This window comes from Homalodisca vitripennis, unplaced genomic scaffold, assembly GCF_021130785.1.
Source record: "Homalodisca vitripennis isolate AUS2020 unplaced genomic scaffold, UT_GWSS_2.1 ScUCBcl_317;HRSCAF=2048, whole genome shotgun sequence".
In the NCBI taxonomy this organism is placed as follows: domain Eukaryota; kingdom Metazoa; phylum Arthropoda; class Insecta; order Hemiptera; family Cicadellidae; genus Homalodisca; species Homalodisca vitripennis.
The window spans coordinates 30,317-174,495 of NW_025776447.1; the positions used below are offsets into that span (position 1 = coordinate 30,317).

The 144,179-nt window shown below is 32.1% G+C and overlaps 1 protein-coding gene and 1 long non-coding RNA gene across 4 annotated transcripts; one reads left to right on the forward strand and one right to left on the reverse strand.

Moving 5' to 3' along the window:
- Positions 1–8,748: 8,748 nt before the first annotated feature.
- LOC124370577 (piggyBac transposable element-derived protein 3-like) lies at positions 8,749–9,309 on the reverse strand. The gene has a single exon (XM_046828868.1). It carries the CDS (start codon positions 9,307–9,309, stop codon positions 8,749–8,751), a length of 561 nt encoding a protein of 186 aa, XP_046684824.1.
- A 26,264-nt stretch (positions 9,310–35,573) lies between these two features.
- Positions 35,574–117,742, forward strand: LOC124370576. Of its 3 annotated transcripts, none has more exons than XR_006923196.1 (5): positions 35,574–35,962; positions 52,303–52,423; positions 61,669–61,958; positions 65,354–65,515; positions 117,591–117,742. It is a non-coding gene; the product is annotated as an uncharacterized LOC124370576 (long non-coding RNA). The 3 variants fall into 3 exon arrangements; XR_006923195.1 differs by lacking the exon at positions 117,591–117,742 and adding an exon at positions 73,384–73,907 and having other exon boundaries at positions 52,303–52,430; XR_006923194.1 differs by lacking the exon at positions 117,591–117,742 and adding an exon at positions 73,384–73,907.
- Positions 117,743–144,179: the final 26,437 nt, after the last annotated feature.

Genomic DNA, 144,179 nt, shown 5'->3' on the forward strand with positions numbered 1-144,179 from the left:
TTTACTATGTTTTTGTCGTCGTGATTTAGCTGGAAGTGGTGTTGTCTTTGTAGATTGTGAACAAAGCAGGTGAATGCTCAGGTAGCTCGGAGAGTAGGTAGTGTTGTTGTGTTGAGAATGCTGTGTAGACATCTTCCTTGTTGTCTGCCAAGTCATGTATTTGGTGTTCTGTCGCAATGTCACAACACCATTCGAAGAAATCTCCGACGAACGTGAGCGATCTTCTGTTTCTATCTGGTTGCTGTCTTTGGATGAATGGGAGGTGTTCTGCTACATGTATGAGGGTTTCTAATGTGGAAAGGTTGCTCTGTCTCTTGCAATAGGTTTGGGAGTTATTGAGGTTTTAGGGCAGAAATTTAGAGAGGGTTCGTTTTTAGGTAAATTTTGCTGTGTGTTGAAAGGAATTTTGTATAATATAGGGATGGAACTGGTATAAGGTAGTGTCTGGGACATTGGAGTGAAGTACGCTCCTTTGAAGATTTGTACTAGAAGCTTATTGGGTTTTTCTGTGTTGTAGGTTGATGTGCTGGCAAAGGTGGTTGAAAGAGGCATGGCAAGTGCTGTGAGTGGTAGAAAGAAGTGCTGTGAAGACTTCATTTTTCTCGTGGGTGGTCGGGATCGGTTAGAGTGCTGTAGACTGGTGTCTTGTAGATTGGTGTCTTGTAGACTGGTGTCTCAGGTTTTAGTTGGCTTTTTGGTGCCGTAATTCTAAAACTAAATATCTACAGGTTACATATACATTTCAGGTTAATATTTTATAATTAATACACATTTATGTCTAAGGTTTTTATTTACAGAAATCTTTTAATGACCTCTCGATGGTGTGTCGTATTTCCCTAGCTCTATGTAATAATGTTTTTACTAAGCATCTTTATCTCTAGTGTTCTTAAATAAGGTTCGAAATTATGTTATTTTATCATATTACAAAACGATACTACGCACCTTTGTTTCTGAGGAATATGTAATATCCCTTCTTTGTGCTTATTGTCCATAGTCATTATTATGATCATAATATATGTTGCCTAATCAAGGCTGTATGGTTTGTTAATGAGCAATATTGCTGTGCTAATACATACTATGTTAAATATATGTTACTTTCCTTCAATGTTAGATTAGCTATGTAATAATTAAACATGTTATATAAGTCATTTACATGTCATATATTGAAGTATTTGTTTATCCTAGGATTATATAATATAGAACATGTATGTCTCTTTCTTTGAGATGCATCTCAGGAAAATTGAGTCCTTGTAGGGTATATTATGTTAACACTGCTATCTACTAACTTAAATAAATATGATATATGTAGTACACTTTATCATATTTTATATTCTTTATTACTAGGTTATGTATACACGTATCCCTCAGGTAAGTATAATATGTACGTTGTGTCAAGTTAGAGTACGCTTTGTTATTGTAGTAAACGAGTACGTGGGAAACATTACTTGCATACTAAGCTGTCTGAACCACCAGGGCCCTTGGCGACCCAGACCGCCGGTACAAGGCAATGCCCCCTAGTCATAGTCACAACACAGTCGGTGTAGTATAGCGTGGGAAGTTAGTTGAGTTAGCAGAAAACTTATCTGCCTGGGAGACATACCAGAGTCACGGTCAAGTCTTACTAGCCAGTCTAAGTACGGTTACCGTGGGTTACAGGCTCTGCTCGTGTCGTGTCGTGTGTGCTGTGTTAGTGTCCTGTGTATTGGGATTATCTATACCAATATCTTTGGTACGTGTAACCTATCACTTAATCACTAAATTACACTAAACCTCACATTAAAATACAAAGTTAGGCGTTTTAATTTTCTAAAACTTTTATGTCTTTATTCTCTATCGTTTTCCGACACAACATCGAGATTTTAATATACATTTTTATTTCTGTTAGACTTACTTCAGTGACTCTCAAGGTTATATAACGTTATAATGAATCATTCGAACCGTAATCAAGTTAACCGGTTTCTCAACTCCTGGAGTATAATACCTATTTTTTTAGCGATTCTTGCGTGACTATGTAGTAGCTTTTTACCCTCATATATTATGAAATTATTGCGAATATACTTTTCACTCTCTTCAAATTTTACTACAAGGCAGTGAGTGCATAGTGATGTTCATGAGAAATATTGTATATATTATTCTTGAATATTTTATTATTGCTCAAGTCCATTCATATTTGTTTTATATTCTCTTATAGAATAATTTCATTCTAGCAACATGTATTGGTTGTTCTGTTAACCTTCCCCTGTGGTAAATTTCTACTGCATATGTCACTTCGTTATTTTTTTTCTTGACAACGAAAGGACCTCTAAATGGTGTTTGAAATTTACTATATTTTTTTGTTTGGTCTTTCGGAAAATGGACCAAAACTTCATCGCCGGGGTTTAAATCCAAATGAGTTTTGTCACGGTCAAAGTATTTCTTTTGCGCTTCCTGGGCTTTTTTCATGATTTTCGGCATATCTTTGCGTATTTGCTCTAAAATTTCTATATTTTCCAACACCATTTTTTCGGGATTAACCTGTAAATATATACAATCAGACGGTAAGTTAGCTTCGTAACCAAACATGAGGTAGTGCGGTGTGTAGCCTGTTGAAATGTTTACAGACGTGTTATAGGCAAATATAACTATTTGCACATATTTTGACCAAGTTTGGGGTTTTTCCACAACGTAATGAGATATTGCCTTTATTAGTGTGTGGTTGTATTTTTCAACCGCACCTTGTACTAGTGACATATAAGCAGCGCCTGGCCTTTGTTCAATCCCGAGTGCATTTAGTAACTGTGAAATTACAGGATTCATAAAGTGTGTTCCTCTGTCATGATTAATAATTCTAGGAAATCCAAATGTGCAGAATAGATTTAATAATTTTTGCGCTACCGTGTTCGCATCTGCATTTCTACAAGAGGTTGCAAATGCCATTCTAGTGCAGGCATCGGTTGCAACTAGGATATATTTGTAACCATTACTTTGTGTAATATTACCTACAAAGTCTATTGTTATTCTGTCAAAGGGTTTTATGGAGGGTGCAATAGGTTGTAGTACGCCGTAATTTTTGTTCGTTTTTGGCCTACGTAGTTGACATTCTTCACAAGTTTTTGTATATTGGAGGATATCACGGTACATATTCGGCCAGTGATATCGTAATTTTATTTTTGAAGCTGTTTTGTAATGTGATAAGTGTCCACCCGTGTAGGGGTTGTCATGGAATATTTTTAATATTTCTTGTGTTTGTTTTTGGGGTATAGCCAATAAGTTTCTAGTTTCTCGTCCGTTGAAAGTTTTGAAATATAACAATCCATCTATTTCTTCGTAATGTCTTGAAGCCCGTCTGATTTTTTTATTTACCGCCTCAGGTGAGGTCATCGCAAGGCGTATTTGTTTCAAATAACTGTCTTGAGCTTGTAGTAGGGGTAGATTTGTCTGTATTAAAGTATTGACAGTTAAACACACGTCCGTAAATTCTTCATCCAAAGGTTATTCTAAAGGATTTCTGCTTAAGGCGTCTGCTAACACGTTTGTAGCACCACGTTTATGTTTTACTACAATGTCGTAGTCTGTTAATGACAGTGCTAATCTGTTTAATCTAGTGGAAGTGTGCTTAAAATTTTTATAAAACTGTAATGCGGCACAGTCCGTATAAACTGTTGTTTGTCTACCAAGCGTGAATTCTCTGAAGTAGTTCACAGCATAGGTTAGCGCTAGCATTTCACGTTCAGCATTGCTGTAACGCATTTGGGTATTTGAATATTTTTTTGACATGTAACAAATTGGGTACATTCTATTATTTTCTTCATCTAACTGTACTAACGCTGCTCCGCATCCAATCAAACTGCTATCTACATAAATGTGTGCTTCCCTGTTGTCCTTCCAATGTGATAGTAATGGTGGGTTTGTCAAAATTTGTTTGATTTTTATAAAAGCCTGTTCACATAGATCCGTCCATTTAAATGCCATGTTTATATTTGAATCTTTTATTATCTCAGTAAGGGGTTGTGCTATTTTGGCATAATTTTGGATGAATCTGCGGAAGAATCCTGAGCATCCTAAAAATTGTCTCACTTGCCTTACACAAGTTGGTCTTTTAAATTCGGTGATAGCTTCTACTGACTGTTTTGGGGGTAAAATGCCTTCTCCTGATACCTCGTGTCCTAAAATGTTTACACTTTTTTAGAGAAATTTACACTTTTTTGTATTTAGTTTCAAATTAGCTTTTTCTAGTTCTTCTAATATAGTTTCTAGATTATGTAAGTAATTTTCAAATGAGTCACCATAACAAATTAGGTCATCCACGTAACAGATGTCTTTATTATAAAGGTGACGGTTTAATATCGCATTCAAGGCTTTACTAAAATAATAATGTGGTTGAAGTTGAAAGTCTCATCGGCAGTCGGCAAAACTGTAGAAGTCTATCAGGTGTTTTTATGGCTAGGATATGCCTATCTTCTTTCCTAACCTCCATGGAATAAAATGCATTTTTAAGGTCTAATTTTGTAAATGTGTGCGCTTTGTTCAAAGAGCTTAAAACCAGGTTTACTGAAGGAATGGGGTGGGCATCTGTTTTCAACTGTGCATTGACCTTCCTGAGATCAGCTACCATTCTGTCGCTTCCATCTTTATTTTTCACTAAAAATACTGGGCTTGCATATTCTGTGTAATCCTGACATTCCTCTAATATTTTTGCTTGTACTAAATCGTCCAATAATTTGTTTAATTTTTCCCTTTCTGTTTTACTCTGCCTATACGGTGGTGAGTTTACAGGTTTCGTATTCGGTTTTAATTCAAGTTTAACAGGAGGTATGTTAGCAGGAGTTAAATCTATTACCTTTGTTGTAAATATGTGTCTGTATTTTTGTAAAACGTCAAGGACTTTTTTGTGTTCTTGGAGGGTTAAATGTGGTGAGATATCAAATACTATGCCGTCCTTATCTGTCAATATTGTTTTTCCTGTGTCACTTGTAGTGGGATGGTGTTCCAGGGTAGGCTGTGCTTCAAGAGTTGGGTAATGTATATTTCCTATCGTAGTATGTGCGGGTATCCTTTTTGGGAAATTTTATGCATTATAAATATTTACAATTGTATCTGTACCATCTTCCCCTTCTGAAAGATATGCATGACATTTCTTTTTTATTCTTAGATTCCTATCTGTTTCGATGGCTGTTCGAGACTCTATACCTTTTAAGGAGCTAATCCTAATATGCTGATGTGGTGCTATAATTATGTCTTGTGGGGCTGTTACATCTGTTATTTGCTGTACTTCTAACTCCTGTGTGTTTTTAAAATTCTTGATGTCTAACTGCCACTGTTCATTCATAGGTATTATATGTTCAATCTGATATTTGGTAATTTTTATAGTTTAACTCCACGCAGTTCTGAAATAGGAATATGTTTCCTACCAATATTGGGCTGTTTAGATCAGGTGTCACATAAAACGTGTCTTCAAGTATTACTTTGCCAATTTTTATGGCGATTTTTGTCGAACCCAAAACTGTTAATGGTATACCGTTAGCCGATATCAACGAGGGTATTTTGCTAGTATTTAATTTTGTTTCACAAACTAGGTCTGCTCTAATAATGTTTATGTTACATCCTGTATCTATATGCAGGGTACTGGATGTCGAGGGTTTGTGGTCAAGGCTACGTCTATTGTTAGGACAGGTATCTTCTTCGTAGTTTTATTTTCGCAATTAAATATGAGTTCATAAATATCCTCTAATAATAATGTTTTATTTTTCCTCGGTCTGTGTATCCTGGCTTGCGTTATTTCTTGCAAGCTACTGATCCTCCGGGAATTATAGTCAAGTTTGTACGAAGAATTGATGCTGAGACTTTGTTGTCAAAAAGAAGAGGTAAGAAGCTGTCCACCAGGCATCTAGGACTTTCAACAGACTCTCCTGTCTATGTTAATGAGTCTCTAACACCAGAGAGAAGGAGGCTATTTGCCATGGCTAGAAAGGTTAGGTCTGATAAGAACTATAAGTGGCTATGGGTTAGAGGTGGGAAGATTTTTCTTAGAAAATCTGATGGAGAACCAGTTATACTTGTAAAGTGCCAAGCTGACTTAGAAAAATTGTAATTTATAGATGAAATTTTTTTTGTTTTCTTTCAAAATAAAATAATCGTTGTTGTTAGTTTATTAGCTGTTACTAGGTTATTTTGTCTTTTTGTATATTTATTGAATACTATTAGATTAACATGTCACAATATCTTATACAGGGTGATTCATGAAGTTCTCCCCCCACTTCTACAGCACATTTTACTAGTAAAAATAATGAAAAAATGTTTTATAAACATAGGTCCGAAAACGCTTCGTTAGCGAGTTACAGCTAGCGAAAGATTTCGCCTGAATTCCTGGGTAAAGAGTAAAATAAAGCCATACTGAACTTTTGGAAAGTTTAATTAAGTAAGAAATATCGTGGATTCTTATGTAATTTTACCTGATAAAGCTAATAAATTAGGTTTCAGAACTGTACCTGTAGTAGTTTTTGAGGGATTCTGGGTTAAATGCAAAAAATTGGGGCACGAAGCAATGTTTTTTTAAGTTTGATGTACAATAACTTTGTTAAATTGGTAATAAATACATAAAATCAACGAACATTAATTGTAGAGAATTTAATTCTGAGAAAATTGATATAATCAAAGTCTAAAATAAAACAGAAATAAGTACCAAAAAATCGATTTTATTCAGTATAATACATTACTAGTTTTAAGCAAAATTAATCAGGTTGGGCCAACCGTACGCACCTTTTTATAATAGATGTTCAAAAATGAGGCCATCATTATCAATACATTTTGCAGCACGTTTGTGTATTGCTTTTTTTGCGTTTCTTAATTTTTCAGGACTTCCCTGTATCTGCACAGCCGAATCCATAATACGGGCAATTAATTCATCACAAGAATTCACTTTTGTCTTGTATGCAATGTCTTTCATCCATCCCCAGATGCAATAATCCAATGGAGATAGATCTGGTGATCTTGGTGGCCAAGGGTGAGGCCCTCCACGACCAATCCAGTGTCCAGGAAATTGATGATTTAAGTAAGCAGAAACGGCACGTGAAAAGTGGGGAGGTGCTCCGTCATGCTGGAAGTACAAATTTTGTCTGAGATGTAAAGGAACATTCTCTAACAGCTGCGGCAACTCTTCTTGAAGGAAATGCAAATAGAACTCAGCATTTAGGCGTCCAGGTAATATGAAAGGTCCAATCAGCCGATTGTGCAAAAGGCCACACCAGACATTGACGGTAAATCGGTGTTGAAAGTTCTGTTCCACTACCTCATGAGGATTTTCTTCTGCCCATGAGTGTTCATTGTGCAAGTTATTGACACCATCCCGAGTGAATTGTGCCTCATCCGTAAACAAAATACGCTTGTAGAGTTGATTATTAATATTCAAAAAGTTGCAAAACTCCAAGCGAAGCGGACCATCCCCTAGCTGTAGATGTTGAACCTTTTGTTTACGAAACGGATAAAATTTGTTTCGATTAAGTGACCTCCACACAGTTGACTGCGAAACTCCTATCCGCCTAGAAATACGTCGTGTACTTACACCTGGACTGCGATGAACAGCATTAATAACAATATCATCATCAAGTTGGACAGCTCGTTCATAATTGGTTCTAGTACTTGGTAGTGATCCTGTTTCCCGAAGAGTACGAAAAGTTCCTGAAATTGTTTTGGTATCTGGAATCCTCCTATTAGGGTAACGTAGTTCATATTCTTCTACAGCAGCTCTAGCATTACCATTACAGTAACCCAAAATAAAAACCATATCAGCGTATTCCTGTGATGTAAATAAGTAAGGCATTTTTTCGCTGAATAAACAATCGAATTATAACTCACAGAAAAATTGCATTTAATAACACGATTTACAGAACCCGATCTCCTGCTGTAGCTTGCAAAACAGCACTAATACACAGTTCTAACGTAACAGTACAGAATACCATTGTTGATCAGCTGTTATTCGTGCGTTACCAACTTAGAAATTAATAAAACAAAAAACTGCATTTCGATGATTAGTAAACAATAATGGGAAAATGTTTGCTTCATTTATTTTCGAACATTTGAAGTAAATGTTTATAAAAAAAAAATACAACGTAATAAAACATGATATTTTTATTTACAAACAAATTTATTTAACATTTAATCTTGTTTTCTCAATTTATCTCATCATTAAGGAACAAACATTTTGTTTTTGTTTTATTTTACGGTATTTCTTTACAGCTAGTAATGTATTATACTGAATAAAATCGATTTTTTGGTACTTATTTCTGTTTTATTTTAGACTTTGATTATATCAATTTTCCCAGAATTAAATTCTCTACAATTAATGTTTGTTAATTTAATGTATTTATTACCAATTTAACAAAGTTATTGTACATCAAACTTAAAAAAAAACATTGTTTCGTGCCCCAATTTTTTTGCATTTAACCCGTTTCTGCCCAAATTATTTTTTTGTCAGATTTTTTGGTGGCCTTTGGTTATTTGCTTTATTATCAGTTATTTACTATAGTTTTAGTATGAAATATGTAAAATTTAATAATAACAATAAATTATAGCATGTCGACATATGTCGACAGTGGGCATGAACGGGTGCAGTTAGAGAATAGAGGCTAATGTAGACATTTGTCGACAGTGGGAATGAAAGGGGTGGTTTTAAAATAAGTTAAAAAATGAAATAATGATGCTTTTATTTTTCCATTACAGTATTTATGAATAGATTACATATCAGAAAGGATTGTATAAGAGATTACTTCCTCAGGAAGTATGGAAAGCCTCCGCACAAAGCACATGGCATCCAACTTGACAAGTCTTGCACCGTTTCCTTGTTGCTTTGGAACACAGTGCGCAGCGAATTTGCTTTTGAACTGTTTCTAAATGATGATCTTTTCCACTGAATCGGATTTCAGGCAACACCGTACTGGATACTGTCTGGCTTGGCCGTCCTGCAGAGGATCGATGGCTTGTGCATGTTCGCATGTACGTACGGACAATGTAGCGGGTGAATCCAAGAAGATCTAATTGTTCTTCAGCTCCTTTTGGCGTCATTCTGTATAAAATCCAAGCATTATTCATACTCACATTCAGCATGTATGCAACCATTGGCCAATACCACTTTTTGTTGCGAATATGAATACGGTAGGTAGATACATTTTCATCTAGCCTATCCACCCCACCCATATTCATATTGTACCAATTGACACAGTTTGGCTGTGGCACAACGATGTGTTTTTTATTGCTAGAGGACCAACGCTTTGCTTTCCCCTCAGGATGAACGCCTGTTGCTGTCGACGCTATAGTAAAAACACTGTTGTCCATGTATCTTACAAGTGTTATGTTGGTGTCTGTGTCAGTTATTTGATGGAAAGTACCTCTTGGTTCTTTCTTGAGATCTTGAGGTTTACGAAGAGGGGCATCCTCAACTCTGTCTACCCTTATGGTCCCTGTACCATGATATCCCCTGTTTTTTAACGCTTCAAGCAGTTTTAAAGATGTAAAGAAGTTGTCGAAAAACAAACTAATAGGTGGCCTTTGGGTTTGTTTGGGGTAGTTTGAGCTTTCCATATATCTATTCTGGTGAGGACTAGGTGTTCTATCATATCTTGGCTTATATTTAGAGTTTTCATACGGGGATGGAGACCTTTCGTACCTGTGGTTATGATTTGAAATTTGGTTTGTAGTTAGGGTAGCTACTAAATTGGTTAGGGTGTTAACTTCTGTTTGTAGTTTATGGATGATGTTTTGTTCATATAAGGGTGTACTATAGGGTCTGTTTGCTGCAACCCTATTGTACCTTTCTTTGTTTTTCATTTGTGTTAGAACTAGCTGTTCTGTAATTTTTAAATTAGTCTCTAGATCACTTATGGTGTCGTTTTTCAGGCCTATAACTCGTTCACAGATTTCTGGTTTTAGTCCCTGTATGATAAAATGTATAATTTGCTTGTCCTGTATTGTAGGGTCATCGTATCTAAAAAATAGGTTAGTGTTGGCTCGTTCTCTCCTTGTATTTTGTGTTCTAAAATCATTTGTAGACTCTGGGTTTGTGCTAAGGGAGTGAAAGCCTCTATGAAACTTCTAGCAAGTTGGTCCCATTGTATGGCTTCCCCTCGTTGTTTTTGCTTGTAGTGTTTGAACCAATTTAGTGCTGTGCCTGATACATGCGCTGGAAATAAATTAACTTTAGTGTTATCTGTCCATCTGTTTGAAGTTGCTGCCACTAGGAATTTATCTAAAAAATCTTGTGGATTTTCGCTCTGGAGACCTGTGTAAGTCCCAGCTGATATTAACGGTATGTTTTCCCCCATGGTTACTGTGTTTGTTCTGTCAGGTAGTGTGAGTGGCTCGTAATGTTGTGCTAATGTTGGGGGTGCTTGTGTCTTGATGTCCGCCTCAGGGTTATGTACTATGTCGTATAAATTTGTTCTCTGCACTAGAAAATCCTCGATTGTAGCTAGATCCTTATAGTCTTCCCTGTCCTCTTCACTTAGGTGAGTTTTTCGTGTAGTTAAATTATTAAATATGGTTTTAATATTAGGGTGACTTGCGCTTAAACGTGTTAGATTCTTAAGTGCCGCTAGGATAGGTCTGAGGTCTGCTACAGTGTCTGTGTCTCTAGATAGTATTAAATTTTTTTAAATATTTTTATTATGTCACTTTTGGAAGTCCTATATCTGTCTAATGGTATTAAATCTTCATGTAGTATGGTTTCCATTTATTTATACATGTCCATTGACGTATCTCGTTAGTTTACTTGGCGTTACTCTAATTACGGGTTTGAAAATATTTTTGAGTTATTGGAAATTTAATTTGTCTTTTAGGTAAATAAGTGGCTTGTCACTGAAGTAGGCTATTTTAGTTAAATACTTTCTTATGAATATTATTTAGTTCTAATTTATACCTAGCCTATAAAACTATGTGCTTGCCCATGTGAGGAATTTGAATGCCAACCGAGTTTTAGCGCCTCCACCATGTAAGGATTTGTAGTTTGGTTTAGTTTAAGATTAAGCTTGTGACATACTATGAGCAAAGGTTGCTGTGAGAGGATTTAATAATAGGTTAGATTGGCAGTACAAATACCCTCAAATGAGCCAACACATATTTTATTTTGACAACATCTCTTTAAATTGATTAAAATTTTTAATTAACAATTGATTGGGTCAACCGATATATTAAGCGCACATTTTAATGTCTTAATACTTTGAAGACATATTTAATAATAAATTATTCATTACAATTTATTTTAAATTATTTCATTATAACATTTACTAGTAATTTTGTAGTGTTGCAATAATTATGAGTTCATGGAATAACGTGAGAAACTTTCTTTTAAATAGCTAAACATTTACATGAATTTACATTTTCGAAATTGTGAACAACTAAATGGATATGGAATTGAAAATGATTAATGAACCCTATAATATACTAAGTTCTTAAAATTACTTACATTTTATTCCAATTCACACTTATTACGCCTAGAGATATTTTTCCGCACACGAAAACAAACACTCCCGAACTTTACTTTCGAATTCCCGGCCTCGACTTTTTTCTCCTCCTTGTTCTTCAGTTTTGATGTTCTTCTCCCGCTAGCTCATTGACCACGCCTCTGCCAAATCTCTCCATCATAATTGGTGAGTAACAATTTTTCATATCAGCATGGCTGTCCCTTACATTGTCGCACGGTTTTTACAAATAAGCATTTCCGCTGCTTAAGCAAGCATTTCCTGTTTGTTCACCATCGGCATCTGGGCGGATGTGCGTATCCAGTTACACCCGGAGGATGTTTGTATCGGATTGTAATACAAGACTTCCTTTCCAGCAACTATCTGTACATTGATTCTATGAATTTTATATTACTAATAAATACATAAGTCTTACAGAATTTAAAACAAACAACCTTGGCAGGAATTGGGACTGCCTGTGCTTAAAACAGTAGCCGTGCATTCATCACTGTTACTAGAAAGAACAGAAATGGCTGCAGTGAAACTGCTAAGCGCACCTAGGTTAAATCATTACATAATTAATTGGGCTAGTCCTTGAGCAGGTAGTCGCCATTCTAACATGTAATACCCCCCTCCCATATTATAATTGTTAATAATTATTTATATATGTAGGTTACGCCACGTGTGCTGCAATCTACCGCTAAAATTATGCACTTCCTCAACAAGAGAATAATGTAGATCCGTAAATTCTCACTGAGACTAGTTGTACTTTACAGTATAATTACTTGGTTATAGCGTTTATTGTTTCAGATTACATAGTGTTTAAATATTATTGTAGTCCGTGTAGATTTAAACAAGAAAAGAGCATTTTATGTAACAGAGAGGTTGATATTTAAAGACAATTTATTCTATTCTCGGTTGCAATTTAAGTAATATTAATATAGTGCTTACCCCATATATAATGTAGTTACGTCTGACGAAGGATTTTGATCCAATTCCACCCAGCCTTTCAAGTGCACAGTGTGCTGACTTGAGAGACGCATTATTATTATTATAAATAAGTTTGATATAATATTAGGATATGATATGAAATTCTCGTTCCCTAGGTAAAAAATGTTAAGACGAATGCTAAACATTGGACTAACCTTTTAATTAAGATTATGTTAAAAACGGTTTAACACGAATAAATATTGAAATAGTTATGAATTTAATTTCTATGTATATGAGATAGAACTTCCCGATCTATATAGAGAAGGAAACGTAATATAAATCTATTACAATTTTAATTTAAGAATTTAAAATGACCAACCTTGGCAGTGATTGGGACTGCCTGTGCTTAAAACAGTAGCCGTGCATTCATCCCTGTTACTAGAACCAACAGCAATGGCTGCAGTAAAACTGCTATGCGCACCCAGGTTAGAGCATTACATGGTACTATAGGGCCAGTCCTTGGACAGATTGTAGCCCTTCCACCATGTAATACTCCCCTCCCTTATTAGATTGGTTAATTCATATATTTAGGTTACGTCACGTGTGCTCCAATCTACCGCAGACAATATGCACTTTCTCGACAAAACAACAATCTAAATTCGTAAATGCATATTGAGACGTATTAAACTTTACAGCTTAAATACTTTATAATAGATTTAAAGGGTTTAATATTATATATTATTAAACTATTATTGAAGCCCGAGTACATTTATAAAAAAATTGATGTGTGTGTGTGTGTGTGTGTGTGTGTGTGCGTGCGCGCGCGCGCGCCACAGACATCTTGATATTAAAAGGAAATGATCCTGTTCTCGGTTAATTTAGGTAACATAAAAAGAGGTTACTCCATATAATCTTCGATTTGACACAAATTTCTGCAATGCTTGTACCAAATAACTCAAGTGCACAATGTGCTGACTTGAGAGATGTATAAATATTATTAAAAATTATTTCGATATAATATTAGGATTTGATATGATAAGACTTTCACGTTCCCTAGGTATAATACGTTAAGACGAATGCTAAATATTGGACTATCTTTTTAGTTAAGATTATGTTAAGAAAGGTTAAATAGGACTAAATATTGAAATAGTTCTGAATTTTGTTTCTATGTATATGAGATAGAACTTTCCGATGTATATAGAAAAAATGTCCAATAAATCTAGTAAAGTTTTAATTTAAGAATTTAAAACAACCAACCTTGGCAGAGATTGGGACTGCCTGTGCTTAAAACAGTAGCCGTGCATTCATCACTGTTACTAGAAAGAACAGAAATGGCTGCAGTGAAACTGCTAAGCGCACCCAGGTTAGAGCATTACATAATTAATTGGGCTAGTCTTTGAGCAGGTAGTCGCCATTCTAACATGTAATACCCCCCTCCCTTATTAGATTGGTTAATAATTATTGATATATGTAGGTTACGCCAAGTGTGCTGCAATCTACCGCTGATATTATGTACTTCCTCAACAAGAGAATAATGTAGATCAGTAAATTCTGACTGAGAATAGTTGAACTTTACAGTATAATTACTTGGTTATAGCGTTTATTGTTTCAGATTACATAATGTTTAAATATTATTGTAGTCCGTGTAGATTTAAACAAGAAAAGAGCATTTTATGTAACAAAGAGGTTGATATTTAAAGACAATTTATTCTATTCTCGGTTGCAATTTAAGTAATATTAATATAGTGCTTACCCCATATATAATGTAGTTACGTCTGACGAAGGATTTTGATCCAATTCCACGCAGTCTTTCAAGTGCACAGTGTGCTGACTTGAGAGACGTATTATTATTATTATAAATAAGTTTAATATATAAGGATATGATATGAATTTCTCGTTCCCTAGGAAAAAAATGTTAAGACGAATGCTAAACATTGGACTAACCTTTTAATTAAGAATATGTTATAAACGGTTAAACACGAATAAATATTGAAATAGTTATGCATTTAATTTTTATGTATATGAGAAAGAACTTCCCGATCTATATAGAGAAGGAAACGTAATATAAATCTATTACAATTTTAATTTAAGAATTTAAAATGACCAACCTTGGCAGGGATTGGGACTGCCTGTGCTTAAAACAGTAGCCGTGCATTCATCCCTGTTTCTAGAACCAACAGCAATGGCTGCAGTGAAACTGCTATGCGCACCCAGGTTAGAGCATTACATGGTACTATAGGGCCAGTCCTTGGACAGATTGTAGCCCTTCCACCATGTAATACTCCCCTCCCTTATTAGATTGGTTAATTCATATACAGGGTGGAAAAAAAGTATGGAAACGCTTTCACTAATTTTGTATGGCTTCACTAATACAAATTAAATTTTGTACATCACCACTTGTATTAAGAACCTAGTTTTTGAGACCAGTGGGGACATTTTATCTTTTCAGGGGGACGGCCCGTGAGGAGTCGGACGAAAATCTTAAATGTAAGCATAGGCCGAGTTTGGTATCAAATTAAAGGTCTAGTAAAGAGAAACTTATTACCGCAAACCGCACTTAAAAAGGTTGACCCTATCCAGAGTACGGGCCGTTTGAATTTCATAAGTAACGTTTGATTAATTATTATTTCTCCGCAATTTCACAGTCTCAAGTAAACTGTTCTGACTGAAAATGACACTTTATGGAACACAATTATCCAAAAGAATTAAATTAAAAATTATCTATGTATTAAAAAAAAATAACCATACCTTTTAAATGAGGTGCTCAAACTGCTCTCCGAACACTTGTTGGCAATGAGCTATTCTATTATAAAAACCTACTGCAGTCACATTTTGAAGCATCTCGGGTGTAATTCTTCTTGCTTCTTCTAATAAACGATTTGTCAGCTCCTCAATGTTGGCTGGTTTAGTTTTATACACATTATCTTTTAAGAAGCCCCACAAAAAGAAATCTAGTGGATTAAGATCCGGTGACCTAGCCGGCCACTCAACGGTACCCCTGCGACCAATCCAACGGTTAGAAAACACTTCATCTAACAGATTGCGCACCCGCAAATAGTAATTGGGCGGTGCTCCATCTTGCTGAAACCATACTGCATTAAAATTTGTCCCAAGAAGAGCACGCACTGCTGGCAAAATGTTATTTGTCAACATATTGAAATAAATTTCGCCTGTTAGATTTCCATCTATCACAAACGGTCCTACAATGTTATTGTTTATTATTCCAGCCCACATATTCACTTTCTGAGGCCTTTGTGTGTGGCCTTCTATCATCCAGTGTGGTTTATGGTCGGCCCAGTAACGGCAATTATGCCTATTTTAACTTGTCCATTAACAAAGAATGTAGCTTCATCTGAAAACAATATCGAACTTAAAAATTTTTGAATTTCGTTACACTTTCTCATCATTATTTCGCAAAATTCAGTCCTTCGATCAAAATCATCCTCTGCAAGTTCTTGGGTTAGGGTTACTTTAAAAGGGTGATACTTGTTTTAGTGTAAAACATTCAACACTGAGGTATGGCTCATATCAAGATCTTCTGCAGCCACTCTGGCCGAGGTGCTGGGATTTTCAACAAATGTTTGGAGTACACCCAAAGATTTTTGTTCATTTGTTGCCGATTTAGGCCTGCCACTTCTTTGACTGTTCTAGTTTCTTCAAATCTTTTTACTGTCTTAAACACTGTTGACTTACTAATTGGGGGTCTATCAAGAAAAGTGTCATTAAACAAATGCGCTGTTTCTTCATAGGGACGAACTAGATATCCATACCCACGCATCATAAGCAGCGTGATTCTATCAAACTCACTAAGTGACATTGCTTTTAAAACTAGTAGAATAAAATGTAAACACTTAAGTAAAAAAATTTATAACTATCGCAGTACCTTCTAGTGAAGACTTTCAACTTTATCTTACGTGGACGAAATTATAACATAGACTAAAAACCAAGCTGATATTAAAAATACAAAACTGTGGAGTTTTGCTGTGACAGTACTGTTTGTATTGCCTAAACCAGTTTATGTTTGCCTGAGATAAAAGGGCTGGAGGGGCTGGACCTTGACCTCATGTTGATAAGGAGTTACGGTGGTATTATTGAATACTCTCAGTTTCTTGAAGACGAGACAGGAAAACCCCTATTTACTGTTATCCAACAAATGTAGAGGTAAAAAAAAATAATTTTTTGTAGGAAATTGTTTTTCAAATTTACATAACCGACATAAAACATACTACTGAAAGTAAATTAGTTACTTCACAAGACAAAATTACTAAATTTCTTTGTCATGAAATTCATACGGCCCGTACTCTGGATAGGGTCAACCCTTTTAAGTGCGGTTTGCGGTAATGAGTTTCTCTTTACTAGACCTTTAATTTGATACCAAACTCGGCCTATGCTTACATTTAAGATTTTCGTCCGACTCCTCACGGGCCGTCCCCCTGAAAAGATAAAATGTCCCCACTGGTCTCAAAAACTAGGTTCTTAATACAAGTGGTGATGTACAAAATTTAATTTGTATTAGTGAAGCCATACAAAATTAGTGAAAGCGTTTCCATACTTTTTTTCCACCCTGTATTTAGGTTACGTCACGTGTGCTCCAATCTACCGCAGACAATATGCACTTTCTCGACAAAACAACAATCTAGATTCGTAAATGCTTACTGATACGTATTAAACTTTACAGCTTAAATACTTTATAATAGATTTAAAGGGTTTAATATGATATATTATTAAAATATTATTGAAGTCCGAGTACATTTATAAAAAAAAGGATGTGTGTGTGTGTGTGTGTGCGACAGACATCTTGATATTAAAAGGAAATGAATCCTGTTCTCGGTTAATTTAGGTAACATAAATAGAGGTTACTCCATATAATCTTCGATTTGACACAAATTTCTGCAATGCTTGTACCAAATAACTCAAGTGCACAATGTGCTGACTTGAGAGATGTATAAATATTATTATAAATAATTTCGATATAATATTAGGATTTGATATGATAAGAATTTCACGTTCCCTAGGTATAATACTATACTAAATGTTAATATACAAAATTTTTTGTTTTTATTATGATGACCTTAAATATTCTCGAACTCATAAGATTTAAGTAGATACTGGTGGAAATTAAAACTGCACCTTTTTAGAAATATTCAGGTTTATTAAATCAATCCAAATTTCAATTATTAACCTTGTATTCCACCAATGAAATGTTTTGCACAATAGTTTAAAATTACTACTTCCTTAGGCAAGGCACTTTCGATTTAACATGGACTCACTGTCCTCCAAATACGTGTGTATAAAATATAAAAAAAATAATAATCTTGAACAAATTTGTATGAAATAAAATAAATAGGCTTCTTCTCAAAACTAATAAATATAAAAATTATAAACTTCTTTAAAATAAAATTCTCAAACAAATCTAAACAGTTCTCAACAGGAATTTTTCACAAGTTCCTACAGGATATGGTGCAGCACCTGCAGCTCTTAATTTTAACTAGAATCCCTACAATTTCAATTAAATTTTTACGTTTGACTTTAAATAAATAACTCCTTTACAATTTAGATATATATTAGTCCATACTCAACAGAATTTGATCGTTAATTTCAAATTTCAATTCCAATTTCAAATTAATTCACTTCTTAAATTTTCAAATTTCAAATTTAGAAAAATTTAATAATTCAGTCAAAAGTACTTAGCTCTTTGGTCGTGAAGGTCTTGGAGTTTGGTATTAAAATAATCTATACCAACGGATCCTACGCCCGACACTACTTTTAAACTCGCACTAAAGACTTTACTCTATCGCTTCTCAACTCGGAATGGAAGCAGAGCGTGTTTTCTCGGCCTGCACCGACTACGCTCATGTTCCTGCAGGCCTGTTTGAATCACTCTCAACGCAGGTTCGCCGCCTAACAAAAGATTGTGTCCACTGTAGACTATTGTTTAGCATTCACTGCTATCAAGTCAGGTCTAGACCAGATTCCAAGCGCGTTGTGCCTGCCGCTGGATTACAATATAAATTTACTTTTTTATTCCCTATCCATTTACAATTCTAAAATAAAATTTTATTTATTAAATTTTAATTTTTATTTAAAGTATACCATGTAATTGGTATACACACCCCCCCTTAAAGCGCTTGGTATCTGCCAAGTTTAATACTTAAATCTAAGAAATTTATCTCACATCCTTTAGAAATTGTATTTCCACCTAGCCTTAACATGCATCATCAAATCTACAAAACCTTTTTTTTTATTTATAATATTTGTTTTAATTTATTTTTTATAAATAGTTGTAAGAAGTGGCAGCATACTAGTTGTCAAGTTATTTTAACCAAGCGTTAATTATTATAAATTCTTTTTAAAAGAGTCCATACATTATCAGATTGTTTTTTGAAAACTTAACAATTAAATTCCCCAATAGAAACCTTGACCTAAACTATGGCAAATATTAAGAGTCCAATTGCCACCTACCTTTTTACAATTCTAAGTCCTACCATAAAGATAGTCCATCCAGATAATCCTTCACAATGGGTAGAACGAGGTAGTCGGTGGTTGTTGTTGTGGGATGTTTATTGCAGGTCCGGTCCGTAATTAGTTGGGTCGTCCTTGGAACCTTTGCCCTGCACGGCTGTGTGTGTTGGCTCGCCCATTCACTGGTTGTCGCAGCTTCATATAGAATTAAAACATATCCCCAGACGGGGGTGTCAGTTCTTATTTTATTATTTTTACCTATACCGTTGTTTATCATAGAAATAACAGTCTTTTTTCTTCTGTTCCCCTCTTCCTTGGCATAAATTTTATCAAACTAACAAGTTTAAATTAATATTCCAAGATTCGTGTTAGTTATTAATTTACATACAAACATAAATAACACATGTTAATAACATTAATTACGGACCATGAGTTTCGGATTTGTGCATTATTCAGAAAATAAATACTGAATTGTTTTAATACACTCCTCCTCTCCCAAACCATGTAGTTATCGCAACTGTTTACTTCACCTGTGCCCTTTTATCTAAATCATAAACTTTTTTATTCCTCTTGAGGTTTCTTCAAGTTTAAAATACATTTTTACAACATTACAATTCAAGTTAATATTTACAATTTAACAGGGCTGTAGAATTTCCTCAATTGTTCAATATATTTTAATTTAATCTTCCTTGTCACTGAAATTTCTCAAATCAAACATACATACATACAGCGTACATCCAATATAGTTTTTCTTCATTCTTACAACTAATTTAATTCGTCATAATTTTTAATCAGTTCTTTTTTTTTATTTTGTAATTCAAATTATTTACCCCTCGGTAATTATATTGTTTTTTGTTATATTTAAATATGCATTCTTCTTTCCCCAGTGGGTTTCACATCCTGCAAGTGTATTCTACGGAATTCATTCAATTCTTTTAAATTTTGAACCACATATGAGTTGGAGCTAATAATTGAAATTATTCTGAATGGTCCTTCATATTTCAGATCTAGCTTATATCGCTGATTTGTAATTCTACAATAGACTACATCATACATTTTTAATTGCCTGTGATTTCGGTTGTATCGGTTTCTTCTCGAATTCAGCTCATTTTGTCTTTTTAAATTTTGAATAGCTTCAACCATCTTTGCATTCTTATCTTTGCTCCATTTTTCATCACAAATATCTTTAATTTGCCATTTTAGTGACAAACCATCATTTGCTTTGAAACTGAACATCAATTCAAATGCAGACGACTTTATGCTTTCATTGTGACAAGTATTTAGGGCCATTTGCACATGGTACAAATCCTTGTCCCAATTCTTTTTACAGTCATGATAATAAGCTGTCAGAATTTGATTTAAATTTCGAATTTGCCTTTCACTTTTATTTCCTTGAGGAGTATAAGGTATAATGGTCCTTTGTTTTATGCCCAAATGAAACAAATAATTTTTGAACTCCTCGCTGACAAAATATGTTCCATTATCCGTCACAAATTCTTCAGGCAAAGAAAAATTTTTGAAAATATTATTTTCTAATGCATTAATTACATTACCTGAGGTGCATTTCCTGAGTGGCATTATCCAATTATATTTGGTGAAGTCATCTACAGCTATCAGGATGTATTGCATTCGATTGGAAGACGCAGGTAATGGCCCATAAATATCCATATATAACTTCTGCATTGGACGACTGCTCAGATTGCTGTTCAAAGGTCCTTGGTCCCTCCAGTTGCTACTTTTTGCTTTCAAACACACTTCACAACATTTTACATTATTTTTCACATAATCATTTAGTTTAGGGTGATAAAACCTTTCATTTATTTTCTGTTGTGTTTTTAAAATGCCGAAGTGACAGCCAGACAATGAGTTGTGATAATACTCGTATACGACCTTGAATAAGTGCTCAGGTAAATAGATCCTTTTAGAATTGTTTTTATTGTTCATATAAAATAACACCCCTTTTTCCACACTGTAAACATCACTATTGGTATAGTTCAATACACCCTCCATAATTTTAGTTATATTTACATCCTGCTTCTGATGCGTTTTTAAGTCCATAAAGCTAAAAGGCATCGTACTTATACTATTTATAGACACTGTTTCCTCTCTTATTACTAAGTCCTTATTATTTACAGTTTCATTGTTCATTTTTATAGAGTTATCATTCATCTTGTCCTTATTCACTAATTTTTCTAGTTCATGTAACACATTGTGGTCAACTTCACTATCTTGAAATAATCTAGATAAATAGTCCGCTACTGGGTTCTGATTACCTTTAACATGCGTAATTTTAAATGGTAGAGACAATATAACCTCCACCCAGCGCCCTAATTTTCCTAACTTACGAAAGTGGGACAATACCCAAGCCAATGCTGAGTTGTCGGTCACTAAGTTGAATGGTCTCATTTCTAGGAAATTACGGAATTTATTTATTGAACAGACAACTGCCAAAGCTTCCTTTTGATAGGTAGTAAGTTTCACCTCACTTTCGTTAAATTTTCTCGAATAATAGGCCACCGGTTTTAAATGTCCATTGTCCGCTTCCTGTAATAAACAGGAACCGAGGGCCTTATCACTCGCGTCGCATTGGACTGTGAACTCCTTGTTGAAGTCAGGGATGGCTAACACGGGGGGACGGGTAACCGCTCGTTTCAGTTTATCGAACGATTCCTGACATTTTTGGTCCCACACAAATTTGGACGACTTCTTCCTCATTTCATTGAGTGGATGAGCTATTTCCGCATAATTTGGAATAAATTTAGAGAAATAACTAGTCATCCCTATGAATCTCGCAATACCTTTCTTGTCCCGGGGCCTCGGAGATTCTAATAACGTCCGTGTACGGTCAGGGTCCATTCTTATAGTGTCTTTGGAAACCAAATGTCCCAGAAATTTAATTTCATTATAACAAAATTTTACTTTCTCCGGATTCACAGTAAGATTATTTTTCTTTAAACACTCTAACACTTGTTTCAAATGCATATAATGTTCCTCCAATGTCTTCGAATACACAATAATATCGTCCAAAAAGGCGAGAGTGCAAGTAAATCTCAATTCTCCTAAGATTTTATTCATATATGACGACAATATCCCACTTCCAATTAATAATCCAAAAGGAATTCGTTTAAAGCTGTAACTTCCGAAAGGTACCGAGAACGTAGTTAACTCCTGGCTTTCCTTCGCTAAACTTATTTGATAAAAACTTTTGGTTAAGTCTATTACTGAGTAATAATTGTTTCCCTTCAAATGGTAATATAGTTCGTGCATGTCGCCTATAGGATAACTCACTCCTTCCAACTTCTTGTTTAACTCCTTGTAATTAACTACTAATCTTTCCGATTTTCCATCTTCCTTACCTACTAAAAAGGCTGGACTCGAGTACTGACTCACACTTGGTTGAATAATGTCCTGTTCCAATAATTCGTCAATAATTTTTTTTATTTTTAATTGTTTAGGTGGATTCAATGGATATGGTCTAAGTTTTACGGGTTCATGATCTTTAACTTTTAATTTATACTCATAATCTAGAGTTTTAACCAATTTTGTCGGTAAACACCGTTGGAAATTCCTTTATAATTTTTATTATTTCATTACTGGCCTCTTCGCATCCTATTTTATAAGTGTGATTGGTGTTCATACACGCTACTGTAATATTTTGCACAAATTTTATACACTTTTCTATATTAAAGTCAAATCGACAACAATTATTTTTCAAGTCTATTAACAAACCAGAATGTTTTATAAAGTTCGCTCCTAAAATTGCCTTTTGAGCTAAGTCCTTCACTATAACAAATTCCACTTTCCAGGTGAACATATCTATTTTTATTTTTATATTTACACTGCCGATTACGGACATTTTTTTATTTTCAGCACTCATACATGTCAGGTTAGATAACTGGTAACACTTTACAATCTTATTCTCTAATAATAGTTTATACAGTCTATCACTTATTATATTTATACTACTACCAGTATCTAATAATACATTTAATGATATATTCTTGCCAAAATCTATTTCTAAGCTGGGCAATGAACTGATATTTTCCGAATTTTTCTTTTGCCAAGTATGATTTAATTTAGCAGATAATTCATGTGAATTTTTGTTGGACACAATTTTAGGTAACCGGGAAAGTTCGCCCTTCCTTAACTCATTGTTCGAACTTTCCCTACTAACTAGTTTTTTGACTCCTGTACACTACGACCTACATTTTCGGGGTTTATAGCTGGAGTGTGGTTTACAATAGGTCTCCGCTGGTTTACAACAGGTTTCCTGTTTACCTCCCGGCACTGATAAGCATAATGACCAGGTCTATTACATTTATAACAAGTTATTGTTTCTTGCCTCGCCCTGATGCTGTTAACCGGTACATTATACTTCCTATTCACATTCAAATTATTCCCTGTTTTCCTCACGTTGTCAGCATAACCTACATTATTCGCCCTTATAAACATCTCATCCAGTTCGGAATATGTGCTCGGATTTCCCATAAACACTAGTTTATTTCTGGTTTCAGGATTAATTCCCACCTTAATTAATTCCACAACATCCCTTTCATTTATATTACAACAAAGTACTTCTACTGATTCCTTAATGTCTATAATGTAGTTGGATAAGCTTTCATTATATCTTTGGGGACGGTGCACCTTTTCAAATTTCAAAAGTTCACGCTGATGATATGGCACGAAATAATTCAATAATATTTCAAGCATTAATTTGACCGTGACATTGTCCTGTTTTATTTCTAATAGTTTCGACAAAAGAGCTCCCTGACTATGTGAAATCGCAATCTCCATAATATCCTCTTCCGTACATCTAGTTTCCTTTTTAAGTTTCAAGATTATTTTAAAGAATTCTAATAATTCTTGAACATTTAATCCATCGCAGATTTTTAACTCTTTCAAATAACGCTCAATGGGGTTCGGTAGTTTATTATAACTTAAATGTGGCCGTCCCGAAACAAACACCTCATCTCTCATATTTAGACCAGACTTATCTTTCACTTCCGGTTTACTAGCCTCTTCCAGCTCACCTTCTATTTCCAGATTGGAATCAGATAACTTACGCACCAAGTTATCAGATGTTTCCTTGTCAATTTTTAGGTTTTTTATTTTTAACAACAATTCACTTAATATACTATTCCGGTTTTCAACATGTTTAGCTATATCCTTTTCTTCGATTTTAAACAATTTACTTAAGTTAGTTAGTCGGCGCTGCCAATGATTTATTTTTGTTTCACACCTAACTATGTCCAATGTTAGTCCCTGTTCAATGGATTCCTCCAGTCTACTTCCTAATACTTGGGTTTCTAACTTAATTTTATCCCATTCCTCCTTGAAAGCGACCTTTCCACTCAGGTTCAAATAATTACTATTTACATCAAGACTTATTAACTGCCGTAACTTTTTCCTTAAATCTATCACTTTAAGACTAGGAGACACTTCCACACCTCTTAACCTAATTTCATAGTCCAATTCCTCCTTGGTTAACAAGTCCACCTTAAGTGCCATTTTAAAAGTTTAATATTAAACACTTTATAAATTTCCAGTATCCAAGCCACTTATTAATGAACAACCACTAAGTTCAATTTTATTAAGGTTCACCAGAATATAGCAAAGTTGCGCACTTATTTGTATACTAAATGTTAATATACAAAATTTTGTGTATTTATTATGATGACCTTAAATATTCTCGAACTCATAAGATTTAAGTAGATACTGGTGGAAATTAAAACTGCACCCTTTTAGAAATATTCAGGTTTATTAAATCAATCCAAATTTCAATTATTAACCTTGTATTCCACCAATGAAATGTTTTGCACAATAGTTTAAAATTACTACTTCCTTAGGCAAGGCACTTTCGATTTAACATGGACTCACTGTCCTCCAAATACGTGTGTATAAAATATAAAATAAAATAATAATCTTGAACAAATTTGTATGAAATAAAATAAATAGGCTTCTTCTCAAAACTAATAAAATAAAAATTATAAACTTCTTTAAAATAAAATTCTCAAACAAATCTAAACAGTTCTCAACAGGAATTTTTCACAAGTTCCTACAGGATATGGTGCAGCACCTGCAGCTCTTAATTTTAACTAGAATCCCTACAATTTCAATTAAATTTTTACGTTTGACTTTAAATAAATAACTCCTTTACAATTTAGATATATATTAGTCCACACTCAACAGAATTTGATCGTTAATTTCAAATTTCAATTCCAATTTCAAATTAATTCACTTCTTAAATTTTCAAATTTCAAATTTAGAAAAATTTAATAATTCAGTCAAAAGTACTTAGCTCTTTGGTCGTGAAGGTCTTGGAGTTTGGTATTAAAATAATCTATACCAACGGATCCTACGCCCGACACTACTTTTAAACTCGCACTAAAGACTTTACTCTATCGCTTCTCAACTCGGAATGGAAGCAGAGCGTGTTTTCTCGGCCTGCACCGACTACGCTCCTGTTCCTGCAGGCCTGTTTGAATCACTCTCAACGCAGGTTCGCCGCCTAACAAAAGATTGAGTCCACTGTAGACTATTGTTTAGCATTCACTGCCATCAAGTCAGGTCTAGACCAGATTCCAAGCGCGTTGTGCCTGCCGCTGGATTACAATATAAATTTACTTTTTTATTCCCTATCCATTTACAATTCTAAAATAAAATTTTATTTATTAAATTTTTATTTTTATTTAAAGTATACCATGTAATTGGTATAAATACGTTAAGACGAATGCTAAATATTGGACTAACCTTTTAGTTAAGATTATGTTAAGAAAGGTTAAATACGACTAAATATTGAAATAGTTATGAATTTTGTTTCTATGTATATGAGATAGAACTTCCCGATGTATATAGAAAAAATGTCAAATAAATTTAGTAAAGTTTTAATTTAAGAATTTAAAACAACCAACCTTGGCAGGGATTGGGACTGCCTGTGCTTAAAATAGTAGCCGTGCATTCATCACTGTTACTAGAAAGAACAGAAATGGCTGCAGTGAAACTGCTATGCGCACCCAGGTTAGAGCATTACATAATTAATTGGGCTAGTCATTGAGCAGGTAGTCGCCATTCTAACATGTAATACCCCCCTCCCTTATTAGATTGGTTAATAATTATTGATATATGTAGGTTACGCCACGTGTGCTGCAATCTACCGCTGATATTATGCACTTCCTCAACAAGAGAATAATGTAGATCCGTAAACTCTCACTGAGACTAGTTGAACTTTACAGTATAATTACTTGGTTATAGCGTTTATTGTTTCAGATTACATAATGTTTAAATATTATTGTAGTCCGTGTACATTTAAACAAGAAAAGAGCATTTTATGTAACAAAGAGGTTGATATTTAAAGACAATTTATTCTATTCTCGGTTGCAATTTAAGAAATATTAATATAGTGCCTACCCCATATATAATGTTGTTACGTCTGACGAAGGATTTTGATCCAATTCCACCCAGTCTTTCAAGTGCACAGTGTGCTGACTTGAGAGACGTATTATTATTATTATAAATAAGTTTGATATAATATAATATATGATATGAATTTCTTGTACCCTAGGTAAAAAATGTTAAGACGAATGCTAAACATTGGACTAACCTTTTAATTAAGATTATGTTAAAAACGGTTAAATCACGAATAAATATTGAAATAGTTATGAATTTAATTTCTATGTATATGAGATAGAACTTCCCGATCTATATAGAGAAGGAAACATAATATATATCTATTACAATTTTAATTTAAGAATTTAAAATGACCAACCTTGGCAGGGATTGGGACTGCCTGTGCTTAAAACAGTAGCCGTGCATTCATAAATAAATAAATAATAAATAAATAATTGTTTTATTGCGTTAGACAATATAACACTGTATGGCAATCGTCATTATATTTGTTTAAACTAAAAATTTTCCACTCATTCTTACATCTCAATCCCTTTTAGACATACATTGTCAACATTTATTCATTCCCAATCATTCGAATTGTCCCACTCTTTCACCTAATCAGTCTTCCAATTCGGTGGTCTCCCAATGGTGTGCCATGAACTCGTCTGTGCTGTAGAATGCTTTTGCAATTCCACCATGTAATACTCCCCTCCCTTATTAGATTGGTTAATTCATATATTTAGGTTACGTCACGTGTGCTCCAATCTACCGCAGACAATATGCACTTTCTCGACAAAACAACAATCTAGATTCATAAATGCTTACTGATACGTATTAAACTTTACAGCTTAAATACTTTATAATAGATTTAAAGGGTTTAATATGATATATTATTAAAATATTATTGAAGTCCGAGTACATTTATAAAAAAAAGGATGTGTTTGTGTGCGCGCGCGCGCGCGCGCGTGTGTGTGTGTGTGTGGGTGTGGGTGTGTGTGTGTGTGTGTGTGTGTGTGTGTGTGCGACAGACATCTTGATATTAAAAGGAAATGAATCCTTTTCTCGGTTAATGTAGGTAACATAAATAGAGGTTACTCCATATAATCTTCGATTTGACACAAATTTCTGCAATGCTTGTACCAAATAACTCAAGTGCACAATGTGCTGACTTGAGAGATGTTTAAATATTATTATATAAATAATTTCGATATAATATTAGTATTTGATATGATAAGAATTTCACGTTCCCTAGGTATAATACGTTAAGACGAATGCTAAATATTGGACTAACCTTTTAGTTAAGATTATGTTAAGAAAGGTTAAATACGACTAAATATTGAAATAGTTATGAATTTTGTTTCTATGTAACTTATATGAGATAGTACTTCCCGATGTATATAGAAAAAATGTCAAATAAATCTAGTAAAGTTTTAATTTAAGAATTTAAAACAACCAACCTTGGCAGGGATTGGGTACTGCCTGTGCTTAAAACAGTAGCCGTGCATTCATCACTGTTACTAGAAAGAACAGAAATGGCTGCAGTGAAACTGCTATGCGCACCCAGGTTAGAGATCATTACATAATTAATTGGGCTAGTCCTTGAGCAGGTAGTCGCCATTCTAACATGTAATACCCCTCCCTTATTAGATTGGTTAATAATTATTGATATATGTAGGTTACGCCACGTGTGCTGCAATCTACCGCTGATATTATGCACTTCCTCAACAAGAGAATAATGTAGATCCGTAAATTCTCACTGAGACTAGTTGAACTTTACAGTATAATTACTTGGTTATAGCGTTTATTGTTTCAGATTACATAATGTTTAAATATTATTGTAGTCCGAGTACATTTAAACAAGAAAAGAGCATTTTATGTAACAAAGAGGTTGATATTTAAAGACAATTTATTCTATTCTCGGTTGCAATTTAAGAAATATTAATATAGTGCCTACCCCATATATAATGTTGTTACGTCTGACGAAGGATTTTGATCCAATTCCACCCAGTCTTTCAAGTGCACAGTGTGCTGACTTGAGAGACGTATTATTATTATTATAAATAAGTTTGATATAATATAAGATATGATATGAATTTCTTGTACCCTAGGTAAAAAATGTTAAGACGAATGCTAAACATTGGACTAACCTTTTAATTAAGATTATGTTAAAAACGGTTAAACACGAATAAATATTGAAATAGTTATGAATTTAATATCTATGTATATGAGATAGAACTTCCCGATCTATATAGAGAAGGAAACGTAATATAAATCTATTACAATTTTAATTTAAGAATTTAAAATGACCAACCTTGGCAGGGATTGGGACTGCCTGTGCTTAAAACAGTAGCCGTGCATTCATAAATAAATAAATAATAAATAAATAATTGTTTTATTGCGTTAGACAATATAACACTGTATGGCAATCGTCATTATATTTGTTTAAACTAAAAATTTTCCACTCATTCTTACATCTCAATCCCTTTTAGACATACATTGTCAACATTTATTCATTCCCAATCATTCGAATTGTCCCACTCTTTCACCTAATCAGTCTTCCAATTCGGTGGTCTCCCAATGGTGTGCCATGAACTCGTCTGTGCTGTAGAATGCTTTTGCAATTCCACCATGTAATACTCCCCTCCCTTATTAGATTGGTTAATTCATATATTTAGGTTACGTCACGTGTGCTCCAATCTACCGCAGACAATATGCACTTTCTCGACAAAACAACAATCTAGATTCGTAAATGCTTACTGATACGTATTAAACTTTACAGCTTAAATACTTTATAATAGATTTAAAGGGTTTAATATGATATATTATTAAAATATTATTGAAGTCCGAGTACATTTATAAAAAAAAGGATGTGTTTGTGTGCGTGCGTGCGTGTGTGTGCGTGCGTGCGTGCGCGCGCGTGTGTGTGTGTGTGGTGTGTGTGTGTGTGTGTGTGTGTGTGTGTGTGTGTGTGTGCGACAGACATCTTGATATTAAAAGGAAATGAATCCTGTTCTCGGTTAATTTAGGTAACATAAAAAGAGGTTACTCCATATAATCTTCGATTTGACACAAATTTCTGCAATGCTTGTACCAAATAACTCAAGTGCACAATGTGCTGACTTGAGAGATGTATAAATATTATTATAAATAATTTCGATATAATATTAGGATTTGATATGATAAGAATTTCACGTTCCCTAGGTATAATACGTTAAGACGAATGCTAAATATTGGACTAACCTTTTAGTTAAGATTATGTTAAGAAAGGTTAAATACGACTAAATATTGAAATAGTTATGAATTTTGTTTCTATGTATATGAGATAGTACTTCCCGATGTATATAGAAAAAATGTCAAATAAATCTAGTAAATTTTTAATTTAAGAATTTAAAACAACCAACCTTGGCAGGGATTGGGACTGCCTGTGCTTAAAACAGTAGCCGTGCATTCATCACTGTTACTAGAAAGAACAGAAATGGCTGCAGTGAAACTGCTAAGCGCACCCAGGTTAGAGATCATTACATAATTAATTGGGCTAGTCCTTGAGCAGGTAGTCGCCATTCTAACATGTAATACCCCCCTCCCTTATTAGATTGGTTAATAATTATTGATATATGTAGGTTACGCCACGTGTGCTGCAATCTACCGCTGATATTATGCACTTCCTCAACAAGAGAATAATGTAGATCCGTAAATTCTCACTGAGACTAGTTGAACTTTACAGTATAATTACTTGGTTATAGCGTTTATTGTTTCAGATTACATAATGTTTAAATATTATTGTAGTCCGAGTACATTTAAACAAGAAAAGAGCATTTTATGTAACAAAGAGGTTGATATTTAAAGACAATTTATTCTATTCTCGGTTGCAATTTAAGTAATATTAATATAGTGCCTACCCCATATATAATGTTGTTACGTCTGACGAAGGATTTTGATCCAATTCCACCCAGTCTTTCAAGTGCACAGTGTGCTGACAGTACTATAGATACTTTTGTTTTAAATATTAACGTGTCTATAGTAAGCTTACAACTAATTTTTGTTTTAGTATAAGAGCGATCAATGGAATTCAATAATTAACCTCAGTATAAATTAACAGTGATTATTAATTAAAATTTGAAATCAATAATCCAGCAACGCCAAGCTATCTTTCTTTACTTTTAATTTATTCTCAATTAAATCTTATTTATAACTCATCAAAACTTCACAAGTCCAGTCTTAAAATTAACAATCAGTCAGTCATTCAATAATTGTATCCTTCTAGTTCTCAGTGCTAATGTTTTCCACAGAAACTCAAAATTAAAATCTTCATTAAACTTCAAAATGAAATAATCTCTCATATATAAAATGATATAAATAATAAAACAATACTTCTTCTCAAAATAAAAATTAAACAAATTAAGGTAATATTAAAATATAATATATGAACCAAGACAATGTCCAACCAGTTAAAGTAAAAAATGTATCAATTTCAAACTACTTATTTTCTGTAAATTTCCAACTTACAAATTATTGAATTATCCAGAATTGTTCGCTTGGCTTTGAATGTTAAATTTAGCAACTAGTTAAATATATATAGAATCTCAGAAGATTAAATAAATTTTCTTTTTCACTAGATTATTCCTGATTAAACCAAATTGAACAGGAAAATATCATCAAGTAATTTTCTATTTCAATATTAAATCCTAACTTTCACAGTACCTCGCTCTTCTCCAGAAGACTTCACCAAGTGACCAAAATGACTATTATATATTACTTAATTGAAACACTACTTTAAATTTTGAAAAGAAATTTAAATCTTACAACTCAACAAACTCAACCTTCTTCCCGAAAAATCAATACGGCAAGAGTAGGCTAAAACTTAATACGTCTTCACTCTCTGAGCACACCGCAAAGAATCCCCTGAAAACGTGGTTGAAGCCACCGGAAGGATCTAGAAGTCCCTCCCACCATCTAATCAAGCTAACATTGGCCAATCAAAATTGAGCAACACAGTGTCTGTGTTGAATGGTACCTATCCAACCCAGACATGTAACCTGTGCTCAATACCTACATACAAAAGGAAGCTTCTAGCATTCCTTGAACCCGAATTGACAAGAAATTCAGCACTGCTGGAAGGCTCACAATCTTACAATTCAACTATTATATAAGTTTACAATTCTCTTAATTAAAAATAAAAATATTCCTACAAATAATTCAATAATATAGGAAGCATCCTATAATCTGATATGATAAGAATTCCATATAAATGATAAGAATAAGATTAGAAAATAAGACTGGTGCTAAACATATAACAACGGACAAGTTTACAAAGATTTCAAGCGACTCGTTATTGAAACCATTTTGAATTTTGTTTTTGTAGAAACTTTCTAACAATGGAATTCATAGATTTATAAACCTCATGGAATCTTTCTTTTTATTAAATATACTTAATAATATCATCTGTTAATAATTTCCGTCCTGTTCTCACTGACACTGTGTTGGAAGTTAGCTCACGACCACAGGTAGCGTAGGGTACGACCATTACCAACGTCCTGGTGACGTCAAACGAGGACAAACTTGTAATTGAACATTTATTTCAGTTCCAGCAGTGGGAAACGAAATTAAATATGTTGATATCACAGGAGATTTGGAAACTAAACCGGTAAATGTACCAAACCTTGTCAGTACGCCATCAAAGCCTCGGGAAAAAGCCGGGGATCACTATTAGCGGCTATTGATCCCGCACTAATGTAATTCCACCGTTTCTTTTACAAGGAAAGATTGAAGAACAAACTTTCCGTAGAGACCTTGGAGCAAATGTACAATTATCCCAAATCTCTCCTATATAGGAGAAGGTTGAGGAAAAAACATTTTGAGCGCTTCGCAGTAAATAACAGGCATTCTTCCTGTGGTTTGGTGACGTTGAATATATATTTCTGACTCAGACTACCCTTAATTTGGAGTTTAATGATAGCTAAAGTAGCCAAAACCCATTGTTGATTAGCAAACTTCTGTTCCACTATGATCTACAAGTGGACGACACTCCTTGGTTGACAAAAAACCTGGCTTTTGTCAAGTTGCATGAGATAATGTTAACGCTTGTAACTTTTGTATATTTTGATTTAATCCAAATAAGAAAGGACTAACAATAATGCTTTCAGACATAAACATCAAGTACAGCTCTTACAGCATTGTCTAGTTGAATGAGATAATAAAGTTACAACGCAGGGTGACCTACGCGTGTTCATATAAAGCTTATAAATGACACAATATATCTGAGTTTACTGGTTGACCTGGAAGAAATCTATTGTCAACCACGCTACTTTTAGTGGAATCAAAACGACACAGCATCGAAAGAGATAGAAAATATAAAACTGGAATCTTTCCTTAAAAAACTTCTGGGCTTTTTATACTTAATACTGACATTTAGGTAATATTTTAATCACTGTCAGGCAATTAAAAGGGAGAGATATCGTTAGTTAAAATGTCTACACATAATTACAAACATAGTTACTTGTCTGGGGGTCAGTTTTAGTGTGTAAAGCTTAAGAAATATAATTTTAGAAAAGAAAATATATTTTTCATATTTTTAACCCTATTGATAGTTTCCTATGTCGACCATTAGCACAACTCCCAAAACTATTTGTTTTTCTAAGATAAACTTTCCCAATAAATTCAAGAACCAGGTTGAGTACTTTAACTATTAAAATTTGCTCTGGAATACTGAATGTACACCACCAGAACAAGAAAAAATGAAAAAATATTTTTCAAAGTAAATATAATAAGAGAGAAATTTTATAATAGGTTCTGGCAACAAGCAATGGTGGCGCCAATTTGACAGTTAAATGTGTTTATTATTACACTTGTAAACTCACAAGTTTTTCTTTTCGTTTGTTGTGTCTACTATACTATACACACTTTCTTGCAGTATAAAAAGCCTAAATTAAGTACGTCTGAGGAAATAGACTTAAATTTTGATTGTGATCATTGCAAAACAATCGCGTGTATAACTTCATTGAAGAGTGATATGTTGAGTTTTAACTTATGCAAATATTTAATCAAATGTACCGCCTCTGCGGTAGTGATAATAAAGTACTTGTATGTGAAGTGGTGGCCGGAGTCCATACAGTAATTACATATAGCTAATATACAGTAAAATAAGTAGGTTATAGTACTTCTGCTGTTCTACAGGTAAGTAAGTCAAAGTCATTAGTTGCTACAATATAAACTCAAGGCCTAATTATTATTATCAATATTCATACAGCATCTACAGCCATACATACAACACTACATCTAAGTAAGCTATATTCACTGAATAATGTGATGTTTTGACTTATCCATTTGCAGAATTTTCCAGTCAAAGCGACACAGGTTCAGCCGTGGTGTTCTGGTCATAATTCGGAAGAAGACTGAACTCTGCTAACTTTGTACGTTTCAACTTGAAGGAAAATTTCTCATGATGCCTCTAAACCAAAAATGTTTCAAAGATATTAGGTTTTAAAATTGTGTTTTCATGGTAACGAGGAATAATTATTGTTGGTTAAGAAATATACTATTCGTATGGCGTAAGTTAGTTATAGAAATTGTCAGCAAGAACATTCTAACATTTACACCACATTTCTCTAATTTTGTATAGATATTTACAGCAGAATAAGTATATAAAACCATTACAGAAAGTTGTATTAAACAAATAGGTATTGCCAGTCGTATGCTGGAGTAAAATTAAATAAATATCTTCATTAATTAGACCATGTTTGTTTTAGGTTTTGCTGAAGAACTATAATTTGACCCAACTCAGAAAATAGTTACTTGCAAAATGGTAGTGTGGCCAAGCTAAGTGATATACCAACCTGCATAAGCTGGGATTATTGACAAAATTTACCCTCTTTGGCTCTAATTTCTAAAGTAATTTGTATATATTAAATTAGAATATTCATAACACAGTAAAACATAACGAACAAATGTGTAATCCTTAAGCTAAGCAACATGCTTGCTCGACAAGGTTGATTTTGTTATAAAACCCCTTATTTTTTCTTGTCGCATGTAACTCTAGTTTATTATTGTTAAAATATTCAAACAATCTGTCGGAAAATATTTCCTGAAGTAAATTTCTATTGTATCTATTATAATGTTACAAATAACCAATTTAAACAGGGATTGGGACTGTCTGTGCTTAAAATAGTTGCCGTGCATCACCACTGTAACTAGCACCAACAGCAATGGCTGCAATGACACTGTTATGCGCACTCAGGTTAGGGCGTTACATAGTGCTCTGGCCAGCCCTTTTTCAGGTCGTCACCCTTCTACCATATAATACTCCCCTCCCTTATTAGGTTGGAGGATTTTGATTTCTCGGCATACGTTACCTGTGCTGCAATCTACCGCAGACAATATGTATGAGAATAACGCAGATCCGTGAATTCTCACTGAGACATATTGAAATTTGAAGTGTAAATACTATATAACTGCGTTTTGGGGTTTCTGATTATATATTTATTAATTATCATTATCACAGACATTATCATGATCTTTAAAATTTGTATGATAATTTCTTTCTACATAAACAACATTAAGTTATATGACTGTGCATATTCAACCGTGGAATTTAGTTGAGCGCCATTGATGTACTTAGTAGTCTGAAGCATTTCGTTTATGTTTTCTGAGGTGATGTTAAGTTTACTTTTCCGCATGATCTGTCTATATGACCGCATGACGGTAATAAAATGAGCTATATGCTTAAAATTTAGCATGCAACCTTAGTGAAGCCTATTATTCGACACGTATTGTAGCGTACTCGTACCTTTTATACATAAACAAACAATAGAAGAAATGGATGTGGTCCATGTAAAAACACGCGAATAGTGAAGCATGTAAAGTTAGGATTGTTTTAGGAGAATTCACAATACACTATGCTGGACTAACTTATCTCGTAGTTGTGTTCATAGATTCTAATAATTCTGACGTAATATATACAAATTAAGTAAGTTATTTTTGAATTGGTATATATGTTGAACTTTAGAATTGAAAGGATAGGGTAAATTTTGCTCAATTTCCACCAGAAAAACAATAAAACCCATAGGCCAGGTATTTTGAAAATCATAAAAAATTTTGCAGAATTTGACGTCACTATGGATTGATAAAATACCAACATATCGTGACCTAATGACAACTGCAGTAAATTATAATTTAAAGAAAAAACAGAACAAGCTCATTAAAATTATGTTAAAGATAAATATACCTTTGGATTTTAAGAAAAGTTGTCTATAATTTCCAAGCGTTGCTGGATTGTTCTTCAATACTATGTCCTTATTTTATTTCAGCTGTGCCACAGAGATTTAATTGAGACATTTTACACCAGCTGGCTTTATTACATGTTATGTGTTATGTTTACATTCAGTTTTCTTATTAATAACGTGTTTCTAACATATTAATTTGTCGTTTCTAGCAAATCAAGAAACAGTATAAAAAAATTTTGCAGTAACCTATTTCGGAGACGTAAATTATTCAGATTGCTCTAGGGTGAATCATTGTTTTACTTAACAAAGCATACAGGCGTCTTCTGTATGAAAACCAATTTTTAAATTTTCGACATGTTGTCGTAGTGGCTTGATATAACGTGGATTTATATGTGCATTGCTGTCTCCCAGTGAGAGGTTACAACAGTTAGTGAAAGTTAACCCACTCGTCAACTGAAATATGGCATCCTTACTAAATCTTCAAATCCGAGTGTCCGCAAGAAGAACCTGAAGTTCCCCTTGGTACCTCTCCAAATGGTAAATCAAAATAATTTATTTGTTTCCTCGATTTTAGCCCTTGCTGCGTATATATAATTTTATGTTTATCATAATTAAATTAGCATGAGTTACAAAAACTATCATTAGCCTACAAAATAATAAAACAACTTAACTGTTGGTTTTTATAAAATATTAATAAATTCGATATTTTTATCGGATAAAAATTACACTGACACTTATAACATTTAGAATTCCTCTACTTCCCAAAGTGGTTTCATTAGCAAACTGATAACATGCGATCATAAATTTTAAATCTTTGGTGTTTCATTTAAAGTGATAACCATGTATGTAGCCTTGTTATAAGGGTATTAATTTACCTTTTATGTTAGGGCGAGGTAAGGTTTCACGTTAGAAGCGGCACTGCTTTTATTATTTTATAATAATTTGCTTGTAGTTGTGTTAAAAATTAAATCTTTTCTGCGTGAGAATAGGGTATATGTGTAATTTACTTTAACAAGCGTAAGGACTCAACATAAAAATATGATAAATTACACTAAAGTTGGAAAGACTGATTCATAAACTTCATGCACGGCTAATATAAGTGATGACTAAAACGCGTTTCATTCTTTAGAAAAATTAAACAAAGATATTTTTAATGTTATTGCAGTCAAGTCAGACAATCTTCAATATTGTTCTTTAGAACACGCTATAAAATATGCATAAAAAGAAGGGAAAAAGCGCACTACAAGGAAGTAATGTTAAGAGAAACTAAATGACGTGGATGTCGTAACAATCCAACTCTATAATCACAGTTTACTATAGGAAATAACAACTAATCGAAAGTAACGTGCTTTGCAGGTTTGTTTGATGTACTCTTAACTATTGCATCCATAGTAATACTGTTAGGAATTTATAATTAATTGATAAGTAACAGAGAATCCACTACTCAACTATTTATCCCTGCAAACTAACTGTTGGTGACATTTTAGCTAGGCTTAATATATCATATGTCTCTACATCGGTCACAGCATCCAGAGATTATCATCAAGTTATCAATTGTTTATACAGTGTTCACGTTCAAGTACAGAAACTATTCGATCCAACCATCTAAGATCTTCTCTAAGATTCTACAAAACAACTTTGTGATTTGTTCTCTAATTTTAACCGAGTTAAATGCCTGATTACCAAACGAATTAATAAGTGAGATTATGTATGTTTAGATCATCCCGTACGTTTGGAATAAATGATATTCAAAATATGAAATAATTTATAATTACCACTGATTTTAATACAGCCTCACTAAAGTTCCTCTAATCATCAAACGTTTCCAGTTAAAATGTTGTTCCGTTTCAAAAGTTGCATTGATTTTTATCGCTTATCAAGTAATGCGTCTAATGCATTGTGTGTAGAATCAACTGGATCTTCTCACTACAAATATTTATAAAAAAATAGACATGTAATTTATTTGAGAACTAATTCATTACCTCAAAACATATTAACTAAATTAAAATAAAACAATAAATTGGGCAAGTTCAAAAACAGTGAAATCCTCTGTTATATTTAAAATAAATACTTAAACACATGATCCCTAATACGTTAATTTTATTTAAAGTCCGGTCACTTAAGGAAACATTATTCGCTTAGAACATTTATCTGTTACTTTGGTAGTTAAATAACTAATTTGTGCAACATCTGGTGTTTAATTGGTAGCATCCTTAATTTGTTGTAAGTTAACATTGTTTATGCACATCACTTCAAAAGATTATTACTGTGAAAACTAAGGGCAAGTAAGAATAAGTAGTCCAAGCCTGAAAGATAGAAAAGTATACAACATAAAACACGTTACATTAATTGCAACCGACCGTCAGACACAGAAACTAAGTGTCAAATCACCATATATTACCTATTTACTATATATGTCAGGTAATAATATAAACGGAAATAATCGGAATCACGAAGGAGATGTATGTGAGATCTATTAAAATGTTAGTTTCAAAATATTTAATGACCAACCTTGTCAGGGATTGAGAACACCTGTGCTTAAAACAGTTGCCGTGCATTCACCACCGATAAGCGGTGAACCAACAGCAATGAATGCGACATTGTTAAGCGCACCCAGGTTAGAGTATTCCATGGTAGTAGGGCCAGTCCTTGGGCAGGTCGTCACCCTTCTACCATGGAATTCTCCCCTCCATTATTAGGTTAATTAATTCATATATGTCGGTTAAATCACGCGTGCCGCTATCTAACGCAGACAATAAGCATGCACGATACAATAAATAATCTACATCCGTAAATTCTCACTCAGATGTTTTGAATTTTAAAGTATAAATACTTGAAAACGGCGACTAATTGTTTCAGAATATATATATATATATATATATATATATATATATATATATATATATATATATATATATATATATATATTTTAAAGATTATTACTAATTATATTTTTAATTTATAAATTTATTTAATCAACTGTACTGTTTCAAAGGTTGTGATAATAACTAAAAGGTATGTAGTGTAGTAGATGGAGCCCAAACAGCAATTAACTATAGCTAAATATACGGTAAAATAAGTAAATTATATTACTTCTGCTGTCCTACAGGTATTAAGTCAAATTCTTGAGTTGCTACAATCTAAACTCAAGGCCTAATTTTCAACATCAATATTCAGAGAGCATCTACAGCCATACATACAACACTACATCTAAGTTATATTCAATGAAAAATGTGATTTTTTGACTTATCCATTTTCAGAAATTTCCCATCAAAACGACAGAAGCTCAGCCGTGGTGTCAGGGTCATAGATCGGAACAAGACCGAAAATTTATGCTGCTAACATTGTCCGTATTAACTTGAAGTAAAACTAATCAGGATTCCACTCTACTGAACAATTTTTCGAAAGTATTAGATTTTAAAATTGTGTTTTCATGGTAACTAGGAATAATTATTGTTAGTTAAGAAATGGACCAATCCTGCAGCTAAGTATATAGTTGTATAAATACTAAGAAAAGATAGTGTAGATCTTTGCACTAGGATATGAAACGTTCAATGTGTACTTACGTAATGCTATGGTTTGTAAATAAAATAATATCAGTTCCTTGTGTTTTGGCCATCAAAAATATACATGTTTTTGTTTTGGAAACTTTTTCCTCAAAATCCGTGTTAATGCGCTGTTTTCCTATAAATAATTTGAGGGATAAATCAGGATTGAATTAAGACACATTCTGAATATATGTTTTTGATTGTTTAATCCAGATGTATAGGTTGGTTATAAATAAGGTACTTTGAATAAAGGTAGTTTGAACGTAAATGCGAATTATATAATACGCATTTGAAAGAAAAGGTTTTATTTTACATAGGATAAGTAAGAAAATATAATTATATAGATTTATCTTACCAGAGGAAAGATTTTCATTTCAAATTCTTTTCGTCTGTAAATTTCTTGTAAAAGTTATAATCACACAACGGCTGCAATTTAGTTATGTAGCTATTTAAAAAGTAATCTTACAATCCTTCTGTTAACTTTGATGTAGTATATTTCGAATTTAATTTTTCATTATTAAATAACGTCGTCTTTATCTTTATAAAATCGAGTTCAAATGTATAAAAAAATGTAATCGCATCATATAAATTAAGTACTAAATCATTTAATACTTTGTGAAAATTGTAATGAATTTTTGCACTTTTCGTCTAATTTGAAATAAAAATTAATTTATCTAACAAGGAGAGCCATGTTTTTATATCTCTATACAAATTCTCGGACAATTTTATTGAATTGGAGAAAATTAGATTTAAGTTCAATATTTAGTTGTCATTTATTTTGGGGGGAAATTATATAAGGTATATTAATTATAGACACATCTCTCTCCAAAGTTATTTTTTAAATTTTGTTCCAGCGTTAGTTTTTAATCTCGTTTGTATAGCCGTCCTCTTTGTACATAGAATGCTAAAAGAATAAATAGTGGGATTATTCCACTGGCACTGGCACGACCTATTTTGTAAATAGCTGGAGCAATATGTTTGGTTTATTTTATGTTGGCTATTATTTGTGTAAGCCCTTTTCTTGTTGTTCTATATCCTCTGTTTTCTATATTTGTGTTATTGTGTGTTTTTTTTAAATGGAAACAAATTTAATCCCAAGATACAACTGTACATTTCTGATCTTTGAGAGTACTCTATACCAATAATAGCTAGTAAAATGACAAACAATAACGCATTCTTCAGTAACATAAATATCCTGAGGTAATTAGTTTATAACTTTTCCAAATCTATAGTCTTTAAATACTTACTTCTATTTCTAAAACATTTATTTTAAACGTAGGCCAGTCTCCTAAATTAAATGTAAATTCTTCCCTATTGATTGCAATGAAATTTTCAACTGTTTTGATATTGTGCTTTTTAAAAACAATATAGAAGTGTACCTGTACATCGAGTAATTTTATGTTAAATAGGTTTTGAATAACAACTAAATATTAAGTAAATAAACGTATGTAATATCTTTAAAATATCAAACGGACCATAAAATTATATTTATGTTTAAAATTTGAATTTTTATAACTATAAATACGAAGGAGAAAGAAAAATCGTTGTTATCTTAATTTAAAAGTAATGACTAACTACATATTAAAATATCTCTGTTTACTCAAAATCGTTTTATTTATATTACAATACCTTTGAGCACGCCATATATTCTTTACTCGACAACATACAACATGAGGCATGTTACGGGTATTGTTACGGAAGTTTTAATTTTGTTGGTTTTGTGATGGGAAATTTAAAACGTAAAGTTATAATTATTATTTTCAGAGGTACTATTATCCAAATTTTGTTTATATATTTAAAACAATAATGTGATTGTTTTAATAACCTACACACTCTCAAACATTTCCAAATTCTGTATCGGTTTTAATTATTTATTAAAGATAGTGATATTTAGTAAAAAGGTAGGTAACAGATTAAGATCGACGGGCTGACATAAATTCTAATTTTGCGATATCTTTCACCTTTCCACAAACTAACATTAAGTAAATCACAAGCCGAGTAACTTGTTCCTAACCACTGGTAGTGCATTAAAAGCGTGGCTACTACAGGATAGCAAGCCAAATTCAAGCCAATTTACTTGATACGAAATTGCATTATTCAATATTTTTTTAAAAATAAGGAAATGTAAATCGTAAATTTGAATTTATAAAATTTTACTATTAAAAATTTGCACAAGAACTGTGGCCTAAGATCAAATAGTGTAAAATCTAAATTTTAATTTTCTAGTATATTAAAAGTGAAATATTATGAGAAATAAGATTTAATACAGTTATAATTTAATTATTTAATTTAAAACAGAACATTATTATACTTTTCATGTTTACTGCAAATTATTCATAAATTTAATAAATGTAATATTGAACATTTCTTATAAATATTTGCTTATGGCTGAGACAAAAAGAATTCAAACATAGTCATAGACTCTACTATAAAACTGTTACTTAGATTATACTATGTTCTACAAAGTTTAAAATTACAGTTTACAAACTTTTAGAGAAATTTTAAAAATTTCTAGATGAAATGAATTATATAATGTCTTTATTAGAGGCGAAGTTACGACTATAAGGTCCTCTCTACCACTTGAGTAGTATTTAGAAACATTTTGTGTACAAGAACTACGTAAATATCACAATGAATGGAGTTTTGTTTCAAGATTTTGATAATAATTATTGATTATAATTTATTGATTATAATTATAATTAGTTAGTATATGAACTCTTACAAGTATTTATATGAGTAATGAAATATTGTGAGGTATCATTCCATTAAATCAATTTAAATAGAATGTGCCATGTAAATTCCTTGTAAACACACATTTTTGGCTGATCTTCAGTTAAAGCTATAAATATGGCTCGAAGAATTTAATTTCTGTCTGTCTATCTATCTGCTTTCTGTCCACACATTTCGGAAACAAAACAACTACAGAGTTGAATATTACCATTAAGCTTCATTTCTACTAGAGCAAAACTGAGTTCAATAATTGTTGTATGACTCTCAATGGAATTGAAAAAAACACAATGAAAAAATTTAATGAATTAAATGGGAAAATATCTAGAGAAAGATTTCATTCCCAGACTTTTAATTGTGAAAGCAATTTAATTTTTGCATTGGCGAGAACGTGTTCGAATATGGTGAATTTCCAACCATGCCATTTAACTAAACGTAATGTTTGAGTCAATACCTTGTCTTTCTATCTATCCGCTCGCAGGACACCTCCTGAATTATATTAGTTACGGTATAGATCAGACATTGTGCATACGATCTCAGAAAAGGTGGTTACCCGAAAATGGTGTGATGCTTTCCTACATTTTATAATTAGGAAACGATAAGTACTTAAAACCCAATGTATACTTCATTAATAGAATGTCTCCAGTGTGATTTCCCCGAGGAGCGGCGAGTTCAGTGCTCAATTAATAGCTGGAGTTCTGTCACATATCGCTGTCAGGGCATACACCTGGCACCGGCCTTACTGTCACGTCACTTTGCTGTCTGGTTAATTAACCTTTTCTCTATGTATCATTGACCCAAAAAGGATCATTCTCTAATAAAAAAATATTGTATAAAAAACTTTTTAAAATTAGTTTAAGAATTTATTTGTGTATTTTGAACAAATTCTATAGTTACATCGTGTCTTAAAAATAGTTATATCAATATAATTATATTGAATAAAAATATAAAACGTAATTTTTATTGAGGAAATTGATAAACTTTTCTCGGTAATTTAATTCAAAATCTCGGATAAGAAATTTTGAGAGTATTTTTTTAAGTACTGCAACCAACTTTTAATGAGAAAATTATTTTTGAATGTTAAACAGACATCCTTTTGTAATAAATTAACCTAATAGAGGAAAAGTAGAACAAATTTTAATTACTGAACGTAAAATTAGAGGCTTTTAAAGTAGGAAATAATTTATAGGCTACTTTGAAATTAAGCAACATATAACATTTTTTAATTTGTATATGACCTATACGTAAAATAGGCAAAAAGATGCTTTATTTTAATTTTCTCTAAGAAAACAAATTTTTTAACGGGTTGATTCTAGAATTTTAATTCCTTATATAATAGGATTTTCATAATAAATTGTAAACTAAACAAAATATATCTTTAATCTCTGAATCTATAACTCATATATGTGCTTTAAAATTACAAATTTTGTCTTCAGTATATTTTCTTTAGAATTTCGTATGAAATAGGCTTATTGTCTTACTTTAAACACCTATAATTTCACGTAGAGATACAAATGTATAAACCTTCAGTAAGTTATCTAAATTAATTGAACATGGAAAAATTCCAAATCCAAAATCGTGTTGCACTCTAAATCTGCAGGTCTTTTGATTAAATGTTTTTGCTTGAAATTAATTTTAAACGTTTGCTTCGAATTAAATAAACTTTGTACAAAACGTCGTTATCTATGATTTGAGATTAAGTTATATACATTTGTATACATTTTATTTGGACAATATTTAGCTAGAATAAATAGCTATTAGTAACGTAAAAAATGCGAAAATATAATTTAATAGGTACAATACTAATATCTCATATTTTATGATAAAACAGTTTAATGTTCTACGAGACATACATTAGGAAAACCAAAACGGATAATTAAATATGTTACATGTCATGAATGATATGTCTTAATCTATATTAATTAATATTTCTAAAACTTACCTCTCCCCCGCTTATTCAACTCATTCTTCAGTTAAATTATTAAATCTGAACCACCGTATGAAGTTGTTTGAGCCAGCTTTGAGTAGACCAAATAAATTGGAAGCACAGCTATAGAATATCGTCCGCATCAGAACTGTACGTGATAGATATTGTTTACTGTATACATTTGAGCAATTAAGAAGTACAGTACTACCATTTTTTTATTCAATTTTTTCCTTTTATATACGGAACATTGCATTCCTCCCCCCCCCCTCCATGGTACTGGGTATAGCAGAGTGATTTTCGTCATTCAGTTCCAATGGCTACAGTTTGTTAGGATATGAAGTGTAAATTTATTGAAAACATGTGATTTTTGTAAACAAATATCAAGTATAAAATGTTGTCATAATATTAATGTTTTCAGTAACTGCAAAATAAGAGTGTATAGTGAATTTAAGTAATATTCTTAACCGACCTGAAATTCAGAGAGCGTTTATATTTTGAAATGATTTATCTCTTTGAGGTAAATGCACTTCTTTATTAATGGTGTGAATAAATAATTTACTGAATAATATAGAATAAATGTAGTGAAATCCAAGGCTGACTTTGATGCGTTTCAGCAACTAGACAATGACATAATTAATGCTGTGCTAGAATCCAATAGACCAGAAGAAATGTAATAAAATGAAATTATGCAAGCCCATGAGTCCAAGACTACATTTTACATTGTGAGTATTTCTACTAATAATGCTATTAACAAAAACAATGATAAATGTTCAGCTATAGGTCGTCAGCGTACTGAAATTGCAACTTAATAGGTGTAAATGATAATTCAAATCACCCTTGCAATAACTAATTAAGTTTCGGGATGAAACATAAGACTGTGTATTGTTGTGGGGCACATTTTTTTAAAATTTATGAATATCGAAACATTGACAATGACATGATAAATGTAAGTATTCAAGTGACAGACACAACAGTTAAGCCAACAAATACGTTTATTTTGGCGTTACAGTGTGCAGGATAAGCCATGAATTTTATAAATGACAAATGTTGGCTTTATATTATAAAAGAAGTACTTTTTTAACTATCTAATATATTAAAATTTATAAAAACTTTTTATATAGTGAACAATGATTGAACAAAAATCTTTGGTTATATTAGGTTATAGTAGCACCACTTGAAGGTATACTCTGAGGTTTAAGTTAAATATAGAGTCCATTTAGAAAAAGGGAACTATTTTAGAGACATTTTAAACTTTATGCAGTGATTACGCTTGTCTTCATTACAAAATTAACTAACGGGATAGCCAGAAATAATTAAAACGTTTAAGCTCGATTACAAAATATGGGTATTTTACCAAAATTCAAATAGAAAATAATAAATTAAACCAAACCACAAATTAAACTTTCAGTATTTTCTCATAATTAACTACAACTATTACAATAACAGATACAAAAATGTGTCAACGATACATGATCATTGATGATGAAAAAAGAATTTTAAATCTCGAAGGGTGGTACAACAAGATGAATCCTATTTATAGATGATTTATTTAACTTAATATTTCATGTAACATATCTATGCACCTTATAGTTAAAGGCCTACGGAAACCATTTTATCTCGAAGTCTTTATCTTTTATACCTTAGTTAAAGGTATACGGAACATCTCGAATTATATAACTAGGTTCCCTAAGGCTACATGCAAGTCTATAGCGAATTCATTACACGTTACGTGTTACTCAGTTTTCTTAAAAATATGTATTTTAAGATATCTCCCGTGAATTTATTTCGAGCCAATCAGGAATTAAATGCCCTATCATCAACCTCTTCAAAGTTTAAAAGAATATATATTTTAGTCTATATTTCAGTTAGTTCTCAAAATATGCGGACAAATACTATTACTATTTATCCGCATACGACGTTGATTGATACATATATCAAATTAAAGGTCTCTTTTAGAAGAATACAATGCTGTCACTTAATTGTTTCATCTTTTAAAATTACACAGGTTTACAAGAAAGATAAACTGTAGGAACTGTTTTAAATGGCTTAATAATCATTTCTTAACTCGAGATAACAGGAAGTAAAATCTTGTAAATGAATATTAAAGCTAAGAAATATTTTTTTATTGCAGTTAGTGACTCTCTCCATGTGTAATATAGATGATGATCCGCAAGATTAAGATTCTCTTGTGCCACATATTTTATAAACCCTTTTCAAAAACCTCATATATTAATTGATTTTGACTCTTTTCTCAAAACTTCATTCCAGTTCTTTGTATATTTATACCTTGATTCGTGGCAACATTACGAAATATTAAAATAACTTTTGTGCGTATTAACTGTGTTGGTATTAAAATACAATTCTACTATATAATAATTTTAAAAAGTACTACTTATATAATTTTAAGATCCGGGTTTAAAGGTTGTAAAATCGTTCCTAGAAAGATATTTTTGCTGTGAAAATTAATAAAATAAAGTTATTGTTTATTTTCTGGTAATTGGCTATATAATTTTATTTGTATTATTGTAATCGTTTTCTTTCTTACTTGACAAAACAATATGAACAGCAAAATTATTCCCAATTTAATGCTGCACATAAGTGTATCTAGTATTAACTGAACCTTAAATTAAACCGAAGGAGATCAACGTCAGTAGAGGCAGGACAGCCAACTTGTCAGAACATGTTAGAGTGACCATGATGAACGGGACTACCGAGCCGTGCCGACAGTTAAACCTGGATTAATTATTTTCTTTCGTATTTGTTTCTAATAACCTATATTTTTACTTATACTAAATAATGTTCACAGTTATAGCACCAATTCTTAACCGTAAATTTGTTCTATATCTCTTATAGTGAACCCGAGATGGTAAATTACATAATAGATGTATATTAAAATTTATGTTTAAAAAGACCATTTTAATGAATTTCAATTTAGGGATTTACAATTTAGTTATAATAATCGTTTAAATTATTAAATAGTGAAAACTTTTTCTAATATTTATTCTCAAAACATAGGCATCTACAACACATCTAACAAAACCCAATGAGGAAACAACAATGATAAAATTTACAATATTTTCTGTTTAGAATAATCACTTCATTTCCATGATACGGCATGCCGCGGCTTTTATGGCCATTTCAATATATTGGCTAAAGTAAGGTATATATTTTTATTAATTTATTCGTCGTTTTATCTTTGCTATTGAGATACGTTTTAGGTTACCTATAAGACCAACATAAAGTTTCGATAACTCTCAACCAATTCCCACTGAGTGACATTTACCATAATTTGAAATACATCTATTCTATCTATGTCACGAAAAGATTCCAACATTATCATATAAAATGCTTTAAACACTGCACATTTAAGAACTAAAAATGAAACGATATATGCCTACTAGGCCATACTTCATATTTGGCCAGATCATCGGTAAACATAGCCATATAGTTAGTATTTGTAGCTAAACATATTGTAAGACCTTTAGTAGAGATCTCCGGAAAAATTATTAACCTTGACAACAAATTATAAACGAGGCGATAACAAACACACTTATTACATTTGCAGCATAACATTTCTTTGCCGCTGGGAACATTGACATTTTGATTACAACTTTACGTGTCACCATAGTCATATTCCACTCGGGACAAAGCCTCCTGCTTCCTTTTCAAGAACTGCAATATTAAATTTTTTAAATGACCATAAAAATCACTATTAAGATAGTAAGATAAAATTAATTTAACTCATGACCTGATAATTGGCGTGAGTAATTGTATTTATATACAGATTAAAAACTATTCTCTACAAACATATAATCAGCCATATAATCAACGTTATTGTGCCATTCTGAAATAACTATTGTAGTCAAACTTACAATAAAATTTTTAACTAGAACAATACATTACCTTGTGTATGTGTAGTGTGTGTATTAGTGTGAGAGGGGCGGCCTCCTGCCGCATTGACGATATCACCCTGTAAACAATCATTAAAAACAGCATATAATAATGTATCATTTTAAAACACAAAGTTCCAAAAATACATATAATTATAGTAATATACCTTAATTAAATAAATATTAATAATTTTAAGTATATTCATAGGACAAATATTTAAACATAAGTCTAATATAAGCAGATAAATTTAGTTACCTTAATATGTTGTGTAGTGGAGAATTGTTGTTCTAGTTAAATGTAGTTCTACACGCACTTTCTACACTTTCACACTTTTCCATTCAAGTTTTGCTAGTCAGTTAAACTTGTGAAATGATAATATGTAATCCAAATTCTAAACTCTAAAGCTTATAGTATTTGCGTTTGTTTACGTATTCATAATAGATTAAGTAACAGGATATCCAGATCAAAATAACTGTAGGTCAGTGTCTGCTTGCATTAAAAATAATGAAAAGGATGTGCATTTGAATAAAGCTCCAATAATAAAGCAATTACAAACAATTTAAACAAATTATAGGTTTTTAACTTCCCCTATTTGCACATAATATATAAAACTGTTGTACAACCGACAAGATACAATTTTATCGATACATGACCGCGCCCATTTGAGGTTTGTTAAAAGGGTTTTACACAAATACAAAAACTATTTCAATTTGTCTTGATCCATTTCATATTGCATATAACTTATCTATACATACACTTTAAAGTTATAAGGCAGTAGTATTGTATATATTGTATACCACGGATCACGTAACTAGCTTCGCTAGTTCAAACTTTCAAGTGTAAAGCAAATTCATTTAGGGACCAAGAGCTAAGTAGCACAACGTATGTGGCATATTATAAAATCTCCTATAATAGATAATGTCCTTAAAATTTACTAGAGGAATTTAGCAATGTTAAACATCTGTGAAGAAACATTATGTAGGCCAGTGAAAAAGTAAGTTGCGAAGTTTATATATTAAAATGCAAATTAGATTTCCTTCCAGATTACAATCCAAGCCGGATAGGCAGGGATAAGATCAAATCAGATAGAATGAAATAAAGCATCACATAATAGAACCTGTTCTTGTTTTATAAACATTTATAATTTCTAAATTGAATTATAAAACACATTAAAATCTCAAATGATAACATATACCGGTAATTTCCTTACCTTATATTCATATTATATTTTGTATAAACTAGTTTTATAGTTAAATCCTATGATCGAAATATTTTTATTGTTGATCAATAAAACTATGAGTAACACCGCGAGTAAATGGGTTATGCCAGCATAATAAATCATCGTATGGTATTCAATAGAAGATCATATTTTCACGTTTATTGAAATTCAACACTGAAAATTCAAACATTACTTGAACTGCACACAGATAACATGCACTGAAAATGAAATCACAATAAAAGTTTCGTGGATTCATAGGTATAAGTATGTGTCAGTATGTCGTGTGATGTAAGATATAGTAGCGTAAAATAAAAATAAATATACATACCTATAATAATAATGAGTTACATGAAACTAATATATATTGATCTGCTAATGCAGTCTCGGTCAGACTATATACACACCATTGCCTGGCCATGACCATTATCCAATACATTAATGGTACACAGTAAAGGTAATCGGGTAAATAATGTCTTGATTGGGAAAGGAAGGTAGCAAAAATAAATTCAATTATAAATAATTTGATAGTAGTAATTGACAAGGTAGTATAAATCAGAGTAATATTATTAGAGTTATATTATAAGACTAGTGTACTAAATAAGTCATAAAATAAAGTGGTAACTTTCATTACCAAAAAGCAAGATATAGCTTATTACAAAAATTGTATCAAGTTGTTTGGTCTTAGCTAATGCATAATATAATTTCCTAATTTTTAATTTAATTTAGACAATGGCAAATAGAAACATCTCTCTGACGTAGTTCGAAGCATGTGGGTGTCATGTCAAACATAAAAACTGATGATGACTTTTTTCAATAACTTTACTTTTGCTCTCTGTGGAACTATAAACTGTATAAGATTGCTCTCTGAGTGTGAAACCTCACCTCTGGATTAAAGTGGATCTATAGTGGAACTTCCTCAACGGAATAGTCAAGGGTTCAGGACTACTGAGTAGCCAGTGGTATGTCAAAACAATGAATACATTTAAATTTTAAATTAATACAAATATTTATAAGTGCGACACGTGCTTACAAAAAGATATAAAAGATCATTGACGAACTAATTTGAGTTTTCTTAGAGGTATATAGCTTAGGATGAATTAAACTTACCACTGTCAGGCCACTTCCAAGAAATTTACATCAAATATTCTAATAATTGAACGAAGAATTTCAAGTCGCCAGCAATTGAGAGCTCCAAGGGGAAGCAGACGGACGTAAGACCAGACCACATTATATACCTTCTTATCGTCCTTACAGGAGGCTGAACTTTCAATTTTCTCAGTTTCCGAGGGCTCTGGTCAGGAACTGGATCTCTCTCTCTCTCTCTCTCTCTCTCTCTCTCTCTCTCTCTCTCTCTCTCTCTCTCTCTCTCTCTCTCTCTCTCTCTCTCTCTCTTATATGAAAACGTTATATAAATAATTGAACTAATATAAAAGTGTTATGTTTAAATTCTACTTTGTATTCATGGAAACTTGTGCAACTTAGTTGATTGTTGTTCAGCTGTGTCATTCACAATGTTTACTGTTTATGTGAAAAATTGGACGTCATAACCTAGTCGAGAGGCATTTTTATTGTTCGATTTAAACAATTAACCAAATACGAGTGTTTTATACTACCTTGCTTTATCGTGTCTGTAAGTTATAACGTTTTTACGTAACTTTATATGGAATTCGGAACATTGTAAGTTGGTTTCTGGGAACTTTGCCGGAGAACAGTTGGTGCCTTACAGTTAACTTTGACTTATATATATTGTAATATATTGTAAGACTATGCGTCCCAGTTTTGTTTTCAATATTATTGCTTACGGGAAGAAGGATATTGCGGAAATTAGCCGGGATAAGTTCTAAGGTAAGGTAGTATACATAGTGTGACATTTAAGTTTTTTTGTGTATTGTTAGGACGTAATTGTTTTTATATGTAGAATTAAAAAATGTGCAATCTTGGTGCGTTTTTTCTAGGAGGGTAATTTTTCCAGTACATTAAAAAAATTAATATCCAAGAGGGTAATTTGTCTAGTACGCCACACCATGTGTTGCGTAACAGGCTTTGTTAGTGTTGTATGCACATCCGTAGCTTATTTCATTCTCGATACGTCCCGTGGACAGATAGACAGGCAAACAATCGTACAGAAAACAATTATTTTACATCTCTCGGCAGGCTTCAAAATAATTAATTGCGTCATACTACTGAGTCCTGTTGCTTCAATAACAATTAGCTGAATTTCATGGTTGAACATGCATTAACATAGACGCCATTCCTATTTAAACATTAAGTTTGTGCTAGATATAAAGCCCACAGGTTTTCGTTATATCTCGCCATGTATTACATTCATATTTTTCTGCATTGAATTAGATTTTATAACAGTGTTCAAATAATAACAGTTCCGATGAAGTAGAGAGAGAGTACAACAGCGTAAGATTGGGCTGAAATAAAATATTGTTAAAGATATTTAGCATTGACGTTTCATTCTGTAACTTTTATTTCTACATACAATCCAAAAATAAAAAAAATAATAAATCTGATATGATTGTACTAAGGTTTATATATATTTATTCTGCTGTTTGAGTAAACAAAATGTGTAGTAAACAATAATTAAATACACATCTATTATAAGTAAATGATGTAACTAAAATAATTTGGTATAATTTTCGTTACCAATCAACGATCCTAGTTTTTGTCCCAAATAGGTTTTTTAAATTTTATATTTTTAGAAAGTTCGTATAATTGTAATAATTATTTAACAAAATTTTCAGGACCTATTGAATATTACTTAAAATATATCTAGTTAGTGTTCTGTTGCAAGTCGTTTTCATATGATCGTGTTTGAGAGTATATAATTCTTAGACTTATATAAGTAATAAAACTGGTACAAAGTTGAGACTATTGTGGAGGGCGACAGCGAGATAGCCTTGAGGTTACGGTAGTCCGTTACATGATAAATCGACACCTCTGGTCTAGTTGGCAGAGACTTCACATTACGATATCTTACCAAAATATTATATAGTTTCCTTCTCTAAACGTCGAAGTATAGCCTCCGAGATCCGTGATGCTCATGAGTAAAAACCGTCTTCGTTTTCTTTTTGTATTTTATCCAGGCTCAGATTTCGTGAGTTACAAAGGCTTATGCGAATTGTTCCATCTGTACGGCAAATATTTTTAACGATTCATAAAAATATCCCAACATCATATTTGTATATTTTATATTAATGTATGTGAAGATTTTAGTTCAATAAAATAAACAATAGTATTTGTTATATATGATCTTTTTAGGTAGATATTTTAATGTGTGGTACAAATAAAAAACATAATTTTGTGTTACATTGATTAATTAATGTACTATAACAAATTACGATATTATGGCTTGCTAGATAGGGATCAAGACATTTCTCCCGAGGCATGAGATCCCATAACGCTCCACATGAAAGAGTGTCACTTTTCGCTGTGAAGGAGGAGTGTACTGTCACCCAAAGGAATGTCTTTATTTGGTCATTGGTTACCATCCAATTTGCATTTTGTACTGGTTCCTTTGTTCACAAGATGTACTGATTGAAAAATCGTTCTGTCGTAGGTAGTGCTGTGTACAAGTGGACTGCGCTGCTTCAGTTGGAATTTCACGCCATCCAGATCCAGAAATATAATCCTGTACACGATTCCTAACTCTTTGTTGTTGTGACTTCTTTATCCCCTAGGTATCAGGTGACAATTTTTATCAAAATATTATAATTGATATCTATTAAAAAAAAACTAAATTTCTTAAATTTCCTACCATCTTGTGAATATCACAGAAATTAAAAAAACTCAATATTCGTTATAGGGAAAGTTCAATGGTTACTGAAGGTAGGTAATCGCTTACAGCAAGAATATTTGTTGCAATATAATACCTACTGGTAGTATAAAAAGTAAGTTAAAGACAGAACTAATATTTTTATAGCTGAACTATTGCACTACCTAAAATCTAACCTGTATAATAGTTTTAGTTGGTTTTCAATACATGGTCTGTCAAAAAGTGGGTCCACACGTTTCGAAAACTAGACTAAAAATACCCGAAACATTTTTTATAAATAGGCGAGAACTAATTAAACTGTAACCAGTACCGTAGTTTATTTGTATATTCAATATGCTTGAGATAGCGGGAAGTTGCATTAACAGTGTTACTCATTAACAAAATCGCAAAAAAACACGTATAGGAAAGAAAGCTAACGATTCCTCAGACGTTGCCTTTAACAATATCACTATCTGCTTAATTTTAAATGGCCACCAGGCTGCAATGATGGTGTTTTAAAATTGCTTTATTTTTCTTAACGCTTTGATATTTTAATCTGATCATAAAACCTTCAATCGTATTTTTATATTATTTATACCACTAACTTTTACTTCAATTTTTTTCATTTAATCAACAAGAAATTGCAGATAAGATAATATAAAGAGTAATTCTACAAAATCTCTATTTCAGTATTACTTTGCTTTATAGAGAATAAATAAACAATCACCTGAAGAATTCCCTTAAAACTCGCGAATTTTGTAAAAACCGATCTCCAAGAGACAAAGAGAGCATCTCTTCAGTTGTTCTTGATGCTATTGTCTGAGGATTGGGTAGATAACAAACAGAGAACACCATCCGAACGACCCCATAGTTTACTTTAGAATACCTTTTGTATTTTATAAGTTGATACGCAGGAAATAAAGAGCGTGAGAGAGTGATTTAAAAATTGTTATAAAATCGATGTTGATACGCTCGTATTTTATTAGAATACGATGGCGTCTAGGAAAATATACGAATTAAAATAAAATCCTTCAGATTATATGAAACATATTTAAGTGCATTCTTTAACTATTCCGTTCAACCTGGTATGATGGTTGGAGATAATTTGGTCAGCCTAAATTTGATTATTATTATCAAATAGTATAACGTCGTTCCTCTTTTTATAGTCAACACGTGTGTTAAGCAGGGAGCGCGCCTAGTGACATGGTTATACTTGAAACTAAAATGGAAAATGGAAAGCCCTTCCTCGCTTGGCCACAGATCCTCTTGACGTGGGGTGTGAAGGTCAGCTTGGAGTCCAGGAGTACCCCCAGGTACTTGACTGAAGTCTTCCACGGTATGTCGTCGCCGTTGAGTGAAGGAGACGGCCGTCCCCTTGTCTCATTGTCCTCGTGAAGTTTATGGCTTCACATTTGTCAACGTTGACCTTGATCCTCCACTTTGTTAACCAGGGCTCCAGTAGGTGCAGCTGCCGCTGGATGTAGAACCCAGCCATCCTCAGGTTGGCAGAAGTGGCCGTGAGAAGCACATCGTCCGCATACAGGGAGAGCTGCACTCTCGGAGCGACCGGAAAGTCGTTTGTGTACCACAGGTACAGAATCGGGCCGAGGACTGAACCCTGTGGCACACTAGATGTCACTGGGCGGGTCGTGGAGGTGGATCGGGCAACGCTGACGGAGAAGTTCCGGAGTTGGAGATAGCTGCGGAGCAGCCGGAAAATCCTGCCAGGCAATGGAGACGATGACAGCTTGAAGAGCAGTCCCTCGTGCCACACCTTGTCGAAAGCTTTGCTTACGTCTATCGGGACCGAAGTGGAGTGGTGCTTCCTTCCTACAGCTCCGGTGATGTTGTTCAGGACTCTGCGAAGCTGAAGGGTGGTGGAGTGGCCGGTGCGGAAGCCGAATTTTTCTGTCCTGATAGACGTGAAGGACTCCTCAGGGAATCGCGCCAAGACGATCTTCTCCAGAATCAAGGAGAGCACAGGTAGGAGGGAGATCGGCCTGTGGTTCTCCGGGAAGAGAGGGTCCTTGCCGGGCTTGGGTATCATGATAACCTTGGCATCCTTCCAGGTGGTCGGGAAGTGAGCCAGGCGTAGGCATGAGTTGAAGATGCAGGTGATCGTGACGATCACCCAAGCCGGCAGGTTCTTCAATAATACGGGGTAAGCACTATATTCATATGTATTACTTAAATTGCAACCGAGAATAGAATAAACTGTTTTTATATAGGGCTTTGTTACATAAAATACTCTTTTCTTGTTTTAATCTACACGGACTACAATAATAATAAAAAAATTATATAATCTGAAACATTAAACGGTACAACCAAGTAATTATGCTGTAAAGTTTAATACGTCTTCGAAAGAATTTACGGATCTACATAATTCTCTTGTCGAGGAAGTGCATATTGTCTGCGGTAGACTGCAGCACACGTGATGTAACCTAAATAATTCAAATAAAAAACATAATAAGGGAGGGGAGTATTACATGTTAGAAGGGCGACGACCTGCCCAAGGACTGGCCCTAGTAATATGTAATGCTCTAACTTGGGTGCGCATAACAGTGTCACTGCATCCATTGCTATTGGTTCTAGTAACAGTGATGAATGCACGGCAATTGTTTTAAGCACAGGCAGTCCCAATCCCTGCCAATGTTGGTCGTTTTAAATGCTTAAATTAAAATTTTAATAGATTTATTTCACACGTTCTTTTCTATATAGATCGGGAATGTAACATATTATTTTATTGTTTTAGAATTTTCCCAATTGATAATTTTACTATGTGGTGTTTATGTGTTTTGAGGTTAAGAAATAGTTTTCGCTTAAAATATATGCTTAGTTTTCGTATCAATCAGGGGGATATATCGATAACAAATTAACCTACTGACTTGAAGTGCGTGCCCTTGTACCTCGTTTTATTCTTAGAGAAGCCGTTTCTGTAAATATAATATTAAAATATTATTATTTTTATACTTACTTGTTTATTGTATACTTCTAAATTCTGTTATAGAAGAAACGCCAAGTGCTCAATTATTCATTACCATTCTAATATCGCTTAGTGAGTTACAAAAAATGTACAAATTGTTGCACTCAACCAAGTATTTCATCACGAAGACTTTCTCCAGAGTGTTTTAAACAACAAAAAAATGGCAGACATAGTTTAGCACGCAATTAACATTACGTCACAAGCCTTACCTATTCCCTGCAAAATCTCTCAGATTTTATCCTTCCCCACTAGAGCAGAATTTTGGATGGACAAACATCTATTTCAATGTATACGAGAAATTTCTTCACTCTACCCGTGAAAAAGAGACGTTGGATTGACATCAGTGTGGGATTGCTAGTGATTCCTGGCTCATTTCCCAAGGTCTGGTAGCGTACTGACAGAGAATAGTGCATTTTATAGCTTGGTCCCGAACCTCCAGTGACTCCAGCCATTTCGATTTTGGCTGCAGGAGCGCAGATGTGGACTTGACCGCGAGTCGGACTGGCGATTAAGGTAGTCATGTCGGTCTGCCTTGACGTAAGTCATTTCTTGCCTCAGTTTTTTAGTGACCTCATTTATCTTTGTCAACATCATGATTTTTAGTTTCTCCATCAAGACAATCTACATTGACAAAAATTACGTGCGTAAAAATGTCACTGGTAATTAGCATAGCCACGATGTTTTATCAAACTATAACAGATTGTTTTTCTTTAAATGATACTTCCATTAGACATCTGCAGAAACCTTCACCCACTTAGTTTAACTATATTTATCATATATACTAGCTTTTAATGTTTCAGTTCAAAAACAAAACTTAAACCTGTGCTATCTCTTGCTTAGGCCCAAAGTTCAACGTCTTAGACAACTTTGCTACCGGAACTTATATACATATATATTCACTTTACATCACTACAATATTATCTATGCTAAGTATTAGTTTATTAATTTACTAATTATGTTTTGCTTATTAATTTGAATTCGTGTTTCAGCATGCTATATTACTTATCTTCAATGCGAGATGACACAGTACCGTAAGTATTTAGGACAAATCAGGTGTAAATTTAATGCTATTCTGAAACTACAGTTTTAGTAAAATCTCAAGACTGTTATTAGACTCTTTTATAAGGTATTATAAATAAATCATCCTACTAATTAATGTCATATTTGTGATTCGAGTGTTTTGTTCTCATTGTTTTCATCAGGTGGCTTCGGTCCTGCGTTGGCTTGACGTCCCCTCTTTGACATTATCACGTAAAACTCTCCACGTGTGTTGCAAAACACACAAAGTATGAATGATGATTGAATGGAAAAGTTTAAAAGTGTGCGTGCGTGTAGAACTACATTTAACTACAACAATAATTCTCCACTACACAACATATTAAGGTAACTAAACTTATCTGCTATTCTTAGAATAAGGTTTATATATTTATCCGTGAATGCACTTAATAATAAAAATATTTATTTAATTAATTAATGTTTTTTTTAATTATATTGGTTTTGGGAACTGTATGTTTTACTATGATACACTATTATATGCTGTTTTTTTTTTAATTGTTACAGGGTGATGCGGCCAATGCGGCAGGAAGTCGCCCCACTCACACGAATACACACACGACACATACAGAAGGTAATATATTGTTCTATTTTAATTATTTAAACTAATTTGGTTAAAATTGTTGTTTCCAAATGGCACACTTATATTAATTGGTTTAGTATATGTTTACATGATAATAGTTAATAATCTTAATATAATTAATATTCCTCATGACAGTAGTATTAATTTGGCAAATTAGATTGTAATATAAATGTTAATTACTACCATAAATGAGTAGTCCTCCATACTTCACTTGTAAACAAATGGCCTGTTTGGTTTATATTATTCCGTATTATTCAACTTAGTACAGATAATAATATTTTAGAATCACAGTGATTCAGTTTGCATATTTTTGTAATTTTTTATTTTGGGATTTCTTGAAATACAAATTAGGGCTCGTAACAAGTATGTAAGTTTCTGTCTCAAAATAATAGTGTGTATATATATATATATATATATATATTTTATTTATTTCCATTCCGGAAATTGGTTAAACGTTTAACACAAGAAATAATATAACAGTTAGGAATACATTTGGCCTCCTAAGAGTTTATTCAATACGTGAATGAAATTTCAGCAGATGTCGTGTAACACTTTTACAGTTTATAGATATTGTACGAAAGACATATTTGTGGGGCCATTAATTAAATTTTTTTATCTCTAACTTTTGCTATAGGACTGTTGTTATTTTTAAAATATATGAGGAAGTCTTTTATTTCTAAACCTATTTTGATTCAAGTAAATAAGTAGGTTTTAAGCTCAGTCTTTCAGTGATGAGCTAATTGTTTATATCTAACATAATGGAGCATATATTTAATATAACATTACTTAATTTGTCTCTTGTCCATAAGAATGTTATTTTATAGAATGAAATTCACTCAAGAGTTTACAATTGTTACGAAAACTCATATTGCAGTATTGGGATTCGTTATGCATCTTATACACACAATTTGTAATATCTACTTTTATATCGTCAGTTGCTTTTCTTGAACTAGTGAATATATATTTACATAAGTTCTGGTACCCAAGTTGTCTAAAACGTTGAACTTTGGATTCTAAGCTAGAGAGAGCACAGCTTTAAGTTTTGTTTTTGCACTGAAAAATTAAAAGTAATATGTATGATATATTTTAAACTAAGTGGTATTAAGGTTTCTTCAAATGTCTGATGGAAGTATCATTTAAAGGAAAACAATCTATTATTTTTTGATAAAACGTCGTGGCTATTCTAATTACCAGTGACATTTTTACGCAAGTAATTTTTGTCATTGTAGATTGTCTTGATGGAGAAAATAAAAACCATGATGTTGACAAAGATAAGTGAGGTTACTAAGACACTAAGGCAAGAAATGACTGACGTCAACGCAGACCGACATGAGTACCTTAATCGCCAGTCCGACTCGCGGTCCTCATCTTATTCGAGTTCCAGCAGCTGAAATCGAAATAGCGTGTGCTGGTGTCACTGGAAGTTCGGAGACCAAGCCAGAAAATGCACTATTCCCTGTCAGAACGCTGCCAAACCTCGGGAAACGAGCCGGGAATGACTAGCAATCCCACACTAATGTCAATCCACCGTCTCTTTATCACGGAAAGAGTGAAGAAACAGTCATTTCTTGTATACATTGGAATAGTGACGTTTGTCCATCCAAAATTCTGCTTTAATGGGGAAAGGTAAAACTTAAAAAATTTTGCAGGATATATTTCCACTGTCATCAAAGAGTCTCATGAACAAAAGGTGAAAATAGTCAGATGCTCTTCTGGATCTGTGACGTACAAAAGAAAAGGAGAAAAATTGTGTATTATTGTAATATTGACTTGCAATATGTAATATGACATGTGGTAATGTAGAGTGAATTGCATTGTAAACTGCTTATAAATAAGATAATTTTTATAAAAGATTTTTGGCTAGTATAGAAAGTTTCTGTACGTGAATGCAATTACTAATGATTTTTCACATGACAACTTAAACCAAAAATGTGTAAGTGGTTTCAATAATATGAAAAAATATATCTTTTCGATTAAATCATGCTATATTGAGATAATTATGAAAGCTATGTTATACATACGATATACTCTAATAACTAATCATGGAGAGAAGCAATAATAGGCCTCCTACTGAGGGGAGTAAACAATGTAACGCTTAGCTCAAAAATTACAATGTAACTTAGAAATTATTAAATTACTTTATATGAGAAACGCGCTGAATTCACAAATCCTAATATGATCATAAATTCAAGGCAAATAAAGTGCTTTATTCGTTTTTTTTTTTTGGTTATATTTGTTTAAATTCTGCTCAACATTTTATGTATACAACAGCAAAGTTCTATAAAGCATTTATTTGTATTTTCACTTCGGTAATTTTTAGAAACTCTACATACATTTACGTAATATGATGTACTCATACAAAGTTCACTGTATGCTCCGCAACAGACACTCTTGGAATTTTTGACAATAAGCAAGGCTTGTAACGTAATGTTAATTGCGTGCTAAACTATGTCTGCCATTGTTTTGTTGTTTAAAACACTCTGGAAAAAGTCTTCGTGATGAAATATATGGTTGAGTGCAATATTTTTTACATTTTTTTGTAATTCACTAAGCGATATTAGAACGCTAATTAATATTTGAGCACTTTGGAGTTTCTTCTATAACAAAATATAGAAGTATAGAATAAACGACTAAGTAAAACAATCCTAATATGTAAATATTATATTTGACGCAAACGTCTTCTCTAAGGATAGAACGAGGTATATCCAGTCAAGGACACGCACCTCAGGTCAGTAGGTTAATTTGTTATAGATATATCCTCCTGATTGATAGGCAAAGCTATTATTCAGTTAATTAAAATTCCAGTTTCTTATGAGTTCATGTTTAATTCAGTGTTAGTGTTCAAGTCCAGAAACCATTCGATCCAACCAGTTAACTTTAATATACCACAGATAAAGAGAGACTTACCTTAGAATACTTTCTTCTTTAAGATTCTAGAAAAATTACTTTTTGATTTTTTGTATATTTTTAACTGAGTAAAATGCTTCATTATCAAATGGCTTAATAAACGAGATTATATTTTATTTAGTCGGCACGTTTGTAATAAAATCCATTAAAAATGTGTGAAAAGTGTTAATTACCACCGATTTATAATACAGCCTCATTTCAATTCCTCAATTCAATAAACGTTTCTATTTATAATATTATTCCGCAAAAGTTTCATACTTTTGTATCGCCTCTTAAGTAATGCGTTCAATAACGTGTGAAGAATCAACTAAATCTTTTCACTAAAAATATTTATAAAAGTACGAAGCATGTAATTGACGTTAAAACTATTTCATAATCTCAAAATACATTACTCCATCACAACCGAACAATTATTTGGGAAAATCTCAAAACATTGAAGTCATCTGGTACATTTAAAAGAAATACTAAAACACATAATCCCTAATACGTTTATTTTATTTAAGTCCAGTCACTTAGGTAGTTTGTTCAGAACATTTAGCTTTTACTTATAGTAGTTAAAACTATTTTGTAAAACAACTGCTGTCTGGTATAAATACGCAATCCTGAAAGATACGCAGAGTAAAGTCTACTAACATCATAAAACACGTTACATTAAAAGCAACCAACTCAGACATAAAATAATGTCACTGTGATGTAATAATATGCATACGGAAAATATGTCACGAAGGAAATGTATAGGAGATCTATAAAAATGTTAATTTAAAATTTTTTTATGACCAACCTTGGCAGGGATTGGGACTGCCTGTGCTTAAAACTGTTGCCGTGCATCCATTACTGTTACTGGAACCAACAGCAATGGCTGCAGTGACACTGTTATACGCACCCAGGTTAGAGCATTCCATGGTACTAGAGCCAGTCCTTGGGCAGGTCGTCACCCTTCTACCATGTAATACTCCCCTCCCTTATTAGGGTGGTTAATAAAGGTTTTCGGTTACGTCACGTGTGCTGCAATCTACCGCATACAATATGCACGTCTTTGACAAGAGAATAATGAAGATTCGTAAATTCTCACTAGATGTATTGATCTTTACCGTATAAATACTTGATAAAAGCGTTAAATGTTTTCAGACTACATAATGTTTAATTATTATTGAAGTCCGAGTAGATTAAGACAAGAAACAAATATTTTTATTTAATACAACGGCAGATATTAAAAGGAAATATATTCTATTCTCGGTTGCAATTTAAGTAATATAAATATATAGGTTACTCCTTATTTAGTTCAATTTGATCTTGAAGTATACTCCTAATTGCACCCAATCTTTCAAGTGCACAATGTGCTGACTTGAAAGATGTTTCAATATTATTAAAGTTAAGTTTGATTTAATATTATTAGGATCTGATAGGATAAGACTTCTACGTTCACCACATATAAAACTGACCAATGCTAAACATTTGATTTAACTTTTCATAAAACTTAAGTTCACAACGTATAAAAGCAATAAATATTAATACCGTTATAATTTAGTTTCAATAGAAAGTTTCAACAATGGAGGTCATAGATTTAATAATCTCATGGAATCTTACTTTTAATTTATTATTCTAATAATATCCACCGTTAATAATTTCCGTCCTGTTCTTACAGATACTGTGTTGGAAGTTAACCAACGACCACAGGTAGCGGATACACAGGTACTACCTATACCAACACCCTGGAGGTCTTTATGAAGAAACAAACTGAGGCAATACATTGATGACGTCAATGAAGACATAACGAGAAACGACTTGCGGTCGAATATTTATTTAAGTTACAGCAGTGGAAAACGAAATTGTGTGTGCTGATATCACTTGAAAACTTAACCAGTAAATGCACCTAACCCTGTCAGTACGCCATCAGTCGTGGATCACTATTACCGGCTAGTTTCTCGTACTAATGTAATACCTCAATTATGTTTTGTATTTTTAGATTTAATCCAGATAGGAAAAAACTAAGATTAATGTGCTTAAATATAAACATCTAGTACAGATCTTACAGCACTGTCTAGTTTAATCAGGTAGTATAGTTACAACGCAGGGTAACCTTCGCATGTTCATATGAAGCTTATAAATAGCAAAATCAATCTGAGTTTATTAGTTGACCTGGAAGAAATCAATTGTCAACCACGCTACTTTTGGAAGAATCAAAATGACACAGAATTAAAAGGGATACAAAATATAAAACTGAAATATTTCCTTAGATATTTTTCCGGACTCTTTATACTTAATACTGACATCAGTTTTAGTATGTAAAAGGTAAGAATTATAATTTTAGAAAAACATTAATTATTAACACTTTGATAACTTTCTATGTTGACCACCACCACAACTCCCAAAAATTATGATTTTTTTCTAGGATGAACCTTCCCGAAAATTTTAAGAACCAGGTTGAGCACTTAAACTATAACAATTGGGAATAAAACGTACACCACTTAAAACAATAAACAAGTGAAGAAATACTTTTCAAATTAAATATCATAAGACATTTAAGAACAGATTCTGGCAACAAGCAATGGTGGCACCAATGTAACAGTTAAATACGTTTATTATTACATTCGTAAACTCGCAACGTTTTTCTTTTAATTTTTGTGTATCTACGATACTATACACACTTTCGTTCAGTCTAAAAAGCCTAAATAAAGTACGTCTGAGAACATTCACTTAAATGTTGATTGTGAACAATGCAAAAAAATCGCGTGTATTTCATCTCTTAGTTGTAGAGTGATAAGCTGTGTTTTTAATTTATGCAAATATTTAATCAACTGTACTGCTTCATTAGTACTGATAATAATGGACATGCATGTGGCGTAGTGGCCAGAGTCCATACAGTAATTACATGCACATAAACATACAATACAGTTAGTGAGTTATAGTACTTCTGCTGTTCTACAGGTAAATAAGTCAAAGCCATGAGTTGCTACAATCTAAACTCAAGGCGTAATTGTTTAACACCAATATTCAGACAACATATACAGCCATACATAAAAGAAAACATCTAGGTGAATTGTATTAAATGAAAATTGTGATGTTTTGACTTATCCGTTTTGAAGAATATCCCTGCCAAAACGACAGAGGTTCAGCTGTGGTGTTCTGGCAATAGGTCGGAAGACTGAATACAAACTCTGCTAACTTTTTCCGTATCAACTTGAAGGAAAATTACTCTCGATGCCTCTGTACTAAAACATTTTTCAAAGGTTTTTAATTTGGTTTAAATTGTGTTTTCATGGTAACAAGGAATAATTATTGTCTGTTAAGAAATATGCTATTCGTATGACGTAAGTTAGTTATATAAATTATCAGGAAGAACAATCTAACATTTTACACCAGAAAAACTTATTTCTCTAATTTTGTATGGATGTTTACAGCAGAATAAGTATATAAACCCATTACAGAAAGTTGTATTAAACAAATAGGTAATGCCAGTCGTATGTTAGAGTATCATGAAATAGTTTCATTAATTAGAACATGTTTGTTTTAGTTTTTGCTGAAGAAATATAATTTGACCCAACACAAGACAATAGTTATTTGCAAAATGGCCAAGCTAAGCGTTATGCCAACCTGTACAAGCTTGGATTATTGACAGAATATAACCTCTTTGGCTCTAATTTCTAAGATAATTTGTACATAGTAAAATAGTATGTTCCTAACACAGTAAAACTGAACACACAAATATGTAATCGGCTAAGCAACATGCTTGCTCGAAAAGCTTGATTTTGTTATAAAACACTTTCTTTTTTACTGGTTGCATGTAACTCTCGTTTATTATTTGTTATTCAAACCATCTCCCGGAAAATATGTCTTGAAGTAAGTTTCTATTAGATCTATTATAATTTTACACATAAAAAAACCAATTTACACCGGGATTGGGACTCCCTGTGCTTAAAACATCTGCCGTGCATTCACCACTGTTACTAGAACCAACAGCAATGGCTGCAGTGACACTGTTATGCGCACTCAGGTTAGGGCATTACATGGTGCTCTGGCCAGTCCTTGGGCTGGTCGTCACCCTTCTACTATGTAATACGTTCCTCCCTTATTAGGTTAGAGGATTGGGATATCTCGGTGAAAGTTACATGTACTGCAATCTACCGCAGATAAAATATGTATCTAAACAACAAGAGAATAAGGCAGATCCGTAAATTCTCAATGGTACGTATTGAACTTTAAAGTATAAATACTATATAACTGCGTTTTGGGTTTTCAGATTATATTTTAATTAATTATCATTATCACAATGATCTTTACAATTTGCATGATAATTACTTTCTACATAAATAACATTAAGTTATATGATTGTGCATATTCAAACGTTGATTTCAGTTGAGCGCCATTGAAGCACTTATTAGCCTGAAGCATTTCGATTATGTTTTTTGAGGTGTGGTAAGTTAACTTTTCTGCATGATCAGTCTATATGACGGCATCATGACGATAGCTATACGCTTAAAATTTAGCATGCAATCTTATCGAAGCCTATTACTCGACACGTATTGTAGCGTACCCGTACCTTTTATACATAAACAAATAATAAAATAAATGAATGTGGCCCATGTAAAAACACGATAGTGGATCATGTAAAGTTAGGAATTTTTAGGAAAATTCACAATCAACCATCCTGGACTAACTTATCCTGCAGTTGCCTAAATAGATTCTAATACTAATGATGTAATATGTACAAATTGAGTTATGTTTCAAATGATGTATGTACTAAACGTTTAATCATCATATAAATAAAAGGAGGGTATATTTTTGTCATTTTATACCAAGATAAAAAATTATAATAAACACCATCGGCAAGGTATTCTGAAAATAATGAAAAAATTAAACTGAGTGTGACGTTAAAATACCATCATATCGTGGCCTAATGAAAACTGCAGTAGATTATAATTTTAAGAAAACACGAAGTAAGCTCATTAATTATGTGAAAGCAAATATATCTTTAGATTTTAGAGCCTTTAATACAATATTGTTAATTTCCAAGCGTTGCTGGATATAAAATCTATCGTCAATACTATGTATTTATTTTATGTCAGCTGTATCACATTTTACACCGGCTGGCTTTATTAAATATTATGTGTTATGTTTACATACAGTTTTATTATTAATAACGTGTTTCTAACATATTAATTTGTCGTTTCTAGCAAATCAAAGAACAGTGTATACAAATTTTGCAGTAACCTATTTCGGAGACGTAAATCATTCAGATTGCTCTAGGGTGAAACATTGTTTTATTTAACAAAGCATACAGGCGTCTTATGTATGAAAACTACTTTTAAATGTTCGACATGTTGTCACAGTGGCTTGATACAACGTGGACTTATATGTGGATTGCTGTCTCCCAGTTAGAGGTTAGTGAAAGTTAACCCACTCGTCAAGTGACATCTGGAATTCTCACTAAATCTTCAAATCTGAGCCTCTGCAAGAAGAACCTGAAGGTCCCCTTGGTACCTCTCCAAATGGTAAAGCAAACTATTTTATTTGCTTTCTCGATTGTAGCCCTTGTTGAGTACGTATATTTTATGTTTATTATAATTAAATTAGCATGAGTTACAGAAACTATCATTAGTCTACAAAATAATAAAACAGCTTAACTGATGGTAACTGTAAGTACAATGACACTTATAACATTCAGAATTTTACAAGTTCCCAAAGTGGTTTCATTCGCAACTGATAACATGCGATCATAAAGTCGGAGTCGGGGAGTCGGTTGACTATATAGCGCACATATGTTAAATTAGATAAGTTTAGGAATATGTTTCTCAATAACCAATAAACATATCAAGATAAGGTTTGTTTTATTTGAATCTGCTATTTCTTACCTACATTTAAAGCACAGTAAATTTCCATAGTATAAATTTAAATACTAAACATATTTTTTTTATAAAAGTCAATTTTTATAAATTTTTTTAATAAATAACTTTTTTTTAAATTATTATTAGACTACATACAACAATTTGCTGTGCTATAAAAATTGCTCTAATTACGAGGAACAAAATTTTTTTTAAATCATCAAAATATATTGAGTGGTTCTAGAGAAACGTGTTCCTAAACAAAGAAAAACAAGAATTTTCAGAAAACTCTTTTAAAGATTGCATATACATATTGTTGTTAGATATATATATTGTTGTTAATCAGAAATATAACAACATTTAATGCATTCCAGGACCATAACTAGGGTTGTCAGGATCCTCCTCTTGTTCATATAAGTCTTCTAAATGCCTTTTAGCTGCAGTTACTTTCTGGCGACACTTTTTCTCGATCTCATCCACAGTTTCTGCGCTTTGTTGATTCCGGTGACATCAAATATTTTCATTGTTTCACAACAATAGCATGCAGGTGTGATCCCTAGTTTGCTCAACACTTCACATTTTATTATGTTCTCTTTGTTGAAACTTGCCACAGCATCAAATACACCTAGTTCTAATGTTTTCTTCATCACGAAGGTTGATTTTGGAACTCGCTACCAAATTATATTGTTCAGTGGGGTTTTGAGTACCACCGTGCAAACATTTTCATAACAATGATGGATCTGATAAATCTCTAAATATTTGTTTCACCTCTTTCATGACAGCAGGAGCAATGTGATTGTGATTGTTGTGATCATAAGTTTCATTATTTATTTTAGCTAGTTGGTACTTACACCAGGTATCTTGGCTAGTACTTATATCAGGCTAGTACTTGGTTCTGGTTCTTGATATTTACTAGGCACAATTACTTTTTTACCACCTGGATTTCTTGTCCCTGTAAAGTACTTTGCTTTGTTTTTGAAGGTTTTATGTGATCTAGGCATTTTCACAAACAATAAACTACACAGTAAAACTAAATATTATAACTTAGACTGAATGAAAGCAAGAAACACAATGTATGTGACAATAATAAACAAACAACAATTAGGGTTATGTCAAATCTCAACTGACTGTAAACAGATGGATTGACAACCTTGTATATTCAAAGCAGCATAAAGCAGGTTGGCCAACATAAGCCTCATAAATAAATATGCGCTTCAATAAGGATTATGTATGACAATGATGCAGAGTACATGAATTTTACGAGCCAAAATATGCTGAAGCCATTTACATAATATTATATTTGGGTGTGATATTGTTGGCCGATTTGAATAAAAATTGGACCAAATTAAACAGGAGAGTCTAAAGATTAATAAAAGCAAATAAAACTTTTTTTGTTTTTTTTTTACATTTTTTGTCAACCGACTCCCCTTAGGTGTTTCATCTAAATTGATAACCATGTATGTAGACTTGTTATGAGGATATTAATTTACCTTTTAGGTTAGGGCGAGGCAAGATTTCAGGTTGGAAGTGGCACTGCTTTTATTATTTTAGATTATTTTAGAATAATTTGCTTGTAGTTCTGTTAAAAATTAAATATGTTCTGCCTAACAATAGGATATATGTGTAATTTACTTTAAAAAGAGTAAGGACTAACCATAAAAATATAATAAGTTACCTTAAAGTTAAAAAGACTGATTCATAAACTTCATGCACGGCTAATATAAGTGATGAATAAAACGCATCTCATTCTTTAGCAAAATTAAACAAAGATATTTTTAATGTTATTGAAGTCAAGTCAGACAATCATCAACATTGTTCTTTAGAACACGTAATAGAATATGTATAAAAAAAAGGAAAAAGCGCACTATTATCAAGTAATGTTAAAAACTAAATGACGTAGATGTCATAACAACCCAACTCTATAATCACAGTTTACTATAGGAAATAACAACTAACTGCAGGTAATGTGCTTTGCAGGTTTGTGTAGTATACTGTTCACTATTGCATCCGTAGTAATATCTCTAAGGAATTTATAATTAATTGATAAAGTGACAGAGAATCAGTTGAGTTCTCCCTTCAAACTAACTGTTGGTGACAAATTAGCTAGGCTTAATACATCATATGTCTCTACATCGGTCACAGCAGGCGGAGATTATCATCTAATTATCAAGTGTTTATATAGTGTTCACGTTCAAGTACAGAATAGTTTCTGTACTATTCGATCAAACCATCTAAGATCTTCTCTAAGATTGTACAAAACAACTTTGTGACTCGTTCTCTAATTTTACTGAGTAAAATGCCAGGAAACCAAACGAATTAATAAGGGAGATTATGTTCAGATGATCCCGTACGTTTGGAATACATTACATTCAAAATATGAAATAATTTATAATTACCACTGATTTTAATACAGCCTCACAAAAGTTCCTCTAATCAACAAACGTTTCGAGTTATAATGTTGTTCCGTTTCAAAAGTTACATTGCTTTTTATCACCTCTGAAGTAATGCGTCTAATGCGTTGTGTGTAGAATCAACTGGATCTTCTCACTAAAAATATTTATAAAAAAACTAAATATGTAATTTATTTGAGAACTATTTCATTACCTCAAAACATATTAACTAAATTAAAATAAAACAATCAATTGGGAAAGTTCAAAAACAGTGAAATCCTCTGTTATATTTAAAATAATTACTCAAACACATAATCCCTAATACGTTAGTTTTATTTAAAGTCCGGTCACGTAAGGAAACATTAATCACTTAGAACATTTAGCTGTTACTTATGGTAGTTATATAACTAATTTGTGCAACATCTGCTGTTTGGTTTCGATTTTGCTTTAGTAGGTAGCATCCTTAATTTGTTGTAAGTTGATATTGTTTATGCACATCACTTCAAAAGAAAATTACTGTGAAAACCAAGAACAAGTAAGAATAAGTAGACCAAGCCTGAAAGATATGCAGAGAAAAGTCTACATCATAAAACACGTTAATTAAAAGGTACCAACCGTCTGACACAGAAATAAGTGTCAAATCACCGTCAGGTAATAATATGTACCGAAAAGTATCGGAATCACGAAGGAAATGTATATGAGATCTATTTAAAAATTTTGAATGACCAACCTTGGCAGGGATTGGGACTGCCTGTGCTTAAAACTGTTGCCGTGCATTCACCACTGTTATTAGAACCAACAGCAATGGCTGCAGTGACACTGTTATGCGCACCCAGGTTAGAGCATTCCATGGTACTTTGGCCAGTCCTTGGGCAGGTCGTCGCCCTTCTACCATGTAATACTCCCCTCCCTTATTAGGTTGGTTAATTTAGATATTTAGGTTACGCCACGTGTGCTGCAATCTATCGCATACAATATGCATTTTCGCGACAAGACAATAATGTAGATCCGTAAATTCTCACTGATAGGTATTAAACTTTTCAGTTTTTAATAATTTATAACAGCGTTTAAGGTATTCAGATTATATATTTTAAAGTTATTTGTCTATTCCGAGTAGATTTAGACAAGAAAAGACTATTTTTATGTAACAAACCGGTTGATATTAAAATGAAATGTATTCTATTCTCGGTTGCAATTTAAGTAATATAAATATAGAGCTTACTTCATATGTTCTTCGAGTTAACACATAATTTCCTCACTGCTTCTACCAAATCACTCAAGTGCACAATGTGCTGTCTTGAGAGATGTGTAAATATTATTATAAGTTTGAATATTAGGATTTGATATGATAAGAATTTTACGTCCCCTAGGTATAAAACGTTAAGACGAATGCTAAACATATGAGGAACCTTTTAATTAAGATTATGTTTAAAACGGTTACACGACTAAATATCTAAATAATAATGAATTTAGTTTCTATAGAAACTTTCTAACAATGCAAATCATAGATTTATTAACCATATGCAATGTGTCCTTTTATTACATATTCTTAATAATTTAATCAAATAATTAGAAATATTTAGTGTCTCTAAACAAAACATTTTAGTCTATTAAATTCTTCCAAAAAGTTTTAAAGGATCCACCCAAAGATAAACGGTAGGATGAATCTAATATTACTTTGTTTTGATTAACCCTATACATGACAAAAGTCCTTTTACTTGCCGGTTTGATGTGTTTGCATGTTAGATAACTACCCTGACAAATGCTATGTTAGGGTATGTTAATACACGCACCCTGAAGCAAGATGGGTCAGCACTGACTCCAATTAAAAACTACACATTTTTTCAGAAAGAATTTAAATGCACAATTTTTTTCTTAACGAGTCCTTCCGTTTGATAAATTTTACAATAAATGTATGTAAAATGACTTTTTAAAACATTTATTGGTCGTTTCATTTAGGCAGTTTTCCACCAAAAAATAAAAAACCTATACTTATAAGCTTAAATTTATGTATTATATACACATGCATACATACAGTAGTAAGTACGACGTCTTATAGAGAATTCCTTTCTATTTAAAATTTCGTACTATATATAATTATTTCAATATACTTCTCACATTATATTTTTTAATCTCTTCTTTATTAGAATTATGTTTATTCTTAATCAATATTTGTTTTAAAAGTTTTCGGCTGTTTTGAGATTTCCTTACTAGCCTACTTTAGCCTACGTTTGTTTCTAATTAAAAGATAGCAAACCTTTTATGATAATATAATAATTCTAGTTTGTCTGTAGTGGTCAATATTTTTTTCTAATTTAAATCTAAACCAATTAGTTTTGAATGTTTGTAAATATTATTCTTTGTGATAAAATCATTATGCAACATGGGGATATTTATGAAAGCTTTATTTATATGAAGTATATTCATATCAATAAGCTTGTACAGAGGCAAAATAGGCCTGCCACTCTGGAGGATTAACACTTTAACCCTTAGCGTTAGAGCTAAATTAATTTCTACGAGTAACGCTAAGAATAAAAGCAACCTCAATATGAACTTCAAAGTTATAAGATAAAGACGAGAAAAAAGTTCTTTAAAGTATATGTTTGTAGTTTTACTGAGTAAACTATAAAACGTTCCATATAAATAACACCTATACTTATTAATTAACGTGCAACGTTTACAGTAAGCTTTACGTCAAGCGATATTTGATTTTTCGGCCGTCGGCTACTATTGGAACGTAAAGATAATTAGGTGAAGAACTATAATATCTCTGTTTATTGTGCTGTTAAAAACACTCTGGAGAAAATATTAACGATGAAGAACATGACTCGTATATAATTTGTAGTCGTTTTTGCTTTAAACACTTAGAACATTTAAGCACTTGTTGTTTCATATATATAATAAAATTAGGATTGTATAGAATAAATGACTAAATGAATATTTGTTACAAACTAGAAACTGTGTAATTAAGAGATCATTTCTTATCTACAATAATACGAACAAATAGCTATTTATTTTTAGTTATTTATAAAAGCAGCAGTGTATGTATTAAATATGAATATATTTGTTATACGTGTTGGTACTTTAACAATAAATTTAAACAATATATTATATTGTTGTATATTAAACGTAATAACAATTTAAACCTCGTCTCTTAATTTATCGAGTGTAGATTTACGTTCAATAACATAACAATGAAAATTGTTAGTAATAAACATACTATCGTTTTTTTTTTTCAAATAAACTAAAGCTTGGATTACAAGATCAAAGTTCGAGAATCCTCTACAGTTCTACGCATTTTACAATTAATTTATCCTATAACCTTTTCTGTCCTTTACATAAAGGTTTCGTGCTAACAGTGGCTACAACCCTTAACGTGGTTAGAACAGTGTGACTGGCCGTGCTACATGCTGTCATACGACATACACGTCCATGTTTACATATGTTACAAAACAATATTGGAATCAACTTTGCAAATATAAAAAACAGATTGTTTGACTAGATAAAAAGTTTTCAGATTTTACTGATCTGATAATCAAGTCACTAAAATTACGCCAGATGTAAAAGTATAGTGGTAGCTTGGCTAGCGTAATCAACATGCTCTGCCAGTGAATTTGCATTATTTTATCATATTTTTGTAGAAACCAGAGAAAATTTTTAATTTTCATATCCATGCAGGCCATCCTATTTTTAGTCTAATATTGGAGAGAGATGTTTAGTTCTCAGAAAAGATGTTCATTCTTTATCAAACAGATTAAAAGAGAAGCGTTAGTTCAGGAAACATTAACTGTACCCATTGCGCTACTCTTACTCCGTAATGCAAAGCCCGTGTTGACTATCTCGAACTTACAGTATTTGATTGATGTCATGCAGAATGATTTGCATGTAATGTTGATTTGAGGTACCAAACAGAGTAATGTTTGTGTTCATAATGAGTTTGTTTACCATTATACGTCTTTTACAAATTTAAAATACAATTTTTCATTTCACTAACACCTCATACAATAGTGACTCCAGTTAGTGGAGGCCACTGCCTTATCAACACCCTAGAGGCCTTTACTGAGGAACACACTGATACTGTAAATTGGTGACGAAAAAGGAGACGGAACCAGGATCGACCCTCAATCAAATCTTCATTTGAGTTTGAGTTTCAGCAGTGGAAAACGAAATTGCGTATGCTGATATCACAAGAGACTTCCGGTCAGTACGCCTTCAGAGCCTCAAGAAACAAACCGAGGGATCACTATTAGCGGCTAGTGGTCTTGTACTAATTAAATTATACACTTTTTTTATCACGGACAGAGTGTCGAACAGCCTTTCCTTACGGACACTGAAGCATATGTTCGTCCATGCTGAACCTTTGCTACAGAGGAGAATGTTGAGGATAAGCTGTGGGCGCTTTGCAGCTCCTCCTACGGTTTGTTGACGTTGAATATATATTTCCGATTCAGACGACCCTTCGTGTTAGCTGAAGAAGCTAAAATAATTGTTGAAGTAGAAATCTTGTGCCATTATGACCGCCTAGTGTATCGCCTACAGTATATGGTTGACAAAACAACCTTGCTTCCGGAAAGTGGCTATGCAGCTTGTTGCAGTTATTATGACGGAAAATGTACATTTTGGTCTGACTATTTTTCAGCTTTAACAAAACTCTACACGGTCTTCACAACGCCCTCAGCCTGACCAGTCAAACACATACACGGCACTAAATCAGGACTAGAAATGGCTACCAGTCTAATTAAAGACGTCGTCTAGCTTCTGATAAACTCAAATAGACATAATTGGACTTGACGATACGGTTAAAACGGGAATCGTAAAACTTTTAAAGAGCGCCTGGTCTTCTTCCTCACATATTACTCTCAAGAAAGACTCAGAGTTAAGGCCATGTAGATAAAACAGAGCTTATAACTCTAGAACTATTCCGAATGCTAACCGATTCTCAACACACAGGATTTTCACACTCTTGAACCGTGCTCTCTATTTATCTACAAAGATTTTGCACTTGCTTACCATACAATTCCTGTTTCTCGTATCGATATACCCGACACCTATTATTACGCTAACTAACCTCTTTAAATTCCTTATTATGATCTTAAGACACTGTTGTGTATTACAGAGCTTACAGCTATTTATTATATTGTGTTTTAGAGGCTGTTTCCTGATATGCCTCCATTGTCGATAATCTTGTGGCATCGAAGTCCAAATTGCATGTTGCATTTTGATGAACTCCATCTAGTGCATTGTGGTTACCGTATGGTTAAAGTTTGTGAAGTTCTTTGTTTCCGGAAAGAACTCCAAACTGTTAGCTGAGAAGAAACAAGGCGTACTGTCGTAACCAAACCGAAGATTCATGGCTAAATTTGCTGCAGAGCCCACTGCATGACCTATTGAAGATGAAATTTAAAAGTTACGCACACAATTTCTGGACAGGAAGCATTTAAGGCCTATGGGAGCGCCTATGGGAGGTCCCAGATGTTCCCCTTGCTGCGGCCTATCATGTGTGACCACTCCGTAGGAGCTGGAATGAAGCACAAGTTGAGAAGACTTGCAGTCGTTGTGGGACCTTCTTCTCCAAGAAGCTTAATCCAGTCCAACGACTCCAATTAAAAGTGGGCAAATACATGTCTGACTATCCTATTTGATATGCATTAAATAGATTGTGGTATATTAATATCAACAATCCTCTCCAGTTTAAACTTTTCTTAGTGGCTTTACGTCAGTATATGTGTATGTGTCTCTGTTATCGAAACAGGGTTCATTTTGACCTTATTTGCCGTCTTATTTCTGGATATCTTGAAAGGAACATGCCTCAAAATACCATATACCATACATACACACACATATATATATATATATATATATATATATATATATATATATATATATCTGTGGAAACGTCAGATTCCAGACAATTAATTAAGAGGAAGCTGATCTGAAGCTAAATTCAACGTTCTCCTTCAAATTCTGCGTCTAACCTGTTCTGCGTAAAACAAATGGTACTGACATAATCCCTCCTCTATACTGTTTTTTTAAGTTTTAAAAATTTTAAACAAGAACTAAAAGTATATCCTATATTTATTAACACAAAATGAAGTAAAACAGGAGATTTATTGAATTTTAAAGATGTCTATTAATTATAAGTTATAAAATAATCCCGAAACCTTTATTTATTATATATTAACGAAGGTAGTATTAAGCTAAACCTCATGTTTTCTAACACGATTAAATGTAATTGCATGCAGTATTTAAGTCTTAGCTCATTTCATTTTTGCGTATCCTGCGGACGGACAGAAATTAAATTTTTCCAGTATGATAGGCTTTAATAACGTTCGGCCAATAAATATACGCTACATAAGCAAACTCTATAGGAAATCACCAGAGTCACTGACGTTTATTTAAATATATTGATTTGTAACTCTAGAAGTAGCAATATTTTATAGAATTACTTACAATTTTATTTTGACTTAAAATGAAGAAACTATTCATTGTTTGAAATATTCCCATCACATAAAAGTCATCGCTTGGATCGCCCTTTGAATGTTCCTTTCAGATTATTGGTCAAAGAATATACGAGGTAATTAAAATTATCTATATGAGTTTAATAGCATAGTCCTATTTCCAAAAAATACATGAAACTAGGATTGTGAAATAAATATGAAATACATTATATCAATGCTACGAAAACTTTCATAGTTGTGAAATTAAGAAACAAAAATTGAGAGAAAAGTGATTGGTTTGCAACCCGAGCTAGGTGTCACGTGACACTGTCATGGCGGACACCTGGTACAGTCCTCAGTGTAACTTCGCACAGCCTTGTTCTGCATATCTGTTAATTAAATTTACTTGGATATACTCAGATTAAACATTATTTTTGATGTATATAAAGGTTGCAAAAAAATTTAGATAGCTATCATTTATAGTTTTATCGTAAACATCTGAGTAAAGTTTTATATTTAGATTATATCTAGATTTTTTGGAGTTAAAAACTTTTAGTAAATTAAAGAATCTAAAATAAATTATTTATTAAGGATATATATAAGGATTGATATCTCATATCCTATGATTAAACATTTTGGAGTTCCGGAAGACGTCCGGTGGTAACTCCGATACAGTTAATGTCATTAATAAAACTTTAATTAATAGTATATTTTACTGTTACCATTACTATAGTAAACTTACCTCTCTCCCACTTATCTCTATTCAAACAATTCTTTGGATATTTCATTAAATCAGGGTCATCATCAGAATTGATTATAGACGTTTTTTAACAGATGAAATAGATACAGATACAAAATGGAACTAACAGTGATAGCATATTATCTGCACCAGACTCAAAAGTAATATATTTTTTAGTTTACTGTAAATATTTTTGGGAATTATAGATTTCTTTATACGGAATATTTCATTCTCTTCTTTACGTTTAGCAGCGATTTGAGGGTAGTACAGTGATTTTCGTTATTCAGTTACCAAGGTTACCTTTTGATAGGATTTGAACTGTCATCTATATTTAAAACATGTGATTTTTGTGAACAAGTGTCAAGTATAACAATTAGAAATTATTGTTATATTTAGGTTAAAGCAGTTAAAATGTGTGCTCCGTTTGAATAGGTTTTTTTAATTACGAAACCGAAAGCTGGGTAGGCTCGTGTTTTATTGTGAAGCAGTGGTTATTTAAAGAGAAAAAGAGACGCCTTTATTTTACAGTAACACCCACACAATACAAAATCTATGGATGTATTGTTGTAAGCTATCAATAGAACCGTAATGATAAATATACTTAAAACTGTATACTGGAACAACAGAGGAATCAAGCCAGCTTACACTGCTGTGAAGAATCGCTAGGCAGACAGTGATAAAGTGAGTTGCGGTTTATATATTAAAATGCAAGTTAGGATTCCTTCCGTTTTAGAATCCAGGTCAGATAGGCATGGAAACGGCCAAGTCCGATAGAATGAGATAAAACATCAAATCCACGATGTTAACAAGAAAGACTAAAATATACCGCTAAGATTTCATACATAATATTTATGTTATATTTTGTATACCATTATTTAGATGTATGCTATGATCTAAACATATCTCTATAATCAATTGAGCTATGGTTTACACAAATTTGGTTATGTGTGCATAGAAATATAATAATATGGAATTCAAGAGGCCATGTTTCCGCTTTTGACACTAAAATGTATTGGCCTTGCACGTACCGGCCTAATATTTTGAACGATTATGATAAGCAATGACATGTTTTAAAATATAGTACATAAAGTAAGTATACATTTCCTGTAATATCAAAGGTATCATGGGGACGCCTTTTAAGAGTCAAAAGAAAATCCTAAATGTGAGAAGAGGTTTAGTAATACATCATATTAAACGTCTCTATTATAAGAATACAATGCTGTAACTCAAATATTTCATCTATAAGAAATGACGTAGGATTACGATTTAAGAAAGATACAATATAGGTCATGTTTTAGATGGCTTTTTAATAATTCTGAGAAAGTCAAAATTTCTAAATGCATTCTGGATTTAAGAATTATCTTTTCATTACAGTTAGAGATTGTTCACGTCCAATAGGTGATGGTTCACATGACTAATATTTACTACATATGACTCTTATGTAGTAAATATTTTAAAGGTCCATAAAAATCACTATTAAGATAGTAAGATAAACTAATTTAACTCAAGAACTAACAATTGCCATGAGTAATTATAATTATATTAAGATTAAATCTATTCTCTACAAACATGTAATCAGCCAATCAACATTATTGTGCCATTCTGAAATAACTATTGTAGTCAAACTTACAATAAAATTTTTAACTAGAACAATACATTACCTAGTGTATGTGTCGTGTATGTATAATTGTGAGTGGGGCGACTTCCTGCCGCATTGGCCGCATCACCCTGTGTAACAATCAGTAAAAATAGCTTATAATAATGTGTCATTTTAAACCAAAAATTTCCAAAAATACATATAATTATAGTAATATACCTTAATTAAATAAATATTATTAATTTTAAGTATATTCACAGGACAAATATTAAAACTTAAGTCTAATATAAGCAAATACATTTAGTATACCTTAATATGTTGTGTAGTGAAGATTATTCGTCGTAGTTAAATGTAGTTCTACACGCACTCACTCATTCACACTTTTTTCCATTCAACCAACTTTCATACTTTGCGTGTTTTTCAACACACTTGAAGAAGTGTTATATGATGAGAAGTGTCACAGAGAGGACGTCGGGTCAACGCAGGACCGAGGCCACCTGAAAATAATTAGAACACAACTCTCGAATCACAATAATATAAAACAAATCCTTTGGCTGTCTATTTACTAATACTATTAAAGTGAATATTGTAAAACCTAGAAAGTTTGACTAAAACAGCAGTTTCAGAATGACATTAAACACTTATGTCCCAAATACTTACGGTACTGGTTCTTCTCATGTTTAGGATGAGTAGTATTGTAGCCTGAAACATAATTCAAATTTAATGGTCAGAAAATAATAAGTATTTGCTAATAAAATATCATGGTACATGAATGAGAAATTTAAACTTGCCATAATTAAGAAAGTCAATTTGGATCATGTTTTCTTGAAAAGAACCCGATGAATATAAAATTTATTGACGAAATAACTTATATAGCTAGGGCATTGCTTTATTTCGCATGAGATTCTGTTATCGCTTGTAATCTCCTCTAAATTTAGATTTAATCCAGATAGGAACGCACTATCATCAATGCTTGTAAACATAAACATCAATTACAGCACTTCTAACACTGTATATTTGCATGAAATAATACAGTTACAATGCAAGTTGAGCGTTGCCTGTTGATATAAAACTTATCAATAACACCTAATCAATATGAGTTTAGTATTTGGCCTGAAAGAATCGATCGTCCAACACTCTACTTTTGGTAGAAGATAAAATGGGACAGGTTCGGATGAGTTAATAATATCAAACGATAATCCTTCCTTATATTAAAACATATTATTCGTCCAAGGTAAGTTTTAAGTATAAATCTAAAGAAATATGATTTGAGAAAACAGTGTTATTATATATTTTTAACAATTTTCATACCCTTCCTTTTTGACCACCTCCACAGCACGCAAAAATTATAATTATAATTAACTTCTTTCCTAAGATAAACTTCCCAATCTATTTCGAGCACGAAGTTATGTACTTGAACAATAGGAATTGGCCCTGTGCTCCTGGACGTACACCACTTAAAATAATAAACATGAGAAGAAATATTTTTCAAAGTAATTATCATACGTGAGAAATTTTAGAACAAGTTCTGGCAACAAACAATTCAAAAACTAATGTAAATGTTGAATTGTACTGAATGCGAAAGAATTGCGTGAATGTCTCGATTTAAACCTGTCAATTGTGAAAATATATGTTTTCAATATACGAAACTATTTCATCAACTGTATTGCCTCAGTGGAAGTGACAAGAACGGGCAAGCATGTAGAGTAGTAGTCCATTAAGTAATTTCATACAGCTAAATATACAGTAAAATAAGTAACTTATAGTAGTTATGCTGTTCTACCTGTAATAAGATGATGTAATAAAGATGCTACAAGCTATATTCGGACAACATATACAGCCATACATGCAACAAAATATCTACGCGAGTTATATTCAATGAAAAATGTGATGTTTTGACTTAACCTTTTGAAGAATATTGCAGCAGAGAGGATAGAGGCTCAGGCGTGATATCAAGGTCACAGGTCCTTAGAAGAGTGAATGTGAACACTGCTAACTTCACACTTCATGTTTTCGTATTAACTAAAATTCCATTGAATCAGCAAGCTGCTGCTTTGAAATCTTTTTAAAAATATTACGATTTTAAAATGGTGTTTTCATGGTAACGAGGTATAAATTATTGTCTGTTAAGATATAGCGTATTTAAATTTCCAACTAGGTAATTATTAAAAACAACTATGTGTGACCCTATTTCGTTTATTGTGAGTTATAAGAAAGGATTATGGAATAAAATTATTTGTGGAATAAATATTGTTTTTAGAGGATTATTTTACTGCATTTTACTATGAATTAAAATGATGAAAATGCGTATCGCAAACTTGGGGGGTTGGAAATGTTGGAATTTATAAGAATTGGGTTACAAAACTTTTCGCCAACATAATAACAAATATATTCTTGACACAGTTACGAGATCAGCCCCAGACGAGCTTTGTCACACTTGCGGATAGTACATGCAAGAATTGTTGATATCTAGTAAATAACACAATCTTTCACTGTCCCTAGTAACATTGTTATTGACCGTCATATGCTGATGAGGGATCAGATTCAATTAATATACTTAGCATATTATATATTTTGTCTCTTTAAAAATAATGTAAAACATACACATGTAGAACATAGTATTACAGTTTTAATGTTCCATCCATATAACTCTATCTCATGTAACTATAATTGATCACATCAGCCGATATGTATGAACTCCTCGAGTGGCAATAATCGTACACGATTGCAAAATTACGATACTGGAAGATATTGAAGATATGGGAAATCTTAAACAAGACTCGTCTATAATATTAAAATTCAGGAGAAGTTGTATTGCGGTGCTGCTCCAGTACTAGGGTTTTAAGAAGGGGTCAACCCTTTCTCTTAGCCGAAACGCCAGAGCGAAATGAGGCCTCTGTAATTCAATTCAGCGATGTAATGTTTATATAAGCCCTCTCAGAAGTGAGACGCAGCGTGGTGTAAGTGATTGCGACGGAATTCAGGTTATGAAGGAAACAGGATTTTTTTCCGGACATTTGCCATCGTTCAGTGAAACAATATAATTTTATTAATATAATAAATAATTTAACCCAGTTAGTAATTATGTATTAGGTTAGTTCTTTATCTGAAGAAAAGATCAGATTGCAGATCTCGAAACGTAGTGTTACTGATTTCTTGTTTCACTGAACGATGGCAAATGTCCGGAAAAATCCTGTTTCCTTCACAATCCTTCCATCGTTAAAAAATAACCTTCAAACAAAGAATTCAGGTTATGTCACCACACATTCTTTTTGCGCCAGCTTTTTTATGGCGCAAAATGCAAAATGTTTGCTCGGCGATTTTCACTTTTATAAAAGAACTTTATCCTTTTAACTAGTTGGTAAGTTATGCTCATCACACTTTATGATTCTTGAAAATATAAATATAAATGGCGAAGAAAACATGTTATAAAGTAATGTATATAAGATCCATTAAACGTTACTTCAAAATTTTAAAAGACCAAACTTGGCAGGGATTGGGACTGCCTGTATTTAAACAGTTGCCGTGCATTCACCACTGTTGCTATATCCAACAGCAATGGCTACAATGACACTGTTATGCGCACCCAGGTTAGAGCATTGCGTGGTACTATAGGGTCAGTCCTTGGGTAGGTCGTCACCATTCTACCATGTAATACTCCCCTCCCTTATTAGGTTGGTTAATTGGGATATCTCAGTTTACGACACATGTGCTGCTATTTACCGTAGACAATGTGGATCTACACGACAAGAGATTAATGTAGAGTCGGAAATTCTCAACATTACCTAGTGACCGTTACAATTTAAATACATTATAACAGCGTTTTGGGTTTTCGGATTACGTAATGTTTAATAATTATTTCTGTCCGAGTAGACTGAGGCTAGAAAACAGTATTTTTATAATACGAGTCTGTTTAGATAAAAAGAAAACATTTGAATCTCGGTATTAATTTAAATCATATAAATAAAGAAACTATTATATATGTTTTTGGATTGTTGAGTTACAAATACTGTTCTACCTTTTAAGATATGTCATTATTATTATATTTAAATATTTATGTTCGATTAGGATCTTAATAACAAGATAAGATTTCCACGTTTACCTGATACAAAACAATAAGACCGCTGCTAAACATCTTTAAGCTATTCATAAGACCAAATTATAAAGTTTCGATAGCTCGAAGCCGAGGCCCATAGATGTTCATGGACCATAATTTAAAATGCATCTATTTGATCTATACCGAGTACAAGTTTCTGTTAGTACCATGGACCATGATTTAAACACTGTAAATTTAAGATTTAATAAAGCAATACATGAGCTGATAAGCTACACTACATGTTTGATCACAGCTTGGGTAAAGATCTCTGTATAAATTACTGATGCCTAGATAACCACGGATATATTTATTAATTAACATTGTATTTCTAAAAATCACTACATGTTATTGTTTTTAATAGTAGTTAGCAAATCCAGTCTGGTTTTATTATAGGAAGAGGGACTATGTATATTTCCAAAGAAGTTATATTTAATTTAATGTTTTAACTGACTGATGCAACGTATATTTGATCAGACCATAAGTATGGATCACTGTAAGTAAACATTACTGAACTAAATAACAAAATACAGTGAAAAATTCTTGGGACTATAATTTCACGATGGAGATCAACAGCGGTAAGAAGACACGCATATTCTGCTCACGTGGTTATGAGATTTATCGATCCTTCACAATACCTATATATGATGGATGGCTCAAACAAGATCATGATTTAGATGCTCGGGAGGAATCTATAATTCTTAGTATATAGCGTAACGTTTATTTGTCAATAAGGAGACTGAAATTTATATTACTACTTTACCTGTCACTAAATGCATATTCTTAAATTTTGGAAATATATTTTCTATCAAGCACATCATTATTTGTAAACATAGCACAATAAAAACAACTATTTCGTACAATCATACATACTGACTTATATATGATTATAATAAATATGCACTCTATTTAGAAGTGATACGATATACGATAACAAATAATACTACACTTGTTAGGTCTTAATTAATAATATTGCATACAGTGTATAAGCATTAAAATGTACCAACTTTCCATTCTTATCTGTCAATTAAACTGAATTACTTATGCATAAGATCAGTATTGCACAACGTAGTTTCTTTACACAAAAGTGATCACGTTCACTATAACTCCCGCATGAACTGATTGTGTTCCGATCTCGCACTGATGATGTCGTGTTTGTTTTGTTACTAATGGACAGTATCATTTGCAATATACAGAGCAATACTTTTAAAACCGTACAGTCGTCTACAAAACAGTGTTTATAATGTACATAACGAAATTTAAGAGAAAGGCAACAAATATAAAATTGTTATTTACCAGTTTGAAGAGTATTGTCTGAACTTACAAGTTACAAGTCCCTTAAGAATAAGGATTGTATTCGACATTCAATTTAACGTGCACTAGTTCTTTCATATTAATCCGATTACAAATTTACGTTACACTAAGCTTCTTTAGTGTAACGCAGAGTCGTGAAAGCACTGTTAATTGTTTTATTTGGCTAATCAATTCTAGATTTACTCAATTCATTAACTATATATTAGTAGTAATAAACACAGGATAGGAAAATATTTCAAAACAACATTAAAACATGTTTTAATTACATTTAAATGAAAACTATAATTTCTCATACATACTCTTTCTAAATAGAAACATAAAAATGTACATCACGTTAGTGCAGTTGGAATGGATAGAAGTAATTATGAATGTAACTAGCCACACGTGGGTAGGTCTGGAGCAGGTTCCGGTAACAAACAACACTGCTTCTAATTTGGCGCAATAGTTCTTAACGAAGTCTTATTACATTTGTATGCTCACAACGTTTTTATTTTCCATATCTAGTTCTAATATGACAAATTGATGCGCTCAGATAATAAGTTTTCTTCGTTTTTTTAACTCAGAGGCATTATGTGAACGTTTCATTTTTGTTGATATATATTCTTGATTATTATTGCAGAATTTTTAATCAAAGAGTAGTTTTCCTCAAAACCTATATACATTGAACTCAAAATAGTCTTATTGCAATCATGTTGTTGTACGCCGGTCAGTTTGTCTGTCAATGTCTCCGTCCGTCTACGCGATAACTATAACTGGTAAGAAGATTCTTGCGACTTGAAACTTGTTACATATGTTCATATTTGAGCAAGTACGAATTATGTTGAGTTTTAGATCATACGGTTAAAGGTCACCCGTCTGTCTGTAGGTTCCTCGTAGTCCAAGGAAGAACCTTATTGGTATTTAGGTTCAAAGGTCAACGAAAAGTTAATATCTCCGTCTATCTGTCCGTCTGGGTAATAACACTTGACAGTAAGATCGTAGAGACTTTAATTAGGGGTGTCGGTTCCACTTAGCCCTAGTTAGAATTTAATTTTGGGGTATAAAGACCAAAGGGCAGTCCGTTCTTATTAATTGTTTTACCTGTGTATTAAAAACCAACGAAACATCCTTTTTCCTTGTTTTTGATCTTTATTCGTCAGTCTTTTTATCATGGCCGAAACTAAATTCGTTAGACTTATAGGTGGCCATGTTCAGCAGGCCTGCGCCACAACATATACTTGGGTACTGTCGTCGATTGGCGTTTGCATCAGTCTAAGATATGGCAAAAGCTTAGCTTCTTTTAACAGAGTTCCCTGACTGGGTGAAGTACTTAAAAAATGTTTGAGGTAACCAACTAGTACGCATTATAGCACGGTAGCTACGTTAATGTGCATCATACAAGGGAGAAGTAACCTAAGCCAGTCAACGTGCCGCGTAACTGATTTCGCTGAGGTTACATGCAAAATTTCAACTCTACATGCAGCTAAACAAACTCAAGAGAAAAAAATCACTCCTCAGTACCGTAAGAAAAACTGCCATGCTCCTGAATGCTGGACAGCAACGACGCTTATAATAACATTTCCATGATTAGATATGCAAAATCATTGAACTTAGTGTAGCACAACAAAGTTGAATGTTAAATGTCAAGTCTATAAATGAGTTCATGTTCAAAATATTAATTTGACATACAGATAGAACCATTTTTAGTTCAATTGGATATTAAAGTTCAGTTGAATCCGATTAGAGCATTACAAAATAAAAAGTACTCTGGAGAATCGTGTTTTATCTCTTGGATGCAGAATAGAGGCGTTTCGCATTTATGAAATAATGAAATGTGATAATTAGACTTAAGTACCAGTAATAGAGGCCGGGCTGACACAGAGCCATTGTCGTCTAGAGTATTGATCTAGACTTGAATGTACGAGGATCTTATACTTATAAGGTTGTTTGTACTCTTGGCATTTGCGTGGATATAAGCATTGCTGCTACTGTCTTGTTTGATACATCAAGCTGTTCAATTTTATAGACACAGGAGGTTAACTGCTGTTTTAAATAAATGTAAACAATCATCATTAATCCCACATTCATTCTGATTAATCATTTCATAATGTGATCAATAGAGATTTTAGATTTCACTGTAGTAAGTACAAACTGTATTTGTTGGGTTGTCCACAACTCGAAACAGTATTAATATATTTTATTATCATAATGACGTAAGGAAATTATACTGTTAAAACTAAAGATATAAGTAAATTCTTTTCTTATAATGCCAAATAAAAATGCCAAATAAGTTAAAATTCAAAAATGCCGAATTCCGTTTAAACAAAATGTTTACTATAAGAATTAAAAATTGTATTTTATAACATTCAAATGTTGATAGATTGACTTAATATAAAAGACATTATTAGAATAGTATGCATTGTATATTATCTAAATTAAAAACAAAATGTCAGGTTTGCTGTGCTATCTAGATTGTTTCTAGAATAGGTTTAATCTATAGATTTAATATATAGATGTATATTGTTTATATATATATATATATATATATATATATATATATATATATATATATATTAATTTCTCTCTTAGGGTTCTCTTGAGTTATAAATTAGGACTCGTAACAAGTGTGTTAGTTTCTGTCTCACAATATATATATATATATATGTGAGACAGAAACTAACACACTAGTTACGAGTCCTAATTTATAACTCAAGAGAACCCTAAGAGAGAAATTACAAAACCCTTTATTTGAACTGAATCACTGCTGTTTTACAATACTTTCATCTGTAATAAATTAATAGGGAATGATACAAACAAAACAGGTTATTTATTTTCAAGTGAAGTATGGAAGACGTCGATTCATTTATGTTAGTGATTCAAATTTATATTATAATCTAATTAACCAATATATTACTAAAGTCATGAGTAATTTTAATTTTATTGAGACTATTAACTATTCTCATGTAAGCATATACTGAACCAAATAGTATAAGTGTGCCATTCTGAAACAACAATTTTAACCAAATTGATTTAAACTTTTTAGTAGAACAATACATTACCTTGTGTATGTGTAGTGTGTGTATTAGTGTGAGTGGGGCGACTTCCTGCCGCATTGGCCGCATCACCCTGTAACAATGAGAAAAGACATCATGAAATAGTGTATCATGGTAAACCATAGAGTTTCCAAAACCAATTTAATTATAGAAATATACGTTAAATAAATAAATAGGTTTAATTCTAAGTATATTCATGGAGCAAATATGTAAACTTAAGTCTAGTATTAGCATATAAATTTAGTTACCTTAAAATGTTGTGTAGTGGAGAGTTATTGTTGTAGTTAAATGTAGTTCTACACGCACGCATACTTTCACACTTTTCCATTCAATCATCATTCATACTTTGTGTATTTTGCAACACACGTGGAATAGTGTTACGTGATAATGTCAAAGAGGGGACGACAAGCCGACGCAGGACCGAAGCTACCTGAAAATAATCAGAACAAAACACTCGAATCACAAATACGACATCAATTAGTAGGCTAACTTATAATACCTTGAAATTTGACTAAAACTGTAGTTTCAGAATGGCATTAAATTTACACCTGAATTGTCCCATATACTTACGGTACTGTGTCATCCCGCATTGAGGATAAGAAATATAGCCTACTGAAACATGATTTCAAATTAATAATCAAAACATAATTATTAAATTAATAAACTAATACTTAGCATAGATAATATTGAAGTGATATAAAGTGAATGTATATGTATATAAGTTCCAGTATCCAAGTTGTCTAAGACGTTGAACTTTGGATCTAAGCTAGAGATAGCACAGGTTTAACTTTTGCTTTTGCTCAGAAAAATTAAAAAAAAAAATAGTATATGTGACATATTTTAAACTAAGTGGTATTAAGGTTTCTTCAAATGTCTGATGGAAGTATCATTCAAAGAAAAAAATATCTATTATAGTTTGATAAAACGTCGTGGCTATTCTGTGACATAAAAAGTGACCAGTGACATTTTTACGCAATAATTTTTGTCAATGTAGATAGTCTTGATGGAGAAACTAAAATCATGATTTTGACAAAGATAAGTGAGGTCGCTAACACACTGAGACAAGAATTGACTGATGTCAAGGCAGACCGTCATGAGCACCGTAATCACCAGTCCGACTCACGGTCGAGTCTTAATCTGCGGTCGTGTTCTCACTCCAGCAGCCGAAATCGAAACGGTGTGTGCTGGTGTCACTGGAGGTTCGGGACCAAGCCCAAAAATGCACTATTCCCTGTCAGGACGCTGCCAGACCTCGGGGAACGAGCCGGGAATCACTATCAAACCCACACTAATGTCAATCCGCCGTCTCTTTATCACGGACAGAGTGAAGAAACAGTTATTTCTTGTATACATTGGAATAGATGTTTGTCCAACCAAAATTATGCTTTAGTGGGGAAGGGTAAAATAAGAGATTTTGCAAGGAATATTTTCACCATCACTTAAAGTCTCATTTATTAAAGACGAAAATAGCCAGGTGCTGTTCTGGATCTATGACGTACAAAAAAACGAGAAAAACTGTGTATTACTGTAATATCGACTCACAATTAGTAATATGAGTTTTCGTAATAGTGAATTACATTGTAAACTGCTTATAAATAAGATAATAAAAAAAAGATTTTTTGGCTAGTAAAAAAAGTTTCTGTAGTTGCTGCAATTGCTAATTTTTTTTCACATGAAAAGTTAAACCAGAAATGTCCAAGTATTTGTAAATATAGAATATTTTTTTAAATTAAATTATGTTGTATTAAGACAATTATGATAGCTTTGTTATATATACTGTATACTCTTATAACTAAGCATGAAGAGAAGCAATAATAGGACTGCTACTGTGGGGAGTTAACATTGTAACGCCTGGCGTTTAATTTAAATTACTTTCTATGAGTAACGCGCTAAAGTCATACCAATATGATCAATGTTACTGCCTTTTTGTTTTACTGAACGATGGCAAATGTCCAGAAAAATCCTGTTTCCTTCAGAATCTTTCCATCGTCAAAAATAACCTTCAAACAAGGGAAAGAACTTATAATCAAGAAAATCAAGTGCTATATACGTTTTTTAGTTATATTTGTTTAAATTATGCTCAAAGTTTCATGTATACGGTAGCAAAGTTCTATAAAGCATTTGAACTTTCACTTCGGTAATTTTTAGAAACTCTACATACATGTACGTAATATCATGTACTCATACAACGTTCACTGTATGCTCCGCATCAGACATTGTTGGAATTATTGACAATAGGCAGGCTTGAGACGTAATGTTAATTGCGTGATAAACACTGTCTGCCATTGTTTTGTTTTTTAAAACACTCTGGAGAAAGTTTTTGTGATGACATATATGGTTGAAGTGCAATATTTTGTACATTCTTTTGTAACTGACTAAGCAATATTAGAATAGTAATGAATAACTGAGCTCTTGGCGTTTCTTCTATAACAGAATTTAGAAGTATACAATAAACAAGTGAGTAAAAAAATCCTAATACTTAAATATTATATATAATGGAAACAGCTTCTCTAAGGATAGAACGAGTTATATCCAGTCAAGGACACGCACTTCAAGTCAGTAGGTTAATTTGTTGTAGATATATTCCCCTGATTGATCGGCAAAGCTATTATTCAGTTAATTAAAATTCCAGTTCAATATGAGTTCATGTTTAGTTTAGTGTTAGTGTTCAAGTCTAGAAACCATTTGATCCAACCAGGTTACCTTAATATATTTCATATAAAGGGAGACTCACCTTAGTATACTACTTTCAGATTCTAAAAAACTACTTTTACATTTGTTCTCTATTTTGAACTCAGTAAAATGCCTGATTATCAAAAGACATAATAAGCGAGATTATGTTTTAATGAGTCTGCACGTTTTAAATAAAATAATTTAAAATGTGAGAAAATTTATAATTACCAGTGATTTTTAATACGGCCGCACTTCAATTCCTCTAATGAAAAACAGTTTATATTTATAACCTTATTCTGTTGCAAACGATTTAAAGTTTTTTATCGTCTCTAAAGTAATGCGTCATATAACGTGTGTAGAGTCTACTGGATCTTGTGACTACGAATATTTATAGGAAAACTAAGCATATATTTTAAGTGAAAACTATTTTATAGTCTCAAAACATATAAACCTCACATAAAAAAGCTATCAATTGGGAAAATTTCAAAACAATAAAATAATCTGTTACATTTAAAAAAATACTGAAACATATAATCCATCACACGTTTATGTTACGTAAGTCAAGTCATTTAGGTAGACAATCTTTGTTCAGAACATTTAGATGTTACTTTGGTAGTTAAAAAACTATTTTGTGAAACAAATGATGTTTGGTTTTGATTTTGCTTTGGTCAGTTGCATCCCTTATCTTTTGTAAGTTGACATTGTTTATGCTCATCAATTTTAAAGCAAATTACTGTCAAAGCAAAGACAAAGTCAGAATAAGTAAACCAAGCCTGAAAGATACGCAGAATAAAGTTTACAAAATCATACCAACGTTACATTAAAAACAACCATCCGTCAGACTCGTCAGAAATTAATGTCAAATCACCGTCAGTTAAAACTTTACAGACTGAAATTATGTCAGGAAGGAAATGTGTATGAGATCTATTAAAATGTTACTTTAAAAACATCTAAAGACCAACCTTGGCAGGGATTGGGACTGCCTGTGCTTAAAACAGTTACCGTGCATTCATCACTGTTACTAGAACCAACAGCAATGGCTGCAGTGACACTGTTATGCGCACCCAGGTTAGAGCATTGCATGATACTAGGGCCAGTCCTTGGGCAGGTCATCACCCTTCTACCATGTAATAATCCCCTCCCTTATTAGATTGGTTAATTGATATACGTAGGTTACGTCACGTGACAATATGTACTTCCTCAACAAGAAAATAATGTAGATCTGTAAATTCTCACTGAGACATGTTGAACTTTACAGTAAATTACTTGGTTACACCGTTTAATGTTTCAGATTATATAATTTGAAATTATTATTGTAATCCGTGTAGATTTATTAAACAAGAAAAGAGTATTTTATGCAACAAAGCGGTTGATATTTTAAGGCAATATAGTCTATTCTCTGTTGCAATTTAAGTAATATTAATATAGTCATTACCCCATATAAAATGTTAGGTTTGACGTAGAATTTTGATCCAATTCCACCCGATCTTTCAAGTGCACAATGTGGTGACTTGAGAGATGTATCAATATTATTATAGATAGTTTTGAATTAATATTAGGAATGATAAGAATTCTATATAAATGATAAGAATAAGTAAACCGATAAGATTAGTGCTAAACATTCCACAACAAACAGTCGTTTTAGAACGATTAAAACGACTGGATATTGAAAACATTTCCGTTTTTGTAGAAAATTTCTAACAATGGAATTCATATATTTATAAACCTCATGGAATCTTTCCTTTTATTAAATATACTTAATAATATCCTCTGTTAATAATTTTCGTCCTATTCTCACTGATGCTGTGTTGGAAGTTAGCCACGACTACAAGTAGCGGGGGCTACTACCATTACCGACTTCCTGGTGAAGTCAAAGGAGACGAGACGAGAACCAACTCGTAATTGAATATTTATTTGAGTTTCAGAAGTGGAAAACGAAATCGTGTGTACCAATATCACAGGAGATTTGGAAACTTAACCGGTAAGTGTACAAAATCCTGTCAGTAGGCCATCAATGTCTCGGTAAAAATCAGGGGATCACTATTAGCGGTTAGTGATCTCGCCTTAATGTAATTCCGAAGTTTCTGTATCAAGGACATATTGATGAACAGCCTTTTCTTAGGGACACTGGAGCAAATCTACATTTATCCCAAATCTCTGCTATAAAGGAGAAGGTTGAGGAAAAGCTGTGAGCGCTTTGCAGCGAATAACACATGCATTCCTTTTCTCTTGTTTGGTGACGTTGAATATATATTTCCGACTCAGACTACCCTTTATTTGGAGTTTAATGATAGCTGAATTATCCAAAACTCATTATTGATTTCTAAACTTCTGTTCCACTATGATCACCTAGTGGATGCCCGATGACACTCTTAGGTTGACCAAACAACCTCGCTTCTGGCAAGTGGCATGAGGTAAAGTAACGCTTGTAAATTTTGTATATTTAGATTTAATCCAACACAATCTGCAATGCTTTTTAACATAAACATATAGTACAGCAATAACAATATTGTCTAGTGGAATCAGATAGTACAGTTACAACGCAGGGTGAGCTACGCGTGTTCACATAAAGCTTATACATGACACAATCAATCTGAGTTTACTGGTTGACCTGAAGAATCGATTGTCAACCACGCTACTCTTAGTGGAATCAAAATAACACAACATCGAAAGGGATACAAAATATAAAACTAGAATCCTTCCTTATACATTTTCCGGGCTTTTTATACTTAGTACTGACATTTAGGTCATAATTTAATCAACTTCAGGCAATTACAAGGGAGAGAAAATCGTTAGTGAAACGTCTAAATATAATTAAAAATATATTTACTTGCCTGGAGTTCAGTTTTAGTGTGTAAAGCTTAAGAAATATAATTTTAGAAACAAATTATTATATCATATATTTAACCCTATTCATACTTTCCTATGTCGACCATCATTACAACTAACACCCAAAACTATTTTTCTAAGATAAACTTTCCCAACAATTTGAAGAACCTGGTTGAGTACTTGAATCTAACAATTGGCTGTGGCATACCATTTAAAAATTAAACAAGTGAATAAATACTTTTCAAAGTAAATATCACAAGTAAGAAATTTTAGAACAGGTTCTGGCAACAAGCAATGGTGGCGCCAATTTAACAGTGAAAAGTGTCTATTATTACACTTCTAAGTTTTTCTTTTCCTTTGTTGTGTCTACTATACTATCTTCTCTTTCGTGCAGTATAAAAAGCCAAAATTAGGTACATCTGAAGAAATACACATATATTTTTATTGTGAACAATGCAAAACAATCGCATGTATAACTTCATTGTGGAGTGATAAGTTTTTTTTAATTTATGCAAATATTTCATCAACTGTACTGCCTCAGCGGTAGTGATAATAATGGACATGTATGTAGAATAGTGTCTGGTGCCCATATAATAATTGCATATAGCTAAATATACAGTAAAATAAGTAGGTTATAGTACTTCTGCTGTTCTACAGGTTAATAAGTCAAAGTCGTGAGTTGCTACCATCAAAACTCAAGGCTTAATTATTTAACATCAAAATTCAGACAAAATATACAGCCATACATACAAGAAAACATCTACGTGATTTGTATTCAATGAAAAATGTGATGTTTTTACCTATCCATTTGATGAATATTCCAGCCAAAGCGACACAGGTACAGACGTGGTATTAGATAGTTCGGAAGAAGACTGAATACAAACTGTGTTAACTTTGTACGTTTCAAATAGGAGTAAAATTACTCAATATGCAACTGTACTAAAACATTTTTCAAAGGTATTAGGTTTTAAAATTGTGTTTTCATGGTAACGAGGAATACTTATTGTATGTTAAGAAATAGACTAATCGTAAGGCTTAAGTTACAGTTATATAAATTCTCAGGAAGAGAGCACATCTAGGTCCTTACACTGGGATAGGGAATAAATGAATGAATATTTCTTTCCCCATGGAAATAAAGATCACACATATATGCAAAACAGGATATGATCTCCATATGGGCGTAGCCTAATAAAAAATATAAGTAGTTTTTTAAAAATTATAAGTTTTTAACTTCCCATATTTCCTCATAATTAATAATCTTCAACTGTTGTACAGGCATATAAGGTAAGAAGTCAACGACCATGATCGCGGCCTTTTGAGGATTTAAAAAGTTTATTTTTAAATGTTAAGGGCGGAACAAAAAATATTTCTTGACGAATTAGTGTTACATATTACTTATCAGTAGATATGAATATGGCGGTTCTAGCGCACTTTTGGGACAGACAGAAAATCAAGGGAAAATACTGTTTAAAGGACAATAAACGAATCTGTAAAATCAAACAGTAAGGCGGTTCTAGCTCACTTTTGGGACAGACGGTAAATCAATGAAAAATACTGTTTAAAGGACAATAAACGAATCTGTAACTCACGAATGAAAAATTACCGAATCTATAGCTGTTTGCTTCTACTTTCTTGAGCTGTCAAATCAATCTATTTGAAATGTCTGCTACGACGAAAAATCTTCTACTCTACAAAATTGATAGTAACACAGTCTTTATCTTTAATAGTCTTCTTTCCAGTAACAACCAAGTGTAATTTTTCATTTTTGTTTAATTCTTTAATTTTTTTCTCATCCAAAACAGTCAAAAATCTGTTCGGCAAGTGTACTTTACAATCTTCCAACTCGGCAATTATTGTAAACCCGAATTTATCTTTCATTTTCTCCAAATTCAAGATTCTATGTTTCTTTTTTTCTTTCCAATTCCACTAATTTCTTATATTCTTTGAATCTTAGTTCACCAACCTTATTCAACTCTTGTAACAGCGCCGCCATTTATTATAGAAAAATCTTTTAACTAAAAGATTTTTCTATAATAAATAGAACAATCTGAAAACATTTGACCAGAAATTGTGCTGATTTTGTGTCAAAAATCACTACTTCTCAAAATTTAATTTTACAAATTTTTGCTCTTTAAATAGAACAATCTGAAAACATTTGACCAGAAATTGTGCTGATTTGTGTCAAGTTGTCACAAAAATCACCACTTCTCAAAAATTTTAGTTTACAAATTTTTGCTCTTTAAATATGGAGCGGAAAAAGATAGAGTGTCCATACTGCAAAAAAGACATTTTTGAACATCACTATACTCGTCATTACAATTCGAAAAATCATTTGAAGAACAAAGAAATTTATAATAAAGAACTAAATTATTTAAGACAATGGGCTAAAGAGAATCAAATCGATGGTCACGAAAAGATGTACAATATAGAAAAAATGCGTGAATTAAAGAAAAACTTTAAGGGGAGCACTAATGTTGTATTATTTCCATGGTAACTGTGAATTTTTGTGCACAGTTTTTTCAGTAACTACTGGAGATATTTGAGCCAAATTTTTACCATATATTTCTTTACATATGAAAGTACACTTTAACACAAGGATTTTAAAAATAAAGCCACTAATAAAAATTTAATTAAATTTTTAAAATTTACTTATATTTTTCTTAAATATAACGTGTTGTTTTATTTTATAAATTTGGAACAAAAAGAGATAATGCTATTTTCCTGTGTTAAATTGTGCTTTAGTATGTTTAGAATAAGTGGTAAAAATTTGGTTCAATTATATGCAGTAGTTCCTGAGAAAACTGTGCACCAAGTTGTTAAAAACATAGTTTTCGGAAAACTGAGATAAAAAGAGAAGAAAACACAAAATATTTTATTTACAGTACCTTGGGCATCCATAAAACAGGCCAGCTCCATAGCTTGGGATCATCAGGATCTTCTTCAGTGTCCTCCAACCTTCTCTTGATCTGTCTTTTCTTCTGCCTTGCTTGTTTTTTCATTTCAGACGAGAGTTCCGTTTAGAAGCTTGTATTCGGAGTTCATCCATTTTCTTCATGCTGTTGAAGGTGTGTTGATGGTGTGTTTCCCTATGTCCATGCCTAGCTTACTTATGACTTTGCACTTAGTGATGTTTCCATCGTTGAAAGATGACACAGCATCATAAACTCCAAAATGTAGAGTTTTCAGTCCGACAAACCGGTTTTTCGGCTAACTCGACCAAATCACAGCGTTCACGCTTTCATTCGGGTTCTGGGTCTTCCCGTGCAGACATTTCTTCAACAACTCTTTATCTGTTAGGCTTTTTAAACAACACAGGTTTGATAAACTCCATAATGCAGGTTGGTACACTATTCTTATGGGAATAATTTTATTTCCTATAATAGACTTTTGGTAGCCGCACCAACTAGTTTCACTCTTAGGGCATAGTCCATGGTGTGGGTCATCATCAGTAGACAGCTTGTGATAGTACATGGCCCAAATGTCTTTTACCATATTCTGTACATTGTCAGTGTTTCTCCTTTATTGGCTAGGCCATAATAGGTCTGAAATCTGTCAATGACAGCATTAGATAGCCTATTTTTTGCCACCCAAACCTTTACCGTCACTAAGTTTTTTAAATGTTTGTTTTCATTTTTTCAATTTTCTTAATCTAGTACCCATCCCTTTCTGTACATGTCCCAGACATTTCTAATTTGCTGATTTCACAGTCTGGGCCATAGGGATTCATTTCTTTCACGGCAGCAAACCCCTTAGAATCCCCATCTCCAAGGTACTCAGTATAACGTACGTTATACGCACTTTTGGACCGATTAAAAATTTCTACTTGCCCCCTGCACCTCCATCCCTCCACTGGAGCCTTTATAGTTGCAGTGCATTGATGGCTATGCTGTTCTTTGTTGGGGCATTTACAATATTTGGACAGTATTGAACAGTCAATTACCTTGCCAGTGTCAAAGCTGGTGGCAGTAACAACTCCATTGAGAGATGTGTGGCCTTTCTTTTGCCATGTCCCGTCGAGAGCCACTGCCAAGTCTCGAATCCCATTATTTACAACTACAGCTTCCTCCACTGCATCTTTTCATGCTCTGAAAACAAATATCTTCTGCTACTGAGCCCAAAACATCGTTATAAGACTCAAAATGTGTGGGCGGAGGGGGCAAATTCATTATTCCAAGTAGAGTTTGCGCAGATTTATGAACCTTTTGCCAATGGAGCGAAGGCCATACACCAATCGAACATTACTCTCATACAGCTTGGAATTGTTCAGCTTTTTGGATGATTTGAAATCATGCTTGTTTGAACAATTTTTTAACAAAATATTTCAAGGTTTGAGGCCAAACCAATGCTACTAACTAATCGTACTTCGATCCCCGATTCGCCACAAAGCGAACAATCCACAGACTGAGCTAAAGCGTCACAACAATAAAGATAAATCTAAAAAACTATATTTACACTATTTACATTAGAATCACTGTACATGCTATATACATCATCCAGATCACCAATCTTCTTTTCAGAAGTACTTTGTTTTGGTTCGAGTTCATCAACAACCTGTAACTGAGATGTGCTAGGCCTAGGACTATCCAATGTGTTAGGCCTACTTTGAATTAGGTTGTCACTTGGTTGAGGAGGTAAAGGTAAGTTAGCTTTAGGAATACCTACATTTCTTCTTTTTTTGAACACAGTATTAGGTCTTCTTGGTCTCCTTGCCATAAATTGAACCATAAAACACAAAAACAACCACTGAAAAAAGAAACCACAATAACAATGTTTTGACTGAAATGTAAAACAAACAATTACAGCAATTAAAGCCCACTACACAGTTCTCACTATTACAGATGACACTAGTACAGGTTAGCCAACAGCAGAAACTGAAATCATTAGAGTTTGGTAAATGAGTTGCAGTACTATAGTAACGCACAATAACAATGTTGCTTGTCGTTTTGCGCGTCACATCATATCTTTAAAAATTATTTATGTGCATTTCCAAACGTCTTTTCATCATGTGTTATATATCAAAATGTCCGCAATAAGTCCGTATTTCATAAAAAAAATTAAAAAATAAAAGTCAAAATTTTTAGTTTTTTACCCTCGTGCTCCCCTTAAGGAAGATAAAAAAGATCTCAATCTATTTAATGATGAAAAAATTCAATCAATCGCTGAAAAATTGTCCATAGAAACAAACGATAAAACTAAGTCTGAAATGATCGAAGAAATTGACAAAACTCTTAACGAAAAACCTAAAAATATCATTGATGTAGAAGTTTTATCCTCAATACACGGTCTTTTCAAGCAATACATTTTAACGAATTTAAACGATAAGTTCATGTCAATTTACAAATATCTATCAATTATGAGGCCAGAGATTAAAAGTTTAATCGAAAAATTTCAAAGAAAACCGTTAAAAATATGAAGGGCTATCTCTCTTTGGAATGTGAATACGAACGAACTTTAGTGAATGGTGAACCGCAAACATGTCTAATGTATTTTACTATCAAAGCAGACGAAATCTTTGACGTAAACGACTTTATTACTAAGCAATTTAATAAATTAACACATCGAGAACAAACAAATCATCCAAATAAGGGTTCTGGATGGACATTTAAAAGCTGCAAACAACTAGTTTTGAGCCTTAACAAACACGAAATGATGAACGCAGGATCATATATCGATTTGCCAAAGAAAATCAAAGATAAAAAAGCTTGTATAAATATCAAAAATAAAGATGATTATTGCTTTATTTATTCTATCCGATGTGCTATTGAAAAACCCGAAAGAGACTGCGAAAGATCGAAACAATATGAAAAATTTGTAAATGACGAGATATTTTCAGGTTTCGAGTATCCAATGTCCTTAAAAGATATACAATTATTTGAGAAACGAAGTTACAATTCCAAGTACAAATATCCAAAAATGTCTATCAATGTCTACAGTTTTGATGAAAGTATTAAGGTTGTTCCGTTACAAATTTCTGAAAAATATGATGCAGAATTAAATATTGATCTACTGTATGTAAAACAAGAAGACAAATCTCATTATGTGTTGATAACAGATTTAAATAGATTAGTGAGTTCTCAGTTATCTAAACACGAACATAAAAAATTGCTATGTAGAAGATGTTTAAGCCATTTCTACAAATCTGGAGATTTAGCAGATCATTTAGAAATTTGTAAGCAACATGAAGTTTGCAAGCCAATTATGCCGTTTCCGGGTCAAACAACTAAATTTACCAATTACCAAAAGAAATTTAGCCATCCGTACGTTATTTATATGGATTTTGAAAGCATATTAGAGAAGATTCCCACATGCAAAAACAATCCGCAAAAATCGACTACAACCAAGATTCAGAAGCATATTCCTTATGGTTTTACTCTATATTTAGTGTCTAATGTGACCAATCGTATGTACAAGCCGATATGTTATCGAGCAAAAAATGAAGAAGAGTTGCCGAACGTTCCTACAAAATTGTTTGAAGAGCTCAATAAATTATCGAAGTACATAGCTAAAAAATATAATTCAAAGAACATGAAGCCCATGAAATTGACTGACGAAGAAGAAATTTCGTATCAAAATTCAAATCTTTGCCACATTTGTGAAGAAATATCGTATCAAGACACTGAAAAAACTTTAGGGTTTTTACCAGATAATTGGAGTTCTGCTTATGATGCATTCAAAAAATGCAGAGATCACTGTCATTTGACTGGAAAATTTCGAGGTGCAGCTCATAGAATTTGTAATCTGAATTTGAAATTTCCTCAGAATATTCCCGTTTTCTGTCACAATATGTCTAATTACGATACGCATTTGTACATAAAAGAATTGGCAAAACAATACGGTAATGTTGATTTGATTGCAAACACCGATGAACGATATATAAATTACTCTGTAAATTCTGGATACGGGTATGAATTTGATGGTGACAAACCTAGAAAGTTCATAAAATTCTCTTTCGTAGACACGTTTAGATTCATGGCGTCATCTATCGAAAAATTAGCGAAAAATTTAAAGAAAGAAGACTTCAAACATACAAATCATTTTATACAGGATGGAAGAATATTGAATGAAATTATAGAAAGACAGCCAAATGACGAAGAAGAAATCTTTAAAATTCTATCTGGAAAAGGCATATTTCCTTACGAATTTATCGATAGTATTGAAAAACTTGATTACACAGAACAGCTGAAAAATTCAAGATTTCTATTCACTTTTGACAGACGAGAGCATATCTGAGAAAGATTATCAACACTACTTGAGCGTTTGGAACAAATTAAAAGAGAAAAATCTTGGAAATTACTCTGATCTCTATAACATTCAAGATGTTCTATTGCTCGCTGATATCTTTGAAAATTTTAGGAATATTTGCTTAAAATGTTATAAACTCGATCCGGCACACTATCTAACAGCTCCCAGTCTTGCATGGGACGCTATGTTAAAAATTAACGAAGATAGAATTACAATTAATTAACGATTATAACATGTATTTAATGATCGAAAAAGGTATTCGCGGAGGCATTTCTCAATGTATTAAACGATATGTTAAAGCAAATAACAAATATTTGAAAGATTTCGATAAGACAAAACCAGAAAGCTATCTGTTGTACGTCGATGCAAACAACCTTTATGGGTATGGGCTTATGCAAAATTTACCATATAACGATATCAAGTGGATGGATCCTAAAACGTATACAACAGCAGAATGGCAAGAAACAATTTTGGAACTCACTGGCGACGAAGATTATGGCTATATTCTTGAAGTCGATCTAGAATATCCAACAAATTTACACGAACATCACAAGGATTTACCTCTTGCTCCAGAACATTTTAAAAACAAACTTTGCACAACTCTACTGGATAAAACTGAATACGTTGTTCATTCGAGAAATTTGAAGTTCTATTTGGAACAAGGTATGATTTTGAAACATGTGAATAGAGTTATTGCATTCGATCAGAAGCCTTTTATGAAAGAATACATTGATTTTAACACAAACATGAGAACCAAAGCTACAAGCGACTTTGAAAAGGACTTTTATAAGCTGATGAACAACTCAGTTTTTAGAAAATCTATGGAAAATGTGAGAAACAGATGTGATATTAAGCTTGGAAATGAAGAATTTTCAATGAAACAAGCTAAGAAAACAAATTTCAAATGCTTTAACATCTTTGACGACAACTGTATAGCGAGTCACATGTACAAACAAAAGGTTAAATTTAACAAACCGATTTACATAGGATTTTCAGTTCTCGACCTCTCAAAATTGCTAATGTACGAGTTTTATTACAACAAATTAAAGAAGTTTGATCCAGATTTGAATCTGTGTTACATGGATACAGACAGTTATTTTCTAGAATTGAAACGAGATCCTTTTAAAATTATTAAAGAAAATATAGATGACTTTGATACGAGCGATTATCCAAAAGATCATGAATGTTTCACTACTAAAAATAAGAAGGTAATAGGGAAATTCAAAGACGAATTGAACGGCGAGATATTAGAAGAATTTTGTGGTTTAAGATCAAAGATGTACTCGTACAAATATCTAGACAAAAATCCAGTTAGGTGTAAAGGAATTAAGAGAAGCGTTGTAAATAAAACAATAAATATCGAAAACTTGAAGAGATGTTTGTTCGAAGATAAAGAAGAATTTAGGGAGATGACTGTAATAAAAAGCTATAAACATGAATTGTACACAGTTACCATAAACAAGCTGGCACTGAACGCTAAAGATGATAAGAGAATCGTTCTAGAAAATAAGATCGATACAGTACCTTATGGCTATAAAAATGAAGCAAAATCTGATATATTAGATGAGTTTAATAAACTTGGAAACTTTGACATGTAAATGGAAGATGATTTGATTCACTGCCACAAATGCAAGAAAAAAACGAAAAATATAGATTCTAAAATCGTTCAAACTCAAAACGGGTTGTATAGAATTGCAGCAAAATGTTCAAAATGTAAGACAAATAAGAGTAAATTTATAAAGAATCCAAATGAAAAACAAGTAAAGAAAGAATCTAAGAATAAGGAAGAAATCGAGATTGAAGCTAGAGAAATTCATGCACCAGTACGAAAGAAGTTTAAAAAGAGAAAAATTATAACATTAGGAATTGACGATTTATGGGCAGCAGATTTAGTTATAATGTCTAACTATTCAGATCAAAATGATGGATTTAAGTATATGTTAAATGTTATTGATACTTTCTCAAAATATGCTTGGTCAAGAGCTATCAAAAGAAAAAACGGCAAGGATATTTCAAAAGCTTTCGAAGATATAGTAAAAGATGCCATAAGGATCAATCACAAACCTCCAAACTTACTTCATACAGATAAGGGTTTAGAGTTTAAAAATAAAGAATTTAACGATGTTTTGAGAAAATACAACATTAAGATTTATCATACTGAAAACGAAGAGAAATCAAGTATTGTAGAGAGATATAACAGAACTCAAAATGAGAGAATGAAAGTAATTTTTGAGATTAATAAAAACTTTAAATGGATCGATATTCTTCAAAAAATCGTAAAGAAATATAACGATACTGTTCATAGCACAATCAAAATGAAGCCTAAAGACGTAGATAAAGATGCAGAAAAAGAGTTATTAGAGTCGGTTTTTAAGTATGTTCCACCAGAAATTCACACGAAAACTAAATTTAAAGTCAATGATCATGTAAGAATTGTTAGTAAAAAACAAACATTTTCGAACAAATATAAGAACAATTGGTCAAGAGAAATCTTTGTGATTTATCAAATTAATAACACAGATCCTGTAACTTATAGTATAAAAGATTTAAATAATGAAGAAATAACCGGAAAGTTTTATGAATATGAATTGAGAAAGTCAAAGATTTTTTCTATATAAATGGAGGCCCAAAAGAAATGTTCAATGTGCAAAGAATTAAAAGGTTTTGAAGAATTTTATAAAGATAAGAGTAGAAAAGATGGAATTATTTATAATTGTAAAGATTGTTATAGGAAGTATCATAAAGAGCTGTATGATAAAATAGAAAAATTAACTTTGGAAGAGAAAGAATGTCTTAAATAATGTAAAGAAACTAAAAAAATTTCAGAGTTTAATAGTGATCACTATAGTAGAGATAAGAAAGACTCATATTGTAAAGATTGTGTAAAGAAGAATCACCATAGATTATATTATGAAGATACTCAATGTGAATGTGGAAGAACTATAAAATGGTTAAATAATTATCAAAAACATTTACAAACAAAATATCATAATTCAAGAGTTTAACATTTTCATCGTGTAATAATTTTTTCTATATAAATGGAGTCTCAAAAGAAATGTACAAAGTGTCAAGAAGAGAATAGAAAAGACTGCTATTGTAAGGAATTATACGATAAAATGAACAAATTAACTTTAGAAGAGAAAAAGTGTTACTTTTGTAAAGAAATTAAAAATATTTCTGAATTTAATAACTGGCAGTATAGTAAAGATAGAAAAGATGCTTTTTGTAAAGATTGTGCTAAAAAAATTTTCAGCGAAAGTTATAAAAACGAAATGCCTTGTGAATATGAAAAAAATATTTTACAATGGTTACCTAGTTATGCTAAACATTTACAAACAAAATATAATAAATCGAGAGTTTTTAGTAAAATTTAGAAACATTTTCATCGTGTAATTTAGATATTCTATAAATCAGTCGAGATTCTGCCATATTTGTAGTAAAATGATTTCCGTTGTATAAAATATTCAAAGATTCTTTCATTTGGTTGTAGAGATTTATACTATTTGGATCTCCATGTCTTAATAAAATTTCCATTTCTGGGTAATCAATTTCAAGTTCTTTCAATCTTTTCGGTATTTCTCTCTTTTGAGCTCTGATAACGTAATAAGGCCATTCCCACATGTGATTCTTCTTAATTAACACAAAAACATGATGTTTTTTCTTATCAAAATCTTTACATACCATATCTCTCTTCATTAATTCCATTCGCAATTCTTGATTCTCTATTTTCAATGATTTCATTTCATCTTTAATTTGTAACTGTTTTATTTCATCTTTTAACTGCTTATTTTCGTTTTCAAGTTTGTACTCGCCATATTTTCTAATACTCGGTAAAACTTCTTTCGTAACCCAATTTTTAAACAATTTCGCTTCTGGTTTATGCGATCTCAAAATTAAAGAATAAAGTCCAGATTCATTAACGAAAACAGTGTTATTTTGGAAGTTTGAAGGTAGGCTATTTATAGCCCCCCTTATATTTAGATTAAAATAGAAGTTTTTATCATCTTCGTCAACTTTTATTCTGATCGTTTGCATAGTATTTTCATATTCTAGAATTTTTGCTACGTCTTTAGCCTTAAACCAGATCACATTGTTTTCGTCAACAATCGTAAAGATATGTTTGTTATTGAATTTTAGTTGATTATTGAGTAGGTCTACAACTGACTCCATTTAGATAGAAATAAAATTTAACTAGTAATTTTTATTTCGAGAATAAAGTCCAGATTCATTGATAAAAACAGGGTCAGGATGAAGATTTTGAAAGAGTCGCGATTCGATACCCTTGTCAGAATCTATGTTTTCAAAGCTTTTTTTGTATTTTTCTTTAACATTGTCTTTATTCGTATTTTTTGTGAATATTTGTGAGGCGGCCCTCGAGGGCTACCTTATCTTTTAGATAAAAGTATTGGTATTTATCATCATTATCAACTCGTTTTGAAAGTTTGAAGGTAAGAACGATTCGTTCCCCCCTTGATTCATCATTCTTTCGACAATCTTAAATATATTGTTGTTTTACTCTCATTATTTAATAAATTTCCCTCAGAGTCTTGTATAGTTAGAACGATTTTTTGAATTCTTTTAATATTTTTTCTAATTGGAATATAGTCTATTTCATTCGGTTTTTCACTAATTTTTGATCCATAAGCAACATTTGGGAAAAAAGTGTACAAAATTTCAGATTCTTTGTGTAAATGTTCGGTATGATTTTCAAAACTAGGTTCAACGAGATTACAATGTACTTCAATTACATCGAACGGTCTAAATTTTGGCGTTTTATTTCCTAAATATACCTGATTTGGCTCAATAGTTTCTTGAACAAACCCTAATAAATCTACTATAATTGCTGAAAACATTATTCTTACTGGTGATTTTATTTGAATTTTATTAGAGAGATAATTTTTTTGCATTTCAAACTTGTTTTCGTCAAAGTTTAAAGATTTATCTGATTGTTTGAATGTTTTCAGATAATTTTTAAGGGAATTTTTAATTTGATCGAAAGTATAATATCCTTTGTTTAAACCATAATATTTTGTTATGTTCTTCTCACTAAATCCTATACAATAAGGAGAACTTTCACTAATATTTATTACAAAATTGTCAGAATAAAAACCGCTTAAACCGATAAAATAATTTGATTCTTCCTCTAAGTGTATAGGATGTTCCAAGTTTAAAACTAATTTAGAGCTTTCTGAAGTCAACTTGAACAGCTTCATTTTCGCAAGCGTTGCTTCAAGATGAAAATCTTCTATTTAAATGGAGAAATTTTTTAAAGCAAAAAGATCAGATAAAACTTCAAACGTTTGAAGAAAATAAGAAAGATCAACCAATCAGATTGTTAATTGTTGGTTCAAGTGGATGTGGAAAAACAACTTTACTATTGAATTTTATCTACAATAGGTTGATTCCTTATTCCAATTTGTATGTTTTTAGTAAATCTTTAGAACAAGACGCCTATAAAAAAATTACAAGAAAGATTTGAAAATATTGAGAAAAACTTAAACAAAAAAATATCACATTTTTATAATGCTTCTGAGGACATAGTTCCGTTAAGCGAATGTAAACCCAATTCGTTAATCGTTTTTGATGATTGTATTTTGGAAAATCAGGACGTTATTAAGGAATATTTCGTAATGTCTCGTCACAAAAACATATCTTGTATCTATCTTTCCCAATGCTTTTCAAAGGTTGATAAACAAGTTATAAGAAATAATTTGAATATGTTGTGTGTTTTTAAGCAAGACGATCACTATTCGAGAAAGATTTACAACAATTATGTGGGATCTGATATGAGTTTTAACCACTTTAATGAATTGTGTGATAAAATTTGGAAGGAAGACTACGGATTTTTAACTATTAATCTAACTTTGAAGCCTAAAAATGGCAAATATTTGAATAAATTTTCTAATATAAATGCTGCTCAGTGGTCTCGATAAAATATTTGTTACAATTATTTTTACATTATCTTTACTTTTTATTTACATTATGAAAACAACAGAAAAACGGTAAATCTGTTCACGTTCCACGTTCACGTTCATGTTTCACGTTTCGTGTTCACGTTCATGTTTCACGTTCACGTTCCACGTTCACGTTCCACGTTCACGTTCATGTTTCACGTTCATGTTTCACGTTCCACGTTCGTGTTTCACGTTCCACGTTCACGTTTTACGTTCCGTGTTCACGTTTCGTGTTCACGTTTTACGTTCCACGTTTAAAATTTTCCTAAATAAATGGCGAACGTAACTTCTGAAGAAGCAAAAAAACTTGATCAAATAGAAAAGAAATTAATCAAAGAATTTAAAGAACAGATTCGAATTGATGAAAAAGAACAAGAATTTATTCAAAAAATTAATCAACCTGTAACATCTGCAATAAAAAATGTTGAGGGCAAAATTGAAAATGTTTTAAGCGATAATCAAAATTTGATGAATTTGGTTCCAGTTGTACGACAATTTGCTGATATTTCGATACCAGAATCTGAGTTTGAATTGCCAAAATTACCATCTTCAACACCATTTAGACCTAGAATCATTGAAGACTCTACCATAGTTGAACCAATAAGTCCTGGAACAACGGATATAATAATTGGTGAAATTGGTAAAAAATTTCTTCCTAGAGCAAAGGATGATAAATTTGGTTTGTATTGGGACAGAAAAAAGAAAAGTTTTATGATTGGAAATTTGCCCGTGAATTTTGAGCATAATGATATCATTATTAATGAAAAAACATATGAAGGAACTCAAGTTTTATGGAGATTATTAACAGGCACTGATGTTCCAAAAGACGGTTTATATTCTGAAGAAGACTTGAAAAAGTATACTGAAATTTTATGGAAATCTGATTCAATTTACAAAAATAATGATCCATCAACTAAGAAACCAAAGTCAAGTAAAGGTAAAAAATATCTCAATTTGATTAAACCAATTTGGGAAAAAAGAATCGAAGGATCAGGTGTGAGAAAATACAGTGATAATAAGATTGAATACAGATATATCGACGATTTGACAAAACTCGATGGAATTATTAATTATATTTATGCTCAAGAAAAGGCTGGAAACAACAATTTTTTGAACGAAAAGAAAGCGATTAAAGATTTTATTTCGAACAAACTTGATGAAATGATTGAAAAACCTGATGGAATTAAATATTTAAAACGAGTTTTGCCGGCAATAAGTTCATCTATGATTGAGGGTAGCGGACTTTTGAATGATTTTATCAACAATTTACCTTTTGAATTACACGTACCAACTTATCAGTATCTGGGGCCTGGCACAAAACTCGAAAAAAAGACTAAAAAGAGGAGATCCTGGTATAAATAAATTAGATCAAGCTGCTATGGAACACGATATTTTTTATGCAAAACATAGAGACACAAATTCCAGACATATCGCAGATAAAGTTTTGCAAGATAAGGCAATGGATAGATTTTTATCAAAAGATGCTAGTTTAGGTGAAAGATTTGTTGCGCTTCCAACAGCTGGAGCAATGTTTTTGAAGAGAAAACTAGGAATGGGAATCGAAGAGAACTTGAAATTTTAACTATATAAATGGAGGTGAATGTAAATTTCAGCAAAAATCAGAAAGAAAAAATAAAATCCGCTTTTAAGAAAAAAATACCCGTTAGTATTCAATTTAAAATAGATCAACTAAAAAATGGCGAAGATAAGATATTTTTAACAAATAGACAATACAATAAACTCGAAAAACATAAGAAAAACAATAAAGGAACCAGAATAGAATTTTCTTATAATCAGTTGAAAGAACTTAAAAATGGTGGACTTTTGAAAGATTTATTAGATTTTGGAGAAAATATTCCAGTTGTTAAAAATGTTGTTCCTTATGTTCGTAAAGCTGCTCCAATCGTTAAAAAAGATGTGATTCCTATTGTTCGAAACATTTTAAATTGGTTAGATAAAGAGTTGGAAGATGTTACAGGATCTGGATTAGATGAAAAAACTTTGAATTACGTGAAATCAAACATTGAAAAAAAAATTTAAACCTTTAACATTCGGGGAATTGGAAGAAATCTGCAAAAATATTAAACATTTTAGAGGAATCTTCATGAGAGATACATTACCTGAAAAAGTTAAGAAATTTGAATGTGGAATTGTGAATTTAGACTCGATTATGGGAAGTGGAACACATTGGATTTGTTATTATAAAAATGATAAGAATGCATATTATTTTGATTCGTATGGAAGAATTGAGGACAAACCACCGAGAGAATTGATTAAATATTTGAAAAAATCAAGCGTCTACTACAATGATTCTCAGATTCAAGACTATAAAGATTCCCCAATTTGTGGTCATTTATGTGTTTTTGTTTTGAATGAACTGAGTACTGGTAAAGATTTTAAAGAAGTTGTTAACAAATTATTGCTTAATAAATATGGATTCACAAAATATTTTTGACGTATTTGGAACACAAATTATTCAAAATGTAGATAATAGTTTGAATTTTGATAGTTTGAGAAATGAGTTTGATAACAAGTTAGAAAATGTATTACAAAACCTTCCAGATTCAGATATGTTTGCTGTCGAGATTGAAGATTTTAAAGCAGAATATGATAACAAACTTGCAAATTTCATGAGTTCAAATGAAGTTGCTGATAAAATAAAAACATTGGAAAAAGAAGTTGATGATGGTGTAAAAAAATTATTTACCAATTTAATGTCTCACATCGAAAAAGCTGATGAAATTACTGAAGCGATCAAAGTTGAAAAGAATTATGTTAGTTTGGCTAATAAGAAAAGAATTGTCGGTGTTCGACCTGGTATTGACAAACATGATGTTGTTGTTAAAGAACAAATTTTAAAACCTCTAAAATTATCAGAAAACATCGATATTGTTGATTTACATGATCCGAATGTTAAAAATGCCTTAGATTTTAAAGGAAAAAGAATTAGCGGTGTTAGTAAAGGAATTAATCCATTTGATGTTGTTGTAATGATTCAATTAGAAGATCCTATTAAAATGTTTAATGAACTAAAACAAAATTATGAGAATCATAAACAGCATGTTAAAGATTTTACAACAGAAGTCTATGACAAGTTAGAAGCCAGAAATAGAAGATCAGTAGACGATGTTGGTGAATTACTTGATAAAGTAAATAAACTAGAAGAAAACTTTAATACATATAAAAATAGTGTTAATGTATTAGTTGGTGAAGTAATTAACAAAATTCTGGAAGATTTTGATACACATTTCAATGAGAAAATAAACTTTTTTGAAAATTTAGGTACACGTTTCAATGAGAATGTAACACATAATAATGAATTACTTAAAAGAATAGATGATCAATACTCTTTATATCTCGATAAAGTAAATAAACTAGAAGAAAACTTTAATAAATTTAAAGAAGATGTTAATAAATCTTTTGAAAACATTGATAACAGATTTAATGGATTAGGCGGCTATGATGACTAATTTTCCTTATATAAATGGCGCTCATATATTGTGTGAGATGTAAAGAAAAAACTGCAACAAATGATATAAAATACTATGCAAACATCAATGGAGTTAAGAGAATTTCTGGAAAATGTGCTGAATGTAACGCAAAAAAGAGCCAATTTATAAAAACTTGATTTTGAAATTTTTTCCTAATAAATAGAGATGGCGGGACATTACAGTGCTTTCGATCTTTTTATCATGCAACACGAAAGAGATTTGAAAAAAGAACATTGGGATGACATTTCTCAAAAATATGAATTATCCGAAGATATGATGAGATTATACGTAAACAAATTGAATTGGTATAACATTGCTAAATATCAAACTTTATCATCAGAGTTCATTCAAGAAAATATACATTATCAATTAAAAGATCATATGTCTGTTCTTTGTCTCTATCAAACACTTGAGTATAAAGTTTTTGGATGAAAATAAAGATACAGTTGATTGGAACAATATTATAGATAGCGGTTACTATCCTGTGCAAATTTTATTGAAATATGTGACCGAGATCGCAAAATTTAAGGAAGAGAATCCTGAATATGACGAAGTAGATCATTAAAAATGACTCTAATCTTTTTAATTATTTTACTAAAATTTATATCTTTTCTTATAAAAACGTACATTAGATCGATGAAAAAATGATACACGATGTTTAAAATTTCTAAATTTTCTCTTATTAAATGGCGGACTACAGAAAATATGCTAGTGATATTGAAAGGGCGGAGTTTAAAAATTTCTATCCAATTAGTAAACAACATTTGAATGAACCAAATAAAAGAACTGAGTTTAATATTGATTTTGGAGATAACTTTTGCTCGTCTAACTTCCAGTTTTATATTTCTGGAACTTTAACAAAACAAGATGGTCAAGCATATCTTGGAACTGATAATGTTAGATTAATCGATAATTTTATACCGTTTTTATTTTCTAAGATTGAAGTAAGAAAACACAATAAATTGATTGAAGAAGTCGAAAACTGTGGCCAATTAAGCACAATTAAAGGAACTATTTCGTATTCAAAAAGTGATGTTATTTCTCAAACTTCTAATGGCTTTGAATCAGATTTTAAATTTGGTGTTTTTGAAGCAGCTGGAAATTTATCTCATTTTGGATTAGGATTTTTTGAAAATGTTACTATTCCGATCTATAAAGGAGGATTTTATCTAAGTTTTATAAGAGCAGAAGACGATGATGTGATTCTGAAGACTGCAACTGGAAATGTTATGCCTGTTGATGGAAAAATAACAATTACAGATTTTTTTATTAGAGTTCCAATGATTGATTATAAAACCACGAGTAAAATTAGATTGATTGATGAAATTACAAAAAGTCAAAACATTATGTTTAATTTTCTAGATTGGCAATGTATTGAACAAAAAGGTATTTCCGGAACAACTTATTCGTTCGATATTACAAATATTTATAGAAATATCTTCAATCCCAAGTTCCTTATCATAGGTTTTCAAACAGATAGACAGAATAATCAAGAAAAAAATCCTTCAAAGTTTGATAGTTTGGATGTAAAAAATATCAGAGTAAAATTGAACGGTTCTTATTATCCAGATGAATTACAAAATTTAAACATTTCCGGAGGTCTTTTCAGAATCATGTATCAGATGTATCAAGATTTTAAGAAAGTTTACTGTAATAATAAGGAAATGTATTACAATCCTAAAGAATTTTTAGCGAATAGACCTATTTATGTCATTGATACAACAAAGAGTATGACAAATATTTCTGGTTCAAAGAACGATATAATTATCAATATGGATTTTCAAAAAGCTGTTACAAACTCGACATGTTATGTGGTTGTGGTTTCTGAGAAATTTTTAGCCTATGATGTGATTAAGAACGATATTAGAGAAATTCAGTAAAAATCGCGTTATTTTCACTATTATTCGTCGGATAATTTTAAAACTTTACAGAATTGTTAAAGACATTGATATAAGTATTCATTTTTAATTTCAAAAGAATATCTTAAAAAATGGGGATGATATTAACAAAAAACTATTCCAAGGTCATCTTAAGGGTTGGACCGGAAGTTATGATTTTAAAAAATACTTTAATATTTACTGATCCTATATACCAAATTTCAGCAAAAAAGCTCCAATAGTTCTCGAGATATAAGAGTTTTAAGATAAGGGATGATTGGGGTAGTTTTTGAAAATTTTGTTATTTTCATGAAATTTTAAGTTGAACTCGCTTGTTTTTGAAGTTTCAGATTTTTCTGATAATTTTTTTTAATTTTTTTTATGAATATTAAGAAATAGGGGATGATTTCACCCTTATGGATAAGTTAAGTCGAAAGAGTTAAGTATTTACTATATGTGTACCAAATTTCATTAAAATCGGTTGAGTGGTTTTTGAAATATAAAATTATTAATAAATTTGTAAACTAGCACTCCTAATTGAACAACTTATATAGCAGAGATATAGCTTATAACTTTCGAGACTCTCCGTAGCTCAGTTGGTAAGACGCTTGCCTTCAAAGCCTGAGGTTCTGGGTTCAAATCCCAGAGCTTCAGGCGCGCTTTTTATTGAGGAAGACATGGTTGTCGTTCAGTGGTTGGGGACAAGTCTTTACACGAGTGGCCATAGTGTAATGACTATAGAACAAGCCGAGTAATGACAACTGTGGTTGGCGCGCCATTTGCTTCCTCACCTTTCCACTTCATTCCTTAATTCCTTCTCTTCCTTAATTCGTTCATTACATTCATTCACATCGTTCATTAATACAACATTACACTTACAAAACACCCGACACAAATTCCCTAATTGTATCTCTCCATCAACTTCTACACAGTAGTTACCAAAGAAAAAATTAAACTTGGGAACAAAAAAATTCCACAGTCTAAGACCCGAATTACAGCTCCTAGCCATTAACTTGGTTGGACAGTAGCAGTGCAGGGCCAAGTCTCTAAACAATAGACACCGTAGAAGTTGAATGTGATGTGATTCCCCATAGCGCAAACACGCACACTAACAACACTACACCAAAGACACAATCATTCATTTTGTATGTCTTTCATTATATCGTAATGAATTGCTGAATAGCAAACGTTTCTCTTTTCTTCGTCAGAACCACACACACACAATATATCTGTTTCGTAAATGTTTTTTCCATATAATTTATCCCAATCTACAACAAAAGCGTGATCTCTTATAAATTCCTTTGATAAATCTTGTTGTTTACAAAGACTTGTTAAAAAACTAGCTGTATGCATATTTCTTGTCCAGTATGGATATTGTCTTCTCAACATTTCAACAAATAAGCAATGAAATTTAGCATAAAAGCGATGAAAAATGTCAGATTGTTGGTGTTTTAGTTTATTTTGTAAAAATCGGAATATTTTTCTTATTTTTCTATTATTTAATTTAAAATCTCCTATTACATTTAACATATTTATACTATCTAAGTTGTCTGTAATAAATTGCATTGAACACTTTTTAGTACTTAAAAGTTCTCTGAATTCGTTTTCATTTAAGGATTCGTTTTCACTTAAGGAAAATATCAACATTTGTTTAACATATTTAGGTAATTCAAAGAAGTCTTTATAACTATTTCCTGTGGTAAGTTCTTTAAATGCTAGAAACTGAAGTGATTTTGGAGAGTTCATGTTGTTTGATGACTATTTAGTAGAATAGATTTTTTATTTAAGAAAAATAATTTGCTAAATTCATATTATTCTCTTTCATTCCTTCTAAAACTTCAAAAATATACTCTTTCGCTGATGAAAAAATCTCGATTTCTTCCGGAATAATCTTTGTAATCATAGACAAAATATCCTAAATAGTTGTACAATAGAATGAAATTATTTCTATTTATCTCTGTTGTAGAAATGTAAACACAAACATTTGCGCTGAAAAATTTATATCTCGGCAGAGTTAGTTCCATAATCTCCATTTAAACAAAAAATCTTTCTGTTTAAATGGAAGAGTATAATGCCAACTGTTACAAGTGTTATAATAGAGGAGAAATTATTGATAAAAAATATTTAGTTTGTAGAGATTGTAATTTAATTTTGTACGAAAGACCTAAACCTAGGAAATTTCGAAATAAACTAACACATTTGAATAATCTGCTTACAAAATTACAATACGGAGGTGAAAAACAAACAAAATTTGTTACAGAATTTAGAAAACAGAATAAAAATTTTTACTTATCTCTTGGAACCGTTGACAAAATTATTTTCCTTTTCAAAGAATACATTAGGTTTGTAGGTATCGATACACACGTTTATTATGAAAAGATATTACCTGTATTTTTTCATTATCTGGATGTTGAATTTGTGTACGATTTTAAGCCAGAAATCCTCGATGATTTTATAGTACATTTGGAGAAAGTAAATGAAGAACCTCGTCAAACAATGAAGATGTTGGCAATTCCCTCGACTTCTCGAGTGATTGTTAGCAAATTTCATTTTTTCCGTCTTTAAATTTTTTCTATTTAAATGGAGTTCTTGAAAGAGTTAAATGATATTGGAGAATGTATGTTTAAAGAGTATAAGAAGTTAAATGAATTGGAAGAAAGGAAGAAACATAGAATCTTGAATTTGGAGAAAATGAAAGATAAATTCGGGTTTACAATAATTGCCGAGTTGGAAGATTGTAAAGTACACTTGCCGAACAGATTTTTGACTGTTTTGGATGAGAAAAAGATTAAAGAATTAAACAAAAATGAAAAATTACACTTGGTTGTTACTGGAAAGAAGACTATTAAAGATAAAGACTGTGTTACTATCAATTTTGTAGAGTAGAAGATTTTTCGTCGTAGCAGACATTTCAAATAGATTGATTTGACAGCTCAAGAAAGTAGAAGCAAACAGCTATAGATTCGGTAATTTTTCATTCGTGAGTTACAGATTCGTTTATTGTCCTTTAAACAGTATTTTTCATTGATTTACCGTCTGTCCCAAAAGTGAGCTAGAACCGCCTTACTGTTTGATTTTACAGATTCGTTTATTGTCCTTTAAACAGTATTTTCCCTTGATTTTCTGTCTGTCCCAAAAGTGCGCTAGAACCGCCATATTCATATCTACTCTTATCTATATATACACATAAAGGTTATAAAGCAGTAATACAGTATACCACGGATCATGTAACTAGCTCAGCTAAGATTGCATTCAAATTTCAAGTCTAAATTCATTTAGGAACCAAGAGATATGCGGCACAAAGTATCTGTGGCACATTTTAAAATGTCCCATGATTGCACTGTTTTTTTTTTATTATTCTTAGATTACTCGTTGACATCATGTAGTAACACGGACTATCAGAAAACTAGGCGTTATTTATATACAAATTAAGGCTAATAAAAAATTTATATTTTATAGGTAAGTTCGTTCTTAAGATATCGTGCGGAAAAAAAGAGATATATGGGATTGTCAAATTCCAGCCCCTCGAAAGACTAAGCTCTGCTAACGCTCAGACAACGGTTTTAGCCCGAATATCTGACGTTTACGGTTAATGATGTGCCGCTGCTGGACTTCAATGGGATTGCGCAGATAAAAGTGATACATTAGTTTTTGATGTAACCTGTTTTAAAGATTTGGATGTGGTGCGACACATAAATATCACTGCAATAAAGAAATAAAAAATTTTTGTCATGTGATTAAAACGTATTTCAGTTAGGGGTTTATTATTTAGTATTTTGTTTATGCTTGTTTATGATTTACTATACTGTTGAAGGCAGTTCACGGTTGAGGGCGTAAAGGGGGTGTACATTTCCGGAAAATACAAATGTATTTGAAAACTTCTAAGTTTTCTGTTTACAGTAACACTCAAGCAATATAAAATATATATACCCTATATTATTGTACAACAATAAATATATCCGTAATGGTTAATTTATTAAAAATGTAAACTTTAATAATAGAGGAATAATTTAACCATCTTAGACTACTGTGAAGAAACATTAGGCCGGACAGTGATAAAGTGAGTCGCGAAGTTTATATATTAAAATGCAAATTAGATTTCCTTCCAGATTACATTCCAAGCCAAATAGGCCTGGAAAAGAGCAATTTAGATACAATAAAATTACGTATCACATAATAGTACCTGGTATTGTATCAAAAACTTTTATAATTTCTAAAATGAATTATAAAACACATTAAAAACTCACAGATGTTAAAATTAAAAAATAAATATACCGGTAAATTTTGTTACATTATATTCATATTATATTTTGTATAACCATGGGTTTATAATTATATCCTATGATCCAAATATACTTATTGTTGATCAATAAAACTATAAGTAACACCACGAGTAAATGGGTTATGCACGCATAAAAAAATCATATTATTGTATTCAATAGAAGATAATATTTTCTCGTTTATTGAAATTCAAAACTAAAAATTCAAACATTACTTGAACTGCACACAGATAACATGCACTGGAAATGAAATCAAAATATTTTTTGTGGAATTCAGAGGTATAAGTATGTGTTAGTATGTGGTGTGATGTAAGTTGTAGTAGCGTAAAATAAAAATACATATACCTATATTGAGTTACATTAAACTAATATGTATTGATCTACTAATTCAGTCTCGGACAGACTAAATATTTTTTTACATTAAAAATAAAGCAATAACAATTGGTACTCCATTGCCTGGCTATGGCCAGTATCCAATACATTAACGGTACACTATAAAGGTATTAGGTTAAATAATGTCTTGATTGGGAAGGGAAAGTAGTAAAGTCAAATTAAATTGTAAATAAATTTTGATAGTAGTAATTGTAAAGGTAGAATAAATTAGAGTTATATTAGTGTGATATTATAGGACTAGTGTACTACATAAGTAATGAAATAAATTGGTAACTTCCATTACCAAAAAGCAAGATGTAGCTTATTAAACAAAGTGCATTCTACTACGAGTTGTTTGGACTTATCTAACGCACAATTTTCCTAATTTTAAATCTAATTTAGACAGTGGTAAATAAAACATCTCTATGATTCAGTTAAAAGCATGTGGTTGTCATGTGAAACATAAAATTTGATAATGAATTTTTTCAATAAACTTTACTTATGGTCTCTGTGGAACTATAAACTGTATAAGAGTGCTCTCTTAGTGTGAAACCTCACCCTCTGGATTAAAGTGGATCTATAGTGGAACTTGCTCAACGGAATAGTCAAGGGTTCAGGATTACTGTTTACCAAGTGTCATGTCTATGGTAAAATGTGCTAACATTGCTGTTGTGGGCGATACAGATAAAACAATAAATACATTTCAATTTTATATTAATACAAATAATTAAACGTGTGACATGTACTTACAAATAGATACAAAAGATCATTGACTAACTAAGTTGAGTTTTCCTATAAGTATATTGTTTTGGATGATTAATACTTACCGATCGCAGGCCACTTCTAAAAAATTTACTTCAAAGATTCCAATACTTGGATGAAGAATTTCGCCGCCAGCAATTTAGAGCTCCAAGGGGAATTAGACGGACGTAAGACCAGACCACATCATAGACCTACTCGTCGTTCTTACAGGAGGCTGAACTCCAAAATTTACCAGAGATCTTTGTTCAAGAACTGGCTCTCTCTCTCTCTTGTATGAAAACATAATAAGTAACTGAACTAATATAAAAGTTTAAATCCTACTTTGTATTCATGGAAACTTGTGCAACTTAGTTGATTGTTGTTCAGCCGTGTCATTCAGAATGTTTACTGTTTATGTGAAAAATCGGACGTCATAACCTAGTCGAGTGGCATTTTTATTGTTCGATTGTATCTTATATTAAACAAAATTAATAACCAAATACAAGGGTTTTCCTCTATTCCTCTAAAGCTAACATGCTTTATCGTGTTAAGAAATTATAACGTTTTTACGTAACTTTGACGGAGAACAGTTAGAGTCTTAGAGTAACATTGAAATTTGACTTGTAATATTGTAAGATAAGACTATGCCTAGCAGTTCTGTCATCAATGTTGCTTACGGGAAGAAGGATATCGTGGGAATTTACCTGGGTAGGTTCTAAGGGAAGGTAGTATCTATGCTGTTACATTTAATATTTTGTTATGTCCTGTTAGGACGTAATCGCTTTTAGATGTATGACTTTGGAGTACGCGCGATCTTGGTATGTTTTTCTGTGAGAGTAATTTGTCCCAGTACATTAAACAAATAAATATACAAGAGGGTAATTTGTCTAGTACGCCACACCATGTGTTGTGTAACAGGCTTTGTTAGTGTTGTATGCGCACACCTTAGCTTATTTCATTCTCGATACGTCCCGCGGACAGGTAGACAGGCAAACAATCATACAGAAAACACTTATTTTACATCTCTCGGCAGGCTTCATAATAATTAATTTCATGGTTGAACCTGCACCACCATAGACGCCATTCTTGTCTCTGTAAACATTAAGTTTGTGCTGGTTAAAAAGCCTACAGGTTTCCGTGATATCTCGCCACGTAATATATTCATATTTTTCTGCATTGAATTAGATTTTATAGTAGTGTTCTAATAATAACAGTTCCAGAGAGATTGAGAGAGTACTATAGCGTAGAATTGGGCTGAAATAAAATCTTGTTAAAGATTTTTAGGACTGACGTTCCATTCTGTAACTTTTATTTCTACATACAACCCAAACTTTAAAAATAACAAATAAAAAATCTCATATGATTTTACTAAGGATCAAATAGATTTATTCTGCTGTTTCAGTAAAAAAACAATTTAGTAAATATTGATAATTAAATTCACATCTATTACAAGTAAATCATGTAACTGAAATAATTTTTGTATATTTTTAGTTACCAATCAACGATCCTAGCTTTTGTCCCAAATAGGTTTTTTAATTTTATATTTAGAAAGTTCGTATAACTGTAATAATTATTCAACAAATTTTTCAGGACCTATTAAATATTACTTAAAAATATATCTAGTTAGTGTTCTGTTGCAAGTCGTAACTTTATATGGAATACGTAAAATTGTTAGTTGGGTACTGTGAACAAAAAGTTTAGTTAACATTAATAATTAAATATTACACATATGTTATAAGTAAATCATGTAACTAAAATAATTTGGCCTATTTTTAGTTACCAATCAAAGATCTTAGTTACGTCCTAAATAGGTTTTTTAATTTTATATTTTTAGAAAATTGGTATAGCTGTAATAATTATTTAGTACAATTTTCAGGACCTATTAAATATTAATTCAAATATTACCTAGTTAGTGTTCTTTTACAAGTCGTTTTGAAATGTTCATGTTTGAGAGATATATAATTCTTAGACTTACATAAGTAATAAAACTGGTACAAAGTTGAGGCTATTGTGGAGGGCGACAGCGAGATAGCCCTGAGGTAACGGTAGTCCGGTTACATGATAAATCGACATCTCTGGTCAAGTTGGCAGAGACTTCACATTACGTTATCTTAACCACATATTATGTAGTACCCTTCTCTAAACGTCGAAGTATAGCCCCCGAGGTCCATGATGCTCGTGGGCAAAAACCGTGTCTTAGTCTTCTTTCTGTATTTCCTCCAGGCTCAGATCTCATGAGTTACAAAGGCACATGCGAATTGTTCCATCATTTTTAAAGATTTCTAAAAGTATCCTTACATCATATTTGTATGTCTTATAATAATGTGTGTGAAGAATTTAATTCAATAAAACGAAACAAAAATCGTTTTTTATATGGCCTTTGTGGGTAGATGATTTTACTGTGTGGTAGAAATAAAAAAGAAAATTTTGTATTACATTAATAAATTAATTTACTATGAAAAATTACGATACTATAACTTGGTAGATAGGGATAAAGACATTTTTCCTAAGCATCAGATCCCATAACGCCCCACATGAAAGAGTGCCACTTTTCGCTGTGAAGGATGGATGTACTCTCACACCAAGGAATTTCTTTATTTGGTCAGTGGTTGCTATCCGATTTTGATTTTGTACTGGTTCCTTTGTTCACAAGATGTACTGATTTAAAAATCGTTCTGTCGTAGGTAGTACTGTGTAATGGAGGACTGCACTGCTTCAGTTGGAACTTCACGCCATCCAGATCCAGGAATATAGTCATGTACACGATTCTTAACTCTTTCTCTTTGTGACTTCCTTATCCCCTAGGTATCAGGTGACAGTCTTTATCAAAATATTAGTATTGATATCTACTGTTTATTATCTTACTAGTTTATTTGTATTTTCAATAAGCTTGAGTTGCATACTCATTATCAAAATCGCAAACGAAAAAACATGTATAGAAAAGAAATATAACGTTTCATTATACGTTGCCTTTAACAATATCACCATTTGCTTAATTTTAAATGGCCGCAAGACTGCAATGATGGTTTTTTAAATTGCTTTATTTTGCTTAAAGCTTTGGTATTTTAATCTCATCATAAAACCCTTAATCGTATTTTACTTGATATTATTTATACTACTAATTTTTACTTTCATATTTGTTCATGTAATCAACGAGAAATTGCAGATAAGATAATATAAAGAGTGATTCTCCAAAATCTATATTTCAGTATTACTTTGCTTTATAGAGTATAAATAAACAATGGTCTGAAAGAATTCCTTTAAATCGTGAAATTTTGTAAAGACCGATCTCCAAGAGACAAAGAGAGCATCTCTTCAGTTGTTCTTGATGACATTGTCTGATGATTGGGTCGATAACAAACAGAGAACACCATCCGAACGTAACCGTAGTTTACTTTAGAATACCTTTTGTATTTTAGAAGTTGATACGCAGGAAATAAAGAGCGTGAGAGAGTGATTTAAAAATGGTTATAAAATCGATGTTGATATTTTATTGGAATACCATATCGTCTAGGAAAATATACAAATTAAAATAAAATCCTTCAGATTATATGAAACATTCTTAATTGCATTCTTTAACTATTCGTTTAACCTGGTATGATGGTTGGAGATAATTTGGTCAGCCTAAATTTGATTATTATTGAATAGTATAACGTCTTTCCTCCTGTTATAGTCAACACGTGTGTTAAGCAGGGAGCGCGTCTAGGGACATGGTTATACTTTAAACTAAAATGGAAATATCTTGTAAATTTATTTTTATCAAATGTAAGTTATTTATTGCGAGGATCATGTAATATTAATCACTGAAATATAGGTTTAAGATAATATCCGACTGGTAATTTGTTAAAAATCCCTTTCTTTTTATCTAGTTGTTCTCAAAATTTAACTACGGGCTGAAGATTTATTTGTTGATAAGCTTCCAAATTATTTATACAATGCTCCTAAAATAACAAGTCTACGTAATAAAGTGTGTAATATCTAAATTATTAATGCTAGTATATTTTGAGATTATCATACAGGCTTCACAGTAAAATGTTAATAATTTATTGCAGTTTCAGTAGGTAGAATAATTACCAGATTAGAATGTAAAACATTGACTGTTAGACATCTGCATTCTAAGTTCTATGATGTATACCTGTTTGTTTGCATAATTGAAGGTAGGCTTGTAAAAACAAATCGTACTGATATTGTTTATTACACTACAATTTCTTAGTGTAATATATGTCATCTCAACCTTTATTAAATTGGTTTTTTTTCTGCTTTAAACGTTATTCCATCATACATGCAATATTAAAATACTGCTAATCTATTATCAGCTATTAAATAAATTTGATCCTGCAGATTGAGCAGGTGAAATGTGTTGTGCGGAAATGACAAAAATGCCAATTTATAATATTACCTCATAATACCGAAGAATTTAGGTCAAATTTCCGACTTAAATAAAAATGACTTTCAAACGATGATCTTTAAACCAATCTAATCTAGTTGCTCAGGGATATATGGAATCCGTCCTAGTAAATTGAGGGAATAAGGAGAGCATATATTGAGGTTGGCGTCAGTGATGCTAGGGCACTTTATCGTTTTTATTTCGTAGCCTAATATAATATTATCCTATGGATTTAGAATATGAACCTTCGTGGTTCTTCAACCGCAAATCGTGATGTCACATTGTACTATGAAGCCTTCTCATTAAAGCTCTTTCATTTGAGGAGTCTGATTTTCGTTTGATGATCACAACTCATCTTACTTAACGAGAGGTAGATTATTACTCCTTTGTTACATGCAGTCATGGATTAACGAGATAGTACAGAATGCAAATACTGGTACTTATTCGTAATTTAATTGTATAGTATAACCTCAGAGATGAAACGTTGATATCTTTCTTTATGCGACACCCCACTGGCAATCCTAGAACATGGTGTAGATCAATATAAGTTGCAGACATGGAATTTTCTTCCAATGACCCGCCACTTACCTCAAACCTTGGTATTAAAAAAATATATGTTTGTAAAACCTTTTACAAACATTTTGCTGTTCCTACTAAAATCCCAATAGTGACTTCTATGTTTGAGGACATGTGAAATGCTTAACTGTCTTCCCAGGATTCGGTAACGGTGTCGGACATATCCCACATCATAAAAAATCTAATTTAGAAAAGACAATAAAGTTAGTTGCTTTTCTTGAACCACGAAATAAAAGTAGATATTACAAATTGTGTGTAGAATATGCTATAACGAATCGCAATACTGTAATGAGTTTTCGAAACAATTTTAAACTCTAGAGTGAATTTGATTCTATAAAATAACATTCTTATGAACAAGGGACAGATTAAGCAATGTTATATTAAATATATGCTCTATTATTTTAGATATAAACAATTAGCTCATCACGGAAAGACTCAGCTTAAAAACTACTTAATGACTTAAATCAAAATAGGTTTATAAATAAAAGACTTCCTCATACATTGTAAAAATAACAACAGTTCTATACCAAAAATTATAGATTAAAAAATTAACTTCATATCCCCACCAATATGTCTTTAGTACAATAACTATAAACTGTAAAGGTGTTACACGACATCTGCTGAAATTACATTCACGTACTGAGTAAACTCTCATCAGGCCAAATGCTTTCCCAAGTGTTATATTATTTCTTGTATTAAACGTGTTTAACTAATTTACAGAATGGAAATATATATATATATATATATATATATATATATATATATATCAATATCTAATATACTGTACAGCCGCATGTGTAACTGACTCACTGACTGATATATAAATACAAATTCTAACATAGTTCTAGAAGTGCTGGAAACTTGAAATTTGGCCAGCAGGTTCCTTTCACAATATGACCCGGAGGAAAAGAAAAGTCTGAAAACCGGACTTTTTTTACTTTTAAACCCTTCAAAAAAAATTCCTAAAAAAAATCGCGCAATCTTTACCCCTGCAGGCATTTCTTGTAAGCCTGATAGCGGGTGAACCGTTCGAGCTAGCTTCGATCTGACGAAAAATCGTTTGTCAGGAATAAAGTGAACTACAAAAAAGGTCTAGTGACTTTTTGTCCTATCTCGTGTGGTTAAGCGACAAAACGCGGGAATGTTTGACATTCCAGAGATTTTTTTTGCTTAAAATAAAGTTTCGAGCCTGATAGTGTCCAAACGGTAGGTCGTAGCTCAAATCTGATTGGCCCATCAAATTAGCAAATTGCGCGATCTACAGAAAAGGACCAGTAACTTTTTCCTCTACCTCCAGTGGTTCGGCCGAAAAACGTGATTATGTGCATTTTTTGTAGTTTTTACGTGCAACTTTTGTTTTCGGGCTCGATAGCGGCGAAACCATTGGTCGGAGGTCGAAATAAGACAAGCGTTGGAGTTTAGGAAATGAGGTGATATACAAAAAATGTGCCAGTAAGTCTTTACTCTATTTCCATTGGTTTGGCCGCAAAATGCGATTAAGTGAAAATATTTGGAAGTTTTCGCCTAAAAATTTACCTTTCGGGCTCGATAGCGGCTAAAACTGTGGGTGGTAGCTCAAAACAAATTTTTAAAAGGATTTATGATATTGCGTGATCTACAAAAAAATGTTCAGTAACATTTTGCCCTATCCTCAACGGTTTGGCCGCATAAACGCGTTTTAATGTATTGATTTTTTTAAATTTTATTGATTTTTTAAATTTTACTATATACTATACAGCCGCATGTGTAACTGACTCACTGACTGATATATAGATACAAATTCTAACATAGTTGTAGAAGTGCTAGAAACTTGAAATTTGGCATGCATGTACCTTTTGCAATATGACCCACAGGAAAAGTCTGAAAACCGGAAATTTTTACTTTTAAACCCCTCAAAAAAAATTATCAAAAAAAAACGCGCATTTTGTACTCTTGCAGGCCTTTCTTGTAAGCCCGATAGCGGGCGAACCGTTGGAGCTAGCTTAGATCTGACAAAAAACCGTTAATCAGGAATGAAGTGACCTAAAAAAAAGATCTAGTAACTTTTTGCTCTATCTTCCATGGTTAAGCGACAAAACGCGGGAATGTTTGACATTCCAGAGATTTTTTCGCTTAAAATACTTTTTTGAGCCCGATAACGGCCGAACGGTAGGTCGTAGCTCAAATCTGATTGACCCATCAAATTAGAAAATTGTGCGATCTACAGAAAAGGTTCTGTGACTTTTTGCCTTATCTCCATTGGTTTGGCCGAAAAACGTAATTACGTGCAATTTTTTGTGTAATTTTTACGTGAAAATTTTGTTTTTGGGGTAGATAGCGGTGATGAAATCATTGGTCGGAGGTCAAAATAAAACAAAAGCTGGATTTAGAAAATGAAGTTATCTACAAAACAGTTCTAGTAACTTTTTACTCTATCTCCATTAGTTTGACCGCTATATGCGATTAAGTGAAAATATTTGGAAAGTTTCGCCTAAACATTTACATTCCGGGCTTGATAGCGGCTAAACGGTTGGTCGTAGCTCAAAACACGTCATTTGAAAAGTTTTATTAAATGACGTGTTCTACAAACAAGTCTCATAACTTTTTGCCCTATCCTAAATGGTCTGACCGAAAAAACCTGATTAAATGGAAATATTTTATAATTTTTTACGTAAGAATTTTGTTTCTGGAGGCGGTAGTAGCCAAACCATTGCTCATAACCTAAATCCTACATTTTCAATAACTAGACAATCAATAGATCTAAAAAAAGGTCATCTACGTTAACGAGTGACTACAACCCCACAACGTCAATTGGCTGAGCGTTAGCGAAGCGTCAATAATAGGTAGGGACAGAGTACATTTTAATTAATTTAATAAAATAGTGATTCATTGTCAACATTCTGGTATGGAATGATAATTTCCTAAGTAATTTAAACCCTCTGATCAACTTTTTATTTTGTTAAAAATTACTGTTACACATATTCTCGTAGCACAGACACACATTTCCCACAAAAGTACCTCGCGTACTTGTAACCCCCCGACAACATAAATCCCCCTCTCAATAGATGAACTCCTGATTAAGTTAAAACCCTGAACAACTTAATAATCTGTTAGTACAAAATAATGCGATCTACAAAAAAGGTCTAGTGACTTTTGCCCTAACTCCATCGGTTTGGCTAATAAACGTTAATATTTTGTAATTTGTATGTAAATATTTTGTTATTGGAGACGATAGGGGTCTACCCGATTGTGTACTAGCATGAATCTCAAAACGTTTATAAATAGATATTGATACGATCTACAAAAAAGGTTTCAGTAGCTTTTTGTTGTATATCTTTCCGAAAAGTTGTTTACGCTTTCAATGGCAAAATCTGTTTTGTAAATTTGCAATTTTTGGGGATTTTTGATTTTTCCGACTAAAAAATTGTGCAATTTATAACAGTTGAGATGAGTTTGTATTACTGCGTACACGAACTGACTAGTATACGTCTACTAGAGCACATCGCGAATTGGCTGAACGTTAGCGAAGGTCAAAAGTAATTAGGGACATAGTGAATTTTATTTATGCTCACAAACATAAGACCTCCAAAATAGGCCCACGTGTGTCTTAACCCCCGGTAACATTACCGCCCCCCTGGAATTTTCCTGGTATGAGTAGATAAACTCCTGATCAAATTAAACCCCCTAAACAAGTTAAAAATACTAACTTAGTGTTGTTTTTTTTATTATATTTACACTCAACAATTCACACACTAGCTGCCCAGTGCAGACTTTTCTCCAAGCTCCATATCGAGAAAAACTAGAAATCCTAGCTAAAATCTGAGGCCAGAATCGCCAAACAAGAAAGGTCCAGTCACTTTTTTCTCGTATCTCTAATGGTTAGGCTACAAAACGCCCTCAAAGTCAAAAGTTTAGTTGAATACGGAAAGAATCAATAAAATAGGTCTAATTTAATCTTCCAGATCCCTAATCTGATGCTTGGACTTAACCTGTCTCAGAATTCCGCTTATCCATCCCGCATTTAGCCAACTACTGAATTAGGGGCCTGGGGCTTAAGCGAAAAATCCATGGTCAGGAATGAAGTGAACTACAAAAAAGGTCTGGGTGACTTACTTTTTACTCTATCTCCATCGGTTTGGCCGCAAAACAAGATTAAGTGAAAAAATTTAGAAATTTTCGCCTAAAAATTTCATTTCGGGCTCGATAGCGGCTAAACGGTTTGGTCGTAGCTCAAAACAAATTTTCAATGGGATTTAGAAAACGGCGCGATCTACAAAAAAGGTCTAGTGTCAATATGCCCTATCCTCAATGGTTTGGCCGCAACACGCGTTTTAAAGTATTGATTTTTTAAGTTTTACGTGAGATTTTGTTTTCTGGGCTCTATTTCAGACAAAATATTTATTATAGGCCAGATTAAAAATTTTATATTTATTATACAAAATAATGCGATCTACAAAAAAGGTTCAGTGATCTTTTACTCTATCTTCCATGGTTTAGCCGGAAAATGTGATTATGTTGAAAATGTCACTTAAAAAATTTACCTTCCGGGCTCGATAGTGGCCGAACCGTTAGCCCTAACTTAAATGTAAAATTTTTTATAACTAGCTATTGATAGGAACTACAAAAAAGGTTCAGCAGCTTTCTATTGTTTATTTTATCCGTAAGCCTGATAAATGCTCTAAATGGCAAATTATTCCTTTGTCTGTCTTCACTTTTAGGTGTGTTTTAAATTTGCAACTATAATTTAGTGCGATTCATGCTGGTTCCAGATTGGCCTTGTATTACTACGTTAAACGAGTGACTAAACCCCCCCCCCTCCATATCGGGAATTGGCTGAGCGTTACTAAAGCTTTATGAAAATATTAGTCCATTGTCAAAACTCTGGCGTGGAATGATAATTTCCGAAGTAATTTAAAACCCCCTGATCAACGTTTTATTTTGATAAAAAATTCCTCGTGCCCAGGCACACAATTTACTAGAAAAGTACCACGCGTTCCTTTAACCCCCCGATATTAAATTAAACCCCCCTCCCGTAAATTGTCTGGTAGATGAACTCCTGATTAAATTACAACCCTCTGATCAACTTTAATAATCTGATAAACGTTGTTTTTCTTTTTTCGTTATAACTAAATCTGTTTACACAATAGCTGACCAGTGCAGACTTTTATCCCAAGCGTTTTAACCAACTAAACCAAAGCTCGCAGCTAGCCTAAATCTGGACGACGGAATTGCAACACAAAAATTAAATTTCCGACAAGATAGGTCCATTCACTTTTTCTCGTATCTCTAAACGGTTAACGCGTAAAATATATCATTAAAGTCAAAACTTTGATTAAAACTGACTGAAATATTCAATAAAATGGGTCCAATTTAATTCCGAATTCCGCTTATCCCCGAATCTGGCCAACACCCGAAAGGGGGCCTGGGATGTGTCTTTAACCCCTGGTAACATTAATCCCCCCCGGGATTTCCTGGTATGACCAGATATTCTCCTGAGTAAATTAAACCCCCTGATGTGTTAATCCCTGCCCCCCCCCGGTAACGTTAACCCTCCCAGGGAATATACTGGCTTGACCTCATATCCGAATTTTACCAATCACCAAATCTTTAAACCCCGCTTGGGAAGTTCCTGGTATGGCCAGATAACCCCCTGATGTCTTAACCTCCAGTAAAGTTAAAAACCCCTCCCTAGAAATTTCCTGGCATGACATCATGTCCGAATTTTACCTATCACAAAACCACTCTTATACCCCAGAATTTCGGCTAACACACCCCCAAAAGGGTCCTGGCTGGGAGAAAGTCTTCGATTGTGATTTAAATTTCCGGTTGAGTGCAATTTTTTGTAGCAATCTTTTGTAACTCAACAAACACTATTAGAAATGGTAGACTGAATAATTGAGCCCATTTATGGTGTTTTAGATTTCTTCTTTATTTTGAATCAAGTAAAATCGTCCTAAACCCCCTCTAAAAAAACTATCAATTTGGAGGAATAATTCCTTTCCAAAGCAAATTTAAAATAATCTGTTACATCCATAGTAAAAAATAATGAAACCAATATAATCCAATCTTAAACAACACGTTAAGTCCTGTCATTAGGGTAGAAACTTTTGAACATTTAGAACATTTAGAAGTTATTTATGTAGTTACAAACTATTAGTAAACAACAATGATAGTTTGGTTTCTTTTGTTTGCTTTTGGTCAACTCCATTTTTAGTTCTTTTACAAATGAAATTGTTGTTTCTGTCAAACAATTTTAAAGATGGCCAAAATTATTGTTACGAACTCAGAGAAGAAGTTTGAATACTTACAGTAAACTAGCCCATACTCGACATTGAGAAATTAGTAATATACACCACCATAAAAAACTATACATATGAAAACACAAAATTGATGAGAAAACAGAAATAAATTTCATAACATTAAAATCAGATAATACTGATGCAGACGGAAAATACGTCACGAAGGAAATGTTCATGAGATGGGAACATAGGAATCTGAGCTAGAGATTTGCAGATTCTATATAGCGAAGAGAATGTCAAATAAATGTATTAAAATTTTAATTTAGACAGAATTGAAATACTGACCAACTTGGAGATAGACATTGGGAGATTGCCCATCCCAATATTCTACTTTAGTGGGGAAGAGCTAAAACAGTTGCCTTGCTTTCACACATGTTTACTAGATCACAGCAATGGCTGCAATGACGCTGTTTTAAAGCACCAGGTTAGAGCATTACTTGGTGATTAGGGCCAGTCCTTGGGGAGGTCCGTCATCTGTGTTTACAATCGTAATACTCCCCCCTTATTAGATTGGGTTGAAAGTTCAATAATATGTGGGTTAAATCATGGTGTGCTGGCCAATCTACGCAGGCGAACATGACTCATTCTCACAAGGTTGATTATATTTTAACTATAGTTCGGGTAATTTCTCCAATAAGACGTATCTGATTGAACTTTACAGGCCGTAAATATTTGATAACAGCGTTTATGCATTTTTTAGTTATATTTTTTTATATATATTTTTAAAACTATTAATGAAGTACGAGTTACATTGTTATACAAGCCAAAAATTTTTTTTAATTAGAAAAGAACCGCTCCGCTTGATATTTAAAAGGAAATGCACTGTAGTTCTCGCTTTTTAAATTTAAGTATGTACTCAAATAAATGGAGGTATTCACCATACGTTCTTCGCATGACACAATTTCTTGCAATGATTGTACCAAATCACTCAAGTGCACGTAATGCTAATTATGCGTGACTTGAACTATGTAGATAATTGTTTGTAGTATAAATAAGTTCTGGAGATAATATTAGGATATGATATGAATTTCACGTTGAGTACAATTTTAATCCTAATGCTAACTCATTGGAAACGACTATTTTAATTAATGAATAATTGTTTGAACTCAAAAAAACGGTTTTTAAACACCCTACATATTGAAATTATTTATGGGAAAATTTAATTCTCCCTATATAATTACGAGATAGAATTCCCGATCTAAATAGAGAAGTAATGAAACATATTAAAAATCAAAACTATTAAGTTTTATTTTAAGTATTTAAAATGGACCAAAAACCCTTGGGCAGGGATTGGGACTGCCTGTGTTAAAACAGTTACCGTGCATTCATCAAACTACTGGTTCGTAGAACAACAGCCAATGGCTGCAGTAAAACTGTTGTGCGCACCCAGGTTAGAGCATTATTGTAGACGCAGAGAGGGCGTTTGGGAAGGGCGTTACACTTTACTCATGTAATACTCCCCTCCATATTATGTTGGTTTAATTAAAATTGATATATGTAGGTTACGACCAATGATCGCCAGCAACTACCGCTGGTATACATCATGCATATGCACTCTCAACACAGAATTAGATAATAATATAAAATACGTCCGATCCGAAATGTTCTCACATGAGACTAGTTGAAGTTTACAGGATATTAATTAAAATGAAGAAAGAAAGAAAGTGCAATTAATTTTTTCAGCCATAAGCAATACAGTTGATCCAACCTTGGCAGTAAATATGTCTAGAAATGAGAATCCTGTGCTTACGTAACCTGTTGCCGTTGCTTTTCACCACTGTTACTAAATCGAGTCAAACCACAGTCCACATTCAGTAACCCCGGTTATATCAACGAATTAGCAGCAATTTTACTCAAAGTTCTCTGATTAAAGTGGAAATAACAACATTAATACTCCCCCTCCCTTAGACTGTGGTTAACTATAGCAAGGTTACAAAATGTGTATTAAAACTGTAAACATGCCACCATATGGGGCAATAAATATTGACCTGCGTAACTCATTTCCAAATAGCAAACATTCACGCACGATGTAAATTTCATTGATAAACAGAAAAAACACATTTTTAACCTAGCTTAATATATTTATTAAACCTATTAATGCGAATACACCCATCCTTTATAGAGGTACACAAAGTATTTTTTTATTACACAAACCGCTTGACACACAATTAAAAGGAAACGCACTGTTTTCCACGCTTTATACAACACACGCATTTAACACAATGGAGTTCCAGCACATACCCGCACGATATACACACAGACCAAATTTCACAATGAATGTACAAGCGCAAATCACTCAGTGGCCCAATCACATGCACGGCAAACAGGCACACACACACAAAACAGGCTGCTGACACAGAATAACACAGACACCCAACACACAAAACCTCAATGCTTACGTAAGTACCGGCATTTAAGTTGCCCTGTAAGTTAAGATTATTTTACAAAAAGAGATTATCTATCCTGTTCTACTAATTCTACTATAGCCATAATTATTAACTATTTTTCTATATGAATATAGTTAACTGCATGGTAACGGGGTTTTTACATTTGGTGGGGTAATTTTGAGAAAACAGTATGAACTAACTTAATAAGTGTCCTAAAAATTTTATGGATTTATGTGATTCTTGGTGTTATAATACCGAGCTTAAATGATCTTGTAACGTACGGGTGGTTGGTTTTTTTGAAAAATAGTTTTTTTTTCCCGATTTTAAAAATATAGTTGGTCATAATCTGATATTATTGTTTTGCATATTAACTGAGTTATATTAAACTTGAACTCATGGAACTCATTAAATAATATAATAAGATGAGTAACTGGTTGGTTTTTGTAATGCGCTAGTTCATAAAGGCCTTTCTGTGACGTATGTAATTACTTGGTATAAGGCGTTTATTGTTTCAGATTATATAATGTTTAAGGTATTATGTGTCAGTCCGTGTAGATTTAACACAGAGACAAGAAAGAGCATTTTATGCAACAAAGAGGTTGATATTTAAAGGCATTTATTTCTATTCTATTCTCGGTTGCAATTTAAGTTATTATAATATATATAGTGCCTACCCCATATATAATGTTGTTACGTCTGACGAAGGATTTTGATCCAATTCCACCCAGTCCCTTTTTTCAGTGCATAGTGTGCTGACTTGAGAGACGTATCAATATTATTATAAATAAGTTTGATATAATATTAGGATATGATATGATTTCTCATTCCCTAGGTAAAAAATTTTAAGACGAATGCTAAACATTGAACAACAAGTACAAGTTTACAACGATTACAAATGACTCCGATATTGAAACCATTGTGTGAATTTCGTTTCTGTAGAAACTTTGTAACAATGGAATTCATAGATTTATGAACCTCATGGAATCTTTCCTGTTATTAAAATACACTTAATAATATCCTTTGTTAATAATTTCCGTCCTGTTCTCACTGATACTAGTGTTGGAAGTTAAGCCCACGAACAACAGTAGCGGAGGCTACTACATTACCCAACGTCCGGTGACGTTTCAAAGGAGACGACACGAGGACCAACTCGTAATTGAAATATTTATTTGAGTCCCCAGCAGGGGAAGTAAACGAATTTACAATGGGCTGATTATCACAGGAGATTTGGAAAACTTAAACCGGTAAATGTACCAAACCAACCTTTCAGTCACACGCCATCAAAGTCTCGGGAAAAAAGCCAGGATCACTACTTAGCGAGCTAGTGATCTCGCACTAACGTAATTCCACCGTTTTCTTTTACAAAAGGAAAGATTGAAGAACAAACTTTCCTTAGAGACCCTAGAGAAATGTACATTTTATCCCAAATCTCTGCTATATACGGAGAAGGTTGATGAAAGAAATTTGGACGCGCTCGCAGTAAATAACACATGCATTCTTCCGTGTGGTTTTCGGTGGGGGACGTTGAATATAGAATTTCTGACTCAGACTACCCTTAATGTGGAGTTTAATGGATAGCTAAAGTAGCCCAAACGCATTGTTGATTAGCAAAACTTCTCTTCCACTATATCTACTAGTGGGGAATGTGACACCTTCTTTGGTTGACAAAAAACCTGGCTTTTTGTCAAGTTGCGTGAGATAATGTTAACGCTTGTAACTTTTATGTATATTTTGATTTAATCCAAATACAGAAAGGACTAACAATAATGCTTTTAAAAACATAAAACATCTCATGTACAGATCTTACAGCATTGTCTAGTTGAATGGAGATAATAAAAGTTACAACCGCAAGGGTGATTCTAGCCGCATGTTCCATATAAAGCTTAGGAAAAATGACGCAATCAATCAGAGAGTTTACTGGTTGACCTGGAAGAAATTCGATAGTCAACCACGCTACTCTTTAGTGGAATCAAAACAACACAGCATCCGGAAAAGGGATAGAAAAAATATAAAAACTGGAATCTTTCCTTTAAAACGTTTTTTTTTTCCGGGGCTTTTTATACTTAATACTGACATTTAGCGTAATATTTTAATCACCTTATCAGGCCTCAATTAAAAGGGAGAGAGAAATCTGTTATTTAAAAAATGTCTAACACATAGTTTACAATATATAGTTTCTTGTCTGGCGGGTCAGTTTTTAGTGTGTAAGGCTTAAGAAATATAATTTTAGAAAAACAATTATTTATTTCATATTTTACCTATGGTCGAGACCATTACACAACTCCCAAAACAATATTCTTATTCTAAGATAAAATTTCCTCAACAAATTTTAAAGAACCAGGTATGAGTACTTGAGCTATTATAATTGGTTCTGGAATACTGAATGTACACCTCTTATAACAAGAAAAATGAAAAAAATATTTGTTCAAAGTAAATATAGAGAGGAGACATTTTATAAATAGGTTCTGGCAACAAGCTATGGTGCGCCAAAAATTTTGACAGAATGTGTGTTCATTATTACACTTGTAAACTCGCAAGTATTTCTTTTCGTTTGTTGTGTCTACTATACTATACAACACTTTCTTGCAGTATAAAAAGCCTAAATGAAGCTAGTCTGAGGAAATAGACTTAAAATTTTGATCGTGATCATTACAAAACAATCGAGTGTATAAACTTCATTGAAGTTATTATATAATTGTGATTTTTTAATTTATGCAAATATTTAATCAAAATTTATTGCCTCACAGCGTACGTGGATAATAATGTACTTGTAAATGAAGTAGTGGCCGGGAGTACCATACATGTAATTACATACCAGCAAATATAAAAATAAAATAAGTAGGTTATAGTACTTCTGCTGGTTCTACATGGTAAATAAGTTCAAAGTCATGAAGTTGCTACAAATATAAACTCAAGGATTAATTGTTTAACACACAAAATTCAGACAGAAAATTACAGCCAATACATATAATACAACATCTACGTGAATTTTATTCAATGAAAAAATGTGATGTTTTTGACTTACCTATTTGCAGAATATTCCAGTCAAAGGCGACACACATGGTTCAGCCGTGGTGTTCGGGTCCAATATTCGGAAGAAGGACTGAACTCTGCTAACTTTGTACGTTTCATATTGAAGGAAAATTACTCATGATGCCTCTAAACCAAACTATTTTCTTCAAAGATATTAGGTTTTGAAATTGTGTTTACATGGTAACAAGGAATAATTATTGTTGGTTAAGAAATATACTATTCGGTATGGTGCGTAAGTTGTTATAGAAATAATCAGCAACAACATTTTAAAAATTTTAACACCAAAAAACCTATTTCTCTAATTTTGTATAGATTTTTACAGCAGAATAAGGTACTATAAAACCAATTACAGAAAGTTGTATTAAACAAATAGGTAATGCCAAGTCGTATGCTAGAGTTAAAATGAAATAAATATTTTCCATTAATTTAGAACATGTTTTTATTTTAGTTTCTTTGCTGAAGATTTATAATTTGACTCGACACTTGACCATAGTTTTTTGCGAAAAATGACCAATCTAAGCTGTATACCCAACCTGTCCAGAGTGGGATTATTGTCAAAATCCACCCTCTTTGGCTCTAAATTTCTAAGATAGATAATGTGTATATAAGTAAAATAGTATGTTCCTCAACACAGTTAAAACAGAACAAACAAATTGTGTATATCGTTAAGCTAAACAACATGTTTGCTCGAAAAGCTTGATTATTTGTTATAAAAAAACTTTCTTTTCTCTTTTTACTGGTTGCATGTAACTCTCTTTTTAATTATTGGTTATATTGAAACTATCTCCCGGAAAAATATGCCTTGAAGTAAAATTTATATTAGATCTATTATATTGTTAAATATTAAATAAACCAATTTACACCGGGATTGGGACTCACTCTTGCTAAAAACCAACTCCCGTGCATTTCACCACTGTTACTAGAAACACAACAACAATGGCTGCAGTGAAACTGTTATGCGCACTCAAGGTTAGGGCATTCTATGGTTACTAGGAGGCCCAGTCCTTGGGCTGATCGTCACACAACAATTTACCATGTAATACCCCCCTCACACATGATCTTAAAATTTTGCATGAATAATCCCTTTCTACATAAACAAAATTAAATTATTATACGATTGTGCATATTCAACCGGTGGAATTTCAAGTATGAGCGCCATTGAGGCACTTAGCTAGCATGAAACATATTGTTTATGTTTTTCTGAGAGGATGTTAAGTTTACTTTTCTGCATGATCCTGCTATAAGAACGCATTGACGATAATGAAATGAGATATATGCTTAAAAATTAACATGTAAACCTTTAGCGAGGCCTTTCCTATTCGACAAGTGGTGTAAGTGTATCTCGCACCTTGTAATATCTATACATAAACAAGCAATAAAAGAATTGGAATGTGGTCCAATGTCAAGAACACGATAGTAAAACCTGGTTAAAGTTATGGCATTATTCAGGAGAAACTCAGAAGTAACCACGTTTGGGACTAACTTATCCCGTACTTGTTTACATACGCTCTAATTCTTATTGATGTCATATATACAAAAATTAATTAAATTATGTTTCATTTCGTATATGTGCTAAATGTTTAATTGACAAGGGTACAGGCAAGATTTTGTCATTTCCACCAAGATAAATAAACATTCATCGGACAATGTATTCTGAAAATCATAAAAAAATCAACAGAGTTTGACTTTAACATGGATCGATTAAATACCAACATATCGTAAACTAATGAAAACTGCAGTAGATATATAATTTTCAAGTAAACACGGAGCAAGCTCATTTAGATTTAAGTTTGAAGAAAAAGATTCCTCTTGGATTAAATTAGTATTTAAGAACATGTTTTTAATTAATTTCCAAGCGTTTGATGGGATATACAACTTTGCGTCAATACTATTTATTTAATTCTATGTCAGCTTATGCCACAGAGATTTAAATTGAAACATTTTACACAGCTGGCTTTATTAATGTGTTATCGTTTATATTCATTTAATAACGTGTTTCTAACATAATAATTAATTTGTCGCTTCTAGCAAATCAAGAAAACAGTGTAATACAAAATGTGCAGTAACCTATTTCGGAGACGTAAATCAGTCAGATTGTCAAGGTGTGGAACGCCACGTTTTTTTTAACAAAGCATACAGGAGTCTTTTGTATAAAAATCAATTATTTACATTTTCGAAATGTATGTTGTAGTGTCTCAATATGACAATGGACTGTATATGTGCATTGCTGTCTGCCAGTGAGAGGTTACAAACAGTTTAACAGTTAGTGAAAGTTAACCCACTCGTCAACTGAAATCCTGGAATTCTCACTAAATCTTTCAATCTGAGTCTCTGCAAAATAACCAGAAGGTCCGCTTGGTCACCTCTCCAAATTGGTAAATAAAAATATTTTATTTGTTTCCCCCGATTGTAGCCCGTTGTTGTGTATGTATAATTTTATATATTTATTCTCTTTAAATTGGCATGAAGTTATAGAAAACTATCATTAGTCTACATAATATTAAAACCAGCTTAAAATATTGGTTTTTTATAAAATATTGATAAATTCGATAATTTTTATCGGGTAAACAAAGTACAACTGACACTTCCCAAAAGTGGTTTCATTAGAAAATGATAACAAGCTATCATAAATTTTTAAATCTTTGGTGTTTCATCTATAATGACAACCATGCTATATGTGGACTTGTTATGAAGGGTAATAATTTACTTTTAAGGTAGGGCGAGATTATTTTTTCAGGTTAGAAGGCGGCACTGCTTTTATTATTTTATATTCTTTTAGAATAATTTGCATGTAGTTGTGTTAAAAAATTCCCAATCTTGTTCTGCGTAAGAATAGGGTATATGTGTAATTGTTAAACAAGAGTAAGGACTCACCAACCAAATAAAATAGGAAATTGCCTTAAAGTTGGGAAAGACTGATTCATAAACTTCATGCACAGGCTAATGTAAGTGATGACTAAAACTCGTTTCATTTCTTTAGCAAAATTAAACAAAGATATTCTTAACGTTATTGTATTAAAGTCCGACAATCATCAATATTGTGATCATTTAGATCACGTAATAGAAATAGAATTATAAAAAAAGAAAGAAAAGGCACACTACAAGGAAGTAAATGATGTTGGTCTCATAACAACGCAACTCTAATCATCTTATGAAAAAAACCAAAATTAATTACTGAGGAAATACATTTAAAAAATTTTGAATTGTAAACAACGCACACACATTCATAGACTGGTGTCAAGAGAGATTAGTTATATTTTTAATTTATTAATCTATTTACAACTGTACTGTTTCAAACGCGATTATAACTGAAAAGTATGTAGTGTAGAGGATGGAGCCCTTACAGTAATTAACTATAGCTAAATGTACAGTAAAATAAGTAAGTTACAGTACTTCTGCTGTTCTATAGGTAAATAAGTCAAATTATTGAGATGCTACAATCTAAACTCAAGGCCTAATTTTCAACATCAATATTCAGAGAGCATCTACAGCCATACATACAACACTACATCTAAGTTATATTCAATGAAAAATGTGATGTTTTCCACTTATCCATCTGCAGAATCTTGCGTCAAAGACACAACGGCGCAGCCGTGGTGTCAGGGGCACACGGAAGAAGACCGAAACATTAACGCTGCTAACATTGTCCGTAATAACTTGAAGTAAAAACTATTCAGAATTCCACTCTACTGAACAATTTTTCGAAAGTATTAGATTTTAAAATTGTGTTTTCGTGGTAACTAGGAATAGTTGCTGTTAATTAAGAAATTGACAGCTTAGGTTATAGTTGTCTATAAATTCTAAGAAAGAGACATAGTGTAGATCTTAGCACTAGGGTATTAAATGTTCAATGTGTACTTACATAATGCTATGGATTTTAAATAAAAATAATATTCAGTTCCTTATGTTTTGGCCATAAAAAATATACTTTTTTTTTTAAAATATTTGCTCAAAATTCGTGTATTGCGCTGTTTTTCCTATAAATATTTTGAGGGTAAAAGCAGGATTAAATTAAAAACATATTCTGAATATTGCTTTTGTTATTGTTTAATTTTTGCCATCCACATCCTAAAGTATAACATTACCTTGCCAAAGTACCGCATTTTGAAAATCAGAGTTTTGTCTTTGACCCTTTTGGGATCCGAAAGCTCGTAGAGCACAGAGAAGGTATTACGTATTTTACGAGCAATGATTGAACTTATATTGGTTGCTGTATAAACATATACATATATATTAAAACTTCATCATTCTATAAAATGATCAAAGTTACAAAAACTGATACCGAATTATTTTATGATTTAATATATGTACAATATTTTTGGCATTTTATATACGTACTGTGAAGGCTAGCATGCTCTTTTAACTAAAATATCAGATTTAAGCATCAATAAAACTTAAAAAGTACCAAAATAATTTACATTAGTATATTTTTTGCTATTAATTGAATATATAAAATTAGTTTATAAATATTAGAAATATTTTTTTTGTTTTTAACCCATATAAATCAATATACCAGGGGTAGAAATGTTGTTAAACACTATTAGAATCGTATAAAATCTTAGTTGAACAAGATGATGTTTTGGTGAAACTGTGATGTTGTAAGCTCACTATTTTGTGGTAATTCGTTAGGCTATATGCTTCCATGATGGCTTATAATTTTATGCAACGAAACAAATATTATCAATAAATTTTTAAACCTTTATTGAGTTACAAAGTACATCTATAAACGTCAAAATTTTCAGCTTGAGATTAACAAATGTAAGTTCAAATTTTCACGCTCAGACTCCTTGAATTGACTGTTTGGCTTAGATTAAAAATCCTAAAGAAATCTCATTAAAATTTTATTGTAATGTAAATCATAGTTTGTAACTGCTGCTCCTTATTTTCTCAGATTATGTTCCAACTCTTATCTTGAAACGTTTTGATTTTAAATTGCTTGAGATTAACAATGTAAGTCAAATTTTCAACGCTCAGACTCCTTGAATTGACTGTTTGGCTTAGATAAAAATCCTAAAGAAATCTCATTAAAATTTTACTTGTAATGTAAATCATAGTTTGTAACTGCTGCTCCTTATTTTCTCAGATTATGTTCCCAACTTATCTTGAAACGTTTGGGATTTTTAAATTTAGAATGAATACTGTAATTAACTACTAAATCAGACTCACTAAATCATACTACACTAACTACACTATTAGACAGTGGTGAATATGTCACAGATTATTAGACACCTAACCATAGTATCCCACTCTCATGATACAAAAACAGGAACAAGGAAAGCTAAGCTATGTTACGTTACAAAATAATTTGCTTTATAGTACCTTGTGTAGCATGTAAAAGAGCATCGTGGAAAATGGAATGATTTCACTGGCACTGTCTGGTGTGCTTGTATGTTGACTGTCTTGTTTGGGATTTGCTTTCTCTATTTTTATCCAACATCTTTTTTCTGCCAATTTCATTGTGATGTGTTTTATATAACCTACAAACAAAGTTACTCCGTAAAATAGAAGTAGTGCATTTCTAATTTATTATGGTACTGTAAACTAGTAAATGTGCGATAAGACCAGCGACCAAAGAAGAACATTCTTTGGTTCTTCTTTGGTCGCTGGATAAGACCCCTAAAAGTATCAAATTTTTCAGTAAGAGAAAATTCTGAGGTAAATATTTGTAGCATTTCTAAATCTATTACGTTAAAAAATATATAGTTTAAGTAATAAAATATTAAGTACATAATTTAATAAGATTCCTTGAAAATATACATTCGACTATAACATTATATATATGTGTAAAATTTGGTTTTTTAATTCTGTGCGCACCAGTTGTGTGACAGAAAAAAGTATTACTCTTAGTTTAAAAATAATTAAATGTATACCTAAATTTAAAAATGTAAATTTTAACAGAAACCTGAAGTGATATGTCTTGAAAAAATAGTTTCACTAACCTCTCTACACACAAACAAGTTAACAATTGTCAGCAGATGCAGACTGTACACAATAGTTTGCTCTATAAATAGCTATCTTACAAAACAATTATATGTTTTGATGTATATTTCGACAGTTTTTTTGAGTTCTTCGATAATTTTTTTGAATTATTTACTTTGCAACTACACAAGTATACTTCATATTTTTTCTGTGCCACATAGATTAGTATATTTGATTTGTTACATTTAAACTATGGAGTGTTAGATTAGAAGTGGTATGCATTTCTATTGTAGTAGTTTTTTATTTAACAGAAGTATTTTTGCAAGATTTATTTTTCTATACAAATACTTTTCGAATCCATATAATTTACAATCCATATGTAGCCTACATTTCTTTCAAAATTGAAATAAAAATACATTTATGTTTTTACACGTATTTAAATGATGCTATAAATCTCTGACTTGTACAAATAACTTAAACATCATCTACTTATGAATATTTAGTTTTATTATTAACCTATTAACAAAACACGAGTTTATTTCAGTCTACTGTATTTAAACACGAGAACACTTTTCTTCTTATTTTTTATACACAAACCAATATTTGATTCCCGTCATTTATATAAGAAATTTGCATTTGAACAATATTTAAGGATTCAATCAAAAAATATAATGAAAACTGTTTAATGACATTTTCAGTTATATTTTAGTCTTAAGTGAAAAGTATAGTCAAAATATTTGAAAATCTACTAACTGATATATCTATTAACTAGTAACTTATATGTTTTAATGTTGAAAAGTTAGAAATTGTCATCAGAAGCAGACTGTAGACAATATTTAGCTCTACATGTCCAACATGTATTTTTGTAAAATAATTTTAGTATGTTGCCACACTTTTAGTTTTACCCTTTTGTTCGTATGAATAAACCGTATGTATTAGGGTTTGGATACCTGAGTAACAGGTTAGATTAACGTTACTAGAATTGTAGTATTTCATTTTAGTATCATTAAAACGATGGACAAGATCCGAAATACTGTATGATATTTATAGGGAGTATCATGTACACTTAAAGTGTGTGTTTAATCTATGTATTACAGGTATCGAGCTAATATATAACAAAATAACTCAGTTAAGTTAAATTATTTGATCAAGTACTCAAATATTTATTGTAATTTTACCGTGGTCGGCTAAGGGTAAAAATTGTTTTTATCGTTTCGATATGGTATGGGTGACATTCACATTCCACGATGTGGGAGTCTCTGGCAGATTCTCGGCATTTCTCACATATATCTATCTGTTGTTTGCTGTGAAGCAGCAGAAATTCCTCAAGTAACTCTTCAACGCAACAAATAATTACTGAGTTATTCATATTGTGATGAGCACGAACACAGTTTGGTGAAATTTTTTAATTAACCACAAATCATTTTATAAACAGCTTTGGATTATTAAAAATGTTACTTAAATAATGTAAAAATGTTTAAAATGTAAAGTGTATGTAATTAACCATATAGGTTAACACGCCTTTTAGTGCGAATTGAAAACGTACTTTTTTTTGGAAAACCAAAAAGGTCTTGCGAACACCAATCAAGTCATAAACAGACACCTGGTAATCGAAGAAAAGATGGAAATTTAAGATCACTCATCAAACGTTTTCAAATTTCATCGTATTTGTACTGGGCCATGTCACAATACTGTGAAAATGGCTGATTTTGTTATACCTCACCAGTCATATAAATTTATAGTTTTCTACTTTATCTTTATACGAAATTTATCAATACAAATGCAGGTATGTTATCCACATATCTCGTAATTCTGTGTTTTGACATTTTTTTTTGACAATGAAAGGATTGTAAGGAATCATGACTGTTTTAGGGCATTTGGAATCGATCAGTGAAACAAAAATCAGTAAAACAACATTTAAAGATCTGCAATTTGATGACCTCCTAAGGGAAATACGTAACTTGACACATAACTAGAGGTTAAGATAATCGAACGTTTTGACACGTCAGGAATCAGAACTAGGTGTTGCGTGTCAAAGTTCATGCTACAGAAAACAGGTCACAATAGGTTTAAACTCACCGACAAAATCACATTGAACTGACCAGAGGCCAAAAGTAAATAGGAGTGGACCGTTTTTAAAGAGTTTTTATGGCCTCGTATACCAAATAGTTCACCTTGTTGAATTTCTTAAAACCATACTGTGTCTCTGATATGAATTTGATTATTTTAGTATAGATTGCAGATATCTCTTATGTAAAGTCCATTCAGGCTGAGGAAGAAGATTCAGAATCTCAGATCTCGATTGATTACTCTTTATGGGATGATTATGTATCACCTGAACGGGAAGAACACGTTATCCATAAAAAATCCAGTTTCCCTTTTATTAGTGGAACCTAATTAGTGATAACAATTTTTTTCCTCCCGCATTATCTGTATGTAATTTCAAAATGCAAACACATTACTCTTCAGTTCTATTTTAATTAATTTTTTACACTTGTAAGAAAATATATATATTCTGTATTTATTTATAATGATAATTTTCCTAGATAGCTTGCCACATGGTGTTTTGTGAATGTTGTAAGTGAAAACATGTTATTAAACATATTACATTATCAGTAGTTTTAAATGAATAACCTATTCTTTGCAGAAATTATAAACACATTACTTTGGCATGAATAATACTGAAACAAGAGATATGTTTATGCTAAAACACTTTTTCTGTAAAAAGCACTTATGTAAATCTAATTTATATCTAGACATGCTATCTAAATAGCTGTTATGAGTGCATTTCACTATTTTTTTCCTACTCAGGGAAAGTGATTACAAATGAGTGGTCCCCGTTATTTCATTATGCCTTTTACAAATAATATTGTTTATTCTACAGGTGGTTGCTTAATAAACTGAACAAATATTGAGATGTATTAATAATAACAGCTTTTGCAAATTCCACTTTAAATATATAACCATAACTTTCTTTTGAAAATGTAAGGAATGGCAATAATTGAATTATAGTAACAATATTAATTATAGTACTCGTTGTTATAAACAATAAATATTACATCATCGTGCCTTTTGATATAATATAATCGTAATTTTTTTTTAGGTTCGGCAAGTTAGTTGACCTAGACCACTCAACGATTGGAAGTCGCATGGAAGAGAAAAAAAAAAAACGACACGTCGTTTGCCGTTGTAAGGTAATGTAGAATATGTATAACCACTCGAATAGTCCCTGGAGATACAATAATCATTGTAAATCACAAGTGTTTTACTACTTTGCAGAGGTGATTGCAACTTTGAGGTGGACGATCTTCGAAATCCTTATTTCTATTATTTTAAATTTTCCATATGTTTTATCGATATGCAATATTCTCTATATAATGTTAGTGCCGATAACAACAATACACACCACAATATAATCCATTCTTTCATTATAACCATATATAAAAAGAGTAATAAATAAATATACGAGCAATAGTCTTAAATGATTTGTTCATATACAATGAAATGGTCAAAAATAAGGTAAAAAGAGAAAACAGATTGTTATGCATTACAATGCCAATGAAATAGGCGCCATCCTTTTGAGCACGAAACATGCATTAACATAAAGTAATATATATTCTATTGTGTTAGTATCATGACATATTTTATACAAGATTGAATGCCAAAAAAAGCTTGAATGGTTATTGGAAGATTATTTCTGTTTCCTTTATCGACCTACGCAAAAATTTAAATTAAAAAGATTCTAGTTGCGACGAATCTTCAGGTTAAAGAGTCAAACAGTGGTCTTTGAGCACAAAAAAATAAAAATAATATTTACAGTACGCAAAATTTCGCACTTGAACAACCTACTATACTACGGCGGAATTGAAAAAAATAATAGGCTCATTAGGGATTTTATATGTAAAACGATGCCAGGGTGAAGAAGACTTACTTTCCCCAATAAATTTAGAGTATCTCACATGTATACATGTAGAATGTTTTCATTAAGGCGGTTCGGTATGCCCTATCCATTCCCCAGGTATAAAATTTGGGCCCAAATTTTATGTACCTTTTTCCTCAAAACCTTTAAAGCTATCATCATCAAACTTTTATGGACACTACTATTATAACGACCTTTGTTAACAAATTTAGAGCGGAACAAAGTTAGAAAAAAGAAGTTTTTATCTAATTTGTTGTAAATAAAAAATGTATTAATTTTTTGTAAAATAATTTCTAATTATAAATTTTTTTTTAATAAAAATTTTAAAATAGATTTTTATAATGTCTGGTGTCCTGGGGTCTTAAGTACATGGGTATTTTTTTTTATATTAATCTGATCAGTGGATCTTGAAGGAAAAAAGGTACATAAGTGAATAAAAAAGTTAATTTCGGGAAATCGCAGCTAAAGGCAACACACATCAAATAAATGAATTTCACTGACCTTTATTAATAATATTAATGACATCCACTGCATAACTAGGGGTTATCAGATCCCTCCGACGCCAACTCTCCTTTTGACTGATATTAAACCTAGTTTCACTTTGAAGCACTAACAATCATCATCTGTGTCCTCATTAAATCGCGTAGGAACCTAGGCTCAGTTTCACTCTCCAACTAACCTACTCTTCCACAGTTTCTTCCAAAGACACACGCGCAACATTCACTTACCACTTTGGCGTTTTCACACACCTACAAACTAACTTTCTTTTTTGTAAAACTCATTTTATCTCTTTTTTAAAAATTCCTAAAACCCTTTCCTAATGCATTTTAAGAAAATCAAATTTTGCGTTTTCTACAATTCAAAATAAAAAACAGGAACTTACAATTCCACCAACCAGAAAAACTTGTTTTCTGTTTACAAACACAAAAAATTATTTGGTATTATTATTGTAACAGAAAAAGGGACAGTGTTTATAGACAGCTGTGTAATTTTTGTTAGTAGACAAGGCGGTGGTACCAAACCCCCATAAATCTAAATCATAGTTTTTTATTTTTTGGAAGAAGTAACAACTGGTGGTAAAACTATAACAAATACTATCCGTTTTTATATGGAAACAACTAAATTAGGTTGGCAATGTAGTTAAAAAATAATTTTTCCCAAAATAAAAATTTAAAAAAAAGTTCCCATCCATCGGATTTTAATAGTTTTTTTTGCAATAAAAATGTCCAGTAATTAGTAAATCACAGAAAAATAATAAAAAAATATAAAAACACCGAAACATTTATAAAAAAATTTCATTTTAATTGGGAAAAACCGAAACCCCCTTAATATTTTTTATTTGCTCTAATAACATCAAAAGGTGGTTTTTTGTACATGCGTAAATAATTGGTTGTTCCCCACAATCGACAACTAAATATAGAGTAAAACCCCATAAAGGAAGTTGCTTCTGAATCCCCTTGGTTGAAGTTCCGGAATCTTTTGTGGATTTGTTATCTAGCAATGTTTGGAAAATGTTTATTCCTAATATACTCCATCAAAAAATCCCATTATAAAATAACGTAACGGATGGCTAAAACTTCCCCCTTTTGATAATTTAAAGTAAATTAAGATTATGTTTTAGTAACCTGGATAAACGGCCTAAATTTGTGGCCTTTTTACAAAACTTTCAATGTTTTGCTTATGCAAATTTTCTAAATGAACCTGTTTAAATCTCCAATTTGTATGAAAATGGCTTAAAACATCCTTCCCTTACATAGAAAATTTTTATGTCCATGTTTTTGGGATGTTTGAAGAACTCACTAAATCTAAATTATAAAAAATCGGTTTATTCAAAACAAAAAAATGAGGATTTTGTCCTTCTTTGGTTTTTAACATACAATAAATTCCGATTACCCCTAACTCGGCATTATAAAACTTCGGAAAAATTTTGGTAGAGTTTGGAATCAATGTGAGGTTTATTTCGTCCAAAAAAGTTTAAATAATATATTTATAAGGATAAATTTTTGGGATAATATTTGTTTACTTGGAAAAATTTGGAGCTGCGTTTCTCAAATAATTTTTTGTAAACCCTTTTAAAGACATTGGATACCTCAAAAAGGCCCGAAAATATCTTCGTTCCATTTACAAAAAATTTCTCGTATTGCCCCTTTTGGTACCCTGTCAGCATTCCCCTTTTCGGTATTTTTCCCAATAGCACCACTGGAATAGAATAAAAACAAAAACAGAAATCCAAATCCTTTATTTTTTTTTATATTTATACAAGCATTCCCCTTATCTTTTTGGATTTTTTCTTTGGGTAAAATCGATATAGATCCTGGCGTAGTCATCATTTCGTGTTTATTAAAATGCTCCAAAAACCCAAGTTGTTAATGCAGCTTTTAAAATGTCCCCCCCATTTCCAAGAAAAACCTCCTATTTGGGATGGATTTTTGTTTCCTTGTTCACGAATGGTGTTGTTTAAATTATTAAAATTTGGCTTTAGTAAAAAAATAATTCGTTTTACGTAAAAGATTATTTTCATCTGCTTTTATAGTAAGAGTACATATGGGGCCCAAGTTGTAGGATTCACCGTTCAATAAAAGTTTTTCTTTTCGTAATACCACCATGTCCAAAAAGAGAAGAGAATAATCCTTCATATTTTTTAACATTTTTCCCCCTTGAAATTTTCTCCGATTTAAAACCATTTTTAATTTTCCTGGCCGCATAATTGAAAGAAATAATATTTGTAAAAATTGACATGAAAAATTGTTCCGTTCAAGTTTGGGTTAATAAAT

What these genes read in the sequence shown, in the direction of transcription:
- LOC124370577 (XM_046828868.1), bottom strand. Translation starts at nt 9,309, where the DNA reads ATGGACAACAGTGTTTTTACTATAGCGTCGACAGCAACAGGCGTTCAT.